Source organism: Phalacrocorax aristotelis, chromosome 7 (assembly GCF_949628215.1).
Source record: "Phalacrocorax aristotelis chromosome 7, bGulAri2.1, whole genome shotgun sequence".
Lineage (NCBI taxonomy): Eukaryota > Metazoa > Chordata > Aves > Suliformes > Phalacrocoracidae > Phalacrocorax > Phalacrocorax aristotelis.
Window position 1 is genome coordinate 21,107,678 of NC_134282.1, and position 126,576 is coordinate 21,234,253.

General features: G+C 41.5%; 2 protein-coding genes across 7 annotated transcripts; both read right to left on the reverse strand.

Annotated features, from left to right (window-relative positions):
- Positions 1-27,841: 27,841 nt before the first annotated feature.
- Positions 27,842-30,800, reverse strand: KCNE4 (potassium voltage-gated channel subfamily E regulatory subunit 4). Its single transcript, XM_075099227.1, has 2 exons — positions 30,711-30,800; positions 27,842-30,285 (listed from the first exon to the last, which is right to left on the reverse strand). The coding sequence occupies exon 2, from the start codon at positions 30,257-30,259 to the stop codon at positions 29,771-29,773; it is 489 nt and encodes a 162-aa protein (XP_074955328.1). The 5' UTR covers positions 30,260-30,285; positions 30,711-30,800; the 3' UTR covers positions 27,842-29,770.
- Positions 30,801-60,732: 29,932 nt separating this feature from the next.
- On the reverse strand, positions 60,733-114,937 carry ACSL3 (acyl-CoA synthetase long chain family member 3). 6 transcript variants are annotated; one of them, XM_075099229.1, is made up of 17 exons: positions 114,784-114,923; positions 99,636-99,764; positions 98,941-99,044; positions 93,145-93,566; positions 86,804-86,981; positions 79,390-79,499; positions 77,949-78,087; positions 75,934-76,084; positions 75,206-75,329; positions 74,865-74,936; positions 74,226-74,365; positions 73,334-73,506; positions 72,158-72,232; positions 70,977-71,168; positions 69,622-69,736; positions 65,026-65,183; positions 60,733-63,086 (listed from the first exon to the last, which is right to left on the reverse strand). In XM_075099229.1, exons 4-17 carry the CDS (start codon positions 93,493-93,495, stop codon positions 62,923-62,925), a joined length of 2,142 nt encoding a protein of 713 aa, XP_074955330.1. In that variant the 5' UTR covers positions 93,496-93,566; positions 98,941-99,044; positions 99,636-99,764; positions 114,784-114,923; the 3' UTR covers positions 60,733-62,922. The 6 variants fall into 6 exon arrangements, 4 of the variants coding, with proteins under 4 accessions (XP_074955330.1, XP_074955329.1, XP_074955331.1 ...); XR_012661544.1 differs by lacking the exon at positions 99,636-99,764 and adding an exon at positions 65,383-65,576 and having other exon boundaries at positions 61,502-63,086; XR_012661545.1 differs by lacking the exon at positions 114,784-114,923 and adding an exon at positions 65,383-65,576 and having other exon boundaries at positions 61,502-63,086; positions 99,636-99,742.
- Between the last annotated feature and the right edge of the window lie 11,639 nt (positions 114,938-126,576).

Consider the following 126,576-nt stretch of genomic DNA (forward strand, 5'->3'; position numbering starts at 1 on the left):
CAGTGCAAGATACCAGCCAAAAAAATCTTGGAAGTCACAAAAGCTCTATTTCACTGAATGAGCTCAGCATTTCTAATTCATAAGTATCTTTGGATGAAGAACAAACAAGAAAATCTTAAATAGGGGAAAGAGAACATGGCCTTAATTCTGGAAAACCACAGCAGTACAGCAGATACACAGATAACTTGCCCTTTCCTCAAATAACTTGGCAGCAGGCTTTCTATCTGTCCACAAGTAACTATCTCTGAGCACCATCACATCACAGCCCCACAAAATGCCACTTAGAGAAGTACCGATCCATGCATCTCTTCCCAGCCCCAAGACCACCACCAAACCTAGCTGAGAAACATCAGGTTTATTATGGTCCTCAGAGACAATTACAGCTTCATTCCTGCCCCATGAACTCTCTTATACTGGAGCCAGAAGAACTCAGAAATTTGAGCAGAACCTCAAGTACTTAAGGCCAACTCCTTTCTTCTCCCAAGTGTCTCCAAAAGTCCCCAGTTCAGCCAGGTCCAAGCCACAGCATGGGTGCAGCAACTCTCCCAGTGACAGAATCACCACAGAATCACAGGTTGGAAGGGACCTCAGGGATCATCTAGGGCAACCTTTCTAGGAAGAGCACAGTCTAGACAAGATGGCCCAGCACCCTGTCCAGACGACTCCTGAAAGTGTCCAATGTGGCTGAGTCAACCACTTCCCTGGGGAGATTATTCCAATGGTTGACTGGCCTCACTGTGAAAAATTTTCTTCTCGTGTCCAACTGGAATCTCCCCAAGAGCAACTTGTGCCCATTCCCTCTTGTCCTCTCCATGGGACTCCGTGTAAAAAGGGAGTCTCCATCTTCTGTGTAGCTACCCCTTAAGTACTGGTACATGGGGATGAGATCCCCTCTAAGCCTCCTTTTCTCAAGGCTAAACAAACCCAGCTCTCCCAGCCTATCCCCATATGGCAGGCTTCCCAATCCTTTGATCATCTTGGTGGCCCTTCTCTGCACCCCTTCCAGCCTGTCCACATCCTTTTTGTATAGTGGGGCCAGAACCATACACAGTGCTCCAGGTGTGGCCTGACAGACGCTGAGTAGAGAGGAATAATGACTTCTTTATCTCTGCTGGCGATGCCCTTTTTGGTGCAACCCAGCATCCTCTTGGCCTTCTTGGCCGCAGCAACACACTGTTCGCTCATGTTGAGCTTCCTGTCCACCAGGACCCCCAGGTCCCTTTCCACGGAGCTGCTCTCCAGCCAGGTGGATCCCAGTCTGTGCTGCACTCCTGGATTATGTTTTCCCAGGTGCATGACCTTACACTTGTCCTTCTTGAACTTCATAAGGTTCTTGCTGGCCCACTCTTCCAGCCTATCCATATCTCCCTGCAGAGCAGCTCTCCCTTCTGGAGTGTCTATTTCCCCACTCAGTTTGACATCACCTGCAAACTTCATCGGGCTACACTTGATCCCATTATCCAGATCATTTATAAAGATGTTGAATAACATGGGCCCAATATCGACCCCTGAGGGACTCCACTTGTGACAGGTTGCCACTTGGAAAAGGAGCTATTTACCACCACCCTTTGGGTGTGGCCTGTCAGCCACTTCCCCACCCATCGCACAGACCACTTGTCTAGGTCATAACGCATTAATTTCTCCAGGAGGAGGCTGTCGGGGACCGTATCAAAGGCCTTGGAGAAGTCCAGGTAGACAATGTCCACTGCCTGCCCCATGTCAACCAGGCAAGTCACTTTGTCATAGAAGGCCACCAGGTTTGGCAAGCACGACAGGGAGATTTGTCCCGCTTCATTTGAAGTTCTCTAAAGCATCACCTTTCCATACAACCAATAAAGAGTCAAAATACACCAAAGCTTCTCAAGTGAGTCCTATCAACAGAAGTATTTGATAAAGAGACTGCATTTTTATTTCATCTGCAAATACAACAGAGGTACAGTAGCACAGAATAAATCCAGCTTAGCTCCCTCCCTCTACAGATCAAAAGACAGGAGTGACAGAGATGGCAAATACCAGCCTTATTGCAAAAATACATCTCAGAGCACTCAAAGCCATGGTGATTGGGATATGAAAGTCAGAACAGATTTGAAACGTGAACCTCTGTGTTCAGGCATCTCATTGGGGTCTGCTATGACAGTACGTGAGATGGATGGGGAGGGAGTAACACACAATGACAGGCTTTTTACTGGGAAACTTTTGTTCACCTTTCATGCAAACCCTGGATCTAGAGGACTAAAAATGGTCCTTTGCCAGCTTTTTTGCTCAGTTGTGCTTACCTACTGCCCAAGCATGATTACAGCCAGCTCTCTTGCACCACCATGCTTACCCACTGGCAAAGCACGATTACCGATCAGTCACCTCTCACATCCTTTGGAGAGGTACTTGCTCTCCCTTTCATCTAGCCAAATACAGGAGGGAGAGCTATGAAGCAGCAGCAGGAGGAATAAATTCAAGAGCTGCAGCCCCTGGCTTGAGGCACACAAAAATGGGAATGCCTGACAAGCAAAGGAGGTGAATATCTTTTCCCTTTACCTTCAAGCATACAGCTAGGAAGACAGGCACAAGGAAGTCAAGGCTGTCCGTTTTCCCCCAAAGCACACTTTATACGCAGACCGTGTCTCAGGGTACGGCAGAAGTTTCATGCCTAAATACACCTCACTAGGGAAAACAACCTGCAATTTCGATTCCTTCTTAAATAAACATCATTCTTTACAAAACCCTGTCAAATAATCAGTGAGGAAATATCTCTTAGACTCTGTATAAATAAGAATTGTGCAAAGTAAAAACTTTTGAAGTTTGTTTTGCTTCCAAAAGAAAACCCTGCTCTGCTTGATTAATTTCCCCTTAAGCTCCAAAACCACAATATTTATAATTTCAGTTAGAAACCAGCAATTAGAGCCTTTCACTGCTAAGTCAGTTGATTTCTGCAGTGGGTGATACAGTCAGGCTTCCCTAGTTTACCTGCGCTGAGTTTCCATGGCCTCCCACCCAAGAGGCAGGTACAGCATGTACAGCTTATCCTCCCTATGTTTGTGCTCCCCGAGCACAAAATTTGCCCTTTGCAGGAAGAACACAGCTTCCAGGCAACAGCCCCAGAAAGCTGCCATCTGAAGGCAGTCGTGTACTGAGCTGCTCCACACAGACAATCGGAAAGATACCATTTTCCTATTGGCTAATATTCTTTGGTAATTTGGGGTGTTTGCCCAGGGGAACTTCAGAAAGAACAGCAGTAGTACAGATTTCCTCAGGCCAATTCCAACCAATGTATCAAAGACTACCTGGGAGGAATTCCACCAGCCTGGAAAGGCAGCACAACTACCACATTCATTAAAACTCCTGCTCATGTCTCAGCTGCATTCCCATCAACATCATGCTGAGCATTCAAATGTATAGTAAATTAAAACTGTGTATTAGATTCTGTTCCCAAAGATAGCAGATCCAATTACTCATCTGTTTTTGATTTCCACAGCTGTTCACCAAGTTTCTAACTAGAGCACAGATCAGTTTTAAGCTACCAACTTAAACATTTTCCATATGGTATCCAACTACACAGCTTGAATTCTTTTAGTTTGAAGCTGGGATATTTGAATATTATTAGGGCTTTTTAGGAATAGCATATAGGATATAAAAGCTCATTTCCTCAAAAGTCAGGGACAAAAAGCAGTCTAATTAGTCACCTGCCTCAACAAATCTGCATAACTAATGTGCATGAAAACATTAAAAGTAATGGAACACCCAGAAGTCCCTACTGTGCTACATGCTGCTATCATATATATATGTGTGTATAAAAACCACCATTACTATATGAAGATTGCAAAATCCCTGTGTTCACCCATGCTTAACTTTGCTCAAAAAAACCTTTTTGCTGAAATCTTCCATTTTTGGATATTAAGGCAGAACTTTTTCTGGAAAGTCTGAGAAAACTCCTTTCAGCTGTTTGTGAAACATGTGGGAATTAAATTCCCCTGTTTAAAACAAACAAACAAACCCCAACCAAAACAAAACAAAAACCCCCAACCCTACACACACTCAACTGCCCACAAAAATACCCCTTTTAAATTATGCTGGATACAACAGCAGCATCATAAACAACTGAAGTATCTTGTGTACCCATCAGTTAATAGTTTAATTTTATTCTTAAGACAGATAATAAGATTTTGGTGTGTTTGTTGTGCTGGGCCTCACTCCTAGGATATAGATCTCAGATTATTTGGGGGTAAATAAATGGAAAAATCAGCTGGCAGCATAACCTCTTTTAAAAGGGTTCATTACTGAAGCAAGCATATGCGCTGCAGGAGCAAACTGAGAAGCAAACAGGTTGGCTGTGCAGCTATGGGACTAGGGGAAATTCCACCAGGCTTAGTGTGTTTTTTTCACATTGTACTAAGAAACCAAGAGGTGAGATGAGCTGCCTTCTTTTGTCCTGATATGTGAGGAGACTTGGCAGAGGACACCAAAAATCTCTTGCAGGAAATAAGAAAATTGCTTTTACTCTCTTTCCTTTACACATGTCCACAGGAGCCTGACTTTCACAGGGCAAAACTCTGGAGGATGACAGAGGCTTCCTTGGAATATACTAGGGAGATTCCCCAGCACCACTGCACATACAGGGTCAGGTCAAAGAGCCATCTGATCTGCCGATTTTCCCCTGCAGCAGCTGGGATGCCTAGAGAAAGTAGCACAAGTATACAACATTTCCCTAGTGTATCCTCCCAGCTCTGAACTTCCTCTACCAGAGACTATATCTACTGTTCAGGAGTCCTTCATGGATTTTTTTCTTCCATTGATTTGTGTAATCATGGTTTGAAACATTTGGCCTTCAAAACATCCTGTGGCAAGGCATGCCATCATTTAATTATGTTTCTATGGAAAAAGGGGGTTTTCTGTTTGTTTTAAACTTGTCAGCTGATTATTTCATTATGTACTTATAGTCCTCATGTCATGAGAAATGTTGAGTATGCCTTCACTAGTCACCTTTTCCATACCTCCTCCAATTTTATTAACTGCTATGATCTGCCTTTCCCACCCTCTAACTCACATCACATCTTCTGAGCTTAAGAATTGCATGTTGCTACTTCCTATACCTTCACAGAAAATTCTGAACACTGTGAGAAGACCAAAACCACTCAGACTAAGCGAGACAGGAACAAACCATGAAGTTAGTGGCACGATGATGCTTTCTTTTATATTTTCCTGGTATTTTTCCTATTTTTTTTTTCTTTTTTTTATTACTGCTGGCACCTTCACTGTGAAAAACTAATGCTTTACTCCCAATTCGACCTCAGTGAGGAATTCTGGGTGTGTGTTTTGAGGCTTTGTTTGTTTGGTTTGGGTTTTGTTTAGAGTTCTAGTACTCTAACGTAAGTCAGACTGAGGCCTAGCCACTTAATTACTGGGACCCTGCAAAAGGAACAGACGTGATAGATGTGAGGCATGGCTTCTTCGTGTAAAAACTGTGTGAACCTCTCCTCTTCAGCGTATCCATATGTCTACTAATTCTATTATTTATTTTAATTACCTAATAGTTTTCTACTGTAGAAAGTCATCCTTACCTGTCTCAAGCTTCCCAGATGGCATCCATGCACTATCTGCTATTCCTTTGGCATCAAGGCTAATTTGAGTCATATATTATACATCAGTTAACTGAGTAATTTCGCTCAGTAATTTCATATTTTAATTCCTTCAAAACACCTGGGTTATACCATTTCACCTTGACAATTTGTTCCTACTCATTTTTACGGATTTATTCCAAAAACTTTATGTACATCTCCATTTGAAAGCATCGCAAAACCTTTGTGAGAAATAATTCAGGTCAATCAGACCACATCACGCCAAAACACACACAAGAGCAGTGACTGTCCCACAGAAAAGGAAACACAGAGAGGGCTTGGAGCCATCATGATGTATTATGCAATTAAAAGACAGCATTAACCTTAGAAGTGTAAATGCCAAATTTGGAAAGAGTCAAAGATCTTTCCCTTCACCCACGCAAATATTAATGCTGACACCACTTATAACTCAGAGAAAATTGCCAAGCTGAATGGTACAACTTTGTTAGTCCTACTTGCTATAAAAGTTTGAAGACTAAACATTACATTTAGCTACAAGCAATAGCTAGTAAGTTCACGTTACTTGTGGCTAGGGAGAGTACAGAACATCAAGATAGAATGCAGTACTGTTCCAAAGGCAAGCAAACCACAAACTGGTTTGTTCTCGGGGCGGGGGGGGGGGATTTGTTTGTTTTTAAAAGATTCTTATGCTTAAATGGTGTTACCTAAAACAACATAGCAAAACCAAAGAGCACACATTTTCAGGTCTAATTTTATGCTGTAATATAAGTGTCTTATAATATGAAAGCAAAGTTTCTTAACGTTATATAATGAAGGGTATTTCAGACAAAAAAAAAAAAAAAAAAAAAAAGAGAGGTCTGTTCCCACAGGCATCTTTCTTTTCCTGATGCTGCATTCTTTCCACCTTCTCTATATTTCATTTAAGTTGCTTCTGCTTACAAACATATCCCAAGATTGTTTCTTTTGCTCAGTCATGGGGTTTGGACGGGAAGAACCAGCACAACCAGAGCAACGACTGCGCTAATTGTAAAGTTTTAATTAATAGAACATTTCCTGTTAGATGCCCTGTTTTCCCAACAGATACTCCGGTTAAACACTCCAGTTTTGTGTTGTTGCTGGTGTTTAACCGGTGTTTTAGTCAATTACTAACATACTACCTTCACATGCAGAAAATGGCATAATTTCACTAAATCTAAAAGTCTCAATCCTTAGCAAAATAACTTTTTACTAAGGTGAAGTGACATTTGCTTGCCCACAGGGGTGGCTGGGAAAAGGGAAGATTTCACATCCCCTGACTTATTTTGTCAGGTTGAATTTGATCTTACCCACATCATCAATTCAGACAGTGAACACTAAGAGCTCCAAGGGAAAGGGAGCCAGACAGTTCATGAAAAGAAAAAGTATTTTTTAAACATGAATATCACTGAATATCCCATCCTATCAGTCATGTACATATGCTAAAGGTATTTACCATCCTCAGCCTGATGTAGCTTCTTCTAAATCACTGCTGCTTAAAGACCACCATCTCCTCCGCTAGTTCATACACTCTCTTTGTCTTCCCTGGTGGGTTTCTAAAACCTAGAGCCCCAAATAAATTGCTTCCTATAAGGGTTCCCAAAACCCAGAGCTAAAGCTACAGCAACTCAATGCTAACCAACAATCCACCCCCAAACATAATCTATCTCCTCTATCAGAGGGGCTGTAAAAAACAATAACCAGGTAGTCCAGAGTGCAACAAACCAACCAGACTTATTCCATCTTGTTGCGCTCATGTACCTGGTGAGCAGAAAGGTCAAGTTTGACTCTACAGGCATTATGACAACCTGAAGAGCCGCCATCTTAGAGCTCTACAGGGACTAGTTAGCTGCAAATGGGTGATCAGGCCATTGTCTCAGCAATGTGCATTCCCATGACATGCACAACACACTTCTCTATCCCTCCATGTGGAAATCAGCGGTCAGGCCAGGAACTGCGTCAGCAGGGAAAACTCAAAATGCCTTTCTAGTCCAACCTGGAGATAAAAAAGCATCATCCAGCTCCTTTCATTAGCAGTAAGACTCAGACATTCAAATACGTTAGTGCGCTTAATCCCTGTTGAATTATTTATAGGTTAGGCATTTAAATACCTACAATCCAGTCTTGGTTGACTTTGGTGATCTATAGGTTCTCTTTAGACATTTAATCAAGTCTCTGAGTTATAATACAATAGAATAAAAAGAAACACACATTTTCAGAGACAGTTCAATTTTAAAAGGCAGCAGGAACTAGCCATCCTAAAAGCAGCACCCATGCCAACGAAAAAAGGCAGCAGTGTCTCTGCACCTATTAACACACTGTTTTCCACCCTGAAAGGTAAAACTACCAGGGCTTTTCTTAGCTATTTTTGCACACACTTTCTGCTCAGCTAAAAAAAAAGTCAGATAGGCATAAGTTACAAGAATCTTTAAGTAATAGCTATAAACTACACCAGAAGTGCAGCTTTGTCTCAGAACACACAAATCACATCATGCAGGTTAGCAGGGTATAAAGTCTCTATATATGTAGTCTACTACGTGACTGCACGATTAGGCTGTGTGGGTCATTATTAAGACTAAAATGAACTGAAGGCTTTTGCAGTCAGAGAAGAAATGATAGAAATATAAGGAGCTTTAACAGACTGGAATTCAAATTTAGAGTGCTCTGGGATTGAACCAGAATTTTAAGATTAGAACTTCTTTTTTAAGACCTGATAGGACTGCAGAAATTGCATGTTAGCGTTCCCTATCACTGGAGAAAGCAGAGCACCAGAAAACAAAAAGAGAGTCACTCTCTCAACATCATCCTTATATTTATAGATCTGGGCTCTCAATACCACTTATTTATAGAGAATAATGGAGACATCTGAAGAAGGCATGGGGCCCTGGCATCCACAGTCAGAATGGTGCTTTTCACTGTGTGTGCAGTGAGCCTGATTGCTCTCCACAAGCACTGAATGTCTGAAGAGCCTCCTTTGCTACTTGCACTCAGTGACCCCATCCCACAAGAACAGGGAAATTTAGTCTTTGTCAGATGCATGTAACTATCAGAGCCACTCTCATCAGGCCCAGTAAACTGAATTCTTTAGGACTGCTGCACACAAGCAGAGCAATTTCACAAACACTGGCTTGGGGGCAACTTTAAAAGTACTAAACCAGTACACCAGGGACCTGTAGCATAAGCTTTAAGTTAGTGTTAGTGAATAACACTTTGAGTATCCCTTCCCCAATTCTGCCTTGTTCTTACACAGTGCAGAGTCAGCGCATCCTGCTTGTTTGGCACCATTTATACCTACAGAACTATAAACTGTTGGAGTTATCCAGAGCTTGGAGAGGTCATGGCCACCTAAATTCAGCCCTTTTTCTCACCAGAGAGCCTTCCCAGAGGACCACACAGAACCCCTCTCAGCATGCCATGGTTTGCAGTGGTGCTAGGACACATCAAGCACTTAGCAAACAGACCCAGACAACATGAAAGTTGTGGCAGAGGGCAGATTTTAGCAGTACTCAGTGCTATAGTAGTCTGAGCAAGAAAAGATCTTCTAAAAATAACCTGAACAGCAATTTCAGAGTCTTTGTGGAAGCAGAGCTCCTTAAATTCTGTCCTTAAGCAGACCTGAAGGCTTTGACTGTAGTGATATAAACCTCTTTTATAGCAAAGATATCTAGGTCCTTTATTTACACGTGCCTGTGATACACAAACCCAAACAATCTTTCACTTTTAAATCATTATTTCAGTCACACACTGATGGCATTAAGCTTCAGCTACTCCTGATGACTAGCAACTTACTTATTTTTGAAGCTTACACATCACAAGGAATCATAGAATGCCCTGAGTTGGAAGGGAACCACAAGGATCAGAGTCCTACTCCTTTCCCTGCACAGGACAAGCCCAAAATTCACACCATATCTCTGAGGATGTCATCCAAGTGCTTCCTGAATATTATCAGTGACTACCTCCCTGGGGAGCCTGTTCCAATGCTCCACCACCCTCTGGATGAAGAGCCTTTTCCTAATATCCAACCTAAACCTCCGCTGGCACATCTTCCTGCCATTCCCTCGGGTCCTATCTCGGTCACCAGAGAGGAGAGGTGAGCACCTGCCCCACCTCCTCCCCTTATGAGGAAGCTGCAGACTGCAACGAGGTCTCCCCTCAGTCTCCTCCAGGCTGAACAAACCAAGTGACTTAAGACGTTCCTCATACAGCTTCCCCTCTAAACCCTTCACCAACTTTGCGGCCCTCCTCCGTGCACTCTCTAGTAGCTTTGTATCCTTAATACACTCTGTCACCCAAAACCGCACGCAGTACTCAAGGTGAGACCGCACCAGCACAGAGTAGAGCAGGACAATCCCCTCCCTCAATCAGCTGCAATGCAGGGCTTGATGCATCCCAGGGCACGGCTGACACTGTTGGCTCGTATTCACCTTGCCGACCTACCAGTGGGCTAAACTCTAGCACTGTCACAAAATACCTGCTTTCACTACAAGTGTGACTAGCTTTCTTCTCCCCAGGACCTGTTTTTTGTTGCATCTGCATTTCAGTATACCTGCAAAAGGTCAAACTGTTTGAAGTCATGGTTTACTCACATAAGCATTCATTTGCAAAGCCAGTAACAGCTTGCAAGTCTCTGGCTCGTGCACAGCAATGCTTGCACAAGCTGCTTACTTCTCATGGAGATAAAATTTTACTGCCACACATGTGCTGCACCTTCAGCCTTTTTGAGAGTGACTCAAAAGGTTGTCATTCTGTTTTTCCATGCATATCAGCTCAAGAATTTCAGCCACCAAGTTCTGCTCAGCCTAGCAGTACAACATGAAGAATAAATATTTTCTTCCACTTTTGCAGAACAGAAGGATGCAAACTGGACTAGCAGAGAATGATCCCTTTAAAGTCTAAGAGTAATAGCATAATGTGATTACTGAATATATTTTAGCAGCTTACAACGTCACTAATGCAATATCTTGGTCTATTTTTGTAAATATTTTAATAAGCTTTTTCTGTGTAAGTAGGTGTTTTTTCCTCCTAGATAAAGTATATCTGTAAAGCTTAGGAAGACACAAATGGCTATGACTCAATAGACCAGAAGAGCCATCTAGCACAGTATCTCCAAGAATACCCTATAATAGATGCATACAGAAAAGAATAAAAGCAAGGGAAGAACAGAATAATACTTGCCCACAATAGTCCCTCAGCATCCTGATATTTGTTGCCAGCAATTTTCTCAGAGACCACAGTTTAATAACTTCAAACCTTAATAAAAGTCTGATTACAAGGATAAGAATAAATAAAATAAATAAAAACAGGGGACGTGCCCCCAGCAAAGTAGTATCTCAGCTGTGATTATGGTTCCCAAAAGCTATACAGTGCCTGCAAATGAGAGGAAAACTATGAATACAAGTGAGGAGGAGCACCAGGACCTGCCTAGCATCTGGCCTCTGTGAGAAGCAGTAGTTTCCCAGACTGCAAAGTCTTGGTGGCATCTCATACTTCAGACAGGGACAAAGTGCCAGCCAGGGTTGCGCTGCCGTTACACACTGAAAGGGATGGGGAACAGGTAGGTTACAACAGCAGCAGCTGATTTTACTTAGTCATCTCTAGTACGCCTTGATGCCAGCTTACACCTGCATGAAGCAGAAGCACTCCTATCTGCAGGGACTTGGGGAGAATGTGGTCACTCACATCGGCAAGGGCAGTACAGCATATTCCTTTACCTCCACATACTGCTCCAGTGCTATGACAACACGAACAACAAATAAAAAGCAAGACAAAGTGAACTTTGAGCAGAATTTGCCATTTTCATAACTTCTGATGAAAAATAGCTTTGGGAAAATTTTAGTGAATCTCCACATTTCCTTGAGCCTCTTTTGCCACTAATTCAACAGATACTGAGACTTGGACTCTGCCTACGCATTGCTCTTCACAAGCAGATCCCCAGGTAATAATTATGCTTTTTTCTGGGAAACTTTTCATATATCTTTTATAGAAACAGTGCCCAAAGGCTAATCTACTGATGACGACTGCACTTTCTCCCTCCAGTTCCAGGTGGCAGCTGCTGCCCCAAGACAGCAAAGCAACACAAAAGTCTAGGAAGCAAAGCAACAGGAAGGACCCATTCTTATGCCCCACAGCTTCCAAAGAACAGAACCTTGAAAAATAAAGCTATGCATTCTTTCCACCTTCAGTTTGCCATGTCTCAGTGTCTCTGCTCATTGTGCTCCAGAAGACTTTTTCTTCCAACACCTCCCAAAGGCAATATGTACTAGAGATTAAAAAAAATGCATTCTGCCACAGAACTACCATTCTCACACTGACACTGATATTCCATATGAAATACCAGAACAAAGCAGCGTACTTAACTTGCCACTTTGGTTCTCAGATCACCCTTCAGCTTTTTGATGCAACCTTCCCTGCTATCAGATTTTATTCTTGCACCATATGACCATACATACATATAGACAAATGCACACACATGCACATACAGACACACACGTATAAGCCAAATTTACTTAAGAATCTGAAAGACTGTAACACCTTTCACTGTCTTTTCTGCTTAGAACACTTAATATCCTTTTAAAGACTAGTAAAATATTTATCCCCAAAGCCTCTGTCCAGGTTTAGTGATGGTAGCAGGGACAGTCAATGAAAGGGAATTCCTGTTAGTGAGTTTGCATGTCTTTATGGATTTCCAGAAAAAAAAAAGAACAAAAAAAACCACCAAAAAAACCAGCTAAGGTTTATCTTATGTTTCTAGACACTGGACTTAACCTAGTGCAGTTGTTGTAACGGGGGTTATTGCACCCTGGTTGTGGTATCTGCAAGCCTGCCTCCTGCTCCTTCCTTCCCTGCACTTCGCTACTCAACTGAAGCAAACCCCAGAGCTCTGAGCGCACCACCATGGGAGGTTTTGGCCAAATCACAGATTGAAGCAGTGACCCACAAGGCTCAAAAGCATGAGCTCTTCCTACTCAAACACCAGGCTCTCAAGCAAAAGCATCCCACAGGCACACATCCTCTGTGAACTGGGCACAGCTAAGGATGCACACCACATAAAACGCCCACACACTGGTTCATAGGTCACCCAGCAAATATGCAGGACAAATGACTGAACACAACATTTGAATATGGTGAGTCATACCATAGTTTTCAAACCATGGGCTCGCAGCAGAAAGAGCAAATTGCCACGCAAAACACTAGAAACTTCCCAGCCACCCCAGACAAACCAGCAGCAGAATTCAAGTTCCATGATCTCCTAGACTTGACCCATCCTAAACAAGCTACCAGGGTGACCCCTTCCACCCACTCCAAGCAGCCCATGAGATGGAAAGCACGTTTCCTGATGCGTCACAGGCAAACATCCCCAAAGCTGAGCAAGACTAGGAATCTGCTATGCTCTTGCTGAACAGATGGTTTATTACCTGCTAAGATACTGCAGTATATGCCACCACACTTACAAATTCCTCCACCAGGAGACTCTGACTGCTTTCTTACTGCAACAGGAAATTCCAGTCCACATAGGATAAGAGAAATTTGAAAACATAGGATACAAGAAAGAACCAAAACTACATCTTCCAGCCACAGAAGCAGTACTTAAAGTAACAGCTTCCTCCCTTCCACATTCTGAGAGCAAACAGGAGAGCTATAGGAGATCTCAAGCCCCTAAGAGCACTAATAAGCCTTAATTGCCCTGACCAGCCTCACCTTGGACTGCACCCACACTTGAGTACATGGCCCAGGATCCCCCTTGCAGCTTTGGTTGGGGCCATCAGTCCCTGAGCACACAAGAGGTTATAAGACCCCCAGTTGGCTTGAGCTGTCCCAGGCCCTGAGCCCAGCACCCTCAGCCTGGCCCAGAGCTCTGCAGGGATTGGTGGTCCCAGCTGGGGCTGCGCTGGGGGGATGCTGGGCAGGGTGAGGCCCCCAGGGAGGCTGGTTGGGGAGATGAAGGGTGACTAGAGCCCCGGGGCTGTAAAAGGAGAAAAGCAGCTGTGGTCTCTGGAAGACAAAAAGGGAAAGCATATCATCTGTTGATATTGTCTCTGAGCCATGTGCCTTCGTTAAATTCCTCTGTTGAGGCAGATCCTGTTAAAATTGCCCTTTGACTAGCTTATTATTGTAGACTTCTCTTGAATTTAAAAAAATAAAAATAATTTTTAAAAATCCTGTGCAATCTTTGTGATGCACCTGTAAATTACTTGTCCAAGAGGGTTTGTACCTTTAATCAGACAGGAATATTAGCAATGCAGTGCTAGCAGGTACATGCATTTAGTGAATTTTGACACTTCTGCAGTGCCATAGGATCAGGTACTGTCAGTGGCCAGGCAGCTCATAAGGCAAACCCTCTGCATTTACTTACTGAATTTATGAAAATATCTCCAGTGCAAGCTGCTATTTTTCTCTTGCCTTTATTTGTTTACAGAGAAATCCTGGAACTGCTGATTATGCTGGCTTCTGCATTCTCTCTGTCAACCAGCACCTCAAAAAAGCCTCCTATTCATTTACAGATGCAAAGCCAGACAATTACATATTTCCCTTCAAACATCAGCACACCCTAACATACACAGGAATTAGAGTTTAATGGCTGGGCATTAACCTGCAACAAATCTGAGGTATCAGATAGTAGATATCAATTACTGTGCCAAATTCAGGCAGATACCTGTGTGCACACAGGGAATGATTTGGCACCTGCTACCTCCACTAAGGCTAAAACTGTGTAATAGTTTCCTTGAAGACATTCATATGCAAAATATCCAAAGTGATGAGCTCTGGACCATCTTAGTATCTCAATGAACTGTTTATGTCAGATGCAGACCTGTTACTGTATGCTATGGGGATAAGATGGTATTGCTCCTGATACGTACAGATGACCCCCATTTCTTATTAACTATCAAGGACAGAGCAGGGGCTGTTTGTTTAAACTGAAGTCTACTTCTGTTGGCTCTGGTTCAACTTCCCGGTTTCTCTAGTGATCAGACCTGACTTTGATGAAAGACTGAGATATTTCAAAGTCTCAACCCAAGATGTCCAAACCGAGAAGACCCCTTTTTGTCTTGATCGCTAAAGCTTCATCAAGATAGAGGGGTTCAGTACTTGTATGGGAAACCTCAAAATGAAGCAGCATGTTGTAAACTGAGAGCAGATCTCCTAACTACTTCTCTCACACTTCTGCTTTTGTGTTATGCCCCACCACCAATTCACAGCCATGGGGTCCACCTCCTCACAGGTCACAGGTGCCCGATCTTCTTTCCAGATCTGGCAGCTCAGACCAGTGTCTTCTTTTCTATCCCATAATGAGATTGAGTCTCTTTGTCCTTCATACAGAAATGCATGTGTATAGTGTCCTGTTTGCCTTGCCACCATGCTCTGGGCCATTCTCCCTCTTCTTCCCCGTGTGATAGTGTGCAGGCAGACCCTGTGCAGGCAGGGATGCAACAGTCCTCTTAACATCTGCTTGTCATGGGGCAACTTTTCAGCTCTTTGCTGCATGGGTCAGACTGGACACGGAAGAAAAGTACTAACACTTTGAGATGTGGCTGCAGTACTATTAGCTGGCCCCATTAGCTAACTAGAAATACCTGTAGAGGTGCATCTGAAATTCAAGTCTTCTTATAGGTTACACCCAGTATTTTCATCCTTCCTGTCTTTGAATTTTACTTTTCCCGATAAAAACAGAACTATAAGGAAATGAGCAAAATTTCAGAGACCATTGTGAGCAATGTCTCTTTCCTAAATTAATAGTTGGTCTTTCATAGGATTTTTCCCCTGACACTCTATCCACTGCACCTTCCCCAGTACTAGCAGCTACTAAGAAAAAGACGTGACATATTCTCATCAAAACTTTTAGGTCTGTTTCCAGTTAAGGGTGCAGTAAAATAACGTCATTTATAAAATCAGATGGAAAAACCCAAAGAACAATTTAAAGACAGCCTGATTTCTTCTCAGAAAAATAAATGTCAGCCTAGCCCCACCTTTTCTTCTCTACATGGGACAGACTGAGAAGAAAAGAGGTCAAATGGTTCTTTCTGTCTCATGAGGTGAATATTTCCCTTACATTTGCACTGGAAAAATTTGTAGTACCTAGCAGCACCTTTAACAAGCACATTGAAGCAGTGAGCGAGACCCAGTTGTCGTCTTCAGCTTGTTTTTAAATATCAACATGGTTGCCAAATGACTAATATCTGCCTATAGTCCATTGCCTACATGATCCACGTTACCCAAACTGCATACCAGATTATTTTGCCTCATCTGTCTCTTTACCACATCTCTTCTAGAATGCAAGCTCTGTGAGTTAAGAGCTGCTTTTTTTATCCCTTCCTTTAGCAGCTAGCAAATGAGGCCCCACCTTGACAGTTTCATCGAGTAACTGCTTGTAGTCAAAGAGACAATCTACAAATTTAAATAAGTTGATGTTTCCTCACCAAAGTAAGCAAAACCAACATGGCTTTAACTTGAAACACAGTTGTTTCAGCAAAACATTTGCTTCTCATAAACAGCAAAAGAAAAGAGAGGATAGGGTATTTAATTTCCTGATTAAATCCAAGAAGCAATGGATTTCTACCCAGGCCCTGAGGGAATCCACATCTCATATGAGAGCACTATGGGTTCCAGGCTACAAGATAGCCAAATCTTACAGAGTCATGTTATCATACGATTTTATACAAGTTACAGTCAGCAGAGCAGGAACTGAAATCCTATATATTCTTGTCTCTGTGTATTTGCTAATCACTGGGCTAGGCAGTATTTGTCTTTTTTTTTTCTCTGGCTCACAAAATACATATTTTATGCTGTGGGGACACAGATCCAGTGAGATAAATTGTGGATGTACTTCTCTTTCATCCTAAGATACACAAAAGTGCTAGTAATTCAATGGGACTGGGTTATCCAGCTCCACCCAAGTACAGACTGGAAATGGCTGAGGGATTCCCATTTTCTGGGCAAGTTCATTAGCCCCAGAGTTAAGTAAAAGGGAGAAATGACTGTCAAAAAAAATCCATTCCCGGAAAAAAACAAAATCCCAGGAGTAACTACTCAGAGAATTTGACCCGAATTCATAAATAGTTTCACCATGACCTAAATATAATTTTCCCAACAAACTCACTATTCTCCAGAATTTTTTCTTCTGATTTTGCAAGCAAGTTGACTTGCCTGGGGTACCTCACTATAGGAATTGAGCAAGAGTGAACTTAAGAACATACATTTGTAGCTGTACGCTTCTATGGGAGAACTTATCTTGGGCCGCATATCTCCGGGACACAGGGCTCTACCCACCCTGGGGACAGTGATGCACAGACATCAATATGATGGATACAAAACGTCTGTTTATTTAGCTGCGTCACACGCTTATATAGCTCTTGCGCTTCCTGTTCCTGCCACTCCTATGGGGAGGAGTCTATCTTTCCGTCACATCCCGTGATCTTCCGGTCACCGATCCCTGTCTATTCCCCTACATACATTTTTCTTTTTATACAGCTTGGAAAGAAAGGAACTCACTATGGGCTTTCTTAGTTCCCACTTAGAAAGCTATAGTCTTGTTTTCTAGAGTGGCCATCATTGCAAAATTATCATTGCAAGGAATACAGCAGATAAAATGACCACAGTCATCGTCAAGAATAACATTCTCCCAAATTAAAGGTCACAAAATGCCTGACAGAATTGCCCTTTACATAAGTCACTGGAATTATTAAAACTCCTGAGAATAGAGGATGACACGGTATCATCCTTAGATATAAAGCAAAACGAAAGGGTGTCTGATTAGAGGTTTCACAAATATCAACAGGGCAAAGTTGAAGAAGAGCTCAGTCTATGGGAAGGAATTGCTTTTGATTACCTTGTGCTTGAGACCATGGCTGTGATTGCTGCCACCACCACAGAGCAGCTACGTCCCTTCTCCACCTCCGTAGGCACGGCCACCAGACAATAAAACCCCCATAACAGGGGAGCTTTCACCAAACTTCTCAGCACTTGTTTTATCCTTCAAAATGGAGCTTTGTAAAGGACAAGTAGACGTCAGAGCTATCTGTATTAAAGATGTAGCAGTGATAAAATATCCACTGGATAAACTCTGCGCATATTTCTCCAGGTTTTTCAGAGCTGGAAAGCAAAAGTTATCAGTTAACAGGGCTTGACAAGTCTAGCAACTGGAGACATTACTCAGACCAGGGATATGTAATTAAGCAATAAAGTGTACCGTGCTGTGGCTGCTAGGGAGTAATGATGTGCCTCAGGGGATATTAAAAAGCATAAAGCTGTGAGCAACAGCACCTGAGAGGTGCAAATAGGGAGAAAATCACAGGGTTTTTTATTCTTCTTGTGAGCTTGGCAGCTGGTGGGCATGCATGGCGCCCTCCACCCCAGTCAGGCCCAGGGGGACTTTCCCTCAGCCCCATGGCGAGGCCTCCGCCACCGCCCCTTGCCATGGCCCCAGGCCCACCACTGTCCCCGGGCTCCCCTGATACAAACAGCCTCGGGTAGAGACATTGGGACTGCCGTGGGCCTGAGAAACCACTGGTGCAGTCTCCCCCCTCACAAAAACCTCTCAGAGACACCCCATGGGTGTCTGCAAGCCCTCTGTGGTACTCACCAGTCCTTGTTGAGCTGCCATCCCTTGCTGCCCTTGCTCAGAGACAGTAATTCTCATTTTACGGCTTTTATCCCCTGACAGTTTCTTCAGGGAGTCTATCAGCATAATTAAGAGAGAGTTTTTCAACAGCTGCCAGTTGCTCCATGCACATAAACAAAACAACCAGCAGGCCTCACAGAAACAATGTGCAAATGCAACTCCATGTCCATGACACAGAATCACAGAATGGCAGGGGTTGGAAGGGACCTCTGGAAATCATCTTGTCCAACCCCCTTGCTTGAGCAGGGACACCTACAGCAGGGGGAACAGTACTGCATCCATGCAGGTTTTGAATATTTCCAGAGAAGAAGACTCCACAGCCTCCCTGGGCAGCCTGTTCCACTGCTCTAGCACCTTCAAAGTAAAGAAGTTTTTTCTCATATTGAGGTGGAACTGCCTGTGTTCCAATTTGTGTTCATTGCCCCTTGTCCTGTCATTGGGCACCACTGAAAAGAGAGTCTGGACCCACCCTCTCGACACCCACCCTTTAGATATTTATAAGTATTGATGTGATCCCCCCTCAGCCTTCTTGAGGCTAAACAAATGCAGGTGTCTCAGCCTTTCCTCATAAGAGAGATGCTCCAGTCCCCTGATCATCTTTGTAGCTCTCTGCTGGACTTGCTTAAGCAGTTCCCTGTTTTTCTTGAACTGGAGTGCCCAGAACTGGATGCTGTACTCCAAATGTGGTCTCACTAGGGCAGAGTAGAGGGGGAGGCTAACCTCCCTCGACCTGCTGGCCACACTTCTTTTAATGCAGCCCAGGGTACCGTTGTCCTTCTTGGCCACAAAGACACGTTGTTGGCTCATGGTCAGCTTGTCCACCAGCACTCCCAGGTCCTTCTCAACAGAGCCACTTTCCAGCAGGTCAGCCCCCCAGCCTGCACTGGTGCATGGAGTTGTTCCTCCCCAGGTGCAGGACCTTACACTTGATTTTGTTGAATTCCATGAGGTTCCCCTTGGCCCAGCTCTCCAGCCTATCCAGGCCTCACTGAATGGCAGCCCAGCCTTCTGGTGTATCAGCCACTCCTCTCAGTTTTGTATCATCAGCAAATTTGCCAAGGGTACACTCTGTCCCTTTGTCCAGGTCATTGATGAATATGTTGAACAGGACTGGACCCAGCACAGACCCCTGGGGAACACTTCTGGTTACAGGCCTCCAATGAGACTCTGTGCCCTTGATCAGGATCCTCGGAGCTCTGCTGCTCAGCCAGGTCTCTATCCACCTCACTGTCCTCTCATCTAACCCCACACTTCCTAAGCTTACCTATGAGAATGTTATGGGAGACAGTGTCAAAAGCCTTGCTGAAGTCGAGGTAAACAACATCCACTGCTCTCCCTTCATCTACCAAGCCAATGAAGTGCCTGCTGTGTCTCTGTAATGGTTTTCTTCATCCCCAACAGATTCATCCCCCATGGCAGGTGGAAGGGGGTGTTGGGGCACTCCAGGGCCCTCAGCCTGCCCCACGTTGGTCAGGGGCCTGGTGTCAGGGCAGCCCAATCCCTGTCCTTCTGAGCATGGACAGAGAGGAGAGAACAGAGCAAAAAAAAAATAGCACCTGTGAAAGGTAAATTAAAGGCAGGCTGCAGCTTAACCCACTCTCGGGGACAGCTGCGACTGAAGGCAAGGAAACTGGTGTGAACTGGACAAAAAAAAAAACAGGTTCACTGTGAGGAGATCCCACCAGCATGCTTGAAATGCTGGGGGAGGGGTCCAGGGCTGCTGGAGCTTTTTTGGGGCCATTCATATGGGAACCCTGTCCAGTGAGATGAGCCAAGAGCAAACCTGCTCCTTCATTGAGTTGACGAGAAGTACACAAAGATAAAGAAATTGGTTTTATTTTACTACTTTACTTTTACTTCTACTATTACATACAGAAAGACATCCGTGGTTCTGGGGTGGGCAGGGGAGCCCACAGAAACCAGAATACTGGGGGGAAGATGCTGGATCGAAAGTAACAGAGCTAATGGTTATGTGTGCGAGGATGAGCTGTCCTAACAAATCTTCAGAGCTTCTATTTTAAACCCTTAACTAAAGAAACCCATTCCTAAACAAGCAAGCTGTGGGATTACAACTTTAGCATTCATTTTTCAGCTCTGTGTGTGCTTTAACATGCAGGTCCCTCAAATGGGGAAATAGTGAACTTCTGCCAATTTTTAGTAATTAAGGAAACAAGGACAGCAACTGTGCATGTTAACTGCATAGCTAACCTCACAACACTTGGGGTATATATGAAGTCATTATTTCCACACACAAAAATATCACCAATAACAAATCTTGTGAAAAAGATCAGGAGAGCAGGGAAAAAAAGGCTAAGAGGTGTAGCTGATGTTAGAGCAGGGTGCTGTTTTCACTGTGTCACAGCTTAGCTGGCTGTTTGCAACCCAGTGTTTCCCTAGGGTTTTGTAGTACGGCCACTTTTATGGACCCATGCTTAAATGGAACAGTTTGGCCTTAAGATGCAACAATAGCTTACGTGCAGGACTCCCTAAAAGCGCAGGTCCCTGGAGAGGAACATGAGGATGTCTGCAGGAATGAGCTGGCTGTGGCCCGAAGCGGCGGAGCAGATTTGAGTAATCCTATCCCTTATAGACCAAAGAGAGGAATTAATCATTTTCCAGGCAATGCTTCAAATTGGATCACTAGGGATATCTGTGAGGATTCCAAAAGAAATGTTCCTGACGGCCATTAATGTGTTCCCAGTGACGTACAAGATGAACACACACACACACACACACACCATGCGCACGCACAAACAAAGCAGCAGCTAGCCTGGAAAAAATAATCAGCTTGTGTGCAAAGGTGCATTCAAAGCAAATTACATCACAAGGGACTCATCAATTTCCAGGACAAATAATGACTCCCATTGCCCTTCCACACTTGCCCCCAGCAAAGGGCTACAGGAGCTGGGTGCAGGGCATGTGTATAGCCCACCTTCCACCCTTGAAAACTCCAAGGGGCCACACTCTGTTTCCATAACACTATTTACATGCTTACTTTTATGGGTCTCTTGATGACAATCTAAATCCTGCCTGTTCTTCAATAAACCATTAATCTCCCAGATAGAGTTCAGGGAAGTTGCTGTGTAGCAATAAAGTGCATGTTTCCGAGCCCAGAGGGAACAAAAAGGAAAAAAGTGAAAGGGAGTGACATTGTTTTTGAAAGACAACTTCCTGGCTTGGAAAGGGTGGGGGGCATGCAAGGGTTATTTCCCCAAACCCTACCTGGAGCCTGCCCCTCCCCTCACCAAACCCTGATACCACTTTGCCTGTAACATCTGTGAGAAGAAGGTCCACCTCTCCAAAATCAGGGTCAGCATAAGAAAGGGGCTGGTCACCTCCTGTACCTTCCACGCTGGTGGGCCAGGGGCCTTTTGTGAGCAGTGCCATCTGGGATTGTGCTTTGGTGAGCAGAGCGCAGCTGTGGAGAGTCAGTGTTCATCACTGCTACCCCCAGTCCGCCAGACCTGGCTTGGAGGTCAGTGGGGAGGGGACTCCACTGGTTCCTCACTAGCCAGTGATTTCACGAGCTGACTCACATCACCTAGTTTACAGGCTTGCTGCTGCTTTTGCAGACTGAAGCATAAACTGTCTCCTCTTTGTCTTCAAACCACTTCTTTTTGGTGTGCCAAGGGTACCAGTCTCACAGAGCCAGTGTCACAAAACCCATCAGCTCCCCATGCCAAGCTTGGCTAGTCCTGTCCTGGGTTTGCATTTGAACTGGTGACCCACAGTAGAAGTAACAAATTCTGTGCCCCACTTTATAACAGGAAAAATTAACACAATCCCTTGCGCTGCCAGGCCCCTATAAAATTGATGTTAACCATATGTCAGTGTGTGAATTGTGTATAGCTGTTAGGAAAGCACGTAGTGCGCTACTCAAAAGAGATGGTAGCAATCAGCATTAGAAAGTGCCAAGGAATAGAAAAAACCACGTTCAACCTGACTTAAGTGCCCTAAGCTATGGCTTTTATGCAGAAAAGAAAAAGAAGATAAGGAGAGGCCTGAAAAAAATAAATTCCCTGGGCTACAGTCCTGTAGAAAAATGGTAGTGAGGGGGGAAAAACAGGCACATTGGGAATATACATGCAGATAGAAGGCCATTTATTGGACTCTCCCTGTTCAAACTGGCACAGCTCTCGACCAAAATATGAGGGAAAATTCACTGTCTGTCTAGACATCATAAATGAAAGGACTCAAAATGTCTAGTACTTTTACTCTAAACACCTGGGTCTGTGATCTTTCCCCCGCACACGTGTATTTCACAAATATTCCTATACAGGATACTTTTAATCCAAAGCTCTGCCTATTCCATATGAATGGTATGTTCTCTTCTTTCCATATGAATAAAACTTTCTCGTCATTCCTGATGACAGTACTTCACAAGGCAAACTAAAGGTCATGGAAGAGAAGCTATGGAAAAATTCTTTTCACTGACAAGAAGAATCCTGTGATGTTTTGAATGTCTTTCATGAGTTTTATTATAATGGTAATGCATAACTACTCACAGAATCACAGAACTAAGTATGTAAATATCCACCCAAACACTAAGTACAGTATCTATAGCTCACCTGAAGGAGTAAAAACCTTAAGCAGCCAGCCCCAAGGCAACATTTTTGCTTGCCACTGCAGCATGATGACCACCAATGATGGCTACCTCTGTCAGCAGCCATTTACACCACCCTAATGATGGCTCCCAGCAAAGGCAAGCTGCACAATCCTTTTCATCTGGTGTTTCAATTCTCGATGAATATAGGAGGAAAAAAATTTACGGTGAGAATCTATCTGAGACTCACATCCTGGCCAAAGAGCAGCTAATTAGATGTGACTGAAGTTAATTATGTTTAACACTGAACAGCTAGACCTCGGGCAACAGAATGTGACAGAGCTGTAGCTGCTGTTTCATTTGGTGAAGGCACAATGAGCAGTTCCTAGGTAAATATGGGTAGGTGCTACCATCAAATCACCGATGTGCCTCGCTGTCGTTTCTTAAATAACACTCACACTTCTAATCAAAGTCAACAGCATCCTTGGGTGTAAAATCCTGTGTAACTGATCAAAATTGGCACATATGCACAGGATGTGTGCACAGCCCCAGACTTTCCACAGTGCTCTCATGCAGTGCTGTGTGTGAAAAGTGACATCTGGAGAAATGCCCCAGTGGTGCTTGGGCATTCAGCAGGCCCAGCACTGCTCCATGCTTCTACAAGTGTCAAGGGCGTTCCCTGCTTCCCAGTGCAGCAGAATCAGAGTGCTAGCATGCTGAAAAGCAATTAATGACACTCATTAGCCTGCTGTTGCTGACAGGATTGGCAATAGCAACGGGTTGTTTTGTAGCATCAGGTATTTGTAAGGAAAATGATGAGATGGTGCTCTATTAAGGCATTGAAAGAGGTACCGCTGAGGGCTGTCTGTGTAACATTCAAGGGTAGTCTGCTTGCTACTACATAGCTCCATACCTATTATTAAAAAATAGCAGCAGCAATACTCTTTCTCTTCTCTCTTCCCTCTTAAAGGAAACCTTGTTTGAACAGTTTATTGTGTTATGAAGAGAGAGAAGGGGCATATACCTCCTTAGAGGTGTACAGTTTACATTTCCTCCTGAAGAGAAGGAAAGTCTCATATTTTTTGTATTCTTTAGGACAGGTTTCAAAATCTCTTGCAAACATTGTGTGTTTCACATCCTCTTGCCTGCACTGTTCAGCTAACATTTTCATTGCTGAGATGAGACACAGCTGTCCCAGGAAGAGCTAGGCTGGGGACCAGCACCACGGCAGGCTTGCTCCAAGCCCAGCATTCATAGGTAAGCTGCAGGCAATGGAACAATCACATGCTGGCCCTGGCTAAACTGCTGGAGTTCACACCAGATGAAATTCTTTAATTTTGTGGTTCCTCCTCCAAGTACAAAGAGTAACAAATCGTCTGTCTTTTCTCACTTCCATCAGAGCTCAGCACCCTGAGATTCTCAGTGTAGCTATTCTCACATCAGCCTTAGGCAGCAAAGATGTGCTTTTCTTTACAGTTTATAAATAAGAGCCTTAGCCAAAGCAAGTAATTTTCCAGAATACCACAGTGAACCTGGAGCAGAAAAGGGAGCTGAATTTAGTCTGTCACATCCCAGGGCTATTGCCCCACTCACTGGCAGCTCCTCTCTCTTTCTCTTTCCCAAGTGAAAAGGCCCTGTTACATGGCTTCTGCTGACCTGAGGATGTCCAGTGGGATAAGATGCACTCTTCCAGATAGTCATAGATGGTAGCAATTATCATTTGTTGCCAGTGGCTACTCTAGCATCTAATAGTATTAAGGGGGGCAAAAAAGTTTGTTGTTCCTAGGTGGGCAAATGCTTTCTATTTATACCATAGCTTTCATTTGAGAATCACAAGCATTTCATGTCTATCAAGAACACTTCATATTCTCACAGGCAGGACTATAACCAGCAGCATCTGATAATCAAGTGAAGCACAGGGCATTTAAACAGATTACCCAGGGAGAGAGATGGGAACATAGCCTGTAATGCACCATTCAATAGCCTTTATTATCCTTCTTTTAGTCACTTATTTGGATGGCAGAAGTCTCAGTCTAACCTGGTCTGACATAAACTGGAGCACTACCCAAACCCAAACTAAAATAAAATAAAGCTTTGAAAAACTCTAGTGCTCATTCATTCTGTATTATTTTCCATTTTCTTCCCTAGATGAGATGGATACAGAAGTGTCAATATACTAAGGCAGCAGCTCATCTCACAGCTATTTTTGGCTGTATGCAGTAGGAACTGCAGAGGCGTGTGAAAATGGAAAGAATATGAAAGCAAGTCAACCAAATACACTGGGACAAATATGATCAGTGCTTAAAAACCAATAGCCTAAACAATTTTATTAATTTTTATGCCTCTCAGATCCAAGCCTGGTATTTTAAATCTAAAATGCAACTCTGAACTCAGGCAGAAATAAATTCCCCACTAGAACAACAAGGTCCAAGAAGATTATAACACGAGCATGGTAGGTCGACAGCCACAGGAGAGCATGGTCCAGCGTTGGTACAATTGCGTCTGTGCAAACAACTACACTGTCCAGCACCCCACTTCGAGCATCTCTGAGAATGCTCATCTATCGTGTGGTAGGGACTCCTTCTGCCTTTGCAGGGTCTTGAAATTTTGAGGTGAAAATTAAAGCAGGTGGTTTAATCTTCTCTTAGTTGAAATGGCTGTGATAAAAGTGCAGTCTGCACTGGGGACCTGTGTGCTCCTTGTCCTCGAGCAGTGCACCTATCCTTGCCCAACATCATGCACTGAGAACTTAGAAACAGAAATTACTGTTACAGTTTATCCATTTCCTTCCTTTCCAACCCTGTGAGAATTGATTTGATTATTTGGGTAGGTGTGGGCACATGTCTGAGAAAGGGACTGATCCAGGGGAACCCACTGTGAGAGGCCAAGCTCAGGAGAGGTTTTGCAATGAGTTGTAACACATGAGGCTCCTGGCTTCACTTACCATGATCTGTGACCTGTGCTCCAGCCCTGGGAAAGTGGATTCTCTCGTATTCATCAACCTTCCCTCCCTGCTTAATTCTTTCCCTGGTCCAGAGCACAGCAGTTCTGGGAGAGCCTGTGCCTGGGGAAGAGACAGGTTTTGCATTTCCACTTCAATTATTCAGCAGGGTCAGTCTGTTGAAAGAATAACCTCACAGGTGCATCTGTATGCGACCCACTGGTAGGATTTAGGACTGTACATCAGGCAGCTACTGTCACAGACCCCAGTGTGGTAATCTTGAGAGCTGGCACTTATATTTACAGTAGGTCCTGGAGCCAAACCTTGTACACATGCTACATTGGTCATCTTTTCCTCTTCTAGCAAAGGTGATATGTGTCTATTATTACAGCAAACATATGAGGTACAGAACTGCAAGGAAATGGGAGCCGAATTGCTGTGTTCTTTTAAGAAAGAATGCATTTGTAAAAATAAAATCATCTCCATTCAGTCAAATTCCAGTCAATTATCATTGCCCTCAAGCCAAGATATATTAGCTCTGAATTTGATTTAACTCTGTTACTGAAGCACATTGGAAATGCCTGTCATTTTTGGGAAAAAAAAAAATATTAGTAGTACCTTTTACTCCTAAGTAGCCAGAAGGCTTTTGAAACAAGCTTAATGGGGGCAATCTTCTTCGTTCCATCTGTAGCTTTTCCAGATTAACAACACTTCTTTTATTTTGGAATAATAGCTACCTGGCAGTGTTGGGCCACTGGACTGTCTTCAAGGCATCATTGCATTCAGTTGCACATTCAATTAACTTTTATAGCTAAAATATACTTTTGCTTCTTTTTTTTTCCATTGGTGCCATCAAAATACTAATTTGGACAAAGACAAATGCCCTATGACAAAGACAAATACATACTAAACTATCACGCATACTTTCTCAAACCCCATGGGCCAGGGATAGCTCCATCAGTCTGCACGAAGATGGCCACATTTTTGTGCTTACTAGCTCACTTCAATGTAAATAGACCCCAAAGCACACAGTGTTTCCCTTTATAGCAGCTCCATTTAACACAACAAACCGCTGCAATAAGCTAGCTTTTTGATCCATAAAGCAGAGCTGTAATTTACATTTTGTTCTGTTTTTCCTTCTTATCACCAGTGCTGTCAGAAGTCTCTTGATTCATTATTGTGGCAATGGAAACACTGAAACAGCAGCATGGGTAAATGTGGAAGATGCAACATTACTGACCTGCTATTCCAGGACACTCTGGGTGTCCCGGGAGATTACATTGCCGGAGAGAAACACAGGCTTGCTGATGGGTAGCTTTAGGTCCACAGAAGCTTGTGAACAGGCCACAGAATTATTTAATAAGGAGTGAATGAAGACAGCAGAGCACCGGGGAACAGGTTTTATGGGAAAGCAAGCAGATATAACTTCATAGCAACCTGATTTTTGAAATAACCTCAAATGACCCCATGCAAGTAGGTTTCAGCCAGTGCCTGTGACTCTGTGCACACTGTCACAGCTTGAAGGAGATATGGAAGCGCAAAGTTCCCTCTAAACACTTCCATCCTGCATTGGGAGTCAGAATCCCAAAACCTCCCCTATCCCTAATGCTGGAAATGACAGAGCAGCAATAAGACCCAGGGTCAAAGCTTGTGACAAAGCCAGCTACGTACCATGGCCAAGTACCGGAAATTCAGTGGGAACAGAGACCTGTATCAGATACTTGCCTGTAGCCTCAACCCTAACCCACCCAATTTGCTACAATGCAAATTTAAAACCAGAACTCAAAATGCAAACTTTTCAAGAGGCTGAATAAGTGATAAAAAAGTTCTCAGAGCAGCTTGTCAGTTTTTCTAGCCTCCTCAATGGCTAGCCGGCACCCCCAGCTCCTTGCAGGAGGACTCCGGGCATCCCTGCAGACCTGCCTGCACATGGGCAGAAGCTGACCGCCAAGAAGTTTTGCAGTGCCCCAAAGAGGCAGTATGGACCTAAGGCAGATCTGGAGTGCCTGGCTCAGCCCTGCAGTCAGCCAGCAATGCTGCAGCACTGTCAAACACAAGGAATCATTTTAAAAAGAGGCTAAGAAAAGGATCCTGCAGAAATTTTGCACAGTCACATTACTGGAAAACTATTTGACGTAGTGAGCAGACATGGAAACTTTTCCAGGAAATGTGTTTATTTAAATAAAAATTAGTGCCAGTAGAAATAATAGATTTTAAATACATGAGACAACTATATACAACTCAACGTTAGGAATTATATACATCAGTTTTTTACAGATACAAACACATTTATACCAAAAGTAAAAGGACGAAGGAGAAAGCAATGGAAAATGTGACAACTCGCGCATGTCAGTCTCATTTGGAAAGTTTCAGGATTCAAGTGATTCCAGGCAAAGTGCCAAACTTAATTTGGCTTCTTTCAAACTTAAAAACAGCCCATTTTGGAGTAAATCTACCAAAAAGCTTTACATGGTCTGATCCAAAGTTCACTGAAGTGATTGGAAAAACTCCCACTGCCTTCAGTCTGAACCGAATCAGGCCCTTTCTGAGCACAATGCAGTGTTTGTTCTGCTGTGTTTAGAGGCAGACAGTGATACCCCTGCAGGCTACATCACATCGTATTAACCCTCCAAGCCAAAAGCAGAGTTCTCCCTTCTAAACGGCAGAAGTACAGCAGACTCTTGCCTCAGTTCTTTTCTGCTGTTCAGCATTCTTATTCTTCAAGCTGTCTCTCAAGCTCTAATGCCAGTGGATAAATCACAGAGCTATTTTAGCGCAGGAAATATGTGGAGACATTTTGCAAACATTTTGCTGTGCAATGCTTTAGATTCAGGCTCTTTAGCCCTCATGGTTCAGAACTAATCCAAACATTGTAATAAGTTATTATAAAATATAAGGTATGATTGAAATAATCATACTTTGCTACAATATTAACATTACTTCTTTTAACAGTGCAATAATTCAGTAACTAATTTCATGAGCATTTGAAAAAAATCACAGTACCATTAAATTAGGGGGGGAAGTTTGTGGTGGTTTTAAAAACTAGTTACTAATGACTTTATAGAAATGCATGTGTCACATGCGAGCTGATAACAACAAAACAAAACAAAAAGGTGTAATGCAATGTTTATCTGCACTGGCTTAAATAGAGCAGAAAGGCCAGATTCTTTAATGATGTAAATGGGTACAGTTTTACTGACCTCAAATGGAGAATTCAGCTCCAACAGAGAAGCACAAAATCTTGTGCATGTCCCCTGAAGTCAGGAGGACTCAGCTGATGACTTCAGTGGGGCCAAGATTTCACCCTTGCTAGGTTAAATTCTATTCTGAATTCCACCTATTTTTCAAGGGGGCGTAACAGAGCAGCATTTATTCAAGCTTTTCTACATCTTACACCTTGTAACAAAGATCTTTTAATGTCTTTTTTTAACTTGCAGATCTTTGGCTTTATTAAGCAAATGTACATGTGTTTGAAAAATACAAAAGCAAAAATCAAAACCACTTTTCCTACTAGTAACTCAGTCAAAGGCTGGACTGCAGCAGAAGTTAGTGAACCTGACCCAGCCAGTACAGGTACAACTTAAGCAAAGATAGATATATTGGCATGGATCTGAAACTGGGCTTTACAATCCTCTTAGAAATTTGGTGCCTTTTTTTTTTTTTTTCATTTTCTTTCATTCTTTCTGTGCCTAACATCAGTCTCCAGCCATGCTACAATCTCCTTTCAACTACGCATCGACAAATTTTCAGCTTTTGAGGCCTCATTGAGCAAATCTGAAATATGCAGAGACATGCCAGTAATAGTTACCTCGTTAGAAAGTATATATACGTATTCTTCTGTTCTTAGCTCTTAAAGTAAGAAATAATAATGGAAAATTTAAAATTAAGCATCCCAATTATGTGCAAGTTACACTTTGGTGTTGGATACCACTGCTTTCTTGTTCTGCTGGCTCTCAGGAACTCCTCAGGCCCAGGGGCACAGGTACCTGTTGAGAGTTCATTGGAGAGCAGGAAAAAAGAACCACAAGTTCTTAGTGGGAGCCCCACTCACGCTTTGGCAGCTGATCACAGGAGCCCTGCAAGTGCTAGGAGTTCTTGTGGATGTTTTCTGCAGATCCCTCACTGCTCTCGTTGAGGAGCGTTTCTGACACTTCCCCTAGTTCAGCACCCAGCACTTCCTCCTGGATGGTGAAGTGCACATCTGGGGAGGAGGATTCGGAGCTCACACTGCTGCCTTCCATTGAGCAGATGGCGCAGGACAGGGACGGCACCATGCTCTCCTGCAGCATGTTCAGCATCATAGGGATCTGGACAGATTTCAGCCCTGATATGCTTGGTAGGGGCTTCACAGCTTCTCCCCATTCTCTCTCTTCATCTTTGTAAAGCAGAAGCAAATTGGACTTCTTCTCTTTTCTTTTGGATTTCATGTAACCCAGCATTATCCCTATCAGGAAGATCCCGTAGAAAGACATGACGATCAGAATGTAAAAATATTCATTGCTGTTGTTCTCTGTGTTGCGGGATTCAGCATCAAGCATGGCTTGGGTCATATTTGCATGGTCCATTTTCAGCATGGAAAGTGTTTCACCACAGCTAAAGCCTGGAGGAGAATGCATATGTATATGTAAGATCAAACTTCAGACCAAAGGTGTAAAAGAAACATCTGAAAAAAGATACCCCCAAGCTATTCCTTGCTACTTGTAATTTGTAAGTTTGCAGGACACACTTGATTGAAGCTTGCAGTCTCTCATACTTCTGCATTAATATTGTAACTGAATGAACTGCTATTCAGGTACAGAAAACATCAGAGGAAAGAAAGTACTTAATATTAAATCATGTTGAGTTCTATGCTGAATTATAAAACCCCCAATCCACATGACTAATGAAAGAAAACTATATAGAAATACTCTGCTAAGTACTTAAACATAGTTCTGTGCTACTTGACCATGTTTCCACAGGGTGGAAAATAGTTAGAAGTATTATTTTATTCAATGGCACAGGCAAAAAAATCAAGAAGCAACTTACGTCGGTATGCAAATAATTCCTCCTTTTGCAAAGCTCAAGAGACCTTTCCTCTACCAAATGCCGGGTGTTCTGAAAACTTTCCTCTGCTGCAGTTGGAATAAATAGCTCTCAAGAAATGTTTCATCACGTGTTCTAGAGGCACAGTTTATAATAGTTTTGTGTTGGAGTCAACAGATGAACTTGAAGGATTGCAGTTCAACCCACTGAACCCTTAACAGCTGTGAAAAGAAGAAGAGTTGGGAATTCAGATTTTACTCTTTCCTAACTGGTTCAGCACTGGCTTTTTTGCTTGTGAATCGGTTCCTTTCACTGCCACCCCAATTGCTAAATCTGGCCTGTTACTCTGAGAGCTGCTGTGCAGAATGGAAAGCCTACAAACCATTATTCTGTCTGGCATAAAATACAGAAAAATATACATGTGAATTTTACAGTAGGTGTTATCAAGTTTATCAAGTTATTTATATGCCTGCTATACTTGGTTTTCCCTGGGGGGGGTAGTGGGAGAACTGGTTATTTTCTTTGTCTGGGACTTGTGACAAAGCTTTATGAAGTGCATGCAAAATGAAGTGAAGACTTTCAACTCATGCTGCAGCTCCACTTTGCCACAGGGTGTGGGGCTGTGGAGAACTGTGCCCTGGGTCTCAAGTGAGTTTTAGATGGCGGGGTGCTGGTGCCACCTAAATTTGGCCGTCAAAACACCGACTATAGGATTTGAGTTCCCCACATAATCAGTGGAAAGGTACAGACTCCTTCAGGGGGAAACTTGGAGCTCCTGAAGTTGATAGCCCCCTTCTGCCACTGTTTGTAGAAGCAGCCAAGTGTAACATGTCCTGCATGCTGTTTATACATAGACCAGGACCACTGAGTTAATGCCGATTTTAGTATGAAGGGATGTTAACAACTTCTCAGCAGAGGGATGCTCTCTGAGTGACTGCTGAAGGCTGTTGCAGCTGGATGCTGGGCTGAGCAGGATGCCTCCCAGACCACTGCAGAGGGCAGAATTAGGATGCAGGCTGGGTTGCGGGGCCTGCAGAGTTCCCAGTCATCAGCTCAGTGGTACATGAGGCTCTGAGACCCCTTTTCAACACGTAAGCAACAGTACAGGCCATGGGAAGAAGGAGGCCCAGCTTGCACCTTGGGGATTTCACTTCCTTATCCTCTCCATCCCCATTCTTCACACACAAAGCCCAATTAGTCAGGCCCCACATATGTGATGTGAATGTCACCCCTTCTGCAAAGCTTCAAGGATGTTTATGTAACAGGACAGTCCACTTCCAGAAAGTAGTCGACTGGTGCTGGAGTTTCCCAACGGTAGGTCTGGGGTTTTTTCCTCCCCTGCAGTCACTTGTGGATTCTTTGCATAGACAGCAAATTCTTTTCCAAACTGCCCTCACAATCCCTCTGAGGTAAAAGCAGATAGGATTAACCTCTCTTCACATGTAGGAAAACGCAAGAGAGAAGAGTTAAGCAACTTTAAACGAAGTGAAGTATTCAAGGAAAGACAGAATTGTATCTGTTTGGAACCAGCATTTTCCATAATTTCTCTGAACAACTCCACAAAGAAAGAAAAAAAAAGATTACATTAGCCAGATTCCCCTCTCTGCCCCTTAAAATAGAGAATCCACCCTTTAGGATGTTCGTTTTATCTCCTTGTGCATTCCCATGTGATAGCTCAGGAGCTGTTGATGTTGGACTAACGTCTACTGGGATTTCATCTGACAAAATCTGTCTGCAGCACCGGCTTGCCAAGTCTGGATTCTTCTTCCTTGTTTCCAGCAAATTACTGAGCAGGCAGCAAGAGCATATTAACTGGTAAGCTAAAGCATAACCCAGAGCAAGTGTCTGGATTTTCTAGCTAACTTGGGGAATTCTTATGTCACATCTTTCTCAACTCCATGCAATATTTGCTCCCCCGTTCAGCTCCAGAAATTTGAAATTTGAAAAATTAAAGCCAATGTGTTGGGTTTTATCAACACCTTTTTATACAGGACTTTCACAGAATGGTGAGGAAATGCTCAGCATTGTCAGGTCAATGGAAATTGGTTCAGTACAAGGAGAAATCCTTTCTCTGTACCCATGACACCCTAGGAAAACAGCTCTGAAGCTGCTTGATCCTGGGAACAAGAAGACCTAAAGCCTGTTCTGCTGCCTTCTGTTGTCAGTGCTCTATACAGGTCATCACTGACCTCAACACAAAGAGCACTTTCAGGCATCCAGAGGCACCAACACCCCACAGCTCCCACCAGTAAGCCAGCAGAGCAGAGGCAGACAGGCTCTTCAGCAAGTGCCTGCAGGTGTGAACAGGGCCTCTTATTTGCTCCAAAGCCTGATATCTTTCATGTAGGTGAAGCTCTGTACGAAGTTACCAAGACGAACTGCAGCATCCAACAAGGGCACAGGAAGACTGGTCAGGTACATCCATAGATTTAAGCAATCTTCCAAAGTTCAGTTGAAAGATGACTGAATTGCATAATTATACCTAGTTATTGCTGAAGACTCTTTGCAACTATATTTACTTTGGCTAGCTGATGACAACAACTCTTCTCCATCTGTTAGCCTATGATTCTGAAAAACAGTTTAATTTTAAAAAGGCCTGGAAGGAATCCCTAAGCCTTCTATAGTCATGAAGAGGAGGGATAGGAAGACACTGGGGAATAACCACCTGAAAAACATATGCCACTTGTGTACTGGTGCCATAAGTCAGCTTTCTCAAGCTGTACCCTGTAGAAACTCTATTTTTGTCTAAAAACAAGACCTAGAAATTTGAAAATTGGAGCCTTTTAATTCTGTGTTTCAAAATCACTTTTTTTGCAAATTATGTTATTCAATGCATAATGTAAAACCATTGATGATGACAAAAATACTTGCTTAATTTGAAGTAATTTCTTTTTTGGAGTTAAGGTTACTAGCTCTTTCTTGTTTGAGGTTTCTTTCTTCCTTTCAGATAATTTTTTTTCCCCCCAACTTCACAAAATTCCCCCTGAAATTTCACTTACAGGTCTCTTATGCTTTCCGCAATTGCCCCTCATGTGTTCCTCCTCACCTTTGCCTCACTCCCAACTTAGGCTATAATATTTAAGAATAATCCTCATGCTGTTGCTCCCACCTTCTAGATTCCCCCTTTGGAAAACATTCACACTAATAAAACAGGGGAACATCTAGGCACTCCAATAATGAAAAGGTCACAACATAGTTGAGGATGCCAGATTTTTTTTTCCTCAAGGTCCCTGTCTCCTCGAGAGCCTTTTGTGGCAGCAAACTCCATCACCAAAGGATGCAGAAATTGAGGCTTGAGGCACCCCACAGGGCAGGAATTGTTCACAACATGGCTTAAGGGATAGTATAATGTGAGCCCTTTCTCCAAGTAAAAATTTGAGGACAATCAGAAAGTGGACCAAAGACAAAATCCGTTATGAAGACAACATGAAACATCCTTAGAGACTCAGATGACGCTCTGCAGGCTTCCATGGAAAATATACACCTAGCCCTTCATTATGGGCATAATCCATGGTCTGATACTGCATATATCTTTCTTTTTCCACTTAGTGAGTTAAATAAGGCAAGACACAACTGTTAAAGGGCTAGCTCCTATGGGAAGCTGAGCCTGTGTGATAAGTGTATGTTAACAGTATGACTTTAAAGAGTATCTGAGCATATGCATTTTTGGAAGTAATCATCTGATAATCTGAAAAAGATCGAAAGAAAAGATAAATGGGAAGGACAGAGGGGTTGGGTTTTTTTTTCTTCCTGCACGTGGCTCTTTAATGGAAGTAATGGTTGGGAATTTACCAGTAGGGAGAAAAAGTGGGGAGAGTTTTGCTGTGCTGTGCTATTGACTTACTTACAACTTAGATCTTCCAGACATTGCAGTTGGGAAAGGACAGCAAAGGTGATCAGTATTTTTCACTCACATATATGATTTCAATTAAAGTAAAATTAGAAAGCAATAGCTGGATTTGACACCATAAAGGAAGACACAATGAAAAGGGATGTTTGTGCTCTTGATTTGGCCTTGCATTTAAAGACCTGCCATGCTGAGATGTACGTACTGACTTTTGGTCAAGCCTCACAAAGGACCTGATCCAAAGTTCCTTGAAGTCAAAACCCCTTAAAGTTAATGGCAGTACCTCACTTAAAGGGAGCGTCAGATCAGGAATGGCACCCGCTCCTTTCAAGTTCTGTGTGACTCAGAGTCAATTCTCAGTGAAGCCTGTGAGTGTGTTGGAATACAAGAGCTAGATCAAAAGCAGCAAGTCACGCACTCATTCCCAGAGCAGGGAATGAGTAGCAGCCCAACACAGCCATGTGCCTCCTCACTAACAAGCCTACTTACAGTATGACATTTATGAGCTTTACTATATGCTCTTAATGCTTCTATGCCTCAGTTCACTCGTAAAATGAATCTAATAATACCTACAAATTATACATGCTGTGAAGGTACAGCATGGTAATGCACTTGCAGCTCATTACCTGAAAAGGTAATAACCATTGTATTTGCGAGTGCAACAGCATTACCACATGGCTGGGCAGGCAGCTGAGCAGTTCTCACACAGCTCTAGGTTTGGTGTCATTTTCTATCACTTTTCCTTATTGTTCATACTGCAGAAATAGATTACATTTTTAATGTATTTCACGCAAGCAATTTCTAGAGGAAAGTGGCAGTTTTCTCAGTGTCATCCACAATATACCATGCTTCCATCTGGATACCAAATGGAAGTAATACTCTGTCTGGTTATTAACTGTGGAAAACTTAGTAAAATGCTCAGCTCTGCGTTAAAATCTTCACTAGTAAAAACATGCAAATATAAGTCTAGAAGATGCATGCATCAGCCTTCTTTCCAACTTCAGCCCTTAGTTTGCTTTAATTCAAGTTTTAGTTAACCTTCATAGCAGATCCCCATATCATGAAGCTTCAAGTTTATCAGGTGTTCCCTGCACCCCGAGCAGCAAAAACTCTACCAATAGTAGCAAACACAGGATTCAGAAGCACCTCACAGCCGAGGTGCCCTAGCGCTCTTGACTCCAGCAGTGGCAAGAGATTTCCCAGAAGTCATATCCGGAGTATTCCAATTGACCTCCATGCACACAACAAGGATCTGTAGGAAAATTGGTTTCTGATCCTGAGAGATGACAAGCAACAGAAAATCTCAATTATACCTGTAATAACAGTTTGCCCTAAATTTAGCATTTACTGTAAGGCATGTGTAGTGGGAGCCTTGGAGTTTTGGGATAGGCATTTCTTTTCAACCCCTCAACTGAATTTCAGAAAGCTAAGAGTGACTGGAAACAAACAGAGTGGAAACAGGTAACTCTCATGATAGCAAGAACAAGAAATTACATTTAAAAAATAAAGATTTTTCAGTGGCTAATATGAGAACCTTAGTCCAAAGTCATCACATCCTCAGTTCTCTTTCCCATAGCTGAGACATATTACAAAACTATTTTATCACTACGTATTTCTATACAATAAAATGGAACTTACACTTCATATTACCATAGCTTTTTATTTTGATGTGGCAGAGAGGATGTTTGATTTGAAAATGCTTTTTCTTTCCTTTTTCCTTTATTTTTTCCCCAAACAGAATTGTTTGTTGGATGCATTATCTTTAAAAACAAAATAAATTATTTCTTTGCCCTCAGTGTCAAATGCTAGATTCAGTTGCACTGTATGCAACCAACAGTGTTTGACATATTTACTTATATTTGGGATTCAAAACAGTTACCAACATACCAAAGTTTGGATGCCATTAAAAAATAAATCAAACCCCTCTAAATTTGATTAGCAGTATTTAGAATAAATTCACTGAAGAATCCAAACACACATTTCTGTTTCTTCAGTGAACAGGCAGTGCTTATTCTTCCAACTATGGAAAGGTGCTTTATGAAGGACCACTCAACTTCTCTATGAACTGATTCTGACTCTAATCAGCTCAGAATTAGCACTTTGATTTACATTAGAGAGGGCTTCTAAGAAACAAGTTGTAGGTGAAGGGGTATGAATGAGTATTTAGAGGGTTTTTGAAAAATTCCTCTGCACACAGCATGAAGATCTCTCCTTAGCTTTCTTTTTTATTCATTTTAAGATTCTCATGATCCGAGAAATTCAGCATACACCAGCAATTGAGAAGCATAATAAATAAAGGGGACAAAACCACTGAAAACGTTGAAGTGCTTCACTTGAACCCTCACCTGAATACAGATCAGAAATGAAAGATCTTCCTGAAAGTTAAGAGACACTTGCACGACATAGGGCAGAAAGCTTATAGAGACATTGATAAATGCCTGGCTATCCAGTTAAAAATAACCAAAGTTCAAATACGAAAGCATGCATTCATTCCTTCACGCCAGGAAACATTTTGTTAGGTTGCATTCATTTTAGTTGGGACTCTGCTGCCTTCTTCACAAGGAGCAGCTACCCTCTACCTACCGTCACTCATGCAAGTTCACGCCTCCGTCTGGTTACTCTCCTTTTGCTTCTCAGTTCTGCTGACTATGTGGAAGCCCAGCACAGTTTGGTCATTTTGCTTTGGGCTTCTTTGAAAACAATATTTGCAAACCAAGAAGAAGAAGAACAGGGGAGCAGGATGCTGTGGCATGAAATGAACAGGGTAGGGTTCACACACCTAGTGACTTCCCCTGCACTGGTACAGAGGTGTAACAGTTCTCAAAGTCCACCACACTTGGAAGAATTTGAGAAAAAAAAACCAAACAGGCAAAAATGTAACCACTGGGGAAACCACAGACTCTGAAGTCAAGGAGACAGTTATTGCTTAGTCTCACTAAACTGCAGCATTGCAGTTTTCATTTTCATACACCAAGAAATGGCAAAGACCGCAACATTTAGGTGAGTTCTGCCTCAGATACGTGCCCAGAACTCCCACTGAATCGAGCGGGACTTTGGTGAGCGTGAAGAATACAAACACTAATACAGAGCAAGGTACCAATCTGGCTGCCTGCATGGGCCATGACGAGTTTTCTGCTCTGAGGTTAAAGTACCTGCCAGTATATAACGGGCATTTCATAATCATCTCTACTAACACTGCTCTGGAGGACAGGGTTGAATACACAGTGTTCAAAACAGGTTGAAAAAAGGGAGGGAGACCATAACGTCATTTGCCACAAAAGCAATTCTACCCCTTTAGGAATGCATGATAGGGTACAATAAAGAATACAACACAAGTGTCACAGTGATCTTCCGTCTCTCGTGAGGAGAGAAAACACGTGCAGAGGTAAGTTCACTCTCCTGTCCCAGAAATCAGTGTAGAGCAGAAATGAAAGGGACAGATAGTGCTTTCTCAGTGGCACATATCCAGTCCAGCTGAAGCAAAAGCACTTGCAAGGTCTTAGAGGAACAAGGCACTTCTCTCTTTTTTTTTCCAATCCTGGAAAATTTGTTCGCAAAGTAAAAAGCAGCCCATGCTGTTTCACAGCAGCCATGTCGGCGTAGCATCCCAGGTCACTGTGACCTTCAGCACATACGGGATTTTTCGCTTTCACATGGCTACCAGATGTTGAGCCCTCTCTCCCTCTGATGTTCAAGGCCCACCGGCTTTCGTACATCAGGGACTCAGCATCATGTGCATTCGTAACACTCCCTTCAAGTTTTTGTTGTGAAACCTCCACATTTACTGTAGCTGTTGCAGCAAACATCACACTCCATTAATTTCTGCTCTCAACCCTGTTGACCTGAATCTTCATGGGATTGCAAATGCAGTTTAGATTTCATCACTGCCTTTTTCTACCGCAGTTCCCTTTCAGGCTGAAGCAACTAAGACAGCACTTCAGTTTGATTTACTACATTTTGGCATCTGTTGACTGTACCCACTTTTAGAGCACAAAATACTAAGAACAGCTATTTGTATTCTTATTCCAAAAGTCTGTTTTGGAGAACGCAACACAAGGCACAAAATAGCAGTCTGGCGTGTAAATAGCATCAATTGCATGAATGTCAGGTGTACACCAAAAAGGACAGAGGCAGCAACAGCACACGCATACTCTCTAAAGAGAGGGATTCTGCATGGCAAAGGAGGGAAAGCACGAAGTTGTGATTTCTGAAACCTGACGCTGAACTCCCAGTCTCAAATGATGAACCCATCTGCAGTTTAGTTCCTGTAAGGTCTGGATTTTCCCTTTTAGTGCCTGGATACAAGAAGTTAAGGTGATTCCTGAAAGTGAGCTGAGATCTGTTCCTGTATTTCTGTATTTTGGTATTAGCCCACAAAGCCACAGACTTGAGTATGCAGAGGATAAGTCCCTAAATGCGTAATGCAGAGAATGGGTTGTACACAATGCGGTGTCATGCCAGCTTTAACAGAACAGGATTTCTCCCTTCCTGATAGAAAAGTTTCATTTCTTTCAGTTAAAATAAGAACTCGTAATCCAGCCTTGTGTGAACAACTGATAGAGCTCAAACGATGTAATCCTCCATTACCAGGACCCTGATTGATCTAACAGCCTTCCACACTCTCCCATACCTCCTGCACGAAAGAAAGTTCAAAAGAGCTCCAAGAGGCCTGAAAAATCCCAAGGAGAAGCCTGGTGAGAGAAGCCCTCCTGACATTTTCCTCATCAGTGCAGCAAGTTTGCACCCTGCAGATTAGGTGCACCCTGTGGGTGCATACGGCATCAAACTGAACAGACAGAAAGGGTGCAGCCCTCTGGGAACCACTGCCACGTTCCCCATGGAGTCCACAGCCACGCCATCCCATGGAAAATGCTTCCTATGCTGTGTGCTGAACAGAAAGAGGGGCAAGAACACACTTCAACAGTGCAACAATAAGGTTGATTAAAGGAATCAAAATTAACTTCCCAAATTAATTTTTTTAAAGTGATACAAAAGAAAAGAAACTTAGTAACATGTAAATGTCTACTTTAAGCAGGGATGGCTTACATGCAAATGATAAAAGAAACCAGAGGGGATGTAGTTTTCAAGTGTAGGCATTTATATCTCAGTGGGGAGACATCCGTTCTTGAATGCATTTTGTTAAAGCAAAGACAACCATAGGTTTGATGGAATTGTGCTTCTAGAACTTAGGGCAAAACAGTCTCCTCTCTTGGCTGCTCATAACATGTGAATAATCAGCCCAAAGTAAACAACATGTGGTCTTGTGTGGTCTTTTTGCTCTTCATATGAGGCTGGTATTTCGCTCAGACCTAGGAAGTGACAGGAAGTGGGAAATTCTGCACAGATACAGGAGATCCTACACTTTCCTAAGAAGCTCTGGAAATGCAGCATGTTTGGGGAAAAATATTGCTGTTCCAGATGGGAAATACAAAAAAAAAAAAAAAACACGTCTAGACACATAGCATGAATTAATACTCTTTTGAGTCACATAACTAAAGAATTTTGATGTAGCTATATTCACAGCATTTCCCAACTTTCATAAACATTTGAATGTCCACGCATCAGTGGAATACTAATCAATTCTTAAACTGAAGTGTTAAAGGAGCTCCTGAAAGCAGCGTAACTGCTGCATTATTTGCACGTACAATTCATGGTGTGTGGTGGTTGCTCACATAGATGACCCACTTAGGGAATAGTGCTCCGGCAGATGAAAGGCCTCAGCACAGCAGGGTCTGTGTTCCCTTTGCTGTTGCACTGCAGGCAAGGATCCTGAAGAACGATGACTGTTTAACACACTGCTACACATTTTCAAATTAATAAGGGGCATGGAAAGTTTGTGTTCATTTTCTTAACTGTCGCTTGCTCGTTTGACCCCAGCATACCCTGCCTCCACCCATCATGGCAGGGGACACACACAAACCATTTACTCAGACTGTTTTCCAACTACCCGGTCCGTTTCCCTACCACAAAACTTCTGTTCCAGCTGATCCATACACGTGCCCATCTCTCTGACTCTTCCTCCACATGGTCTTGACCGCACCAACCCATTCAGTCCAGCTCAGACAAAACTCAGGAGAGGTTTGCTACCTCCACATGATTTTGCTGGCTCCCTCTGCGCCACGGGCTCAGCTCCATGCTCTGTGTATCGCACAGGCTAGAGGACACAGGCTACTCTCAGATCAAGTTCTTGAACTGTGAACTGAAAATGCAACCTGGAAGCTGTTGCTTTGAAAGCTGGAACTTCTGTAGTACTTACCTACATTTCAGAGTTTACTTGCTCCTGGGGTAAAGCTCCCACCACCTTCTCCATCCATGACTCTTGTCGCTCTCCTTTGATTTCTCCTATGTTATCTCATTTTCACCATCAATGTTCTTCACAAACCAGGTTGTGAAGCACCTCCTTCAAACCCCTCTAAAACCCACCTGCTTGGCTATAGGGAGATAGGAAAGAGATTTTAAGGAAAGTCTAAATAAAAGACAATGAAAAATACCCGCACGCACACGTTACTCGGCACCACACATCCATATTACTTGGCCATGCCCCCTATAGCTTTTCTCTGACATTTCTGTATATAAACTTACTTACCATGTCACATCAAACCACATTGCTGTGTTTTTGCTGGGGCAGGGCTGTGTCTTCAGCGAGATACCTCGCATTTTTCTGAGCCCTCAAACAGCAATCACACCCCATACATTTGTGAAGCACGCCCAGCTGGGACAGCTCTGCAAAGCTCTGAGTGGTTTCCCAATATCTCCCTCCGAGAAAAAGCTGCCAGAAACAGTTCCTTCCTTCTCCCAAAAGATAAACTCTCTTTGCCGCATCTCCCTGGGGGTGCAGCTCAGCCCCTTGCCCCCCGCCGCCAGCGGCGCTGGGGCTAGTGCAAGGCACATTCCAGGAATGCTTCCAGCCAGCGTGCCCTGTGCTTCTAACTCTCCTCCTTTTCCTAAACATTCAGCCACGGTTTAGACAGACAAATTTTTTTTTTTTTAAATATTTGCTCATTGTCAAGCAGAGATGGGTGCATCAATTCTGGAAGGTTCCCTGCCCAAGTTGTTGTCGCCTGGTATATCTTACTTGGATTAGAGCTCAGACCTACAAAACATTAATCTGAAATAATTTGTTTGTAAATAACAGATTAAAATTAAAAACTGCATGCAGATGTAATTGCTGTGTGTATAAAAATCTTAGCATTAGGGTTAGCTAGCAGCATAACCAAAAAATAATAATTAAAAAAACACCCAAAAAACAGTTATCTGAGATTAAGGAGTCTTGACGATTAAGCTTTATAATTTGCTGCTGAATGAACCAACACATTTAAAATATGTCATTTTTTCCTAAAGCAAGAACTAACAAGATAAAACAAAATATATTCCCAATAAAGTTTCAGTCTGTTATAAAGTCTTTTTTAAATATTCCATAAATATTTATTAAATATAAATATTTAAATATTAAATAAAAAAGAATATAAAACATTCTTTTCTTAAAGAAGCTGACTTCTGAAGACTATATGAAACTGGGTGGTGAGCTGTGCCAGACTGCAAGTTCGAGGCAGCAAGGGCAGAAGAACCTTGTTCTGGTCTCCTGTGTGATCTGGGAGCAAATAAAACAAAATCAATCTCCTATGAGAATGACAAAAAGCAGCTGCAGAATCATTCAGAACAGGGCACAGAGTGGAAACCCCTGAGGATGCCACACCACTTTTTCTGAATCACAATTTCTAGAAATTCTGCAGGGGTCGGACTTCTATTGTTTCTGACTGTTGAACCTGAAAAGCACACTACTGAATTGGGAGCTCAGTTGCTAGAGATGCAGCAGATTTAACAGTCAATGCAGAGGCCGATTACCTTTGGTGCTGGGGGGGCTCTGCCCTGCCTCTGCTGCAGCCTGTGCCAGCTCCCATGGCTCTCTCTGGAGGCAGGGCCGGGCTGATGGACTTTGCTGAATCCTAAAATCTCCCGGTAGGAAGCTGACAGTGCCTGTGCTCCCTCACAGACTCCCACTATGTCGATTTGAAGGAAAGAAAGTATCTGTTCTATTACAGCCGGTCAACAAGCACAGGCTCAGCCTGTGAACTGCTCATTTCCGTTAGACACAGCAAATCCTCACAGGGGTCGTTTCCCACTGGATTTGTTTGGTTTTCTATAAGGTGAATCATATTCTGCTCTTTGGGCTTAATACTTAAATCCTTTTCCAGATAAGGTTCCCACTAACTCGGCTCTGGAAGTTGCCAGCCTAACCTTGTATCCCATCGATGTCAACAGCAATGAGGGTTGGTCACCTCTTCATAGTGCCCCGAAACACCATATTTGTGTTACTACAAATCTGTCCCCTTTGCAGAGGTCACTGCAGCACCTCCAGGTCTCACAGTTTAATGTTTGCTGGCCTCTGGTACAACCCTGCCATCACCTCCATCTCAAACACAACTCATCCAGACCCTCTCCGGGTACTCAGCAAATCACAACAGGCTTCCATACTTTGTACAAAGAAAAGCTGTAAAAGGTCCTATCTCAGCGTTGGAAAGCTCAGCGGGGCAAAGCCTGGGTCATCACCAAAACACTGAGTTGTCCTTTTAGGTTTTTTGGTGCTTGGGGTTTTTTTTAACCCTTCCCCCTCATGACTGGTTTCAGGGTCTGATCAGTCTCAAAAAGGAATAAAAAATACAGACATGGATTCAGGTATCCACTCAGACACTTCAAATAAATTGCCCAGCTCCTCTCTGTAATTTAGCTCAGGAAAGTGGCCAATTTGCTAAATTAAAGATTTTAGAATTCTTATGAGTTTAATTTCATTTCTCTTATCTTCCTCAACCCTTCATTTCAGAACTAGTCAAGTTTCAGCTAAGTGGGTTCATTATCACATGGAAAAACCCATGTGCTAGACTAGTGCTATAGACTGTGCCCTTAAAAATAATAACTTCAGCAGGAGTGAGCTGCCACATGCCCAATGCGGGCCAGCTCGGGCTTCCCTGTCACCCCACGTTGCCGTGGCTACCAACGATGCTCAGAAACCAATGCTGCCACAGACATGAGATTGCCATGACACCGAGGCAAGCAGGAGGCTACGCTGGGCAGGTAACACACTCCAAATACTGGATGTCATCATTTTAATTAAAAAAGGAATATAATGTAGCTGCTTACAGGTAGGTCATGAAGAACCTTAGTAGCATTTCTGCTGATTTAAATTTAGGAGGGGTTTTAATCTGGCTTTAAAACCAAATAGCAAAAATGCAAGATCTTTTTAACAAAACAAATTACAAATATATTGGATTTCTATCGTTATACCCATAAAGTGGAAACAATTAATAAGCACTAAACATAAATAAAACTCAAAGGAGTATCCCTTACATCTATATTAACTACATATTACTGCCTTTCTAAAGATGAAGGGTAGAGGCTTCCCAGGAGTCAATTACAGTGCGAGAGAAACTAAGCAAGAAGCAAACTCCTCTGTACCAGGATTTTTTAATACTGGAATCGTGTCTGTGACTGGGGGTGTACAGGACTCAGCCTGTGCGATCCACAAGCACCCTTAAGCAAGACCCATGTTATCAACTCCCCCCATTTGACTAGGTACCTTGAGGTACTGAGATACTCATCTCATGCTATTCAGTTGTTGCCAAGACATCATTCACAATTCTGACTCCCCATTAGCATCAGCTAATAATCTTCTGCTGGCTGATTTTCAAAGAGCTCCAGAAGGATTCAAGGCTGCTACAAGAAAAGAACAAGGCAAGAGAGAAAAGCTGCTTGTTCTTGCAGTCAAAAGTAGTACAGCCCGTGGCTTTTGCATGACTCGGATAACCAGGAAACCAGAAAATAAACCCCAAATAAATAAATAAATAAAACCCTATCTTAAGTGTAATCATTTGGGGATCTGGGTTGTGATTTTTTTGAGCCGTAACTGGCTTGGAGTTAGCAAGAGCAATAAAGCTTTAAAAAAAGCAGACATAACCACAAGTTCCCCTGTTTCCACTCTCCTCCCTCAAGCACTAAGCAAGCTTTCTCTCCACAGGTGGATCCCTGCTGCTTCCCTGGAAGCCCACAGCACAGCCCCTACATTTCTCAGCCACTTTACTGTGTTGTTCAAAACATAGATGACTTGAGCAGAGGTTCAGACAAGGGTGCAGAAATTGTTCATCCTGGGCAAAGCTTCAGGCAGCCGCATCCCAGTGCCGGGCTGGGGGAAGCCCTGCTGCAGAGGCCAGCCAGGGATGCTGCCGTATGTAGATGGTGGGGTTGGCATGGACAAGGCCAGACACACGGAAAATGCCAGCCAGACTGGTTTCACCCCATTATTTTGCTCTGGCCGAAACAGAGATGCTGTTATCTTTGACCCTGCTCTCCTTCGAGGATGCAATCAAAGCACTTCTGAAATGCTGCTGCTTCTGCAACAGTAAATCCACAGTGGAGAAATCAGTCACATAGATCTTAGAGCCTGAGCAAAAGCTAAACACCTTTAGTAATCACCATGTTTATAGGGCTGTATATTCTAGGCTTTGCATTGGTTTAACACTGGATACCTGTGTTGACCGCTCAGCCACGAAGGTAACAGTGGCAGAGAGAGACTAACACCAAGGCTAGCAGGAAGCCAATGACACAATAAAGGACCAGCTGCCCAGCCTCTACCGTAGCAACATGACTACCCTTTTCCTCAGGTAGAGATTTTTTTCAGATCTTATCTCAGCTTAACTTGATAGTAGCCTTCAAAACAGTTTAGAAAAAAACCTTTGCCTCTATGAAAACAATATTGCAGACAAAGGAAAAAGGTACGAGAACCCGAACATTTCGTTCTGAGGTTGGTGTGAAGATACCTGGGCTTGTGGAGATTTCTGACTTGCACCCTTCAGTCTGTCTCTGGGCAAGTCACTTGCTCCAGGACTGAGAGGCAGAGCATGGCTGGGTCACTGCCTGGGAGGTAGATGGCCTTCAGGGAGGTCAGGATTTCCCCCCCCCCAGCAGGAAAACTACAAAGGATGGATTAAAAAGAGAGAAAGATTGTTTTTTTACTTTGTTTTACTATTGTGAAGACACTCAAAATATTTTCAAAATAAATAAGTAGGACTGGGGAGATAATTCTTCACAATACTTAGAGGTATTGCTTTTTTTTGGATCCAAAAGGCAAGGGAATCTCATCAGAACCACAGTCTGCTTTTGTACAAGCTTCTCAAATTCACGGGAAAACAAATGTCACTGCTGTTCACCAAGTCACCTGTTGCACACAAGCGTGACTGTAACTGAGTCATTGACAAATTACAAACATTTGCCACAATTTATTAGTCCTGTAACGTTGGTTTTTTCCCCTCTAGTGGCTGAAAAGAAAAAAACTGAGTCAGCTCCAGCACAAAAATCTGCTCTTCAAATCCTAGTGAATGGCATGAGAGGTTTTCTTATTTACCCTGAGAAAGCAGGTCTACAGCTCTGCAAAGGCAGGCACCGAGGACCATGACCCCTTTGCCAGTCTGGCCCCGGGCACTGGCTGGGTGCAGCTTCGCACTGGTGACACAGGGTGCAAATTTGGCTGGAGAGAGAATGGAGCTGCCTGTATCCACCTGTGCAGCTGGGCAGAGGTTGCTTTACTTCTCTCTGCTCACCTAAACTGCCAAGGATTAGGTTTTACTGATTGAGCTGCAGTGGCATGAAGCATCCTTCCTCTACAGGAGAGTCACTCACTTGGCTGCTCCCCTAAACAGACAATAAGTGGGACCTACAAGGTCTGGATGAGAAGATCCGCGTTGGTCGTGCCTGACTCTCCCCTTTCTTACAACAGGCTCACGGCGCTGGGACAGCCCCATCACCTGCTTCCACCAGCGGTGGAGAGAGAATCATGCGTTTTGCAGGTACAAATTTCCTTTCTCCCTTGAGACAGTCTGCTCACTTTCAGGGCAATTCTTGAAGCTGGTTTTTCTAGAAGTGATTAAGTTGTTGCCTGCGTAGTAGCAGCCTTTCTTGCTCAGCCATCTTCCTGAGAGACTCAGAATCATCCAGAACTTGTCAAGATTTTTTTTTCTTTTTTGGATGTTGATGTACACTTAATGTTTAGATACATTCCTGCACTCCCAAGATCTCACTTTGCGGGATTGCAGGAAGATGGCTGGTTAGAAGGGGCTAGGCACTTGGACGTGTTTTTTATGGCAGTGGAGCATCAGATCACCAGCCTTGCCCACCCTTTCCCTTCCCCATCACAGTTATGATTCATCTTCTCACATAGATTCTCCTGCACTCTCAGGCATCGCTTGTTAAAAATAACTGCTACATCCCAGTTTATACAAGCCCCCTAGCCAGTTCCCTGAGCACTCGGTGTGGCTAACACAAGTCTCTTCCTTTGCCCCCCCCCGACAAACAAGCCCTTCTCAAAGCCTGGGCCACCCAGGCTCCTTCCTAACAGCAGAAGTCTCACCTGCAGAAGGGCTGGCTATGCTCCACACCCAGGTCTTTCCGGAGGTGCTCCAGGGACGATGAGGGCTCTGGTTTCATGGGTAGTTTGCAACTATTGGAGTATTTAGTTTACAGACATTTTAAGCTAAAGTTGAATACAAAATAGCTTATTCTTATTTACATATCCATAACCCCCCTCAGCCTTGAGGATCCTAAACAGTGTGTGTGTGCATTGACATATTAAAAAATAATTATGTCATTTGCAAAAATCCTAGCCCAAAGTGACATTAGCAAAGAAATGGAGATCTTACGCAGAAGAAAAGGAAATATTGTTTGAATAGGTCAACAGTGAAAGTAGGAATCTCTGCACTCGGCAGCAGGGCTCTACAGAGGCGGGTGGGACACCGCAGGGCAGCGGGGCTCCTGCCTGCAAGGGTCTGGGGGGATGGCAGGACCTGCAGCAAGGCTGCAGCTGCGGTGTGGGCTGGGGCCAGGGCACAGACCCTGCTCTGCCGCACATCTGCCACACTCCCCGGGACGGCCCTGCGGCTGGGCAGCACTGCGAGGTGAAAGCAGGACAGACACAGTCCTTTGAAGTAAACCAAACCAGAACAAACAAAGCGGGAAATAAACACTGAGCATTATGCTATGTATGGGAGTGAGGCAAAGCCAGTCACTGCTTTCCAGGCGCCACGGTGAGCGGCTCCCCGGGGCTGCCAGCCCCCAGCACGGGGACACTGGTACATCCCGCTGCCCGCTGAACGCACACCTTCGCTCACACAGCCAAGGCTAAAATCACAATAAAGCTGTGAAGAAAGCAGCGTGAAAATTACCCCCCTCAAGTAACATTTTATATCACTTAAATTATATTTAAATAGTATAAATACTTATTGCCAACCTTTATACCTATTGTTAGCCATATTATCTTACACGGGAGTTTGAGGGTATGAACATACTCAGATTGTACCCTAGGATATTCACTGAAGATCATCGCACGGACCAGTAAAGAAAAATCAGTAGATTTTTCCTTTGAAACTACCAACGCTTCAGTTTATTAGCCTGGGGGGAGCGGGAATCAAGTTAATTATCCCAACCCCAGATGGGCTGAGTTACTGATTCCCTCCAGTGCTACAGGATTGTCCACTCCCAGAGGAGCTGCACTGACAAGGGGCTCCGTGATATTTACTTGCTGATCTCTCCAGTATCACACGCTGGTTGGGGATCCCGACGAGTAAGACTACAGCCCACAGGTCCTGTGACTGCAGCCACCACCAGAAGCGATGCCCAGTCATGTCACCAAACTCCTAGAGACTGTTTGAGGTATCAGCTCTGGAATCAAACGGGCCAGCAGATGAAGAAAAGGGTGATGAAGAGAATTAAAGTTCTGCTATACTTACAGAAAAACATTGACAAGAGTTCTGTCTACTCAGTTAATACAGAAAGCCTTTTGCTGCAGTCCACACATCCTTCCTAATTTCAAAAGATTTATAAATTATGGGTAAGATACCAGATGTGCAGATGCTACAAGTGTTTGAGATGTATCAATCTTTAAAGCTATCGGTCTCGAAAAACTATGAGAAAGGTCTTGGCAACAAAATCAAAAAATCATAGTGAAAAAAATAGGGCAGACAAGATGCTAACGGGTTTCTTAAGTGGAGCTGGGATGAAAACTAAAGCTGGACTATTTAACAGTGAAAGCTGGGTATAATTTTCTAAAGCCTCTGCTAAAGGTTACCACACCAGTGTCCTTTGCTGTACAAAGTCACTGTTTATGAGTAAGGAGTCTTTATGGAGCTTAATCCAAAGGCTCCTGACGTCAGGAGGAAAAGCTCCTTTTGCCTTGCCGGGCTTTGGCACAAGTCCTGACTCAGCAGCTGGCTGCAGGCAGTGACACAGACCGTGGCGCTTCGGATGGGAAAGTATGCCACAGCTCCGCTCTCCCCACCCGAAAGCTGGCGTGACCCACGCAGCCGCTCCCAGCAGCAATGGAGGGCAAACGCATGGACAAACTCCTTGAAGACAGGCGATCAGGAGCCCACCCACCACCAGCATTCCCTGTGATATTGCCAATGTGGCTGGCTCCAGCCAGACCCAGAAGGCAAAGGGAATACCATAGGAAACCTGGAGGTACAGTCAGATGCAAAGAGAAAAATATGAGCATGGAAGAGAACCAACGAAACACTTTTAAAAATAAGTCTTAATCACACAAAAATTGAAAGAAGCCTGGGAGTGCACTGTAGTCTCAGCCTGAGGTGGGAAAGGAGATGTCAAACGGTGTCAGCCTGTGGTCTCGAGTAGACTTTCTAAGGCTTTGCTGCACAGGAATCTGCAAATCACAGTGGGCTAGAAATTTCTAGCACAGTAAAGCTGTTCTAAGTACTACTGGAGCTTTCCTGAAAGCGTAAATAAATAAAGACAGAGATATGGAAATAATTATAATCTGAATGCTTGAGATTGTTGGAGTGCAGTTTTCAATAATCCCAGATTGGCCTGGGCCCTAAAAACCCATCCAAACAGATAAAGCTACAAGAGAGGGGAAAAAATTCTCTCCTGGCATGAGCCAGGAGGCTCCTGGGCTCTCAAATGCCAGCGGGGCCTCTGGCCCACAGCTGGTACCAGCAGCAAAACCCACCAGGCACGCAGGTGGGGCTGCTGCACTGATGCTGGCATGCACAGGGCTGCAGAGGAGCGCTCCATGCTGCAAGCCTGCGTGACACAGCCCGGGACCGCCGGCACCCCCTGCCTCGCAGTCGGGCCAAGCCCACGTTGTGGGACGTTGCTCCCTGCATGGGGGTGAGCCAAACTCAGGTGGCTGCGCCAGTATAACAGGAGAAGTTCTGGTGTCTGGCAAATGCCCCCTGCCTCAGGGCATCCCAAAGCCCATCTCCTTCTCCTGCCCACTGGTCACCCCTGCAGCAGGACCAAGAAGTTATCTACCTACACTTCCTGCAGCTGCATCGCATAGGGAATTCTTACTTCAAAAAAATAAAAATTAAAAATAAAGAGCTAATAACAAAAGTTTTTTTAAAAACACCCTGAAACTTCTTCCCATATGCAAGGAAAATAACCCTGTGTTGCAGATTTCTTACCCAAACCAGTTGCCTCCAGGGTGCCCATCGCTGTTGCTGCTGTCACTAATGACACCAGTTCCAGAAGCCACCCAAGAGACAAGCAATTTTGTGCGGCATTTCTAGAAAGTCACAGCTATTGTCAGGTGGCAAGTAACTCTTAAGAACAGAGAGAACCAGGCATGTGCCTCAGGGCTAAGGGCTTGCTGGTGACCAGTACCGGGGCGGGGTTCTTTGTTTCGTTATAAAAACCCGTGGGCAGCACCAAATGACCACGGCTACTCTGCTCTGGGCCCTCAGTCCCCCAAGAGCCGGCCAGCGCCACTATCCCTGCGACTCCCCGAAGCTCGGGGGAGCACGTTGTCCGTGAGCCCCGGTGAAGCTTGTCCTGGGCTCAGCATCTTCCCCCAGGGGTGCCCCCACGCTTGCTGCGAGCAGCCCTGCCCCGAGCCGGCTGAGCCACCACACAAGGGGCACACTGGGGGTGCCACAGCGCATGCCCAGCCTGCGGGATTAGGTGGATTTCTCTATTATTCTCTATTACTCAAAGTATCTCAGCTTCTTCTTCCCTAAGGATAAGAGAGTTGAATGTAAAATACATTTCTTCTTGCACTTTGGCCAGCCCTTGCCTTCAAAGGGCTCTGTCAGGGTGGGTAATTTCCAAGCTGCTTAAGACTGGATAACTCTACCTTCTGTGAGCTTTCTGCTTTCTTTAAAAAAGAAAAAATCTGTAGCTGATCTAATTATAAATATTGAAAGGTTTATTTAGGCATATTTTCCATTGTGGAAAACACAGGGAAGCTCTGAAAGGTTGGGGGGAAGGGGGGGGGGGGGGGCGGCAGGGAGAGTGTCTACCGCCGTGCACTGGCTGCTTCTTACAATGTTATTACATTGTAATATAATGTTATTTAACATTTTTTGCCTACCTGACAGTTTGCAATTTGCCCGCACCGTTCTCGTGCAAGAGCCTGTCACGTTACAGTAACTTAAATAAACTGCACTCCGTGGCAGGCGGCCCGGAGCTTCGGAGCACAGCAACTTTCCCCATACACCATTTTTGGCAAAAGGAATGAAAAAAAAAAAAAAAAAATAAAAAAAAAAGACATCTTTACGGAGCGCTGGCAAGAGCAGCTCCCGCGCGGGCTGCCCGGGAGCCCGCCCCGCGCCCCGCGCCTCGGGGCGGCCTGTCCCAGCCCACGCCGCGGGACGAGCACGGCCGAAGCACGGAAGGGCTTTTCCATGAGAGTCCGGCGGAGCGAACCACTGATGTCAGCACCGCGCGTCACGCGCGTGCCCTGCGTAGACGGCGGCAAACCACGCGCGGGCCGCCGGACGCGGGCTTTGGGTACGCGCGGAGCCTCCGCGTCCCCGTTCGGCTTTTGGGCGGGGCGGGGCGGGGCGCGGGGGGAGGGGTCCCCGCCCCCGGGCCCCGGATCGCCGCGCCGCAGCCGGCGGGGCCAGGGCGCGGGTGCCCCCTGCGGGCGGCGGCCCTGCCCGCGGGAGCACCGTGCGCGTCGTCCCCGGGCGCCCAGGGGGCAAAGCAGCGGCTCTGGAGGTGATTAACCGAGTCTTCACTGTTGTACGGAAGGGCGAGGGGCAAGGGCAATGGTTGATCAAAGCCGCCAAGGCTGCTGCTGTCAGCGGAGGAGAGAGGCCCCCCCCCTCAGGCGGGGCAGGGGGTACCAGGGAAAGGGCAGCATCCTTTCACCAGCAGCGCATGTCGTAGCCAGTTAAACCATAGGACAGCACATGGAGATTCATTCCCTTGTTTAATTTAACTGTGAATATTTAGACTAATGCAAGAGGAAAGGTGTCAGGGTAACGTAAAAATTGATTTTTCTTTTTTTAATCAGGTTTTCCATTTCCCACTGAACCAGGAGGCTGCTGCAGTCCAGCAGCATTGGCTATGCACAGATCCTGAAACTAGAGGCTGAGGACAGCAAGCCTTTGCTTCCACTGCAGGTACTTCCTAAATGGGGTCCTTCCTCGCCACCCAAATTAGCAGTGGGCCCACCCTTCCACAAGGCCCAGCAAAGGCAGGGTGGGGTACACACCTCCGCAGCACCCCAGGCACGGTCTGCTCCAGGCATCAGTCACCTCCAGGCTCACCATTCTGGGATTTTAGAAAAACTTACCTAGAAATCTCTGCCAGTCAAGACTTACAGAGAGCAGCATGCCTCCTTTGCAACCAATCCATTGTATCTACATCCAATATAGTCCAAATTTTGTAAAATAATTAACAAGGACAAAACATCAGTTATGGAAAAGACCACACCAGAAGGATCTGATCGGTGCATGGTACAATGAAAAGTTACTGGCAGAAAATAAAGCTGACAGAATTAAATGGAAAAATGAGTTAAAAGCAAGTATCCCTTTGTACCGCTGGGAAAAAAATTGAGGGAGAGTCCCAGATCTCATTTATTTATGAAGACACTATGAAAATTACTGCAAAACATATTATCAATGGCCTATCAATTAATGTAAACAGAAGCAAATGCGAAACAAGCAGATCCTGGCTATTAGAGAACATGCGAGGGCACAGAAACTTTTCTGCATGCTCAATGGAAACACCATAACTGCGTTTGGAAGAACAACTAAATTTGAGCAAACCGAAGTTGGGCTATGCAGAGCCCACAGCAGCTCCTCGGGTTTAGGATGTAAAGGCAGCCAGCCCTGGGGAAGCACACGCCATCAGCAACACAAGAAACCCATCACCTGCCATTCCTGGAAAACATCACCTAATCCATTATTAGACAATGGGAGAATAACTACATGGGAGTTGTTTTCAAATAAGTATTCATTGAGTTTGTCAAGCCTTCAAACCAACAAAAACAGGTCTCTGAAAGATTAGTACATTTTGGTCACAACATCCTTGTTGTGACCTTGGTGAGATATAAAGCAGTTAGGCTGAAACCACTGCTGTCCGAGCAGCCAGACTGACCACAGGCTGCCTCTCAGAAGCCACGAGCCCCCAGCAGCTCTGCTGCTCCGTGCCAAGCAGGGACAACCCAAAATCTTCTGGCCCTAAATATTGAACCTTCCTGCCCTGTTGCAGTTGACCCACACAGCATTTGCTTGGGCATATCAGTGAGCGTGAGCGCATACACATGTGTAAATATCCTAGTGGAGTTGCACTAAATCACAAATTTATCAGCCTATTCTGATACAGAAATTATTCTTTAAAATCTACCTTCTCCCCCTCCCCCCCCTTTTATGGCTTTGATGCAACTTTGGCAAGGAGGAGGAGGAAAGAGGATGTGGTACTGGGTAGGCCAGATTGCTCATTGGCATTTTCAGTTTTCCTGATAATTTTGTTACACTACTTTATCTGGAACAGACCAAGTTGTGACTTGCAACAAAATAAAGCAAAACCGTTTCATTTCCAAGAAGCTTGGCAGTAATGCCCAGTAAACATGGGCAAGATGCAGAGAAGCGAACTTATGAGACAAAATTCTTAATGAGTTTTAACAACTAGTTTCCTTACAGCTTGTTAAGTATCCACAACCTTCCTCCTACATCAAATAATGGAAAGTATCCCTTCCAAGTCATTCTTAAATCTTATTAATTATACACTTAAGCTTTAAAAACAACCATAGATACATATGGTACCAGGAACATATCAAAAATAGTGAGTTTGCAGCAAGATCCTTCATGTAAATCTCATTTAGAAAAAACTGAACTGCATCTGATCAGGGTCATTAAGGTAAATCTCTAAGGCAAAGTTTGTATTCATCAGCTAACCATCCAGGACTTTTTACCAGGTTAGGATACAGTGAATTTTATGGGCATTTAATACAATAGACTCTCTCTTTTACTATTAATATTTTCATATTTCAAAATGATGCTATATTCTCCCTCACCCTTTTTAGGGGCCTGAAGCAGCAGAAACTCTATGGAAATATAATGATCTATAATGCCATTTCAGAGGGATTAAAGGACACTATCCACCAGGCCTGTTGCCAAACACAGTTATTTTAACTGCACATCAGTGGAAAGCCACATGAACTTTTCCATTAAAACCATTTACGTTATACAAGTTGTCTCTCAATTACCTGGAAATAATTAAAAAAAAAAATTAAAAAAGCATTCATTTTAGGAAAAAAAACCCATGGCAACTAAACATACACTTATAATAAGTGGGAAAGGGCATATCAGAATACGTGCATATTCAGATACTAGGGATTACAATGTGGCACGTGGCTTTTTCCTGCTCTTGCACTTGGCAGCGCTGCATAACCCTGAATTCTAGAGTAAAGCATCTTTTTTGATGTACGTGCACAGAATATTCCATTATAGGCAGCTGTTCCACTCTTTCAGGTAGGTGTGTTCACAGCCAACATAACCCACCTACCCCAACAGGAAAATGACATTTGCTTTTCTACCAGGCAGCCATTTGGAGATGCCCATCCACGACCACACGCAGACACAAGTGGTCCAACTCTCAGCCGTGTGCAAAGGCTGCAAGGTCTTTACGTTAGGGAGACAGGCAGTTAAAGCTAAGCAGGAATGAAATGCTGAAATCATGGAAACATAGAACAGTTTGGGTTGGAAGGGACCTTAAAGATTATCCTGTTCCAACCCCCCTGCCATGGGCAGGAACACCTTCCAGTAGACCAGGTTGTTCAAATCCTCATCCTACCTGGCCTTGAATACTTCCAGGGATGGGGCATCCACAGCTTCTCGGGGCAACCTGTTCCAGTGCCTCACCACCCTCATAATGAATTTCTTCCCTATATCTAACCTAAAGCTACTCTTTCTGTTTAAAGCTATTACCCCTTGTTCCATCACTACATGCCCTGTAAAAAGTCTGTCTCCAGCTTTCTTGTAGGTCCCCTTCAAGTACTGGAAGGCTGCTATAAGGTGTCCCCGCAGACTTCTCTTCTCCAGGCTGAACCACCCCAGCGCTCTCAGCCCATCTTCATAAGAGAGGTGCTCCAGCCCTCGGATCACCTTCATGGCCTGCCCTGTGGACTCACCCCAACAGGTCAGTGTCCTTCTTATGTTGGGGGTCCCAGAGCTGAACACAGTAGTCCAGGTGGGGTCTCATAGCAAAGTAGAGGGGGAGAATCACCTCTCTCGACCTGCTGGTCACACTTCTTTTCAAAAACCCCAGGATACGGTTGGTCTTCTGGCCTGCGAGCGCACATTGCCGGGTGATGTTGAGCACCTCATCAACCAACACCCCAAGTCCTTCTCCTCATGGATGCTCTTAATCCATTCTCTGCCCAGCCTGTTTTTGCTTGGGATTGCCCTGACCCATGTGCAGGACCTTGGCCTTACTGAACTTCACGAGGTCCACACGGGCCCACCTCTCAAGCCTGTCAAGGTCCCTCTGGATGGCATCCCTTCCCTCAGGTGTCAACTGCACCACACTTCTTGGTGTTGTCAGCCAACTTGCTGAGGGTGCGCTCAACCCTGCTGTCCGCACTAACAAAGATGTTAGTGCTGGTCCCAATACTGACCCCTGAGGAACACCACTCATCACTGGTGTCCCCTTGGACATCAAGCTGTTGACTGCAACTCTGAGTGCAACCACCCAGCCAGTTCCTTATCCACCGAGTGGTCCGTCTGCCAAAGCCATGTCCCTCCAATTTAGAGACAAGGACGTTGTGGGGGACAGTGTCAAATGCTTTGTACAAGTCCAGCTATATGGCAGCGGTTGCTCTTCCCTTACACACCAACATTGTAACCCTGTTGTAGGTGGTCACCAAATTTGTCAGGCACAATTTGTCCTTAGTGAAGCCTTTTTGGCTGTCACCAATCACCTTATTTTCCCTGTGCCTTATAGCATAGATTCCAGGAGGATGTGCTTCGTGGTCTTGCCAGACAGAGTTGAGGCTCATGGGCCTGTTATTCCCTGGGTCTTTTTTTTCTCTTTTCAAAAATGGGAGTTAGGTTTCCCCTTGTCCACTCAGTGAGAACTTCACTGGACTCCCACAACTTCTCAGATATGATGGACAGTGGCTTAGCAACTTCATCTGCCAGTTCCCTCAAGACCCGTGAATACATCTCATCAGACCCCATGGACTTGTGCACCTTCATGTTCCTTAGATGGTCTCGAACCTGATCTTCTCCTACAGTAGGCAGTTCTTCATTCTCCCAGTCCCTGCCTTTGCCTTCTGCAACTTGGGTGACGTAGCTTGAGCACTTGCTGGTGAAGACCGACACAAAAAAGGTCATTGAGCACCTCAGCCTTCTCCATATCCCAGCCTCTACTTCTGGAGAGGGCCCACATTTTCCCTTGTCTTCCTTTATTCCCTGATGTATCTATAGAAGCTTTCCTTGTTGCCCTTGACATCCCTGGCCAGATTTAATTCTATCACGGTTTCAATTCAAGGTATCAGATTTAATTATATCTTTAGCTTTACTAACCTGATCCCTGGCTGCTCAGACAATTTGTCAGTATTTCTCCCAGGCTACTTGTCCTTGCGTTCACCTTCTGTAGACTTCGTCTTTGAGTTTGTCCAGGAGCTCCTCAATCATCCTTGCAGGCCTGGCATTTTTGCCTGACATCCTTGGTTTAAACAAATATATAATGAAATCTGGGATTCATCTTAGATAGCTACTTGCTGAAAGTTAGAGGTGACTGTTTATTTTAATACTTAGTAGCTTCAGCAGAGAAAACATTTATGAATTCTGAAATTTGAGCTACCTGCACCTGCTGTCCTACCATCCACAGCAGCTGGATCCCACCTGGACAGGCAGGGGCACACACCCCCCCCCCCAACTTCTGGCCCAGAAGTTCAGCTTTGGTTAACCATGTGCAACAGCTATCCCTCCTGGGAACATTTAGTACTTCCCAATTTTCACTGGCACCTCAGGAGGCAGGTAAATACTATCCAACTCTCTCATCCCAAAGAAGTATTTCTACCACTGGCTCTGCCAGCACAAAGAAAAGGCATGTTTATCATCTGCTCCCCCAGCTTGCCAAGTGCAGACAAATCCCTTTCATTCACATGATTTCTAGGGGAAAAGCAGTGGTAATTTTCCACACCATTCGCCTTTCATCTGCTCTCACCTGCAAGAGAACTTTTAAAACAGGAGGGCCAGCAGACTCCCTCACCTGGTTACAGCTGGCCCCGCCACCCAGCTGCAGCCCCTGCTCAGTGAAGAGTGGGACCATTTCTGAGCCAGTACCATGCGATGGCATGTAAGAACAGGTACAGCTGCAGAAGTGTAGCACAGGCATTGTTCTTGGTTTAACTTGTATTGCCAAGATAGGAATTGTATATACACAGAAATATTAAAAGACTTTCAAGAAATATTATTCCCAAGTATTAAATTTAAAAAATAAAAACCCCACTCACTTTTTCAGCTGTTGGGGTACTCCCTTTCCCTGCTGTCTCCATTAGGTTTTCCTGGTGTAGACAACAATAACAACTCAGGACTTCAATGTTTTTATTCATAATTTTGTTGTATCTATTATTTTGGATCCTATGCCTCTCTAATGGCTTCTTAACATCATATGTTCTGAGAACTAAGGCTCTTAAAATAGTTACGTTTATCCTTTCTGAAATTAGTTGCTGTAATACATTACCTACTGTAACAGTTCAGAACTTGTTTACTTCTATTTTATTAAAGAGCCCCCTAAAAGCATTTTAACAGCTGTGGATGCCTAAGGTGTGGGGGGAACACACACACCCCCCACCCCACCCCCCCAAAAAAAAAAGTCAATTGAAGTATGTCATCTTATCCTGAATGAATCTGAAGTTAAAAGTTTTCAGTCTGAAAAAAACAGTATTTTTGAAGGAAAGAAAACAAACAACTACGTGAATGTAACTGAAGATCAGGAGGAAGCTGGAGCCTTCTCATGGCTGATTAAAGGGATAAAGATCGGCTAAGCAGCAGGGAAGGTTTGACATTTGGCCAGCACTTACAACCCTAGGCATCTGGGGAACCTGTAAACAAAGACCCAAACTAAAAGAAGAAAGAGGCATCTCCTGAGATGCCTCCAGGTTGGATGGTTACCAGCAATGGTTTGTGAGCTTGTAATCAAAGCCTTAAATTTAAGTCCTCCAGATCTAACAGCTCTTTGGGATCTGACCCTTCAAGCCCACAAACCTAAGGAAAACTAAACACCAAATATAAGTCCTAGTACACCTGGATAGTAAAAAAAGTCAGGAGCTCACAGCTTTATATAACGTTTTCCCATAGCCAGTGCCCTTGAAAAAGGGTAAATGGCAGACCACATGCAAATAAAATCGACAAAGCAGGACTGTAACTTTCTTGTAGTGGAAAACCAGGCTAACCTGATAAGCAGCGTTCCTGCATTCGTCTTGAAACAGTCTCATTTATTTTGAATATTTGACAAGACTTGAAATTATAGTTTCACAAGTCATGAGCTGGCTGAAGTCCCACTATGTCAGGTATCACTCCTGCTCCCGAATTAGCAAGCCTTGCACATAAGGGTAATTACTACCCAGTCCAGATACATAAACTCACTACCAACAATATTAACATACAGAAAATACATCAGCAGTATCTGTATAGCACAAATGGCTGAGCAGTCAACCAGAACATTCACTACCTGCAAAGCACAAGGCTATTAACATAGAAAACCGTCAAGATACCAAAGATGAGCAACGCAGGGACGGAGCCTGTTGCAAAAGGTTACCAGCAACATGATGCAGAGCAGAACAAAAAGGACATGCCTGCCATCAAAGAGGTTTCCCTGGCAATGCAACACTTTGAACGATCCTAACCCACTGCCCTACTTTAACAGCCACGTACTCAACTAAAGGGATTTAAATTCACTAATTTACAATTGTAAATTTTCTAGGCTCAGAGAGATAAAAATGAAATGTCACTTTAAAAACTGGACACATGGGGCCTGATTTGTGAAATTAATTTTATTTGTGAAACATGATATCCAATTACAAATAAATAATTCATACAGTATAACTCAGGATATACAACATTCAGGCAGTTCATAGTAACAACCAAGATCACATTGAAAATGAGTTTACATTAAATAACCAATTACAATAACATACAACTGGTCGTTCAATTAATTTTCAGCCTGGTCCAAGGTGTATGCAAGTTGAAGATTTTTTCCTCTTACAAGTAAAGAAACAGATATACACAATTTTATACCAAGTCCAAAGAAGTTAATACATCACATGAATAAAAATTTAAAATGCTGCATTGCATCGCCTAAATGTAGTTTTAGTACAGAATAAAAGCTTGTGAATTTTACCAGGATTAAGGTCATTGCAAAGGAGTCATGTCCTATAGCAATTTCTGCATAAACTTACAAGCTTTACAGGTCATTTTTAATGAATGGGTTCAATTCCATACCCTTCTCTGTAACCTATCTATAAAACACCAGTAGGACGTAGGTATGCACTATGTTCTTAGTTTCAGTTGCATGTTGCTTTTTGCTTTCATTTCAGCAAAATATTTTACTGCTATGATACTTGAGGTTTGGTCCTGCTTGTGTGTAAACTGCAGTAGCAGCAGCATCAGTAAACTTGCAAGGTCTTTTCTGACACGTAATTTTTACATTTCCTAACCTACTCCAGAAACGCCATTCTCTGCAAGGAACACTTATGATGTCTACATTGAATTTAGCCTGAATATTTGAAATATTTTCAAATAACTGTAGGAATTTAAAGATTCACAGCATCCTTTGAATTTCTTGCTCATTTTTTATAATGAAATATGTACATTTTCATAACAGAATAAGTAGTTACAATTTCCAATGATTCAGAGTCCTGGGAAGTTTAGATTTACAAAAGGTTTGCTAAAAATTCCCCCCTTTTGGGGCCTGTCAGGTGAGGTATATGCCCCTTGTTCTCAGTTTGAACTTAGAAAGACTGTTTAATGTTACAGCTCTTTCCATTACAAAATTCCCCATGGGATGGAGACTGTTACTTCCAACATGCACTTTTCCTAATTTATTCTACAGCTGTCTGCAGCCTTTGGGACATGAGCAATACATTCCAGCAGGTGCTTTTGTTCTTCAAGTTACATTGGGCATGGGCAGACATACACACACACACAAAAGAAAAAAACCCCACCCACAAGAAAAAAAACCCACCCCACAACCCAAAAAAAGCCACCACAAAAAGGGGCGAGAGACCAGGTAAATTCCTGGCTGGCATGTAGCACACCTACGCAGGGTCTCAAAGCACAGGGTGAGAACATGGTGGCAGCCAAAACTATCTGACAGGCACAGCAGTCTACAGGACTAAGACTGCCCTACGTTTGAACAGCAACGGTGACTTACCATCCCCTTACAGGCCAGGCCAGTTAATGAGAAGCGTGGGCACCCATGGGACAGGTGGCCTCCACGGGACGCAGAAGTACTCAGAATCTAGCAGTATTAAAGTCTGTCTTTTGTTATAAATCAGAAGAATTAATAGTCAAAAAATATTTCAAGCCCATACAAATATTTTTAAAATCTATCTTCAATGCTGAGGCTAAAATTAATGAACTGATTTATTTTCACAGTCTGTAGAAGAAATAAATGTCCACAATGGATCTGATGTCTAAAGGAGGAGGAACTAGATATCAACATCCATTTTAAATACAAAAAAAACTGAACTGTAAAATCAAACGCACAGTTAGACTGCAACCCAATCTTGTGACCAGATTAGAAGAAAAATTAAAACTACTACTTCCAAATCATTTTAGAAATTTCATTTATGCTATTTATGCCGAAGGTATTTAAACACTTAGCAGAATAAAATACTAACTTCAGGTTTCTTCTGAATTAACCAAAAGCAGATTTAAGAAATCTGCTGCACAATGCACCAAAGTGATATACATAGTACTTCGGCAATTTATTAGTTTTCTTTAGAAATCACATCCAAAAAATTGAACAATATACATCCTGTGCTGAGTGCAAAGTATTTAAGAACCTGTTGATGGAGCACAGATACATATTTAAGTATTAGCAATGTCTAATATGTGGTGTGAAACTTCCCTACAGGCTTGGCAATTTCCACATTTGGATTTCTTCAGCCGTTTTCCAACATTAGTCTTACCTCTATCTGCCAGGTTTTAATTTATGATCTAGATATCTGAAGGCATTAATCTCAAATGTGGTTCTGATTTCTTTTTGTTGCTTATATTTCCATTTGACTAGTTACACCAAAATTCACTAAATGGTAACAGGTTTTCAGAGACAGCAGCAGAGGAAATCCTGGAATAGCACGAGAGATGGTAATGTAACAAAATACAGCACAAACTTTCTCATCATTTCATCAAAACTAAAGTACAGGTACAAAACTAAAGTACTTGATAACTTTCGACTCCTGTGAAGCTGCTTTCTATAATCAATGGTAAGTGTTAATTTTAGTGATGTTTTTGATTTTTTTTAAATGTGAATTTGTATATCAAACATTTCCCAGAACTCGCATGTCACAAATGCTAACAGCAGGAACTCCCTCCCCCAAACAAAGCTTATGCCATTCACCATTGCCATATACTATAGTAGGGTACTAAGTGAGCATCAAGACCTTGATTTTTAGTACAAGTAAATGATACACGAGAGAATAATCTCCATATTAAAGCCATTTTAATATTTGCTCCATCACAAAGTTGACTGATGTATGCCTTTTCAGTCTCATGTAACCTGATTAAAATATTCTTTCTAGAAGTATCTTGAAAATAAAATTCACATCTGAAACACGTCTAAACACTCACTGAAGAAAAGATCCCCCATAGCTCTTCAAACAATATTCACATATCTATAGTAAAACAGAAGTTGAGACGCCTTCCCAAAGTAAGAATTGGGTGTAACAAACCAAGCAACGTAAGTAACTCTGGCTGACAAACACTTCAAATATCTGTTTTTAAAGCAAAAAATGCTAAACATAACAACACAGAATTAAAGGGAGATTTTTAATGGCACAAAGGGCAGCTAGGCACTGTGTGAGCTGAGAACATAACTGTCATTATGACTTTAAAAATCCCCCCAGTAAGATTTGGGTTGCAGCTAGGACAGAACAGGGGTCTTGCCAGACTTTCAGAAACAATGAAAGAGCAAACCCAGTGTAATGTCCAAACCTAGCGAGAAAAGACAAAAGTTGTTACAGTCCCTCTGCTAAAAGGACACTGTCAAACACAAAGCGTTAAGTGAAATTAATGCTGAGAGTTCTTATTAGCTCTACACAATTCTGGATGGAATCTACTGGATGGAACCTACTGGATGGAACGGTCACGAGCTGTTTAAGAAAGGAGTTCTCTATTTGAGAGATTATTCTTAGGTTTAACTTCTGCTGTGTTAATAACATATTTTGTATTAAACAAGTTTTACTAACACCTGCAAGAGTACCTGCCTTTATGCAGAGCTGTGCCATGACCTTCTTTTCATTTTCAGATAAAAATAAAAGTAACCATTAGGCACATACTGAAGGTATATTACACAAGCTAGAATGTCAAACATTTTCTCCCTCAGATTTACATGGAAAAATAGCACAGCAGCAAATAACCTGGTCCCCTGCCCAATAAAGATCTCGTTACAAGCATTTTCAATGTGCATGACATCCCAACATCAATACCTTATCATCTTTAAATAATTAGGTTAAAAAAGGCCCCAGTATAACCATTTCTTATATAGCCAAGTTTTCGCTATATACATCCAATTTTTAAAGATACAAATAAAACATTATACAGGATTTATAAATGTTTAAAAACTTGAGGCTTCAGAATCATGGCTTCCTACAAAGACTTGGGAAATCCATGGACTGACAAGGTAGCAGAGAAAACTGGAAAAAAGGAGACAGACACAAGTTTGCTGCCGTAACATTTTACTAAACTTGCCAGTCATCATGGTGATGTTACCAGAAATAACATTTTAAGCTGCAAATGAGGAATGGTTGTTTTCTGTGTTCATCTCAAGTGTTGAGAGAGGCAATTCAAGTATTTCCTATTTGATCCAAGCTCATTGTAGCAAAGTGGTGCAGAAAAAAAAAAAGAATTATTTTACATTTTTTCCATACATTCGATCAATGTCCATTTGATAGTATGCTGTAAGCTCTTTGCGTTTTAGTTTGAATGCATCTGTCACTAGACCAGTCTCAGGGGTCCAAGGATCAGGGCTCAAACGGATTTTTACTGGTATTTCAAACTTCTCCAGATTAGCTGTAAAAATAAACATTTTTAATTAAAAAATGTAAATGTAACCATTTTTCTACAATTAATCACAGAAGGAGGAACCATGTTCTCACACAGAAAAGCACCTGACATAAATGAAGAACTGCTCCTTAACCCCTGCCATGCTTAGCTTTGAAAACCAGTGTGGTCAGAAGTAGAGTGACAAGATCCACCAGTAACCGTTCTCCAGTTCCCACAGAAATACTGAAACAAGCCCCCGCTGTTTTGGTATTTGTGCTGCTCCCTAACTTCAGAAAAGCCTCAGTGCATGGAATCCTCAAAACATACGCTGTTTTATCAGCATTATGATGATCATCTTCTGGAGATCAAGTCTTAAAATCCATACTACTTAAGCTGGAAAAAACAAGAGGGTTTCATGTTTTTTCCTGATAGTTAAAATTATTAAAGGAAAAGAAGTTCATATGGTAGCTGCTCCCCTTACTGAAACAGAACTGTGTGCATGTTATACCTTTAGCACAAAACACTTATCATTTGCAAGAGCTTCTTCTATGGCTTCACACACAGAGAAGAAAAACATGTGAGCAATATTTTTTTAAAAAAAATCTATTTTCAGGTTAAATAAAAAACTCACAAATGCCTAATTATCCTGTGCAACCTGCCATTTTTAGGTTTTCCTGCACCTTTTACACCCCTTGACGTTAAATCACTAGGTTTGGAGGGTTTTTTGTGACCTAGCACTAAAAATAATATTACTTTAGAAGTAAAGCCTACGATACCAAAGTGAAAAACAAAGCCAAATATAAAATAACATCAAAACGTGTAAAAATGCCTGTTAGAAGCATAAAGTTATCCAGGGTGGAAAAGATGAGGACAAATTTCAGAGAGGTGCAGAAGGACATCGTGATACTAAGTGACTGCAAAACAGACAGCAGAAAACATTCACTGCAGAGAAGTGTAAAAGAGAATGCATATGAAAAACATTTAACATCCACAGTGACCATTTAAAAAACATTCTGCAGTCACAACCGACAGCTTTATGCAAAAAGCTCAGTGTTTAGTAATGGTCAAAAACACAAGACAGAAATTACTACTAAAGAACAAACAAAATATCACTGTGCCATTGTTTAGTTCTGCACCAGAATAGCTAAACAGGCTGACCAATTAGCATGAAAAAGATACAGCTGAGGGGGAAGTATAACAAACAGTGGAGGAAAAAAAAATCACAACTGCCATTGTGACTGCTCACTGCCTCTTCCCACACAAGAGCTCAGCAGAACCAAGCTGGACTAGCAGATGGCAGGGTTAAAACAAACGAGGCATTTCTTCACATGAACATAGCTGAGCTATGCAACTCCAGCACAAGGTAGTATGGATACTGATACAGTATATTTAAAATGCAACTGGAACAGTTAATGGAAGAAAAGTCTACTGAAAATTACTAACTACAAAGCCGCTGCTTTCAGTTTAGGAAATCCCTCAGATGCAAGTCACTGGAAGCTAAGAGAGGCCCTGCCACCATGGGCTTATTTCAACTTTGCGTAGGTAGGTAGGCATGCAAGACTGTGATACCTAACACACATATCATGGATCTACAGGAGATCCATGTCCTCTTGGACCAGCAGCTAAGGCCAAAAAGATACTACAGGACATTCTTAAAGAGCGCCAGGCGTACACACATGCATAAATATATATTTTAATATATATATATAGGGAACTAAGCTTGTTAATTTGCCCTGTTTTTATATTATTTCCTCAGCTACTAGCCATGGTAAAAAAAAGTTACACAAACCAAAAGGACTGACCCAACTCATGGTTTGTTGTTGGGTTTTTACGTATGAAAATTTCACTTCATTTATGTTCTACGCACACTCTATACACGCTCACGGAAACACTTTTAGGGCCTATGCTTATCTGTTTCAGAGACATGACAGTCCACAAGGTTAATAGTATCTACCCAGCTACTCACCTGCCATGGCAGCCTCAGCTAGCACCTTCAGTACCTCTTTTTCCATCTCAGGACTGTTGCAGATCTCTTCCCAGGTTCCTTTAAATCCTTTCTTTCGAGCTAGTTCTGCGAGCTCCTTTTGATTTGGCACAACAAATCCAACGACATAAGAATGGAAACTGAGAAGTATAATGTATTTTAGTATGAATTTTGTAAAGTTAACAAGTCTTCAGAAACAACATTTCAAGTTGGGGGTTTGTACTTCATACAGAGATATTGCTCTTAACAGTTGGCTTTTGTTCACCTGATAATCTTTCTGAAATAGTACACAAATTACCTTTGCCTGCTTAAAATTAAGTAGAAAGAGAAGCTACTTACCTTACAGCAACTGGATTGCTTCAAGGTGTACTGTCCATATGCATATTCCACTGTGTCTCATGCTCAAAGCTTTGGGGAAGCAGTACCCATACGATGTCAATGCGCCCTGCCCCTCCTCATGTTTTGCATCCCGGTATGAAGACTGGAGTGCGGCTTCCCTACCTCAGTTTCCTCTCAACTGCAGAATCCAGTTACTGTAGAGGAGTAGAGGACTGCAGTGAAGAGGGGTTGGAGAGCAGGTTGTGGAATGAGCATATGCACAACACAACTCAAAGAACGCCTGCTTCTGTAAGGGAAGTGACTTCTTTCTCCTTCAAGTGATTGTCCATACACTTACTCTACTGTTGGCAATCTTTGTCCACTCCTGATATGCCTAGAACATTCACAGCTATGATCTCAAACTCTTTGGAAAACACTGAAGCACAATTCACCCTGGACAGGTATTCAAGATTTTTCAGATTGTGTAAAGTTCAGGGAAAATGTGAACAGAACCTCACAGAGCAACTCCACATGTTCTAACAAAGCCGATCACAGAATCAGAGAGCTGAAAGCCATCTCAGAAGATCATCTAAATCACCTGTCTTGAAGCAAGGTCAGCTACATCTAACAGATGTTTGTCTAACCCATTCTTAAACATCAGGCAAACACTAACGCCAATGCTTTGTTATTCTTAGCATTGGTAAGCTGATCCTAATGGCTGTTCTAGACTTCCTCTGCAGTTTACACCAGTTGCATTTTCATACAGCCAGCAGTCAGTTGTTCCTTTCCTTTCCACAGAAGTAATTTATTCGTTCATGGACTGTTACTTTTTTTTTTTTTAAAACCTTCTCACTTTTCTAGTCTTTCTTCCTTCCTTTCTTAAGTTTCTTCAGGAATTTAAGCAATGCTCTCTTAAGTCATGCATCACAGATCTCTTGCCCATATGTTCCCATTTTTCTCCTGGACTCTTTTCAAGAAGTCCACCTTTTCTGAAGGGTTGCATGTGGAACTCAGGCCCATTAATGCTTGGTGAAGCAAAAAGATCATTGTGCATCTTGTAGGCTATACATCTGATTATGCCATATTATTTACCTTCTTATAACATCATGGCACTTGTTGACTCTCATAACCACTAGCTGGTGGTCCTCATCCTGTATTTTTGCAGTTTATTTAGGTGCAAGTATAATTTATATTTCCCCTCTTTAAACCGGCTGTTGTTTTCAAGCAAATCTCCATCTAGTCAAGCTGGCTCTGAATTCTAATCCTGTCTTCCACCGTACCTTTGGTCCTGTCCCACCTTAACCATCTACAGATTTATTAAATCTTTTCAACCCTCTTTTACCAAACAGATCGTTAATGCAAAATACACAACCTTAATCCCAGTATGGAGATTACATTTGTTTATCGTTTAAGGTCTCCAAGATAATTTTAAAATACTAACTCTAAATACCCTTTTGGTTACTGTACATTGCAATTTTCTCCTTTGTTACTGCTATGAATTATCATGAGCATCTGACAGCAGCTGTGAAGACTGCACTGAAGTCCATCACAAACACAGGTTTCCCTGGCATCATCTGTTGACAAGCTTTGCCTTTTGGCTGACTTGAAACTGTTCTCATTTTTCTCTTACTAAGAATGTACTTACAGAAAGACTTCAGATTAGCCTCAGTATCACTTACTGCTTGCATCTCACCTTCTGTCTTTGTCTAATTCCACACTCCCCCTCCCCCCCCCGCCCCTCGTGCCATACTCTGTACTGAACCCTTTTAACTTTACCTAGGGTCTACTCTGCAACGTATATGTATCATATATGAAGGCATCCAGAACACAAAGCACTCTGGCGCTTTCATCCCTGGTTCCTGTAGTCTTCTGACATGCTTAATGTCTTGTCCAGCAATATCACCAGTGTCTCCAGCAATAAACAGTATATAGAAGTAACCACTTGGCTGGGTAAGCCTCAAACTTTCAGTTCATCTAAAATTCAGCCTCTTGAGTGGAAGCATACTTCCACTGGACAAACAGGTTCATCCAACTATGCTTTTTCCAATAAAGAGCACCTTGGAGCTCACAGCTCCTGAAACATGTAGCTTTTTGTTCTGCACCACTAATTTAAATCTTAATTTGTTGGCAGTTCAAATGCTAAAGCACTATTTGCCTTCAGAAGCATCCTCAAGACCACACCTTCTCTCTGGAGCAGCTACTTCCTTCTCCACTACTGTTCCTTCTGCAGAACCCAAGTACAGCCCTCAGACCTACGGTAAGAGACACACAGTGGCACTACACGTCGATATCACCATTTCTATTCTGTGAAGTCTGGTCCTTAACAGCTCTCGAACTTCCTGCTGAGAACTGCCTTTTTTTTTTTGCCATGTGTGCTTATTCCTCAGGCAACTGAACTACTCACTTTCCTGATGTGATGCTTGAGACCCAGTGAATGCATCTTGGATGGGTGAAGTGCTGATAAAACAGTTGGAGCCTCCTTTGAAAGAGCTCTGATCATGATTCCTTTCAGCAAACATTTTAGTCCTTATCACACTGAGTATTTTGTTTGAAGTGGTCAATTTATAGTTTTTGAAGCAGCGATATCGTGCAAACACTGTTGATTCCCTACTACCATGTTCAGAGGAGCTTTGCACCCCAAGATCTAAGGTCAAATCACAGATTTAACCCATTTGTAAAAGTCCACCCTCCTTATCCTTTTGCATGTGGGAGATAGAACAGCTGCAAATGAAGGACTCCTCTTGCATGTGAGATCACTCAGGCAAAGTATAAGGAGAGACAGGATAAGAGAGGTCATAGGCACTGCTAACAAAGTCTCTGAGCTCACGCTGCTGAGTATATACCCACAATGAAATGTGCATATGGACAATCATTCAGAGAATCTGTATTACATGGCTACTTATGCCGAATTATACACATGAAAGTATTGAGAAGAAATACAGCAGCAGCAGAAAAACCTATCTGGAATGTACCTGGACTCAGTAAACTACCTTTAAAAATTGCTCATAGGTTTTCCTATTGTTAAGTAATAGACAGCACAGACTATCACAGTCAAGTGCCTGTCTGACAAGTGCATTTTAGCCTCCAATGTTATGTTGACCTGGCAAAATTAACACAAAATTTGATAGTGTAATTCCAATAGTGAACTTCAACTCTAGAACAGCAGAAATCATTATCTGTAGGCAACTCCTCCTCCATAGACCACAGAGGGTGCTCAGAACAGGCACATCACCTCAGGCAGTCAAAGCAAGCAAACATGAGATTCGCCCACCAGGTCAAAACCACAAATAAAGCTTATTATAACAGCAGTTTTCTCAGCAGTGGCATGTCAGCCTACTGATCCAAAACTGAACTTACAGGATGACTACCATTAGATAACACAAAATAAAATATGACAGAGAACCAGGTGAACAAACCAAAAGTTAATTTTCTATTCATTACCACTGAGCAATTCTCTGGTATGCTTGTTCTGTCCTCTTTCAGTCAAAGTTATCAAGTAGGGCTTTTTTGGCCACACTGAAAATCAGAATATTTCTGATCATTCAGAAGCTCCAAAATGACTTTCCATACATCAAAATAACAGGAAACAAAGACCACCTGAAGTATATTTATATGTGTAAGTGCACATTATGCACAGGTAGGAAATTCTCGAAATAGAAACTTATGACATGTTTGAGCCCTTGTATGCCTGATTTGGTAGTACATATAAGAAAGCAAATAGAAAGGACATTTGATCATCATTAATTGTGTGTTTGCATAGTATTTACAGAGTGTTTTCTATCAAGCTTCAAGGCTTCTGCTGGTGTACTGCAGGGGTTAAATAAAAGTATTTTTCATGTTCAAGCTAACTTCTGGGCTGTTGGTGTTTTTTCCTCCCGCCTTCCTCTGAAGTACAACTCTGAGGAACAGATCACACCTAAGGTGGCCTAGGGCTTCTGCAGGTAATAAGCTCTGAAGCGCTTGAGTGATGTCTGTTATGAATGCAGTCAGAGCTTAGCTTGTTTTCAGATTGGGGAAAAGGGAATGAAAGACTCATTCTTGGCATTTTCCGAAGAATGATTAAAAAATGGGAAAGGAAAAAAAAAAACATACATCTCAGATATTTTAGTTTTGATAGAGAAAGTTATTCCACTGTGTAAGTGCAATTCTTTCTCAACTGGTTAAAGAAAACTCCACACATTGAGTGGCAAAAAAATGTCTGTCCTACTGAAGCCGTAAACAAAAGAATGCAGCAATATCAAAGTATCAGATGTCTCTTACCTGCTTGCATACACACAAATATTATCTACCAGTGGAAGATTCTTTAGAGCTGCTTCTACTTTGCCAAGAGAAACATATTCTCCTGCCTGGAGTTTTACAAGATCTTTTTTACGATCTATTGAGGAAAAAAGGAATTAAACGTTAATTACGGAATGCAAAACTTTAGACACTGATTTTATAATTTTCTGAAACGTACGTATAAATGCCAAAAGGTAAGCTGACTCATTTTTGGTGAACATACCAGAAACAGTTAGTATAAGGTTTCCAGATTTTGCATTTTATCAATCTGTCCCTCATAAAAACGAGACATTTCAATTCCACACATTTTTTGCCTTCAGAACAGTGTTTCCTGTATGATAGCATTGCCACATGAATGGAAGGCAACTAGCATTATGCAAAAGCCAGTGTTTGGCTAGAAGCACACATTTTTGTGCTGTCTGGTCCAGATGCCTAAGGTAGGAGATGAACCATTTGGTAACATTGTTATTTATTCCCTGGATAAATCCATATTTGAAGAGCAACTGTCCACCTGTTACTTGAAACAAAAAATTAACCCCAAATTACTTGAGCTTATTTTATGTACCCCAAAGGCAAAGGTGACTACAGAGCCTTACCCACACAGCCAGGAGTACCTCTCCTTTGCTATATACCTTCATGCTGCTTTGTGCAACCACGCAAGGTATTTCTGTAGCTGTCTGACCAGTGCAAGGCAGCTGCAATGTGACCCAAGATTCTTCTCATGTAATAAATCAAGTAAGCTTAGTTTTCAGAATTAAACAGCACTCTGAATCACCACTGTCTTCAGGAGAGACACCTGGTAGTTTCTAGAGCACCTATTTTTGTGTCTACAGGCATCAAAGAATTATGAGTCTATCACAGGCTTATGTATAGCACTTTTACCTTAGTATATTTTTCTTCTGGTTCCTTTACGATAAAGAAATATTCTTATTATAAAGAATGGCAAGATTACAAATAGGCTTATTAAATTCCTGAGCACATATTACCAAAAAGCCCTTCCACTGAACCAAATTCCACACTTACAAAATTATAAAATCTAAGGCAGCTTATCTAGCTCAATTAGCCTATATTTAACTCTCTAATTGCTACCCGGTCTCACTAACACAGTGGAATCAGTGTTAAGACTGTTTTAAAAGGTAGCAACTGTTTTACAAATCTGCTTTTAAAACATACAATCAGGTTTACATTAACAGATCAGAATTTCCCTGGGATACATGGTAGGGCTTTAGCCTGCATGCCAAGATATGGAGATCTTTTTTGTTGTTATTATTAATTACAGTATTTAGAAGCCCTGAAAAATTGTGTATATATATGTTCAACTGAATTTATTAACTCACCAATAATTTTTAGACATCCATCTTGATGAAACTCTCCAATGTCTCCAGTATGGAGCCACCTCTGCCCATTCTCATCAACAGTGAAATCTTTTTTGGTCCGTGCTTCGTTTTTGTAGTAGCCCGCAGTCACGTTTTGCCCTCCAATAAGAATCTCACCTCTAGGATATGGTTTATCAGTGTTGTAATATCCACCTAAAAGTACAGTTTTTATTAAGTTAACAAGAATTAAAATATTCCAAAGCAAGAATTCCTATTTTTACTATTTAAACATAGAACTAAACACTAAGTCCTTTGCCAAAGTTACCACATGCCTAAATAGTTCAGTAAGAGGAAAGCTGGTTCTAATTCTTTTCAGCATATAAACAGCTATTTAACACATGTGTTTACAAACAGTGAAATTCACACACATGCAGATGGCAAATGCCACCCCTCTGCAATCCTTCTGCCAGGACTACCATGCTCTATCAGTTTCACACATACAAATAAAAAAAAATTCACCTCATATATTAGGAAAGAAAATAACTATAAGGTTTCACATTAGCTCCAAACACCCTTAAGTATTATGTATTTCTATGCTACAATGCATAAAAGCCTACAGTGAAAGGAAATCACCTAATTATATTCCAAACTTCCTTTAATATATTTTATATAACATCCATTAAGCTTCCAATGCCAATGTTTTAATGATTTTAATAATAATATTGAGACTATTTTGAAATTATTTCTTAATGGCAACAGAAGGTACCACGCACGCACTTTAGCTGAAGTCTCCCGAATCCCACGTCTCTTAAGACACAACATACAAGATCTGCTCCCTGCCCTGCAAGAACACTGATCTAAATCGGAAAGAGGTACAATGCTGTATATATTTACACAACATACATATACAATTAGAGAGATTGGAATAAAAGAAATAGTATAGCCAAACAGACTCATAATACAACCTAGTCAATATGCCACTCACATTGATAGCTTTTGTCTAGATATCCAAGTTTAAAAACCACTGAGGAATTTATTTTACCTTTTTTCTCCCCCAAGATCAAACTTTTTAGGTGAAAGTAGCATTTAAAATTTTAAAAGCCAAGAAATAGTCTTCTAAGTGCTCCTACTGAGCAAAGCCCAATAGAATAATAGCTATATACAGTTCTTACACACTATAATTTAATCACATAAATTCTCACCTTCTTCCCAGTTCATTAACTTGATTTCACAACAGACCAAAGGTGCTCCTACTCTCCCTGTAGTGTAGTCCCAAACTAGAAGTTTAAAAAAAGCATTTTCAGAAAAAAATTTTACAAAAACTGGTTAGAAAAATCTTTGCTACCATGCGTATTATTTGGTAAAAATTAACTGCTACTTATTTCTGAACTTTAACTCATAGAACAGAACTTCCAAGAAAACCAACAGATCTGTGAAGGTAATGCAGATAAAATCCTTGTCCTGCAAAGAGAACAGATGACTGTATTTACAGATACCTCCAGTCATATCAACACAGCTCTGATAGTCAGCTGCCTGTATGGGATTAGACTTCAGAAGTGGTATAGCTTTAGATAGCGTTTGCTGGACTCTGAAATAAGTAGTAACATTTTGTAACAATTCAGGGATTCTATATTTTGATTCACTTCCCTGAAGTGTCCATCCCAAACACTTCTGCATCTGGGCACCTTCCCAAAAGAGCATTACCGGGGACTGCATCATTTGTATTGCAGTTCCACTACTTTTTTCCAAGCTACTGAAGAAGCCATTTCCAAATGCCTCTTGGAATAAAATAAAAAAAATATCACAGCAGTTTGTGGATCACCGAGGAACACAATACACATTCTACTATCCGGCACAATCTAGACATGAACCTTAGATACTCCTCATACAATTCCTAGGTAGCTCATGCCATTGCCAAAAAATAGGAGCTCTGACTGCTTCTGCCACCACTGAATATGAATGAAATTTTAGTCCTAAAAGGCAACTGAAACCATTAACTTCTGTTATATTAAATTAAAATCTGGTGCAGGCTTTTGCATTCCATTTTACTATTTTCTTAGCATCTCAATATACTCACCAAAATTAGAAATAATTTATTCAGTTCAACAATAAGTGCAATAATGCCAAGATCCTGTTGACACTATTACAGGTTTCTCTATCCTAAATGAGAACATTCATTTTATATGTAGGTCACCAGTTTTAGCACAATATGTCAAAATCAGCACTCCTACTGCTTTATACATTTATGACTACAAGTAATTCCCAGGATTCCCCTGTTGTGCTTGGTGGCGTACACCAAACGAATAGACTGTCAAAAATGATACATATGGAGCACTCGGCACCTATCACAGCACTCAGCGGGATGCGCCAACACTGACCTTCCGTGATTGTTCCAGCTCCAGCTGATTCAGTTAGTCCGTACCCCTGTCCTACAGGGCAACAGAAACAAATGTTCATAAACCGCTGAGTTGCTGCAGAGAGTGGAGCTCCTCCACAAAGCAGGATGCGAATTTTTCCACCTAGCAGCATTCGTACTTTCCGGAAAATAAGGCTAAAATGCAAAGATAAGAGTATATATTTGTTGCTTCAAAACAAAAAAAGAGTACCTGATTTTGTATCTGAACTGAAAATTTCCATAATCTTCAAATAAATCATGGCAAAAATGAAAACCTTCGAAGGGGGACATTTAAGTTTTCAAAAACACAGGCACAGATTTCTAAGCTTATTTCCCATTCTAATTTGAAGAGGGATTACACGTTCTGAGAACACAGATTTAGTTACACAGGAAAGTTCTGTGATTTTCTCCTCAGAAGTAGTTTAAATAAGCTATATAAATTCTGCATTTATGTCATCCTTTAGTGTCACTGAAGTCGGGAGTTAGACTCGATGACCCTTATGGGTTCCTTCCAACTTGAGATATTCTATGATTCACTTCTGTGAAAACGTGGTCTACAGTTGTCTATAGCAATAGACTTCCCACCTTACCCAGGAGTTGTATAAACCCATTATTAAACCCCTGATGAAAATAATGCAATGAATATAAATCCCCAGTTTCAAGTCAAGTAAGATTTAAATTATATCAGTAAATATTTAAAACCATCACACAGACTACTGTTCTGTTGTTTGAATTTACACTTAATTACAGACTGGTTCACATTCAAACTGTAAACACTGAAACAAGGAAAAGCACAAAAAATATCAGATACTGCTCATGTGGTAAGACTTTGATAAGCGGGTTTTTTGTGCCATTAAAAATAAAATTAAAATTACCTATCGCAGAGTGGGGTAGTGTAACCCTTAGAAATCTGTTCCATTTTGTAGTTGTAGGCCAATATAAATAGATTCCGCTGGAAACTAGTCATTTCATTCACTTTATTCATGACATTTTTGTAGATCCGATCCATAATTTCCTAGTTATATAAAAAAATTAACTTTAACTCAAAGAAACAGAAATCCTAAATTCAGTGCAACAAAAACGGAAAATGATCTAGAAATTTTAGTACGTTCCACATGATAACCCACTCCTGGGTTGCTTCCCTTTCCATTGCTAAGAGATAGCAAGATGGTCACAGGCACAAGGAAAGCAAACAGCTGAGCAGGAGCACTAGCTACCCCCAAGCTGCCTGCTGCCAACTATCTTTATTCCATTCGTTTACTATGATAAACAACAGGTGACTAATTAAAGCAGCAATCCAATCCCCATAGCTATTTAAAGAAAAATGTTGACATACATATGAAGTTTATCCCCAACAGACAAATACCAAAAATATTATTTTAAGCTATCTTAACATACAAGGTTCTACCTTTTATATTTAAATGATCATTGCATTAATTTTCTTGTTAAAAATTTGAATTATGAACTATATTTTAAAAGTAACTTAAAAAACTATTTATCCTTCAGTTACTTACTGGGACAGCTGCCATCAGGGTTGGCTTAAGTGTAGTAACATCACCTTTGCTTCCTTTCTTTATTTTAGAGGACTAAAGTGAAGAACAAGTAGACACATTAAAGATTAACATGAGAAACAAAATGACATAGCACACTTTTTAAACAATCATTTTAACTAAAACTATAATAATTAAAACTAGTCCAGAGTACCAGTCATAACCACCAATACCTGGTTTTCATGACACACAAAACCCTTACAGAAAAGAAGATTTGTTGTAATATATTTTAAGAAATATTACAGAGATCTGATGCAAGTAATTATATTTTTTTTTTACCATAAGGGCTTACATCTACAACGTACCTGGTCAGCTAATGTCTGAGGCGAGGAGTAACCAATGCGGCATCCATGGGACAGACACACAAGTTCAGCACTCAGCTCCAGAACATGGGCAAGAGGCAAATAGCCGATATAGATGTCTTTTTCCCTGTAAAGAAATTTTAAAAGATAGCTTTATGTTGTACTATTAGAGTCCTCAGATAAGTCATTAAGCTAAATTTACACAGAGCTTAACGCAGAACTAGAGAAAGCAGAAAATCGCCTTTGAGTTTGAGAATGTATTTCAAATAATACTGGTTTTGTTTCAAAAGTTACTTACTACCTACGGTAGGTTTAAGGCATGAACAAAGTCTGACGCTTACTCATCCCAAGAAAATTAACCATGTGTTATGGTTGCAAAAGCAACTCTGTGGACAAGATTAAACACTGCACCAAACAAAGAAACCACAGAATTTAACACTAACCAAAGGAAGTACTGCTTAGGGAAGCTTTCAACCACTCTAGTGCAAGGCGGCCTCACAGGCATTTGTGTCCCGGTCTTGCCCACATACAGAAGACGAGAGAACAAACAGCACATGAAGTAGTCATGTCATTTAATGCAGTACTGGAAGATGCTTAGACATCAGTGCATAGTATGATGCATCACAGACAAAGCAATACAAAACAGTTAACATTTTATACAGTAATTAATCTAAAATTATATGCAACTACATGACTTCTTTATTTGCTGGTAAGTAGCTGTTGGTACGTACCCCAGATTTGGAATCCTCTCAGCCATTCCAGTTATGCCAGCAATTATGTTGCAATGGGAGATCATAACTCCTTTGGGAACTCCTGTGGATCCACTTGTGTACATGATCACCGCGATATCCGAGGGCACAGGCCTGGCTTGCTGTCTGTTTCCTGCAATTTGTGTTAAAAAAAGAGAACATATACTGCGTGGAGAGCCTATTAGACTGGGAGATCTGATACACTAACATATTTCAACAGTCATTCCATCATAACACTACATGACTGTTGCTATTACATTTTGCTTTTGGTTAAAGAGATTGTGGTCAAGCTTAAGGACCTTCACTTCTTTGTATTAGCTAAGCAATACTTTGAGTGATTGTCCTAGATTACCACGACAACATCTTTTCTATTACGTTTCCCATATTCCCACAGACAAGAGAAAAATGGAGAGAGCTTTGGCTCCTCCAAAATGCCACTGAGCTTCACATCCTCAGGAAGGCATGTTCCACTGATTCGGTGCCGCCACATGGTCAATCCCCATTTGCAAAGCTACTTTCTCATGCATTCCCCAGCAGGGGAACAACATGCTGCCTCATTTGCAACACCTGCAGCAAGGCACTGCTGAGCCAACATGAGGTCCAATTTCTATAAATATTTCAAGGAAGTTCAATAGCTTTAATAGGATTAAAGCGTTTTTTAAATACTTGCACTGAGAGCAAGACAATACAAAAACAATTGTGTTTATTCAGAAGAAAAACTGCATAATGTGCAATACATGTGGCACAACATATACTCTGAATAAGAAGAGTGAAAGCATATTTAATAATTTCCCACTCACTGAATCCTGTCTATCCCGCACGATGAACAAGAGAGGAAAAAAGCATAGGCAGCATCTCATGTACTTGGTATAGTATTGTTTGAACATGCTTGACCACAAGCAATTCATTCTAGTATTCCACAATGTATGAATAGTTACCCTGACAAAGATAATGTTCCTTTAGTATAGTGTATAGCATGTGGTATTTAAAAGACTGAAGAAAGAAGGATTAAACACCTTTTTACATAGCACATAGATTAACAAACCTCAAGAAGCTAATAAATTAGAGGCATAATTTTTTCTGTTGGTGTTGTCCAAAACAGTTTTAATAGTACATAAAACTGGTACACTGAAAACAGAAAACCATCTTTTAAAGGAACTGAGAGGTCATAATGTTGGGAGCAAAGCTGCCATTCCCCTGGACATCACCAGCAAATGGATTAACCAACCATCCTACTCCTAAAACAAAATTCAATCCAACATTCATGTGCCTTCAGCAGTTAAAAGATTCTGAAAACACAAGGAATAAGGACAGAAGAAAGCAACTGCTGAATATAATGAAAACTTAAGATAATCGGTTTAGCAGCTCTTCAGAGCCAAGAATAAACATTTATTATATTAGTTAAAACACTTCTGAAATTCTGAATTCTTGAAGCGTTACATAGATTGGAAATAGATTTCAAGCAATTTGCGTAGTAGATTGATACTTTCAGAAGTGCAATAAAAGTGACCAGGTTCTATGAGATTTAAATGGCTTATTTACATTTTGTTATTTATGAATTTAACAAAACTTAATGGTAGCAAATTACTGATGTCTTTTGCTATAAAATGCACAATCATCTTCTCTGTGTGGTCTGAATAACCTGGTTTAAATATGTCTGATCATAAGAATGCCTTCTAAATTCCTATCCTTGCCTAAATGCTTATCCTAAAAATTATTCTCCACAAGAGTCAGATATTGAAGATGACAGTTTTTATTAAAAGCATTTTACTCTGCTCTGTTGAAAAAACAAAACAACAAAAAAGCCACACCCCAAAATCCAACCACAACCAAACCAGAAACCCCCACAGATTTTATTTAAAGAAAAAGCAAATGATAATATCTGCTGTTAATCATTGCATAATTTTTTGAGATCTGCAATTTCCCCAAGTTTACTCAACTGGGTCAAAGCAGGACAATAAATGGCATGATTCAAATGGAAAGAAGAGATAACCTACCAGTATCTGCCTTGGCCCCCATAGCTTGCACAGAAGCCATAGTGTGAACAATTACTCCCTTGGGAAACTCTGCCCATGTTGTTGGTTTGCCATCCACTGTAATAATATGTCGCAGCCGTGGAACTTGAGAAACAATTTCCTGTAGACATGAACACGCATTCAGAAATCAAACATGAGGTTTGTGCCAAAGAGAAGGGAGAGGGGAGAAAAAAAAAAATCTATCTCCTGTATACATTTAAAAAAAAAAGCACTGACATAAAATATCTGAGGATTTAAAATATCAGAGGATAAACTTGCCTAGCTCCAACAGCTGCAAAGCTTGAAACTTTCCACATTTAGATTCGCAGAACTAACTGAACTTCCCACTTCCAAGTCCAAAAACTTTTCCAACCATTTACTGATCCGGGTCTAATTTCAAGGGAAGTCCATGAATAAGAGTGCAAAGATTTGTAGAGATATTTGACCTTCTACTCTCATAGAATACTGAGAAGAAAAGGTCCTGGGCAGCAACACTAAGCTCACAATAATTCTTCTGTTGCTCCTTGATTACTATGCTATTTAAAATGAGCAACAGCTAGCAAAAATGCAAAAAATTATTAGTTAAGCATTTCAAATAAAATGTGACTTCTAAAACAATTATCAGTGTTCTAGTGGAAGAAGAGATGATTATCATCTCTAGCAGAAGAAATTCATTCTCTTACTGCAAGCTGAAATAAACGTGCACTATATATACACTGTCATTCTAGTAACTTTAAAAAAAGGTTTGGGAAATTCTCATTCAAAATTCGGCAATATTGCACAGTTTTTAATTAAAACAATTTCCTTATGTGAAAGGTCAAGTTCCCCCGAAACACATCATGATGAAACTCATGCAAATTAGTTGTTCCACTTGTGTATTCAATCTGGGTCAGTAAGTAAAAAAAGTGGTTTTTTGACTGTTCTCGATGTTTAGTAAGCTTTCCCCTGCACTGGAACACAGCTCTAGCTAGCTCTTCAAGCACCCATCTTTCGATTCAAAAGCCATTCTCTGCTGGGAAATCCTCCAACGGTAAATTAGGAGGATGAGGACATTTAGCTATTCATATACAGTTTATACATTCTTCTGTTCTTCCCATTTGCTTCAACTGTTAAATTTATAGGCACTAAATCCACATAGAAACCATAGCGGTTTCTTGTAAAGGTGTTGTTCCAGGCAGTGCTGCAGCTCTTCATTAGTCCAAATTGCTCAACCTGTTCTCCACAGTCACTGAGGAGCCTAAACCCCACTGAAGGCCAACTATGTTTTTTTTCTGTACATGAAGACAGATATATAAATCTTATTCTAAAAGAAGTGTCTGCCCTATAGAAAGGCAATAAATCATTGTTTTGTACAACAGAATCAGGCATTTTAACAATAATGAACAGATACACTGGAAAGATAGAGAAATAGCAGTTTTCTGACCTTCAGTTTTGTTTGCATCAGTTCTTTACTAGTAATGATGGTGGTCACCTCTGTTTCATTTAGCCCATGTACTATTGCTGGGCCTCCCAGAGTAGCATACAGAGTAACAACTGAAACAGAAAATGGCAGGAAAAAATGGTGAATCTATTTCACACTTTCAAGTATAGTTTACAATAAAGGGCTGAGATTAACCTATTCTAAGATAGGCAAAACAGCAAAAATATTTGTAAAACTAATAAAAATGGTATAATTTTGTGGTTTATGAAAGTACATATTACATGGATTTAAATACAGCATAATTTTCAGTTACTTCTTGAAGAAATAAAGAACAACCATTGTCTATGTGACTGTTTACTATTTTTCAACCATTTTTAGTTAGAACTTGAAAAAAGGCCTGCAGAGATATCAAAACCACATCAACCTATGCAATTCTCTTCTAGATGTACTCTTGTACCTTCATGGCTTTTACCATTTTAGAAGTAGCATCTGTTCTCAGTTTAATACACTGTTTAAGTCCTCTTGTACACAGGAAAGAAGCAGCTTTCATCTAGGTGACTTCTTTTTTCAGAATTCGCATGCTCTGTTACTAGCCTTTTATAATTTAAGCAATTATTATAACACTGTAATACATGCCATCAGCACATTAAGTCTCACACTCAGTAATAAAAGTGACTATGAAATTTTCCCATCTATTTACAACAACATTATAAAGGTTTAATCATCATCATCATTACACATTGAACTGACATCAGAAGAATACAGAACAGCAAGGAAAAGAAAAGATTTAGGAACACCATTTCCTGTCTCTAAGGACAGCTCGTTAGCAACAGTGTGTTATACCACAATTATTTCATATGAACAATTTTTAAATCATGTTTAATTTCCTGCCATTTTTATGGGAACTACATGAGAAAAGACAGAGACTGGGGAAGAAAAAGGCAGATCAAAAAGGTAGAGAGGTACTGCTCTCAAAAAAAATTTTCCTATTTTCCAAGCAGAAAGCTAAACGAGGGCATCCCAAAAAAAGTTGTAAGGTCAATCACACAATCATTAACAATTACAACATCAGTGCTGGAAGTTTTGTTCACATTAGGTATCTGAATTTCTTTTGTGTTTTAGTCTGCATTTAACTGACCACTTCGTAATTATTAAAACAAGACACCCCATTGTACGTTAGGGCTGTAACTATACTGTGTTCACAGCAGCAAAAATAAAAAATTAAAATAAATGAAAATCAAACTCTGTTGTTTTCCAAGATTTGAAATCCAGGGAATTACTAACCCAGTGCAGCACACTAAGGAAGAACCCAAAAGCAGTTTTCTTATAGAGAAAAGTAAATAGTTGACCTCTACTTATTTTTCCCGTTAAAACAGTCCATCATAGTTCAGAACTGTTGCAGGGCAAACGCACATGCACTATGTTTTCTTTAATTTGGTGGGAGCAAAGTCCAGAAGAGTGCCTCTACTAGTTCCCACGAGCTCTCTCTACTTACTGCAGTGACCCCTGTTATATAAACATGTAGCAGAAATTCAGTTTCTCCAAGCCAACAAGCATAACCAAGACAACACACCACCCGGAAAGAAAAGTATAATCTCCAAAATAACCATTTATGTAGTTAATTACTCATCTACATAAGTACATCAAGGACAGCTTAGAGCTATATGACAGAGCCAAAGTGAAAGAGATATACACCGCTTATATGATGGTGTACTGACTGATGTGATGGAAGAGAAAAGCCTGAGCAAGGACTCTGATCTGAAATTCTCACTTCTCTGCACTGGCACCTAAAACTTTTTCAAGCAAATCTGAAAGTTTAGGTATTTTTTCTTCTCTCCTTTTTCCTCTCGAAGACATACTGAGAAGGGATTATCTTTCATAATCATCTTTATACATGCAATAGTACAAGTGAGTCTTTGATAACTGGATTTCTACTAGGAATAGTGCTCTAGAAGCCTGACAACAAGAAAAATCTCAACACCACTAAATTTGCCAGCTAATATACAAGAACAAAGCCTTGCCCTAAAGAAACAAATAAAACTTTTGCCGTTTATTTCAATGTAACTAAAATGTTAAACTGAGTATTTCAGCATCCATCATACATAAAAAATAAGAAGCAAAGTATACCTTTAAAGGCTTCAGCCAAATCAATTCTGACAAAACAACTACAGCTCAAGGTTCAGGAAGGTATGATTGAAAAATGAAACATAACCTTTCCTATTTATTTCATTATTTGGTTATACACTCAGGTGGTTTATCTGCCCACACTGGTGAAGAGCTCTTAACACAAATGAGGAGATACTTTGGAAGAAAATCTGGTCTCACCTTTGTACTTATTTTTCCTCTCCATTTTTTGAACTAGCAACCCCACGCTACCTCCTGCCAATAGAAGCTTCAAACAACGTAAAATTTACAATCAAGCATTTCTAATCGTACAACCACTTGTTTGTGAGAGTAGTCCATAACAAAAATTACTTTCCCCATTTTAATTCCATAGTACAAAAGGCATTCTCTCCAACACTAGGTATGAAGCAGATGAACCTGCTCTCTTGGCATCAGTTCTGGTCACGTACCATCAGATTCAATACATTTCACATTCGGAAAGAATGTCACAACACTACCACAGCAGTTAGCTGTTGTGAAACTTGTAAACTGAAAAATGCTAAAGTCAGTCATTTAGCAATATCTTGCCACACTACTTCAACATCATCTGGGTGTTATAATTCATCAGCAAACCGACTATGTGAATACTGCATGATATCATCTGCCAACACACAAGTCAGCCAAGTTCACCTAAGGTGACATACTGCTTAGATGCTAAATCCACACCAGACAGTGTGCCGAAGCACATCTCAATTAGGGAATTTAAAACAGTAATCCAACAAAATAAAAAACACATGCATATCACTGTACACACAACATCCATCCACTGTCTCACTTGTTGGTTTGTACCCCCCTCCCCAAATTACAAAATCTTCTTAAGAATTCGTAAGGCTTTCTGAAGAAATAAAAAATAACTAATACAAGCCTTTGCATTTTTTTCCCAGGATAGTCACTAGGAATCTAACAGACCCCAAAAGCGATGAAAGGGAACTGACACAGCATATTATGAAGCATGTAATTTAAAAGCAACACAGACATCTCATCTGAGAAGAGCCTGTGCAGATCTCTGCTCTGGCAGGCAAGTTAGCAGCAGTCACTCACTGAAGAAAGGACCAAAACTATCACTGAATTTAGGCTAGAAGGCACCTGGGAAGATGACCTGCACACAACAGTTTATTAGAGCAGAGTGCCCAGGACATAGCCAGTTTGGTTTTAAGTATCTCCAAGGTTGGAGATTTCACAACTGTTCTAGGCTCCTGCTCCAGTATTTAACCACCCTCACAAGGAAAACATTTGTCCTAATATCTCATCAAATTTTCCTATATTTCAACTTGCGCCTGTTGCCTTCAGTCTTATCAAAACATACCGTTGAGCAGAGCCTGGCTTCATCCTCTCTGTACACTCCCATTAGATAGCTGCTATATCCATGTCACTACCACCCAGGATGCTGTTGGCCTTCACTGCAAGAAGGCACTGCACACTCATGGTTGACCCACTGTTCACCAGAACCCCCAGGTGCTTTTCTGCAAAGGTTCTCTCCATCCAGTTGACCCCCAGCCTATACTGGTGCATGAGGTTATTCCAGCACACAGAGAGGAATTTCTAGTTGCCTTCGTTGAACACCATGAGGTTCCCAACAGCCCACTTTTCCAGCTGACAGACCCTTCTGAACATCAGCCCTGTGCTCCAGTGTACTGGCTGCTCCTGCCAACTTGCTACAGACTGTGACCTGCTGTGTTTACACGCTGTCCCATGATCCAAATGTTCAATAAAGACATTAAACAGTATTAGACTCTATATCAACCCCCAACAGCTGGCAGCTTTGTCCTGCTGATCACAATCCTTTCAGCCAATGGATCAATGACTTTTCCATCCATCTGACCAGATACTTATCCAGTCTCTATCTAGATATTTTGGATGTACAGATACTACAAGAGACCATGTCAAAGGCTTTGCTAAAGTCACAGTAGACAACAGCCACTCTTTCCCAGTCCACAGAGCCAGTCGTTATACAAGGCAAGCAGGCTGATTCTGAAACAGTACGGGCTAAGGCAGTACATCTCCAACCAACTCCACCCTTAAAACTGAGGGAATACTACAGCGTAAGGGTGTAGACAAAATAACCACACAGTAAAGACTTAATTAAAAATGCTATATTCTCATGAACATATCACTTCTCAAACTGCAACAGACTCGAGGTTAGAGCAGAGAAGAACCATTTAAGACAATTTTCTTGTTACGCTTACTTCAAAAATCTGAAAAACAAGCCTAACTGATATACATCTTTAGTGTAGGTAGGCAGTAAATCTGGAATTTCTGTACATTTGGCTTTTACAGCCCACCTCTTATTGAGGAAGGGTAAATGTGGCATGGGAAAGAGGACAAAGACTGTGTCCTGATTTCATCCGGGATAGAGTTAAATTTCTTCACAGTAGTGAGCGTGGGGCTGTGTTTTGGATTTGTGCTGGAAACAGTGGTGATAATGGGGAGATGTTTTAGTTGTTGCCAAGTAACGCTCACACTAGTCAAGGACTTTTTCAGCTCCCCAAGCTCTGCCAGGTGCACAAGGAGCTGGGAGGAGACACCGCTGGGACAGCTGACCCAAACTGACCAACGGGATATTCCACACCATATGGCGTCATGCTCAGTATATAAAGCTGGGGGAAGAGGAAGGAAAAAGGGGGGACATTCGGAGTGATGGCGTTTGTCTTCCCAAGTAACCATTACGCGTGATGGAGCCCTGCTTTCCTGGAGATGGCTGAACAACCTGCCTGCCCATGGAAAATAGTGAATGAATTCCTTGTTTTGCTTTGCTTCCATGCGCAGCTTTTGCTTTACCTATTAAACTGTCTTATCTCAACCCATGAGTTGCCTCACTTTTACACTTCCAATTCTCTCCCCTGTCCCACCAGGGGGGAGTGAGCGAGCACTGCATGGTGCTTGGTTGCTGACTGGGGCTAAACCACGAGACTGAGGAGCAGCAGCTTCTAGAGTGCCCTGGAGGAAAATGAGAAACATCCCCCACCCCAAGAACATCACAGAACCCAGCCAGGCTGGGCTTACCATTAGGTGAATGACATATTAAGAATTGATGATGAAACAGACATTTGAAAACAATTCCTATATCAAGGTGGGATCCCCACTCAATAGGCTTCTCAGCAAGAAAAAAAGGCCAGAGCTCCTATGCATATCCTTCTGCCCAGGTTCAGACTATGTTAGGGTATGCAGCAGGCTTTCCACCATGGCAGAAATGGCCACAGCTGTGTCCATGGTACCTCTACATGACCCAAGTGAAAGGGGAGCAGCCTTGGCTTTGCTCTGTCTCTGCCTGTGCTGTGACATGAAACTGTACAAGGACACCTCCAGTCACTCTGTCCTATTCTTCCACTCCTCAAAGGCACCTCCAGCACAGCCTGCTACTGCCCAGTGTACACATCCTGCCAAGAAAACACCTTCTCCTTGAGCAGGCTCAGCTCTGCCCCAATGGAGTTAGTGGTCTCCACAATATAAGAGCAGAAGACTAAAGGATAAGTAACTAGAAGTTACAGAATGGGACTAAGACTGTCAGCCAGACAAAAAAGCCCAAAAGACACTTCTCTTATGGTCACTCCATGAGAAAATTAGTGTTGTCCAGGTCCAAGAACCTAGTCTCAGTCCACTGCCAGGGTTAAGGATGCAGTTAGTACATGATTAAACCATACACTATGAACGAGAGTGGGACTGATTTTAAATAGCTCACCAAAACTAAACACAGTCCTAAGGTTTCTGAAGTAATAACTAGGATTGAAGATTGTCCTTGAGCAGAGTCTCCAATCAGCATTCAGGTTAAATTAGGATGTATTAAATGACATGCAATGGACTATGAGAAAGTCAAGAGGCAGAGAGCAGACAGACAAATATAAAAATACACAAAAAAAAACTATCAGGCTCAGCCTAAGGTTTGAGTTAAGGAATGACTTACAGTTTGGTAAAGGAGTTACTAAGCAACCTTTTAATTTGAAAGAGCTGTCCAAAGTAAGTTCAGGACTTACTTTTTCTTATTCACTTTTTAGAGATAACATGATAAACTCTAACCAAAATCAAAATCGAAGAGTTGACAAAACATCCAGTTAAAACAAAACTTATAGGCACAGATGAAGGTTTGACGTCAACTCCTGAAACTGAGTCAATGAAATCATGTGTGATTTTTGTTTGTTTGTTTTTAGAAACTTGGGAATCTGTACTGATTTGAGATTAAAAGAAAATAAACCTCCCACAAATTCATTGAGCAAGACATACTTATTGAAACCATACTCCAAGTTCACACAGATACAAATTACTCCATTCAGTAAGACAAAACACTACAAAAAGTGCAGTCTCTACCTTATGCAGTGTTTTTTATTTGTAGTTTTAAATGCTCTGTATAAACTTTACATTAAGTTTTCTTAGTGTGTCAAGTGAAGTAAGAAAAAGGTTTGTGTTCAGATTGTGGTGTAAGATAAAAAAACATAATGCATATAATCACAGAGCGAATCATAGAACGGTTTAGGTTGGAAGGGACTTTTAGAGGTCATCCAGTCCAATCCCCCTGCAGTGAGCAGGGACATCTGCAACTACATCAGGTTGCTCAGAGCCCCATCCAACCGGACCTTGAATGTGCCTAGGGATGGGGCCTCCACAGCCTCTGGGCAACCTCTTCCTGTGTTTCACCACCCTCACTGTAATAAGTTTTTTCCTTATATCCAGTCTAAATCTACACTCCTTTAGTTTAAAACTATTACCCCATGTCCTGTCACAACAGGCCTTGCTAGAGATTGTCCCCATCCTTCCTATAGTCCCCCTTCAAGTACTGCAAGGCCGCAATAAGGTCTCCCCGCAGCCTTCTCTTCTTCAGGATGAACAACCCCAGCTCTCTCAGCCTGTCCTCACAGGAGAGGTGCTCCAGCCCTTGGATCATTTTGTGGCCCTCCTCTGGACCTGCTCCAACAGGTCCGTGTCCTTCCTGTGTTGAGGGCCCCAGAGCTGGACACAGCACTGCATGTGGGGTCTCACCAGAGCAGAGTAGAGGGGCAGAATCACCTCCCTTGTCCTGCTGGCCATGCTGCTTTTGATGAAGCCCAGGATACGGCTGGCCTTCTGGACAGCAAGCACACATTGTTGGCTCATGTACAGCTTTTCATCCACCAGTACCCTCAAGTCCTTCTCTGCAGGGCTGCTCTCAATCTCTTCATCCCCCAGCCTGTACTGATACCAGGAATTGCCCTGACCCAGGTGCAGGACTTGGTCCTGCATTTTGGTATAAAATAAAAATATTTTAGGAAAGACGCATACTTACGCTGGTAGTTGCACATAAAGCAGGCCTGTGCTGCAATCATCCACTCAGCTCTAGTCTCGCAAAAGATTGCAATGTTAGTCTTTGGTTGCTGACCCAGTACTGCTAAGCCATTTCCAAAATTAACAGCTTTAATGTATACATCTTCATATGAAAGCCAGGTGTACTTGCCAAGGATGACCTAATAAGAATAATAAATTCAATTTAGAAAACAAAAAGCCTTAATGCATGTCCTACTACATCTTTATCCACGTGAAGAAGCCACAGATGTTTGAAGTAAAAGTTGCTTAAACTCTAAAAGCACTTTACTCAATATAGCAAATAATATTGTTGCCAAAACCTACAGAGACTGTGGAAGCTCCAAAACAAATACTGCAGTATCTCCACACATGTTATCACCTCAGTTTCTGTTTTCACATTAGGAAAGCACGTGGTTCCCACCATATTTCGTAGCTTCAGAAGACCTCTGAAAGGCCACAGTTTTCTGACCCATATGTCTTCAGATTTTTACAAAGGTTTGTTTTAAATAAAGGGTGAAAAGCACTAGCTGGTACAATACATACTCTATATTTGCTTTATTGGATATTTGGGCTAGATTCTGCTACACAAATATGGTACTTAGGTGTTTGTTCTTATTAAAAGAAAAACCACACCAAAAACCCAGGGAAACTGGAATCCAGAAGCCGGTATATCAACGGGTCTCAGTTAGAAATTGTGAAATCCCTCTCCCTTTGTTCCGAAAAATGTCGGGGGAAGAGGAGTAATCCTTTTGCCCTTTTTTACTGCTAAGCAAAAGTGGGACTGAAGACTAGACTGGAAATTACTGGCAAATCTCAGTACTGAACAGTCATGTGGAAAAAGTTAAGCAATCTCACTGTTGTTCTATATGGGAAAGCTGGTGCACAGTAAAATTGGATTTGAGTTTACAGTTCACTGTGTGTCAGATTTCTATGTGTGCACTTGCACCTCAGCATACTATTTTCTCACTGATAGGTTATTTCTTTGATGACATCCTAGAAATCTTCATATACAGATACAGTACAGAAAATATGTTTTGCACTGAAAAAAAAAATTCAAATTGTTATACCTTACCTCTCTAGATATACAAGACCTTGACAATTTTGAAAACTAATTTTTATTAGTCAGGTATTTCGAACATTTCCTTTTGCTACAGAGCATTAGTAATAAATGCAAGGAAACAACAACAAAAAAGAGGTAGAAAAGCAAAATTCTCCCTCCTCTCTCCATTCTGTTTTCCAGATTTCATTTATCAACTTTAACTACACTTCAAACTTGTGGGCTGTAAAATCTAACAACTTTTTGGCATGTAACTACATTTCTAATGAGCCTGTATTTCCTCACACACTTCCTCAATATAACTAACTTGAAAATCTCTCAAACACTAATAGAAAAATAAAATCTAATAGGTTTCTTTTATCAAAAAACTTCTTCAAACTGCTGAAGTTTACTCTTGGGTAACTGAGTTGTACCTACTACAGCCTTGCTGCATATTGCTCATTAACCTACTCGTTTAGCAGGACAAACCTTTCTTAACTCAGGACAGGTATATGTGCATTTGCTTGGAAATTTCATTAATGTTTTCATGGGGAAATATCATGTAACAAAACTGAAACAAACAATACTTGGCAACAGTAGCAATACTTAGCAATTTCACCAGAAAATAAACATTGGTCACACAAATATCTGCTCAGGTTTTCCTGCTATATTTACAGAAACTCAGCTTCATTGGAAAACAGTCTGTTACAGAGCCAAAAACCTTACCGGAGAAGAAAGACCACATTGAATTTCTCTGCTGTAACCAGTGAGACACCCACAGCAGAACTGCTGCCTGACCACATCCACAGCACTGTGGGCAGAGCACTCGCACGCTACCTGTGCTCAGAAGTAAGGTCCCGCAAGGAGAAGGACCTAGGAGTTCCTTTCTGGTTCAACACACCAAGATATTTCTGGTGTGGAAAACATTTATTGCTTCCAAAGAAAATATTGTGCCTTTTCCCCTCAAAATGTCAATCATTTGTAATTTTAATTGGGGGACATTTTCCCCCTAAATGCAGTAGGATTGGCAGACTTGTAAATTCTTTGAAAACAATTTACAGAAATGAATCAGACGACACCCTTTCCACCATTATACTCCACCACCAACGTGGCCTCAGGGATGCTGCTCTCATATAACTGGGACAAGAAATACAAGCAGACACTTGTTACTGTTTCTGTTAAGTTTGCCAATCCGTAAATGAACACTTTTTAGTGATTCCAACCATTCACTACATAACTCACTGAAGTTGAAATAATTATAGGGTCAAAAATGGATCTTTCTGAATAACATTTGTTTTTCTGATTTTTTCCCTTTTTCATTCTCTTAAATAATTTATCCTCAGTGCTTAAAAAAGTTTGATAAAAAGTAGTGAATGGAGGCCTTATTGGTGCTTTCCTTTAAGAGGTTAGAAAGCCCACAGAAAGGATGTATAGCATAGTTATTTTTCTGTATGTAGAAATAAAAATATTGTATTTTTATTCAGTTGTATGTCTGAAGAACACTGACATGAGAAAACAGATTAAATCTTTTTCAGCACAGCTATTCTGAGTTCTACTCTTCCTACTTCCACATATTGATATTCCCATATTCTCTTCCTCCTCATGCTCAGCCTTTCTTCTCTATCCCCTCCCTATGACATATTAATATACTGCCTCTGGCCATATGTCCCTTTCTTCTGCACATCCCTAAATGCTCCTTTTGCAGGACACAGCAGGTTATGGTTGCTCTCATCCTTCCTTATATTTGAGTATATCTCCAAATCCATCTCCCTTCTTGGCCCTTCCCTCAGTAGCTTTTGCTAGTATTTTCCAATGTACAGTTTCTACTGTAAACACCTGTTAAGACTGATGTTAAATGCCATAATATTTTCAACATTCACACACATTTAATTTTACAACTTTCAGAACTTATTTGTGCTAGATAACTACTTACACATGTAAAGAAGTTATCTGCCCAAGAGTTTGCAAGAGAAGGGCCCAAGAAGTCAGGATTACTGAGAATTGATTAAACAGACACACAAAACCAAACACTACATCAGAAGAGAGGGCACCTCTGAATGTTTACTTTGAAATACTACATTAAATAGAAAAACACTGCCCTCTAGTGCAACAGCTTTTAAACATACTTAAACTGCAAGTTATTAAAAATATTTGAGTTATCTATTTAATACCTTAGAAAATATTATTAAATATCAGTACTTATTAATATCTGGAAGTCCAGCAAAGTATTTAGAGACTAAATACTTGCTGCACAGTGAACATTTCTTTAATCTGGATTTTAGGGCAACTATATTAGACTTTTTAGTGTGAAGATGCCATAAAATGTCCTCAGAAAAAGCTGCAGGCACATGTAGAGTCATTAAACTACCTGACCTCAGCTAACTTTCAAGGTCTTCCTAAAAGTAGCTTATAATTTGGAAACCAGTGACAACAGATTAAATACACTTCCTAGTAGAAAGTACATTTTAAAAAGTCATACAAATGAGGTTATTTGAAATGTCTATTTTTGGCCTTTTTCACATGAAAACATGGATTGCAGCTACACACTTCTGAAAAAAACACCCTAAAATATTACTTACATAGCACCCTATGTTTTATTTATTATGTTTCCATTAATTCTGTTCTTGGTTACAAACCCTTTTTAAAACACAACAAAACAAATACCACCACCATCCCTAAAAAAAAACCAACAAAAACACACACAGAGCAAAATCCATATACTGACATCTATAAAAGCAAGCACATGAAAATATAACCTATAACTAAGATGACATAAAATAATCAACCAGCAGAATAAAGTTCATCTCTTGAGCATCATAAAATTTAAGCTCTGCTTAAATTAATTTTTCCAATTCATGACATCTTAATCTCTGAAATACTTTCAATATTATTTTATCCTGACTTAAATACATATTTGATGAAATTAATATTAGGTATGCTCTCCAATCCATGTATTAACAGAGACTACAGAAGGGAACAGAAAAACTAACTACACATGAAATATTATAAAATGCAACAAAGTGAGCAGAAGCAAATATTTGTATTTTATTAACGTCCATGAATTTCTGCTGCTTTGGCAACTACACAGGAATAGATAAATCTTTTTAACAATATAATATAATAAGAATTCCAGATGATCTGTAATTTCTTGGATATCATTATTCTCAGAACAAATTAATGTATTCTCTGCTCTTAAAGATGTTAAATATCTAGCTTTAGAAAACTTCAGCTAGAAGTCTGAGCACACCTAGTTCTCCTAAGAATCAGAAGCTTAATATTTCACTTTTGAGACATGTATTTAACCCGTTAATGAATCACTAATTAGGCTAATCTAGCCCACTGCAATTTGCACAGAGAGACATCTTCTAATAGGTAATGTAATTCAGTACACAGACCCATAATCTACATTCCGATCTGCCCCTGACTTGCCGATGACCTCAGAAAAATGCATCAATCATTCCCACCACTGTGTTCAATCTCTGAAAGGGAAAATATAATTAACAAGTTTTGCAACTCCTTTAAGGTATAGAAGTTATATGCATATCTAAGAATTAAGTTGTCATGCACCTTTTCAAAAGGTTGCACCAAATAAACCTCAACAAGTTGCCTTTTCTAAAGGGAATCAGGCAGTAAAAAGATGCATGTTATGAAAGAAAAAAATCAAACGAAAAGAACCTTGACATTTAGAACCAACAAGGTACCCTGTGAAATTTTCCCATCTTCCTCACTTGCTAAAACATGTTATGAGTTATTAAGAAACAGTGTATTCCTTAATAAAAAAAATTAAAAGTAGACTTACATGATAGTGCCACAACTTGGAACTGAATACCACAAGAGCAAGTATGGCAATCGACTATAATGAACTGTTGTGTCAAGCTTAGGCAAAATTACCTAACTTAGGTAATTTCTTAGGTAATTTCTAAGTCTAAATACTTAGAAACAAGTAATTTAACTAGGTCAACACCAGAACACTTTGCATAATGGAAAACGCTAAAACTCCTAAGTTCTTAAGCTTTATATTACTAATTATGTTTAAAAAACACAGCACAGACCACAGGCAGCCAAAATTGTGATTTGTGCTCAGAAGCTCACTTTGTATAACATGAACTTTATTTCTTTATAGGGCAAGGAGGTAGCAAAACATACATCAAGAAAGCCTGTATGTACCTGTATGTCCCAGCATCTCCTTCATACACAAAAATTAACTCTATAACTGGGAGGAAGTTTCACTAACAATTAAAGCTTCTACGAAGACTTTAACAGAACTACGCTTTGCCACGTATTGTGATATTAACGAAATTCTACTTTAAACTTTATACTCCTATATCAGAATTAAAACTAGCAGTATTTAAGGAATCCTTTATTATATGAAGAGATAGATTTTTCTTCTGCAGGAAAACCAATCTTAAGTAAAAGTTGTCTTTAAAGCATGTAGTTAACAACTTCTAATACAGAAGTGCAGACCTTTAACACCTATCTGCACATATACACATATCCTGTTAACGGCACCTTGACTTGCTTCTTCAGGCAAAACTGCATTTTTAAGTGCCTCCGAACAAACACAAAGCAGCAACGGTCAACACAGGCCTGAACTTAAAGGACTATAAAAAGTAAGTTCCTTGAAACAACAGATTTTATACTGAAATTACATCTCTCGCATACACACCATGATTACAGATTAGCAGAGTAGCTGTTCACCTTGAAAGAGATTGAAATAGACACAAAAATAATAAAAAACAAAAAACCTAACATAAAAAAATCCCACTCTCCCAATTAAAGTCTGTGCAATCCTCTTCCAAACAAGAGTTTCATTTAAGCCCTGAATTCAGAGGGCAAAACTGTAAATCCTTAACTTAATTCTAAGTTTACTGGAAAGGCACATCTGAGTATAGGCATCTAGTAATTTTTCTGTATTATCTGTTCGTAGTTCAGAATAACACAAAGAGACTTTTTAATTCACCTAAAAGGAAAACCTGAAAGCCAGTTACATCATCAGCTAAGTATTAAAAACAAATACCTAAAACACATTTGCGTTTTTCTTCTTTGGCTGAAACTATATTAAAAAAAAGAATATCTACTCAAGAATGCAAAAAAGAAGATTTAGAATTGCCTCAAGTGCTGAGTAATGAAAGGTTGGGAATTACAGAATTTAACTCTTCACAACTACTTAATCTAAGTAGAGAAACCTATTTCTTGACCCCAGATTTGCTTTACATGACTAGGAAGAGTTGCAAAAGAAAGAAAACATACTTTGAAAAAATTCTTGAAGGCAGACTGGAAAGACTTACCTTTTTAAAGACTTTTCCTGACGGCTGGATTTCATCTTCCTCTTTTAGGATTTCACGTGTTCCCAAGAGTTTCTTGTCCTTAAATTTAGTCTTAGCATATTTAAAAACTTTGTCAAGTGTATCACATCCAGGATATAAAACTGAAGCTAAGCAATGTAGACTGTTAACAGATCTGTATGCACCCCCGGGCTTGTTATTCACAGGTTTAGCTTTAACCTGCTTGGCTTTCGCTACAGCCTGCCTTGATCCTGAAAATATGTACCACGGAATGTATGTTAGAAAGGAGTACACCAAGATTATAAAGTTTATAAACTGTAGAAGAACAGGGTTGATGCTATGCTTCAACTTCATTTTGGCTGCTTGCGAAGGTTACAAGGAAGAGTTTGGAAACATGGATCAATTAGACAGGGATCCAAAAAGATCTGAAAAGAGAAAAGAAAATGTTAGTAGTAAACTCTATAGCTGTTGGCAAGGGGGTTATTTTCAAACATATTATTGCAATCCGTATCCAAGTAGGTCTTTTTTATGCAGAAACTAGACTAAAAGTCTTAACCTCTAACAGAAAGGAAGCAAGACACAGATATATGAGGAAAAACTCTTCCATTCCCATTGAATGGACTACAGTATTTAATTATCTTTTTATTTCTTTGGACACTACACAACACAAACACAGAACCTAAGGAATTCAAGACGTGGATTTTTAATTAGATGACATGTAAATAGTGTGTATTTATGTGAAAATGTTATGAGATTGTACAATTTAAAAGACCCTCTCCAACCACATCAGAATACCTATATACTTCTATCTTCATTAGCAATCTTTTATGACATTTGACTGTAAATCATCAACGTCCATACAAGCCCTAAGAACACAAGTAGTGCCACCGCTCTGTACGTGGGAACCCCAATCACTAACTTTGTTGAAATGCTTTCCAAACATGAAACAGACTGGGACACCTTTGTAAGAGATGGAAATTGTAACCTTCCTCCATGAAGGCCCTGCATGCAAGAGAATGTTGGTGGTTCTTTTATTCCTAGGGGCTTTCCATCAGTCCTATGATTTCAGCCTCAGTACCGGTATGCAATGGGCACACTTGTTATATAAATATGTCAATAAGATAACTAATATTTTCTAAATACTGGAAAATGGCTTAGAAATATCCCCAAAATCCTAGCAACAGCACTATGAAGGGACATGTACCTTTTCCAAGGTCCCTAATGATGTCAGGATATTCACTTTGACTTTTCTACAGCATCATTTATCATATCTAAAGAACACAACAATGAAACTTTCTAATGTATTCTACTGTGAAGGCAAGAAATTAATCCCATCTATCTAAAGACCAAAAAAACCCAAAATAATTAAAATCATTATGGAGAACAGGGACATTTGTCATAATGGCTGAAGATTAATTTCTGCAACAGTGAATGAGCTACCAGTTATAAACATCAGTGTTTTGCATAAAAAAGCAAAATGAACTATAAATTAACTTCACCAAGTTAACTTTTTAAATGTATTGATAGAATTTTATTAAAAACAATACCATTAATCAAGCAACTAATAATGATGTGTACCTAATATGCACAACTAGTAATTCTTTCTAAATAAAGTAAATTTTCATTCGTAAGATACAGTGCCAATACCATATTATTTTTTGCTGATGTCTTTCATTGACTGTATGAAAACCCTAATGAAAAGAAGCTGTACTTGAAAAAGTACTGTTTACGATCCTTCAGCAGTAATGAAAGGAAACCTTGCTTCGCGAATCTTAGATTTGTACATCCTTTTGGGAGCAGATCAATCCAATATCCTTCATTTGTAAGATGAGATTAATTCCATTTTCCTCTAAACCGTACAATTTATTAAAACTCCAAGTAAAACTATATCACCATCAACTTCTTCCCTAACAAGCTGCTGTAACCTCATCGTTAACACCGCATCGTTACAGGCAGTGTGAAGGAACCAAGCAACACCAAGGTGTATTCTGCAAAGCACCCAGACACGTATGCAAATAAAGCACAGCAGCTCTTCACAGTAAGGATTTACTGAATGAAGCAGTAGAGGGGGAAGGGATTTAAAAACTAAAAAAATTGAAGTGTATACATTTTAATTTTCAGATCAAAGGCCAAAAGCAATGACAAATTAAAAAAACTTAAATAGGCTAAAGGGCAAATTTAGTAATCGTTTGAAGAGACTTATGTTCTTAGGCTGTCACTGAAGGATACTTAATGGAAATAATCATGTGCCAGCCAATAAGCTACTGCAGTCCAGAAAAATTATGCAAAACACCGACGTTGTTGATAGCAGCATAGAAAATTATGTTTTAAAGCTGAATCCAGAGTTCACAAAACAAAAGTCTACCTACTTTTTGAAAAGTTATACATTGTACTATAATTTTCTCTGGCCCAGTTCGGGGGAGGACACATTTTTTTCCTCCTTATGAAGCTAGGGAACTTTTCTGTTCCTACAAAGTAAAAACAGTATTTAACCAAACACAAGCAAAAATGAAGGTGTGATAATTAATTTAGCCTTAAACGGAATTTCAATTAAAGTTTACAATTTATTGAATAGAGACAAGCAAGCGCTGGATGCACAGGGGATCCTTCCGCTTAACGTGCATACCATCATACAATACTACAGGGTTTATATTCAGTTACTTAATTAATAACAATTAGTAAAAACAAGCCTAAGTTTACACTCATTGGTCAGTGATAAGCATCCCTCTTGCCTTTGGTCAGCCGTATTTAAATTAGCCACACTCGCCATGTAGATTAGCACGCATGCTCTTTACGGGTTGTGGGGGCAAGTCTTTTTGGTCCTGAATTGGGTCGGTGGTCGCAATCTCCCCCTGCCGGAATTACCTTTCCCCCAGTTTCCATGCTTCAGCGCCTTCTGAGCCAAGAAGTTCCCTGTTATCACCACTGGCTGATTTGTGGCCTTCCCTTATCTTGGCACTCTCCTTTGTATCAGGATGTTTCCACTGTTAGTCCTTGAAGTTCTACTGAATTGTATTCTTTTAGGAGGCTTCTTGTCAATGAAGCATTCATTGCTAATGCCCTCTTGTCTGGCCTAAGCATTATTTATTATCTTGTTAAAATTCTCAGGTGTTAGAATTTTAGTTAGGAGTAGAAACTTTCTTAACAGTTAACTTAACAAATCGCCAATCAACATTCCAACCATTAAGACAGTTAACAAGTCAATTAAACGGCCCTCAGTTACACAAGCACAAACAGAACGGTCAAATGTTAGAGGGTCACACTTCACTGTGTGTCCCTAGCATTGTTCCATATTGACACGAATCAGATGAACACATTTTACAAAGGCAACTGATTTAATGCCTTTTGGAAAATTGTTCTCCAAGGAGATTCCCTGTCTGACAAACAACAGAGCCGGTCCAAAAATATTCTCTCTGGGTTTCGTAACTTTCCTTTGTTAGAGAAGCACTGAGCCCTTTTAGAATAGCAGCTTCCCATTTGATTTTGCAGTTATCCCAGCAGCTTTATTCCTATCTCAGAAGGAGAGAGGAAACTTTTCCACCATTTCTAAAACAACCACACCATGGTCTCATGCCAAACTCTCTCTTCTGGCTTACTTGACTTACACACAGCCCCCAAACCTGGAAACATCTGCTTTGAATTGCAAATTTAAGTTGTGCTATGCCCACCATTTCATGAAGGGTGCATCACAAGAAAGGGTCTAAGGAACACTCCAACAGGACAGACTAAGGGGAAATGTCACCCTGGTTCAGAAAAGTAAGCATCCAGCTCTAGAACTCTATTCTGATGTACAATCTGTTACCCTGAGTAAATTGCTATTTCAGTTTCTCCTTCAGTAAAGTGAGGCTGTTACAAGTCATCTACTTCAGTTTCCTTTAAAACTTAACACTTACAAAAAATTTTCACTTAAAAAGCAATTTAAGGATTAAAAAAAGTAACTTTTGAAAATGCAGTCTCTTGCCTTAAAGGCCCAATAAAACTCCATTTTTCTTTCTTTAAAATCTTCTAATTAGAAGATAGGAAACTTTAGCAAGAGTTCCTGTGCCAGCCCCTAACACTATGGCAACTGTTTTCAGACTGTGATATTTACCCAGCATCTATGCTTGTTACAATTGTAATTACAATTACAATCAACTAATTACCATTGCAATTGGGAGTGGGAAAAGTGCGGTCCCTTTATGAACAAGCAAGAAAAATATATTATAGTACTCTCAATAGCAGGGTAAGTTCCAATATCTTTGTACAGTGATGGTTCTAAAGAGAGCTGAGCCACAACACAAAGTTTCTTGGTGGCAACATAAAGGTTCCACCTCTTTCCTTGTATAAATTGAAGAACACAGGATGCATTTTAACCCATGATTTCATTTGTTTGCTACATTGCTGAAGAGAAAAATCCAAGGAAGCAAAGGAGATGCATTGTTTCACTTTAACATGCCTTCATCCAACAGATTTATTATTGCCATTCACAGAAGAACATCAAAGTCAGCTAAATGGGTCACAGAGCATCCAAGAAAAAAAACATTCTGATTACAATGTAGGAACAAAACTTAACCTAACTTGAGACTGGAGTGCTAGCAGTAAGACAATTACCTTTTTCTTTTACTGCAAGCAAAACAATGGAGCTGAACTTGACAGTACTTCTTTTTAAATGACTTTTTAAAAGAAAAGGTCATTTAACCTCCTAAAAAACCCCAGTTTTAGTCATATTGTAAAAGATGATTGTTTTCATTAAGATACAGCATTTGCACATGCATTTTCTATATAACAATTGTTATTTTGTATGGTATTTTGTTATGTTTTGTTACGTTATTGTTTTGTTATAGCTTATATATTTATATATATTATATTTTAAAAACTCAGAATTAAAATATCTAATTAATAATCAATTTGCAGATCTGAAAATGAAACCTACCCTCTGAAATACTTAGCAAACTGGGACTTCTAATATTTCACTGAAATACTATTTGTGGTCACCTCATTGATTTTGGAAGTATATCACTGCTTTTGACCACAAAAAGAGGGTAAGTAAACCCAACGTTTTGGGCAAGGAATGGAAAGCAGAGGACAACAGGATCCCAAGCAGTTTTAGTAAGTATTAGTTAAATCATGACACTGTGATAAAGTCCACTGCCTTTCCGATACCAGAATTTTGTTCTTAGGTAACTCCTGCTTAATCACTGATAAATAAAAATACACGACACATGAAAATATCTTTAACTTAGTCGTTCAGTCTGCAGATTTGCTGTAAACACTCAGGTTCTTATAGGACATGTACCCATTCCGGTTTCGCATAATCCTGTTGGGGTTTTTGAGGAATCAGTGTAAAAACCCTTACTAGCAATGAGGAGAGGTTGGCAGATTAAATCCTGGAGGAAAGAGCTGCTTATTTATGCAAAAATATAACTTTTAGAAAAATCATGCAGAGGAATGTTTCTGCACACACATAATAGCTGTTCTGTTTATACGCAATTCTGTTTCATGAAGTAGTGACCAAATGGGAAAGGGTAAGACCACAGGTAAAAAGTTATACACTTTTTTCAACAGCAAAAAGAAGCTACCAGCACACTCATTCACAAGTCTGGAGAAGTAAACCAGCAGTTTTCAGGTCTGATCCTGCTTAATACATAATCAGTGATTTGGTCTAATATACTACTTACACTAATACTGTTATACCCTTTAGTTTTAGAAGAAAACTTTTGTTAAATGAGAAAAAAAATCCTTAAAGGAATGTGTTTACTAATTGACCTGCTTATAATAATTATGCTACAATAAAAGCATGAATTAACAAGAAAAAGAAACCTTATGCAACTTCTCATCGTGGCAGGTACAGGTGCATCAGCCAACACAAGATGTTCCCGTCTCAGTTTACCCAACAGGAGCTGTCACAGGCAGCTGCATGAAATCTAAAAATGGAAAATCCCCATTAAATATGGCAATTATAAAACATATCCTCCTTTCCTTCACTTGTCTTTTATAAATAAAAAAACCTTTTGCTCATCTAATACTTCAGTGTGTCACCTGGAGAGTCTAGGCACACTACATCTAAGTTAAAATAAGGCCAACTGCAAAACACAACAAGTTATTCATGGTTCATACTCAAGTCCAGTATAATCAAGGTGGCGGGAAGAGCATTAAATTCAGTAACTCATGCTACTTGCTTCCCCAACAAACTAACTCCCCAGTGCCTTTCAGTGTAACGCTGGTTCTACCATTTGGAGTGGAAAAATTTTACCTATCTTCATACACCTATCTACACAGAGAATACATTTCAGCCTGAGTAATAAATATTTCTGGACACTTTCTAAAAAGACTACATAAAATAGTAATCATTACATTTATTGACTTTGCTCTACTACACATCAAGGTTCTATTCATTGCTTTTTGCAGAAAGAAGTCTTACTTAAAAACCTGCGCCACAATTCACATCTAAAATATGGAGCATATGTAAACAATCTGTACTTACTACCTGTCTGCAAACGTTATTACTTACACACCTATTCAGTTCTTCTCAGGCAGACAATCTTTTCCAGAGATCAGTTTCAGTGGATTGACCATTTGTCACTTGAGGTAAGTACCCAGGGTGCTCACTGCCCCATTTCTTCACTTCCATGATTTCACATGTACTAATTAAACAAAACGAAACTCAAACCAAGACATTCCAAAGATAATCCTTGCAAAAAAAACCCATTCCCGTTAACAATTTATAGCCGCAGGCGCTCATTAGATTTCTCTTATCAGTGAATCTTACAAAAAGAAACCGTTTTGTTAACATTCACAGAAGAGATAAAGGGTTTTTTACAGGGTTAGGGTTTATTGGACAAAATACCTGTCTTCATGTATTGCCTGATATCTTCAATGTAAAAAATAGTAATCCAAGTACTCAATATAACAAAGCCCACAATATAAAATTTTAACTGTATCAGAAATTAGCCTCTACTAGTTTACATTTGTACTTAAAAAGCAACATTAGCAACTCTAGGGAGGCAGGTTTTTTACTACATCTAGAATTAGGTATTAGAGCTTCCAGTGAAAACATTTCTTTGCTGGCACTCAGCAAGTGACTTTTTCTCTTACAAAAGGAAGAGATCTAAAAAACCGAAATTGCTATAATTCATTTATAAATAATACTCATGTAGTCATCTACATAAAAGTAGAAAAGAAAACCAAACGTACACAGAAGTAACAGCCTCTGCTTCACAAGGAAACTCCCTTGACTATGAAGTGAGGTAGAGCCTGATGTAATTAACGGTGGTGCTGAGGTAAAAATCCTAAATGTATAGCCATCTAGGCAGAAGATCTGTTTTGCAATATGAATTTAAGTCAGTTATATTTGAAAACAGATGTTCCTCACAGCTACAGCAGAACTGTTTTCACACATTTCTTAAAACGGAGAGGATGGAAATCCCAACAAGCCCCAGGGAATGGTGGAAATGATGCTTTGGTCCCCAGAGAAGAATTGGTGCTCCGCACATTTTCCCAAACTTGGAGCAACTGCAGAGCAAGCGCAAGGACCCACCTCAGCTCCCCAGCTCACCCCACCCCCCGCTGCTTCCTGCAGCAAGCCTCTCCCAACCCCATCACCTCCCACATTCCCAGAGAGCCACTGCCTTGAGACTGCTCACAAGACCTGTGCTGCTCCCCAGGGCCCAGCTCCCTCCCAGCCATCCTGGTGACCCTCTCTCCCACAAGCCCAGTGGTTTCCATACAAGCACAAGCACTGTCCTTGTCCCCTGCCTGCTTATCTTCCAGCCTTTCCACCCCTCCCTGCCACCCTTCCCCAGGCTGGTACCTGGGTCTCAGCATCACTTCTAGAGCAAAGGCGACCTTCCACATGCCTCAAACATCCACAAAGCTGTCCACCAGCAGACCTGAAACCCTGTTCCAAACTGGACTGCCTCTATTGACTGAAGTAAGGAACACATCCGCAGTTCTGTCCAAAAGGACAGCTGCTCACAACAGGGAGGAAAAAAATACTCCATGCACCAACCCTTCGGTTACCTATACCCACTGGAAACAAACCTAGCAGTTCCTCAACAGCAATACCTGACAATGCAAGGCTTATTACGGTTATGAAAAAGCCTTTGCTAAAGAAATATCTAGGAGAACAGGACTGCCTGGCTGTACAGTCTGACATACACTCAGCTAGAGGTTTTCATAAAATGTTTTCAAGCAGGCAGACCCAGTACAAACCTGATTCCTACATCATCTCCAGTCCTTGATTTCTCACTCCCAAGTCCTGAACAAGAGGTATCTGTCTCCCCTTGGACTTTGCCCTCCTTGCCACTTACACATGTTATGAACTGTTACTAGCTTGCACAGAAAGAGGGAGACCAACATTACTCTTGATTATGGCTTTTCTCTCAAAAGGACACAGGTTTTCTGGACGTGGGGAGAGTAACTACTCTCCATATGCACATCCAGCGTACTTTTGAACAACCTTGCTCAGATCATCATGGACCCATCTCAGCTACAACATGGGTCACACAACCAGCTGTGACCCACCTCTCACACAACCCTGGGTGAACACTCAGTCTCTTTAAATGCTTCCAGTTACTCTGCTGAGGACCACAAACGCACGCAGGTGGATTCCCAGAGACACCTAAAGCACTCCTGCTCACACAACTCACCCCGCAGGAGACTTCAACACAAGCAAATCCACAACTGAACCCCAGTCCTGACAGCAACTCAGGTGCTTCCACGCACAAGTGTGTTTCTGAAAAGTACACAAGGGGACACACAGCCCACAGGAAAGACACATCATGACCTGGAAGAACCCATTTTCCAAGGTAAGTGTTTAACAGACCCCCTGGGGCAGCCAAGGTTGCACATGAAGTGCATGGCCTGAGGGTATGGTTTCTCTGTTTGGCCCAAGCAGATTTAACGCTGGTCTGCTAATAAAAACACACTGTTCATCCCCAAAACACTCCAGCTCTTTCCCTCCACTGTACCAGCACACGAGTGCCTGTGTGGCTAGGAATGAGTCAGATTAGCTTGCTGATCCAGTTTGAACTCTCTGCTTCTCAGGGCAGAAGGGCAGATTTTCCTTTGTATCAACTTTGATGCTTACTTGAGCCTAGGGTGAGTCATTGCAGGCACCTAGATCAACAGAAAATTAGCACTACAAAAGAAGTTATTCTTCTGCCATCTCAAACTGAGTAACCATGAAGAGACAGGCGTTAATGCCACCGCAAAGACAGAACACACAGATGGAAGAAGAGAGGGAAGAAGCCTGGATCAGAGAAGAGCTGTGGTCTAGAGGATTACCCTTCTGCTCCCACAACTAATGGTCTCACTGTCACCGAAACTGGGAATAAACCTCATAACACCAATGTAGTGTTAAAAGGCAGGCATTCTTTATTCATGGTGCCAGATGCACAGGGGATCACTCCACCTAACGTGCATACCTTACACACCTTTCCCATGTGATTTATATAGACCAAATATATGCTCATTTTATCCATACATATTCAATATTATTCTCTTTGGTGATTGGCACAAACTTGCTTGCTTCACATGTTAATCATTGCATAGACTCAGTTGTCCCCTCCCATTGTTCTCTTTTGAGTAGGTGGTATTACTTGGTTCAGTGGTCCATGTGTCAGTCGTCATGATCTCCCCCTGCCAGAATTATCTTTCACCTACTTGGTTCTTTATCTTGGCGGTCCTGGCCAGTTCTCAGTCCACTACACAAAACCACATTTTGTCATCCTCTTCTGACAGAAACACATTGTCTGTTGTTTTGTTCACATTAATGATTACCTAGAGACTAAAATACAAATCAAAATACACTGATTTGTATACTCCATGTCCCCAGACTTAACGTCCAGTTGGATTGGGCTGTACAAGGAGTATAGCAACATCCATGGTTGGTTAATTCCATCACCCTGGTTACATCACTACTTACTTTTTTTGGAGCTCACCCTTGGTAGTTTCAAGTGCTACAGTCTAAGTAAGTACCTTGAAACTTTGGATGTAGGCTATTGAACATTCCTATAAAAACAAAGGGGTTTAGTTTATGTCCTTCACATCTCAACGCTACATTTGTAAAATGATACTCCTGTTTCCTTAGGAGGCAGCCAGAAGGCATATTATTAGGATAAACATACTATGTACTTGTTAGACAGTAAGATACTATAAAGGTAACATGAACCAAAGAAGTCCCTCGTCTTAAGGACAGACTTTCTACTATATTAACTAAATCTTGAGAAAAATGAAGTAGTTTTACTATCTAGAGAAGTTTGCAAAACATTAACATTTTCTTTTCCTTTTAGTAGGCCCATTTACACCAAGTGGGGAGATGGCAGGGGTGGGGCAGAATCACACCTAGTAGTGGCAGACACCAGGGAGACAAATGTGATAGCACAGAACTAAATTAGATAGAAGCAGTTGCCATTTCTTGAGGGCAAAGACCTGGCTTTCTCTTAAATGGATCCTTTGTATATCCAGTTGTTTCTAGAAAGATAAATGGTAAGTGGGTGTTAAAAGTGCCCATTTGCCATCAATCTCTCATAGGTATTTCCATGCCCCACTTATATGAAGTAACACTGCATGCTGCAGGTGAGGGAGGGGCTCCGGTTCCTAAATCTGTCCTCTGCTTTCTAATGCAACAACCAACAGTGATATTCATGAGGACCTGACAGCTAAAGTGACAAAGTAGACAAAAACTTTATTTAAAAAAAAACAAACTATGGGACTTTCAATGGACAGTCTGACCGCATGGGCTACAAACTGAAGTTTAAACCCTTGTTACAGGTGAAAAGTAAAACTAAACCATAATGGGTTCAGCACTAATTCAAGAGCAACACTTAAACAGGCACTCCTAACACTACCATTACATACGACACAATTACCCTTCTGAGATACTAAAATCAGCTGTAAATGCAAACCCCATTGTAATTCTGCATCCTGGAAATTTTCCTATTCAAAGCATTTTAGAACTTATTTTCTTTAAATAAGTTATTTTTTTACTTTAAACAAGACAGATTAAATATTTAATGGACAAATACATCTTCTATTAATAAGAGTAACAAAGCAGAGGTTAACATCACTGTTACTACTAATACAGAGAAGAAAACAGTGCGATAAAAGCATTTCTTGAAAGTCATTCAACAAAGTAATGGCTATGCCAGGAACACAATCCCGTGCTGCTACATCTTTGTCTCCTTCCCACTACATAATACTGCATCATGGCAAACAAGTGTCTTACCCAGTTCAGGCACTTTGATTCATCAGATATTGGCAATACATTGTTTCCATTCCCTCTCATAAGCAGTTATTAGAGCATTTAAGAGATGTATTTAATGCTGAAATAATTTGAATGTTTTCACGTTTGTGTCAGAGAAACAGAGAAATTAATGGATAAAGTACCTTACTACTGAAGAAGACCTCACAGTAACTTTGGTATCTGCAAATTAGCTGTCAAAGTGAGACAAAACCAATTTCCCAAGCATATGGTTAGATTTTTAAACCACAAATAGAAATTAAACATGGAAGAGCACTTAAATAAGAACACCAATACCACTGCACACACAGCATGAAAAATGTCTGCATAAAAATAAACCACAAGCTTCATCATTCCCCCCAACCTTTGGCTACCAGAGAACTGGAGTAACAGCCCAGTACTTATCACTGGCAGTTTATCACTGCCCGAATTCCTACAATAATTTTCCAATGGTTTAAGACAATCCTCCTAAGCACTTCCACTGGGAGGCAGACTCTGCTTTCCACTTGAATGGAAGGGACCGACCACAATGGTTTGATATGGTATTTTCTACTACAAAAATACAGCCTTAGATCAGTTCTCTAATTTCTGAGAATTCTGAAATGCTATGGAGTAAACGGGTCTCATTTGTTTCTTAAAAATGAAAACAGAAATAGATGTTCTGTTGCCGTATATTCAGTCTGGTTGTGTGCTGTATTCTAGTCGTTATTCATCAGATCAGAATAAAAATCTAACATAATGATACCAGAGATTTTTAGCAGTAAAGGTGCTTCTGGTTTTTTCTCTAGCAGAAGCTACACATGCATAAAAATGTTCTCATTTACTTTTAGATGAATTAGAGTCCATGCAATGTGACAGTAAAAATTATTACCCATTATCCTATATTCATTTTTTTTAAAAGTACCAGGTAGACAGCTCCAAAACCTGGTAAGCCCTTGCATTTATATTGTCTTTGCCTTCTTTCTGTAACATTTCTTCTTCTTTGACTTGCTTTTGTGAGGAAAAACCTTAAGACAGAACCTTTTTAAAGAACAAGCAGCAGATGAATATATTCAAGCAACAAAGCAAATCTGAGAACAATATTATATGGGCTTCAGAAGAAAAAGTAGAGGATTTATTCCAAGTCTTTACAGAAGTTCCTCACAAGAAAATCATCAGGTTGATGAACAATACTTTCCAGAGGAATTTTACAATACATTTCAAAGGAATAACGACATCCACAGCACAATCAAGCTATCGAAGTGATAGAGTGTGATGTTTCACCACTTAATTTGAAAGGCTGAGCTGTTGAAATTTTCAATTCACTTTTTCTTTTGAAGGATAAATACATTTTCAGGTTCCAATTCCTTGGGTTTTGGTGTGTTTGGTTTGGTTTTTCAACATCGTGTCCAGTCATCTACAGGGATTTACTACCAAAAAAATTTATTTAAGAAGTTCCCACAGGAACACCTGCTTTCCTCCCCCCACCACTTTCCGCCGTGGTGACTGCATCTCCACGACAGGAGTAATCACTCTCCTCTGGCCAGCCATGGAAGCCACAAGTCCCTCAGAGGGGACCAGTACCTTTTCAGGGAAAGACCACTGTTCCCAAGCCCACCTGCATGCTTCAGACTGCATTTTGTAACATTCACACTCAATATAATGAGATCTCCCCCAAGCCACACAGCAGAAAAGCAACAGGAACCCAGTTTATACAAATCACAGTCCCAGGATGTGTTGCCTCAAGCCAACATTAGCACAAGACTCACTGGGTGTTTCATACCTCATGAAGTGAACCTCTCCACAAGGACTAAGCGAGACATCTCGAATGCAGTACTTCACTCTAGCAAATATATAAATACAGAAAATAACTTGTGGAGCTTTTCCTGAGCACAAAGAGAAAGGGAGAAGTGAAATTTACTCAAAGTTCTGTGAATATTTAATTTTCAAGTACACTGTTAGTAATCGTACCCCTGCCACAAGTTACAAATCTGTTCTCAAAAACATAACCTTCAGTTTCTTAGATTGCTTACTTTAGTATCTGTGAAATTCCACCTCCTAAACAAACAGGTTTACAGATGATTACCCTTGACTCCTAAGCTGTTTTAACAGAAATACTTTAAGATTACTTATATTTGAACATATACCCCAACTGTACTGCAATGCACAGAAGCTGCCTGTCTCCTAGTATTTTTTAGAACCTAATGCTAAAAAATTACTTGGCTTATTTAACTCCAGATTTCAAAAAGGCTCAAACTAAACCAAACTGTGATTTTTAAGACACTAGAAATGCTGCACACACAGCCAATCAGTGGAAATCAGACTTAAATGTTTCCTATAGATATAAGCATGACACTATAAACACCAAGTTGCTAAAAGGAACGTCATCTGGAAGCCACTTACTTCAGAACTTTTATGCTTTTGTCACAGATGCAGTCCTGCTCTCTGCAACATCAAAGCTGGCCAAAATGGTTCATGAACTAAGCACTTCTATGAAGTCCAGGGAAGGCTACCACAGGAGCAGGTTTCAGCTCCTACTGCTTCAACCTCATTCCCCCGTGTGTTTATGGGCAGTCAGCACTTTCTTTGCACTCAAAAGTAAGGGGTGACCCATGGGGAATCACACAAAAGCTTAAGTTACTGAAAGACTAGCAGGCTGTTTTACTGCAAACCACTTTATGAGGTTTTTATTTCTCTTGGCTGATGTGAAATTGTAGTGACAGTAGGGGATGCAATATTACAAAAGAAAGAAATAGCAAAGGAAAAAGAAAATATTTCAAATTCAGTGTTTTCCTAAAGAGCTACTTTATCTAGGTTTTAGATCTATACTGCCTGGGGAAATGACTCTTTTATTCAAAATCCAGCACTGGAATTTATTTAAGTACAGCATAAGGATACCTATCCTCCTCATTTGAGTTATCACCCTATTTTCTAAGGTTAGAAGTAACAGAGTACCAGGACAACTTCTCACCTCCACCACATTGGAACAAATATCCTTTTCTCTCTTTTTTGTAAGCAAAGCAAAGCAGAATCAGTTATGAACATCCCAACAACTGCATAACATGAAACAAATGCAAAACAAGGCCTCATTAAATTAGAGGTCATTTTATTCTATGGTATTAAAGCAGCATGGTTCTCAGCTCCAAGTCCTCATGCGTCACCCTTAAAAATAAAACTTAAACACAGGTGTTGAAAATCAGAGGACAACATCCAGTGCCCACAGATACCGGCTGGAGGAGCTGAAGGTGAGGAGGGAACTAAGTTCTCACAGGAGATAATTCAAGTCAGTAGTTCAGAATCAGTATACAAATACTATGTAGGCATATGGAGCTTTTGGCAGAAGGGAATAATGTTTTTCTGTTCAGGGAAAACAACCACACCCTTAGACTCTGCTTACGTAAACATGACCAAATTATTGAAGCACCTGGCTGGGTAGAGCCTTCACTGCTAAGTTGTTTTAAAACAAGAACATTGAGCTTTTTTAAAAAGAAAGGTGCCATAGTACCAACAGCATTTGCAGGAATTTGGTGAATATTCTCAGGCAAAATTATTTTGCCTGTGTTACACAGATGGTCTGATTAAATTAACACACATTGACAAGTTGGAAGTCCAGAACAAACCATTAAATATTTCTACAAGAATAATAAATAAAATGTTATGTTTCATAAGCCACTAACATTTCAAAAAAACAAAAGAACTACATCTTGCATTTTTTAAAAAAAATCCCTGAATCATGACAGATTAAGCTAATGATATAATTAAAATATATAAAATTTCAACCACTGTACTCTTAGACTCTTATCTTAGATGTATATACATCTACAGATGCATAAAAAAAAGTCAGGCTAACAGATCTCTCCATTCTTTTACACCCTGGACCCGGCCACAACTGCATACGTGAATGCATAACACAGGATGTGGCCAGAATATTTTTTTTTTAATAAAACTTATTTTATTGGTAAATGACAGATTTTTCTAAAACAAAAGTGGTCACAAGTTTCTTTACGAATGTCTATTTTAGTTGTGTTCCTGATCAAAACCTCTCACACCACCTTCCAACACCCACTAACAGCCCTGGTTTTGTGGCTAGGACACTACACACTAGCTCAGAGCCCTGCTACGCTTGACTGGGAAGTGGCTTTGTACCTTGTTCGTGAAGGTACTGGATGTTATCAGGTTAAGCTATTTGTGCAGAATGTAAGAGAACTAGATAAAGATCTCCATAAGCATCTTCCCTCCCAAGGGGGTGGGGATATAAAATCTACACAGTTATCAGCACTACAGACCTGGAAAATATTTTCTACGTATCTCAAAGCTGTCCATTAGGAGAACCTTTTCTCTATTCACAGTTTCTCCAGAACAAGAATGTAGCAATAATCCCTCAGAACAATTAAATTGCAGCTATAAATGACTGACAAGCCTTGTCAACAGATCTTCCCAAATAGTTTGTGGACCTACTGCTGCGGAACAGGCTGAACCCACATTTTGCCAGACAGACAATCAAGTTTCCTGCCTGAGACTGGGACCACTGTCTCCCTCCTATGCCTGTGCTTTACCTCTCTCTTCTCCAGCACTCACCAAACAATATAAATCCTTACAAAATCTGCAGACAAAAAAAAGCAGATGCATTTCTCTACATAATCACTTAAACCCTCCTGCAAAGTCATCACCTCCTGCTTCTGCTCCCTTCTGCCTTTCTCCATACTCACATAGTTAAAACACAGACTACAGACATCCTCTTTACCAAACCTAAGTTACGCACACACTTCTACATTTTAAAAAGTAACCAGAGATGCTCCACTTCCCACATTTTTCATAGGTTCTCACAGAATGAGACCATAAGTTTTAATTTTAATAATGATTTGGTGAAACAACCGCAGACCATGCTCCGTTGTTTCACAGACTATATTCAGATACCATCTTAAAACTTTGGTTGGTAGAAGTCATACTGTATGTCCGATCCAACAAACCTTATGCCATCATGCACACTAATGTATGATACTGGAGTAATGACTCTGAAGTCTTCTGGTCAAGAAGCAAAGGACCCATGCAAAACCTTCCTGCGGATTGTCAAGGTTTCTTGCATGTCTCAGTAGTCAACCAGAACAAGATGAGGCACGTTCTATACCCTGTCCCAGACAGCTGTGAGGGAAAGGCAGAAAAGCCTTTTCTCTAAAGCTGCAGAAAAACTGTTTTTATGTAGTTTTCAGTTCACAGTATTCTTTAGAGTTTATTACAAGAGGAGAGAGTGTTCTACACGGACAGTAACGTAATACAGCAAATAGATGGGGAACTGGATCTGGCAGTGCAGTACTAGTGCTATTTGGCTGCTTAATCTTCAGCAAGTCACTTCTAATCTTTATTATCTATTTCCCCCTCCCAGGTCTCATACTGGTTTCTTCTAGTAGATAAAAGCATTCAGGGTAAGGATAATATTTACACAGTACCTAAAAAAACCCAAAGCACTAGGTTTCCAATTTTTAAGTGACATGGGAAAAAGGCTTGCAGTTTGTTATTGGTGTTCTCCACTATGAACAGTGAAACTCTAAGTCAGTAGCTTTCAATAATCCTATCTTCCCTGCTTTTCAGGAAACTCATAAAACTGAGAAGCCTGGTTGTCCCATTTTAGATATTGTAATTAACTAGCACATCTTCATAATTAACAAGACTCATGAATACCGAGGGAAACATGACTTCCCAATGCACATGTGTTGACAAACAGCAGCCACCACCTCCTCCTTCAGGATTGCAGACACTAAGTCAGCACCTTAACTTCCCGTGAGCTGCAGGCTCACTTAAGGAACAAGAGGACACATGTGTGAGTAACTCCTTCTCCAAGACCAGTAAAGACTGTTGCAAGTTTTGAAACAGGCTGCTTCTAAAACCATTTTCCATTTTGAACTTTTCTCTAATTGACTTAGAAGATAATACAGAGTAAGATTTGAGCTTTCTTCAGACAGCTGCACCTTTTTCCTCTCTGCAGTCCTGGATTTACTAATAGCCATTCAGGGGGTGTGATTAGGATATGACCTTGTCCAGGTGATTTTCTTTAACACCCTCAAAGCAGTTAGATCCCAAACTGTATCTCAAAGCAGTACTGAAACTCTCAAGAGCCCTTCAGGCCTTACTACATGGCAAACCCTGATGTAGAGCAGGATCTCAGGATGAAGAGAAGTTCTTCCAATTATTTGTTTAATTATGCAGCTAAAAAGTCCTGCCATTTGAGAGCTGCTTAAGATTGGCTTGAGTGCTTGCTGTATTCCTCCACGTATGATGAGTAAACCTGCACTGCCAGACCACATGCAGTCCTAAATAAGCTGGCTCAGAAACTTCCACTGCCAACTGCTCCACGGGCAGAAACTACATAGGGCCATGGGATAATTCAGGTGGGAGAGGACCTCAGGGGAACTCTGGTTCAACCTCCAGCTCAAAGCAAAGCAGGGTCACCCATGAAAGCACACCTGCTTTCTCAGGGCTTTTTCTAGTTGGATTTTGAAAATCTCCATGGAAAGAGACTGCACAACCTCTCCAGGCAGCACCTCCCACTGCCTCATTGACCTCACCGTGAAGAATGCCTTATAGACACAGATCCCTCTGGCTTCAATTCATGCCTGCTGTCTGTTGCCCTCCACCTGCGCACCACTGTGGAGAACCAGCTTCACTCTCTTGAGATCCTCCCCACAGGTGCTGGAAGGGCCCCCTAAAGCTTCTCTTCTCCAGGCTCAACAACAGGCACAGTTCCTCTGCCTCGACTCACAAGGCAAAAGCTCACACCTCAAGACAATATTGGTAGCTCTCCACTGAACTCACCCCAGTTTATCAAAATTTCCCTTGTCCTGGGGGGCAGTTCAAATGGATGCTGTATTCTGGATATGGCCTAACGAGCACTGAGTGGAAGGGGATGATCGTTTCACCTGACCTACTGGCTGTGCTCCTGTTAATACAGGGCACACGGCTGCCTTGAGCTTGGCTTGCTGTCCACCATGACCCCGGGGGCCTTCCCAGCAGTTCCCCAGCCAGGCTGGCCCCAGGCTGTACTAGTGCAAGGGGTTACTCTTGCCAGGAAACAAAGCCAGGAAGCCCCCACCCTTACATGCCTGTTTAAATGGTAAATTTGCTTAGTAATCAGCAGCAGATGAAACGGATAGAAACTGAAGCCAAGTCTTCTTAGTGTTAATACACCTTACTTAGTACTACTAAGTCGCATCTTAGGGCCATATTCAGATGGCCTGAATTCCACATAAATCCTACTCCCTCCTATTTCTTATTAGCTGGCTTTCAGGCAGCTCCCCATTCAGCATCTTATGTAAATTCTCTGAATTGCTCACCAAAACCACCTAGATTTCTCCATTGACTGAAAAAAGGCACTTGAGTGGAATTCAGGCCACCTGAACTTAATCTTTAAAGTCTGGTAACATTGCAGCATCAGACTGCATTATTCCTTTGGTTTTGTCACTGTGACAGTAAGTAACATCTTGTTTGTCAGGACGGGTTTTAGTTTAGTTACTCTTCCACTGGAACATATATTTTTAAAGAAAATTTATAGATTTGTAAACAATTCAGGATTCAGTTCGTCCTGCTACCTTCTGGAAACTTATTCTATAGCTGATCTCCTTGAACAAGAATGCCTTATCCATAGTTCTCTCGAATTTTGTCCTGAGCCATGTGCGCTGCTTTGTTCCAGGTGTCTTGACAAGTCACTGATAAAAATTTTGTCTTTAGTATGATTGTGGCTCAAACCATTCACCAGTCTACAGAAAGGAGGAATAAAAGCCCTACGTCAGCACTAAATGTCAGCTGGGGGAATCAATGGCTTAAATGCTCACCAGTTCAGCAAAAGCACACCATGCTTTAAGTCAAGCATGAAGACATCTCCTCTAGTTCCTCAAAGATTATCAGTTTTCCAATAAATACCATTCCGGTTTTCTCAGGCTTCAAGCTGAGCCAGATCTCTTGACTTGAGAAATTATTTCTCATAGGCATTATGGTTTTATAAGAGTGTCATAAATTGAAAAGTTGCACATACCAACATACTCAGCCCAATGTGCTCTACTCAGTGGTCTTATGAATCAGGATCCTCCAAGCAAGAGAGGAGAAATGGGGAAGGCAGGAACTACATCAACACTTCTGAAAAGCAGAACCAGATTCAACACACCACAGTCCTGACACCTTGCTTCAGGACATGAAGAGTGCTTGTGTCAAAGCCCCAGCCCACTCCAGATGCACAGGTACGGCCAGCCTACCCTTGCCCACAGCTCTAAGCCAGATCTCTCTCAAAACAACACAGTACACCAAGAGATAAGCAACTGTGAAATATACTGAGGCTGAGATATATTATCCTCACGATTACTTTGAGTGGAATGGGACACTTGGAGATGGCTCAACTTTCAGAACCAAGTGACAGCTTATTGAGGATCAAACAGACTATTTTAGAATAAATTCAGTAAGTTTTCTTCTCTAGAAGGGATTCTGCTTCCACTAGTAAGAAGCTTGCTTTCCTGAGCAGCTAATAGGGACTGGATCCACACCACAGGATGAACATGTTATGTGTTTCAGAAGCCTTGACCACCACATGTATCAGCAGATCCATCAGATTCACTCCTGTTTTGATGGCTGACTGACAAACTTAACACACAAAGCATGAAATTTGGACCTACCTCCTGTTTCTAGGGACTAACAATAACAAGCACACCAAACTACAAGAAAATAAAGTCTTTCAGTCACAACATTTAGCTTAAGCCATTCCTGAAGCATAAATCCACAGGACAAGGAGGAATCACCAGGCTTAACAGTGTTTTTCCTTAATTTTTCAAGGCACACAGCACAGGCAAATACAATCAGATGCGCTTGCTCTCTCAGTGGTGCAGACAGCTATGAGTATAAAGTCTTATGAGTACACACAGATGATTACCTTTGTCTTAGGACATAATTAAGGCCTGATAACACATCTACCACTTCTGACTTTTACTTTTTACCCCGGGGGGGTTGGGTGGGGGGTGGGGAGTCAAGGTCATATGCCACAATGAATGTTTCTGTTTCCCTCATGAGATGCTGAGTCCACTCTGGAGAAACACTTTCTAGAGCAGAACATAACCAGACAAAAATCCCATTAAGCGTTTTCCATTTCATGCTGTGCTTTTTCTTTACATGATGCTTAGAATAACATAGTTAAAAAAACTTCCTCTCAACTCAAATATTCCATAAGACTTATATAATATTCTAAAATATTTTGAGTAAAAATGGGTGCCCTTGCCCTTACCAGACTTTTAAAAGCACTCAAAATGATTTATCATTGGTTTTGCTCTTTTTCATAAGTTTTGTATGGATCACAGCACTTTTGAAGTTAGAGAGCGAGGCTATCTAAACACAGGAATTTCACATTTAGGTCACAAATCCACTTCATAGGCCAAAAAAAAGCCAAGTCTAAAATCTGGTACTTCTAAACAAAATACAGTACTTCTCATTTAGAAAAATTATATACCGGCTGTTGTACATAATTGTTACATGCTGAAGAAATAACCTCCACAAAACAAGTTAAAAAAAAAATCTAGCAGTGCTCACAAACTACTTCACAACTATTTTTATTCAAGTCACCGTTTTAATTTTTCTGAAGGTTACCGTTTGCTTACTTCCCAATGATTTTGTATGGGTCCAACAAACTGAGCCTCATGCTGTTTACGGAACTATCTGAAGTAATCTCCCCCATACATGTTCCTCTGCTATCTTTCCCCAGCAAGTCCGAGAAGGGGACGTGCCTCAGCGCTAAACCTGGCGCCAACCCCCAGCACCAGGGCGAGAAGAGTAAAACATCACTGGAAATTGGGATCGGCACCTCCTTCAGCCGCACTGCCTTCACGTTACCCGCACTCACACACCACACGCTGCACGTCGAGGCCGAAGACGACGCGCAAACGCACTTTGGGCGCCAACCCCCGGGCCGGGGGGTCGCGGCGTGGGGAGGCGGCGCCCCCGGCCCCGCAGGGCGGGCGGCTACCGGCCGGGCGGGCAGCCCCCGGCCCCGGCCGGCTCGGTGATTCACGGCGTGCTTTCTCCACCTCCTCGTGGCACGTAAGAGTCGAAACACAAAGAAAAGCAGAAGGAAAAAAGCGCCTATTATTGTCTATTATTCCCCTGTCAGCCGGCTTGCCGCTCCCGCGCGCCCCGGCGCCCTGCGAGGCGTCAATCGCCTCACAGCGGCAGTGAGGCCGGCCGGCCGCCGCGGCGGGACCCGCCGGGCCGCCCCTCACCGCGAACCGGGCCCAGGGCGGCTCTCGCTGCCCTCCTCTGCTTCAGCACCGCCGGGGGCCGCCCCGGGCTGCGGCCCCGGGAGGCCCGTTCCGGTGGTGCCACACAACAACGGGCCCTGGCGCGCTCCCGGCGGCGCAGGGCCGCGCAACCACCCCCGCGCTCCCGGCCTCCAGCCCCGCAGTCCCCGCACTCACCGGGCCCCGGCCCAGAGAACGCCCGCCGCCAGCGCCTCGCACGCTGCCGGCCGCCTCCGCCCGCCGCGGCCCGAGTACGCGCCCCCAGCCCGGCCTCCCCGCGCCAGTGGTTCGGCTCAGCGGCGGCCCCGCAGCCCGCCGCCGCCGGGCGCCCTCATTCCGTATGCGCCACGGCGCCTCCTGGTTGGCTGGGGCCGGGTGGCGCGCGGGGCCGGGCTCCCGGGGAATCGGGGGAGGGAGGGGGGAGGACCCCGACCGGGGTTACTACGGGTCACCGGCGGCGAGGGGCGGGGCGAGAGGCGGGCCCCGCCCCCCGGGCCGGCCTGCGTTACCCGCGGCACCGCTCCGTGCCCCAGCCCCGCTGCGCGTGCGCGGCCGCCGCGCCGCTCCCCGCCGCCCTGAGGCCAGGGGCGGTTTCGGGGGTCAGCGGGGCTGGGGACGGCGGGCGCTGGGCGGAGTCTACTGCCGTCGCCGCAGCTAGAAATTACCCGGCCTCCTCCTCCCCAAATCTTTCATCTCTATTAAAACGCCTGTTAATTACCTCTAGTCCACCATCAATTCCGTTATTTGACAGGAGCTCCCACAGCGGTGGGTGACTGCAGAAATGCCTGGGTTATGTAAAAAGTTAATTTTGCCTCGGTGTGGGAACGTGCACCGTTACCCGATTTTGGCTGGAGCCCTGATGCGCGTTAGTACATGTATTTTTGACCAGGCTCCTGATGAACCTCTGTAAAGTGTAGAACTTCCAGGGCTCCTGAAGAGTCGGCCAGAACCGCAGCGGTAGCGGGTGGCTGGAGGCGCGCGCCTGGGCTGCGAGCAGGGCGCCCGCGGCGGAGCCAGGTGGGACCCCAACACCTGCCGCAGGTGTTGGGGGGCTCCGGGGGACACGGGCCCAGGCGAGGCAACACGCCAGAGAGCCAGTCCCTTCTGCGTGCCTACGTGTTTCGGTCGTTGTTTCAAAATGCTGCAAGAACTTCAGAGTTTGAGGTTGCCGTTAAGGCTTTACTGAGTTTGAGGCTTTACAGGAAGGTGTCATTAGTGGCAGTTGCTGCAGAGGATCGTGACGTGGATCTCTGCTGACAGAACTGAACAAAGACCGCTCGCTTCACATTGACTGTCATCAAAGCTGGCGTCACTTGGAGCAAGTTTGGTTAGTACTGCTCAAGGCTAGGTTCCTTTTTAACAATTACCGAGGACCTCTTCTTACCAGTATTGGCTCATCCAGATCCTGCAAATGTTCCTTCAGAATTAAAGGTATTAATTTAACCGGCATAATACAATACTGAAAGACAAAATAAATGAGCACCTGCCAAAGATAAGTAAAATGAAAACAACATATGGGAAGAAGGTTTCAAAGCCCAGAAGAAAGATTTAATTACAGCGGGTTGTGTGGTTGTACGTGCAGTGGTGGCAGCCACCATTGCTGGAAGGGCTGGGTTTGTTTTGCTCGGTACGCACGCTGCTCTCGCACAGCCCTGAGGGCTGAACAGCCCAGTGATCTGAACTGCGTGGCACGACGAAGGGGAGAGTAGGATTACAATGCTAAGGGCCGTAGTGTGAACACAGCCCTACCTACGGATCACCAGACAGTGAGTTACTTTGTACCATTTATAAACTATGCAGCAGACCACTGCACGTGACATGTGTCCCACAAATATCCCTTCCTCCTTTACCCTCACAGATACCGATGTTTCAGAGGAAGAAGCGCCGTTTATGTTTATGGTCATCTGCAGAGTCCTCGAGTGGGAGAGAATATACTGACTCTTACTAAAAGCAAATTAACAGGGTACGTACTTCTAATCCAAAGACCAACAAAGTCGATGACCTCAGCTACTGGAAAAAATGCTTCCAAGTGTTTAGAACTGGAACAGAAGAGATGGCCACTGACAGTTCTGAAAAGCTATGAGAACTAATATTATGCTAGTGTACTAGTATAATATGCTGTTATACTACTATACTACCATGCTAGCTAGGCCATGAGCTACCCAAGCAAAAGTGATGCTAACTGAAATATGGGTAGGAGTATGGCAAGGTTGCACACTCACTTAAAAAAGTGAAAAAGGGTAAGCAGACTTGGAAGGAGAGGAAGCTCATTTTTCAAAGGTGGAGAATGTGGGCATTTCTGCAACAGGAAGGAATTGAGATGGCTTTCTGCCAAAGGATTCACCTTGGTAGAGACAGATTAAACTTACAGTGTGAATATTAGCACAGGGAAGGAGTCCTAGATTTGTGTCATGCAGTCCTTCACATTTCATTGAAGACAAGGAAGGTTCAGGATAAAACTGCAAAAGCAGTTTTGAAGGAAGATGGGAGATAAAGCACTGGACAGCGCAGAGCTCATCTGCTCAGCATTGGATCTCATGTTGTGCTCCCGGGTAATCACCGCTGAACAGTAAAACACCTTGGCAAAAGCCTCCCTTTGAGAAATGCATGGAATCCACACGTTGAAATTAAAGGTGACCCTTATCAAACTGCTAGATCTGAATACTATCAAGTTTTATGAGCAGGAGATTCCAAAGAAACTTTAACTCCAGATATGGATTTGTTGTGAACTTTGTATTTCAGCCTTACCTTTATTGCAGGGTGCATCGATGTGCGTGTTTTAAGTTTGCCTGAACTTTTGAGTACTTTGAAATCCAAAAGCTAACTGTGTAACTACCTATATTTATTCCAAACAGACACAGCTGTTGGCTGTATCCCTCATAGTCTTCAGGGTAGGTGAGGAGTTCGTGATACCGTACACTCCAGCAAGATGTTTTTTGAAGAATTGTAAGGCCTTTGCTGTTGATGTCCCCCAGTTCTTACTGACTTTGTCTAGAGTGAGATAACAGTTACATTTTCTAAACTAGTACTCCTTGCCTATTACTGAGGAGCTTGCAAGCTTGTTACAGACACCAGCACAGCTAAAGTACTTCCATTGCCCTGCAAATACCGGCCATCCAAGCCCACCAGGATCTTCCTGTGTGCTGGACTGTGAGTCAGACGTTCATCACAGAGCATTTGTTATGTCCCAGAAAGCTGTCCAGTGAATTCCACATCTGAAGATAATTTAGGTAGGAGTAAGCCATTCAAATAACAACAAAAATACTGAGAACTAACTAGTAAATCCTAACAGGTTTTGAAGCTTTCATTCATTAGTGTTTAAACCAATTTCTAAGGAGTTATGATTAAAAAGACTAAACTGTGTCAAATCCACTAGTTTACAATGACATTTATTATGTTTTTACCTGTACTGTTTGGTGCCGGCGGCTGCCAGAGATAGTACCCCAGGCTGGATATCCTGGTCCCTGGCAATATCTGAGGCTCCTAATTCAGCTCAGCGTCAAGAGGTGAAAGATTATCTGCAGCCCACACTGATTAAGCAACTTCAAATTTAGAGACAACTAAGGTTTAAAAATATATACTTATATACACAAACAAAAACATACCAATTCAAACCAATTCCTACACGCATTCAGTATTTTCTTGAGCTTCTTTATAGATTCCTGACATTTACATATAGCATAGGCAAAGCTTTTCATTATATCAGGGATTTTACCACATCTTTTTGCTTAGATGTAGTTTTTTACAGGGCAGGGCTTGGGAAGATACTGGTGTCATTTACACTGTCATACTTTTCTTGTATGAGTCTATGCTGAGTATCCCATAAGGAAACCAAAGAATTGGGGGATTTACAGTAGCCACAATAGTAACCTATAAAATTATGGATAACCTATGTTTATAATTGGAAATTTAAACCACACAGGACACATACACTAGTGACTGTGGGAGAGAGTGACCTTTCCTATACAGGGTACACACAATGATAGGAAATTATAAGTTAACATAGAAGCTGATTTATATTTTACATAAAAAGGCACAGTAGCACAATTAAAGGCAGAAGAGAAGTTCTTGTATCACCCTTGAGCATTCAGGCTGGGAAGGAAGATCTGTGAAAACATTCATGGCTCCTACTAACCACATTCATGGATTCACAAATGCTTGTTTGGTTTTCTTTTAAATTTCTGGAAGGAAAAGCTCATTAACTTTTCTCACTTTCCTTTTTAAAAAGTTTCAGGCATCCAGTCGAGGGGGAAAAAACACTGCCACATGTTTTGATCAGCAACAGAGGATGAATAGCAAGTAGTAAATAGCAGGGAAGATTGCAAGTGATCTTATGAAAATATTGATTTGGGAGTATAGTCAACTGCCTCATCAGGAAAGAGAACAGAAAGCCAATGTTATATTTGGCCAGTTCTAACTAATATCCAGGGGGAATTAACAGAAACAAAACCACAAGTCACACTGAAAGAGGAGAGTCTATGAATGGGTAAATATGTGTGGAAGGTTGACTTGAATCTTTGATGAGCAGGCTGCTGCCTACTGATACTCAGGAAGAAGTTAGAGCGGGGGAAAAAACCAACACTGTCACAGATGTAACAGATGTGAGAGCTTTTAGCTAAATATCCCTGGAGGGATACAAACAAAATTAAGTACTTCAAGAAGGTACATATGGTTAAAGTAAAACCAAATTGACTTATGCGAAATAACAATTAAAGAAGGGCTTGGGTAGGATGAAGCTCATGGTCTGGATAGAATATATTTCATGGTAGCCTTCAAACTTGTGAAAAATAAATGACTCTATAATTAGCCAGCTTTCTCCATGACTCGTTAAAGAACTGAATGCTACAAATTAATACAGTATTACTCTAAATTAAATTAAATTAATTTTAACTAAAAAGAAGATAACGTTTTTAAACTGTTTCCTTAGAACTTATTTTGCTTTAGCTACTAACAATAACCAGTTCAACAAAGGGACTCATATCCCTGGACATTTTTAATTAAACAACCAAACCGGCATTGTAATATTCTATTTCTAAAGATATCCTGGTTGTATGCATTTTGAATGCCCTCTGCAAATGCAGAGAGGGCTGAGCTAATACTGAGGGATGTGGGTGCTGGCAGCAGAAACAGCTCGTGTTCCTGAAGTGATCATTCCGAGAACTGTTGATTTTGGGGTGTTGTTTTAAAAGATGGAAAAACGTTTCTAGAGCAAGCAGCAGGGGGTTTCAATGCTAAATAGACTCCACATTCGTATCAGTATATTTGACTCATTTTTATCTGTGAAGCTTTTTGTTTCCGAATAAAGGAAAAAATGAGTAAGTTGTTAAGATTCAATTGGAAAGCAGCAAACCCTGGCAATGTGCCCCAAATGATTAATTATTTAGTAGAACATTTGGTAATATGGGCATGCCCAGAGCCACTTTTCACAGAGAGAGATTGACAGCGTTACTAACAAGGTGATCAAAGGTATAGTGTAAAATTTATCACCACTTGATACAGTTCAGCTTTGGTAATGCTTGAGTACTTTAAATTCCTCTCTTGTATTTTCTCATACCGCAGATATGTTGCCGACCTACTGCAATAAATCAGAGCGCCATTCAGGTATTAATAGTACAACTCCCCGAAACTGAAATTTCCAACTAGGGAAAGCATGTAAATGGGTTGAGATCTGTAAAACAACCTGCAAGGCATGCTCTGCAACACTGCCACACCCTGGAACTGGCACGCTATGAGAAATTGTGTCGCCCACGGAGAATCGGAGACAGGATTAAAAATAGAATTTATTTCTGCTCTTGAACTTTCTTGCTCAAAAGCCGCCTGTCATTTTCTAGGCCAATGAAACATTACAGTGGAGCTGACAGCGTCAAAGGCAGCCAAGGGGAATCAAAAGCATCAAACAATGACCAGTGACTCGAGGTGATCCCCATGGGCCCCAAAGACAGCAATGTCCTGAGCAACCAGTATCTTACAATACAATTTAACCTTCAAATAGGCTGTAAAAACACCCACGCACAGGTGCGAGTCCACAATGCTTGTTCACCAGTGGCCACCCAGGCCAGGCTCCCTGGCACCTCGCTGTGTGCCCGGGCTTTGCTCCTTGGGCACGGATGCTTTGGGCATGCTGCAGCCCACTCTGCTGACACCCCTTCCAGCCTTGGCTTTCCTGGGCACAGCACAGATTTAAGATTGCCTCTTAAAGGAGCACTGGCCATGAAGCCCTTCTGTTTTTTAGACCACCATAGTAAGACTCAAAAGATTTGTCTGAATTACCCTGTATCTACCTGATACTTGGGAAGGAAGAAGGGAAAAAGCCACTTCCCAGGACAGACATGCTTTCTTCTGCAATTCTGAATGTATAAACACGGTAAAGAAGTATTGTTACAGATAGAGCCGCTGGTTATAAACCCTGTAATGCAACAGTGCGTGGTTAAAACAATCCAAGAGTACCTTCCTGCTGTAGCAGGTGAACACAGCAAAAGCTTCTGATAGTCTGCTTTTCTTTAGTCAGCTACTGTGCAATGTTTTCATAAAAGAAAAACATTTTACTGTTTAAGTGTTCAACCAGGAAACAAACATGGCCAATGTTTCCAAAACAGAAGCTTGAATTCGGGCTTTTGTGCAAATCAGATGTTTGGGGTTGTTTCGGAAAATTGAGGTAAAGCACCAAGTATTTGGCAGTTTGGGAAATACTATTTCCCAATTTTCCCAAACTTAACTAGGTCCCTGACTGTACCTGAGATGCGTTCTGGGAAAAGGTCCCCCATTTACGTGTCTCCTGTGCAAACAACATTCATGGTGGAACTTCTCCCCCTCATATTTGCAATGAGCTTTTTTTTGTCTTGAGAGGGACAAGGCTGTTTAACAATTTCATTAAATAAGTCACTACTACCCCATCATATTTGTATAACGTTACTTCCAACATTTAAATCTGAGAATCCTAACCAGCAGGAAAATTTCCAAGCTGAGAAGCAGAAAGAGGGTGAATGAATGTGTTTTCTTTCTCTGGGATATTAGGTGAAGCTAAATAACAAAGATGCTTCAGAGCAGACCAAATTTCAGACACAAAGTTGTGACTAAGTGTAACAGTACTGAATTAATGTATACTGAACTTGGTTATACTGGAAATTAATACAGAATTACAAAGGTAGGAGTGAAAAGATTTAGAGTCCTGCCAAACTATGAAGAAAGCTGTGAAATCATTCAAACAATGGATGCATACACTGCAGATTCATCAGAAGGTGAACATCCAACTATAAAGAAGATATTCCTAGAAAAACAAAGGTGAATTCTGTATTCAGACAGGAATGTGCATTGTCTATCTTGTGATGTGTAAGAACCAAAAGTACAGTGTACATTTTGAAAAAGAAAGCTATTGCAATAAGTCCCAGGCCTGGTGTGTAAAAATCAAGTGTTTTGTGACTCACATACTCCGAGGTGCTGTCACTCAATACACTCGGAATCTGATTATTCAGACTGCATGGTGCATTCATAAATTAATTCTATTTTGAATCCAGGGTTGTTTGAATCCTAACACCTGCATCTGATTTCATTTTGGCATAACAATGCAATCATTTTAATATGTGTGAAATTTAGTCCGCAAAAATTAGAACACACTTGGATTTCCTTTGTAGTGGAGTACAGCAACACTTCAATAAAATTGTGGAACTTCAAAAGAATGGCTTTGAGTGTGCTTCATACAGGAGGGAACAACTCCTTTCCCCCTGCCAGAGACATGGAAGGGAAGCCATCCCACTGATTTCACTAAGCTCAAATAGGGAATCCTTCAAAAGGTTAGGGATATAGCAGAGGTGTCCAGTTTTGCAGGCTGTGCTGATCACTGCCAGGCTGTCTGCGGCTTGACACCTGCAAGGCAATGGTTTGTTGTATTTAGTGCAGTTTGTCCGTCTCACTTCTCCAGAGCACTGCGGAGACATAGCAGCGGAGTAGTAGACCTGACACATGCTGGTAGTGGATGGGAGGGGAAAAAAAGTTACCTATTTTCTTAAAGCCTCATTCAGGACATTTGTACATGTGTGGAAACAATGACTATTCAGGGGCTTACATGTCCTTGGGTTCTTCTGGGCAATGCTGAGCGGAATGTCAGATCCACTCAATTATACATTTACGTCGTTCCTTACTGATTGCACCAGACAATCCATACAACCTACTGCTTAAGGGAACTTTTGCTCTTCAAGTTACTCCTCAGTAATGATAAGAGGAGGTATATTTAAGTTTTGACTGATGGACATACTCCTTTGCTGCATAGCAATTACTTAGATATCGAAAATCTGGTATCAGACGCAGCAGGCGATGAAAGAGAACTTCTCTAGCAGCTAGATTTTATATGCCTAATAAAGAGCAATTGCCAAATTCAATAAATTCTAAGGCTGTTCCACTCCAGTACCAGATAAAGGGGTCACTGGTTTAAAAACAAAGAAAAATAAATTTTAAATCAAATACTAATATGCTTAAGTATGCACTAACATTCTATTCTGTATTCTGAAAGCATATTAGAAAACATATTAGAAAGCATGTAAAGCATATGAAAAGCATATAGACCTGAGCACTCACAATAACAAGTAAAATCAGAAAATATACAGAGAATAAAAAGAAAATATGCGGAGAATAAAGACAGGAGGATTTAAGAGAAAGGTCTCATTCAAGAATTCATAGCTGAAGGTGCAATAATGAAAGTATGATTTTATAATCCTCCTACGTCTTGGCATTATTCTGAAGTAAATCTAAGAAGGCATAAATAACTGAAGACAGTGTGATCTCTTTTATGGTTAAAGTGATACAACACTCTGAGTTCAGATATAGGGTGGTTTGGATTTAGGGAAAATAGGCCAGTAATATCTGGGAGCACCTGGAGCATTCATCCTCACCTGACACAGGAAAGGTCTAAGGATTAGAAGGATTAAGATTAAGGAAGACAGTTCATGCGTGAGGAAGAGTACAACCATGCTTGCTTAACAGCACGTAAGGAGGACATCTGTGTACCATGATCTGCATCACTGCAAAACGTTTGCTTCATCAGCTAATGGATCATTTGTGTGTTCTTCAAAGTACTGCATTTCATACCTCTTCTGTCCTCTGATAGTTAAAAAACATGAGCATTTCTAAGAAATTAAAGTAGAATATATGCCAATGTCTATAAAAATTAGAAACAGCAAATACTTTGTATGTGCAGGAATATTTTTTAGGGATTGTTCCCTTAAATCTTTCCCTCAGGAGACCAGAAATCTATTAAATTTGCAGGCAAACATCATAACTCAAAGAAATCTTAAGTCCCGAAAGGGTGATCCAGTTTAAACATGAGCAGTATTTCCTCCTGAATACTGTATGCTGGACCTTTCTGGAGACAATCCATGCCAAGAAGTCCTAACCCCAGTCCAAATATCTGTTGCCTTTGCAAGAGGACAACAAACATGAATTTATCCTCTCAAACTATAAAAAACTCACAAAATACATTTTGGGCTTGTCTGTGCTAGCTGGTTAAGCATGGGAAGGGCCCAATATGCTCAGTACTCAGTGTGGACAAGGACCATCGCGTTCCTGCGCAGCCAGCTGTCAGCCAACAACATGATAGTGCAGGTATTCACAGAGAACTTCCATAAACAAAAATATGTGTGGTTTTAATATATTAAGCTTTCATGCTTATGCCAGCTTGGGGGAAAAAAAGTGGACATACTTTAGCTAGTGATCACCTAGTTACTCACTGTAAAACTTTTAAACTGTATCTACACTTTGTTTAGTGTTATCTGGGTTGGTTTTAAAGGCATTTTGTCTCATCTATTTCTCTAGTTTAGACAAAAGCCTGGAATTTTAAATGATAGTCATTAGCACAGCTCGCCAAGGTCATGTTCTCACATAACCTGTTTTGCTCCCAGGAGACAGTTCTGAGTGCTCAATTGCACGCACTGAGTCAGCTCCCTTTTCTTCCAGAATAGGTTGTTAACACAGGCAACAGCATTATTTTTGCTTGCAGTAACGTATTGCTGTTTACTGTGGGAGGGTTTGGCAATAATTATTTCTTATGTAAACAAGTCAAATGAACAATGTTTTCTGGAGGCCTAAATAAAAGTCTTGTTACTTTATTGAAAATATGCATAGATGTAGAACCTTGCGCCTGATAAATATGAAGTCATCATACACGTAAAGTTCTATTTCATCTCTTAAGTTGAAGCAATAACTGCAATTAGTTTTGTAGCACGCTGATGCGTAGCAATATCTGCAAACTCTAGGGCTGGTTTAGCATACAGTAGTCTTAGAATAATTAGAGCACTATTTTTTCCAAATTTTAAGTCCGCAATAGACAAGTAGTCTACTGTGATGATACTGTAGTTAACAGTGATGCAAACGTAATAGTGAATGATGAATGTACTTACTGAAAGTATATTGTGGAATATCTAACCAATGTGTGAAATCTGGATGCCTGTAGGATATGATCAGCTAGAAGAACTGTCATTAGGTGTCATTTGCTTTGCTCCTGCTGAGGCAAAGAAAGCATGACACAAACCATCGAGAACTAACATTTATGAAGAAACTGATTTTTAAGAGCTTTAAACTCTCCTTATTACCCCCTTATTTTTCTTGTGCAGGGGAAACCAGATTTTATAGCACTATTAAGTTTCCTCTGACTATCTCAAGGAACAAAATTCTGAGAAAAAAAGGATGCTTAACTGACCCATCTTTATTTCTACCTTCAACAGTTTGCAATACCAATTCATGAAAACCTTTATACTTTTTTATTACTCCATCCATCTCCTCCTCAATACACAGCACTGAAGGTAACAATCGACATCATAGTCTTTACACAATGAAAAGGGCAGGGTTCTTTTAAGCAAGAAAAAAAATCCAGCTTGCAGTTTGATTTTAGAAGTTGATTAGTACTATTCTGCAAACATACAAAGAATCACGTAGTGTGGCACAGAATACACGCCATCGCCCTTATTTAATAGTTTGATATTATATTTAGTAATATCTTTTGCCTGGAGGAATACTAGCCACGCTCTTAATTCTAAGGCACCAAACAATCTCCCAACTTGCTGAAAAGCACTGCTTGCAAAGCGCTTCTAGCTCTTGCAGTCAGCTTTGGGGGAACCTGTGGTTTTCCTACATTTAATTTACCAGAGCCAAGTACAAAAGAAAAACTAGTCTTCATCTTAAAAAACCCCCAGCAAATAAAACATCAGTGCTTGTATAAACAAAGCTTGAAATCTTGACAGGCTCCGAATCCAGAATGCAAAGGATGCAATCTTAGATTTACTATTAATATTTTTTGGATTTTCTGTGGCACAAGTAAAGGTTTTTGGTTTTTTTTTTTTTAATTTAGGCTTACAGTGTGGCTTTTGAGAGACACTTATTGTCTACAGAATGCAGTCCTTAATTTAGGAAATATATATATGCTACGTTAGCCAGTTCCCATGATATTGTAAGGCCCAAAGAAGTCATGTTTGAAGTGCCAGCTGCAAAGCAGCCTGGCTGTGCCCAGCTGGAAATGCAGGCAGGAGAACTGCCACTGCCATTTCAAGAAGGTGGTGTTATATTTCAACAACAGCTCTTTTTAAAGAGCACGACAAAACTGGTGCCAAGGAAGGAGAGGCCAACACACAGGTAATCCTCCTGTTTAACTAAACTTTTGGTGTCCCTGAAAATTTTAATTTTTCCCCTCCTGCAGGAACTCTAGTCCTCATGAGCAACTTTATCTGGAGCAGGCTTTTCCCAGGACATAACTCAAATGCTCCAACCCAGCTGCTGTAACCCTTGCTCTCCATCACCTTTGCCCTTTGTCTTCATCGCTTGTTGTGGTACATGGAACAGAGCACCAGACTAGGATCAAAGTTTAGAGGCTGGCAAATTAGCGTAGGAGATTCCAGCCACAAGGAAAAGACCTTTTCATACTTGAAAAACAACATGCATACTTCTGCTGCCATGTAACTAAAAACATAGTTATGGTTTGACACATGA

What these genes read in the sequence shown, in the direction of transcription:
- KCNE4 (XM_075099227.1), bottom strand. Translation starts at nt 30,259, where the DNA reads ATGCTGAAAATGGACCATGCAAATATGACCCAAGCCATGCTTGATGCT.
- ACSL3 (XM_075099228.1), bottom strand. Translation starts at nt 93,495, where the DNA reads ATGAAGTTGAAGCATAGCATCAACCCTGTTCTTCTACAGTTTATAAAC. An exon ending in CTTTATGTGCAACTACCAGC is followed by an intron (nt 79,500 to 86,803) that starts GTAAGTATGCGT and finishes TTTCTGTTTCAG; the next exon opens with TTGTTACTCTGTATGCTACT. An exon ending in ATTTGTGTGTATGCAAGCAG is followed by an intron (nt 65,184 to 69,621) that starts GTAAGAGACATC and finishes TATACTTCTCAG; the next exon opens with TTTCCATTCTTATGTCGTTG.